At 45.1% G+C, this 144,179-nt stretch overlaps 2 protein-coding genes across 3 annotated transcripts in view; both read right to left on the bottom strand.

Moving 5' to 3' along the window:
- EXOG (exo/endonuclease G) overlaps window positions 1-15,192 on the bottom strand; it is a 22,909-nt gene extending 7,717 nt beyond the window's left edge. Inside the window, exons 1-5 of one of the 2 annotated variants that reach the window (XM_082305729.1) lie at window positions 15,034-15,192; window positions 13,583-13,732; window positions 9,941-10,080; window positions 8,115-8,191; window positions 4,973-5,087 (exon numbers count right to left, since the gene is read on the bottom strand). In XM_082305729.1, coding sequence (XP_082161855.1) covers window positions 4,973-5,087; window positions 8,115-8,191; window positions 9,941-10,080; window positions 13,583-13,732; window positions 15,034-15,181 — 630 coding nt within the window. In that variant the 5' untranslated portion in view covers window positions 15,182-15,192. Of the gene's footprint in view, window positions 1-4,972; window positions 5,088-8,114; window positions 8,192-9,940; window positions 10,081-11,569; window positions 11,739-13,582; window positions 13,733-15,033 lie in introns of those variants that run through there. The other variant, XM_082305730.1, reaches the window with a different exon arrangement.
- A 10,328-nt stretch (window positions 15,193-25,520) lies between these two features.
- ACVR2B (activin A receptor type 2B) lies at window positions 25,521-122,779 on the bottom strand. Its single transcript, XM_082303967.1, has 11 exons — window positions 122,711-122,779; window positions 43,957-44,164; window positions 40,149-40,258; window positions 38,650-38,801; window positions 37,346-37,489; window positions 36,104-36,247; window positions 35,062-35,210; window positions 31,287-31,401; window positions 29,583-29,721; window positions 27,055-27,185; window positions 25,521-25,901 (listed from the first exon to the last, which is right to left on the bottom strand). Exons 1-11 carry the CDS (start codon window positions 122,760-122,762, stop codon window positions 25,707-25,709), a joined length of 1,539 nt encoding a protein of 512 aa, XP_082160093.1. The 5' UTR covers window positions 122,763-122,779; the 3' UTR covers window positions 25,521-25,706.
- Window positions 122,780-144,179: the final 21,400 nt, after the last annotated feature.

Here is a 144,179-nt window from a genome sequence, read left to right as displayed (position 1 = left end):
GTAACAATCTGCAACAACACTGCACAGCCAAGCACTCCAAAATGCAAAGGTATGTACTTCAGGAAAATTTAATTTGTTATGGCTGGTCTGATTGCTATTGCCAAATCATTCGGCAATTCTAAAAAAGAAAGAAAAGAAAAAAAAAAGAGATGGTAAAAAAAAAAGCTGTGCCTGAATACATAGTTACGGCATTAGAAGACAGACATCCCAACCCCCCTTTTTTTTTTTAATAAAGAGGGTGTGTATACGCATTATGATACTGCACTTACATGATGACAGACTACTACTTCCACAGAATCCATTTAGGTTACTTAACACTGAATCCACCACAGTCCCTATCACCACTCTTCCTATAATAAAAGAACCTTCGGGATGGGTACAGTGCTAAATAAAAGCAACCCCATAAATCTATCCTGCACCTTTGGTGCCTCTTCTCCTCCAATCTTAAACCAGTGCCTATTATTTTCGTTTGTACATCATGTCTAAATTTAGGGCTGACAGAGCTCTAGGCGTTTCAACCAGCTGATCTAAGATCTAGCCCTTTGAACCTAAGTTTTATGGGACATGTATAATCGACCTAGATCCATTAGTTGCCTGTGTAGCCTTGAGACCATTTGGAGCAGTCAACAAACAGTAACAGTCTCCAGGTTTATTCCCTCCTTTAGCAAGGATTCCTTCCCCATAGTATCCTGGCTAGGAGAAAACCTCTACTACTACTGAAAATTGACTGGGAAAAACCATAAAGCACCGTCTTATATTTGAGAGGTGCAATTTGTTTCCCGGGTACTTATTTGCCATGGAACTAGACGACAAGTAAGTGTATCTTCTGGTACAGTTATTGTGCATGTCTGGCCCAGCCTAGTCATTCAGTTTTGAAAATTAAACAGCAGACGTGATTCCAGGATGAACACAGTGTATCACTAAAAAGTACAGAAAAATGTCGTCTTCAAACAACAAACAAAATGTTATCTAAACTGTAGTTTCGTTCGCCAACCATAGCCAATTCTTCTTAAATTAGTATTTACTACAATGGCATTGGGAATAAGAAGGGTGGAGCATTGAGCATGACGCAGTAGAATTACTGCAAAAGTTGTATTTCAAACTCCGAATCTGCCAACAGAGGAAAACCACTAAAGTGACAGTCACTGGAGAACAGTAATGTATAAAACAAGACAATGTCATTTTGATTTGATCTGGACAAAGATGAAAAATTTGCATCTGCCTCTCCAATGACACAGAACAGATTTTTCCTGTTGGCATTCTACTTTACATATATTCTCAAAATATGTTTTTCAGATACCAAGCACAGTCATCAATCTACTCTTTGCAATAAAAGCCTCCGCTGGAGACAGATGAAATGACAGAACATATCTGAGGATACAACAAGTTCAGCCAATAGATAGAACAATGCTGGCATCTAAGGAGTTCAAGGTTAATTCCCTTTCTGGAATTAAACAGCAAATGGTACCAGAGTCCAAGCATGAACTGGGAACAATGCCATGACCGATGCTCTGTTTTTCCTCTATAGTGATCTAAAAATAACCTTTTTGGACGTCTGATGAGAAAAACACCAGCCTGTAAAGCCACAGATACACATTTCACTACTCCTTTAGCCAAAAACAAGGAAGCTGAGATTGAAGAGAGGATCTGAAACAAATCAATGCAGACATATTCACTGTAGTACTTCTGTGTTTTCTTTTTTTTCCACAGTTCTAGTCTCAGAGGAGAAGAAAAACATTAGAAAGGAGCTCAGCCTTAACAGTCACATTGTCAGATTACAGGTTGCGAGTTTCAGCACTATTGTGTATACTACAGCACTTCTTAAACAGCACATACAAAGAAAAAGGACACCTCACATCAGCTTCATAAGCCCAAACAATGAGGACTAAAAGCCTTTCATTTCTAAGTCACTTGTTTGAACCTAGCGGAGTTCACTCCGAAAGACAGCTAAGAGGTACCTTCCCTTCTCATTCAGCTGCCAACTCTTAGCGTTCTTCGTTTAGGGGCAGAATCCCAGACTGCGAAAATCAATGGCAATGACTGCAATTATATCCAAGGTATCAGTCTGAAAAGAACTTCTCTCCAGTGCTTTGACAGGTTGTGTTCCCTCTTCTAAGTGTACGTGTTGATGTAAGAAGAAAAGAAAAAAAAAAAACAACAACATACCACTCCACTCTGAAGTCTCTCTCCCCAAAGGACAACTTCAATGGCAAGCACAAGAACTTATGCCATAAAGAGATTTCAAAATAACAAAACAATTCTCAGCCTGTATTTATTTATACTTAGGAGTGTACCCAAAGAAGCCCCAAATCAAATAATTTAGTATTTAAAACAAAACAAAAAAACCTGCCAAAATCAACATTTAACTTTCCCCACCTGTAGACAGCACTATCTGTACTTAACTACCGCTTAAATACAAATCAATTTACATAGCGAATCTCATCCTAGGAAGCTAAGTAAGGGATTTACAAATGTGGCCAAATAGTGAAATGAAAGCGTCAATACCATCATTCCACCGTTTTCAGTCTCACACTGAACTTCACTTCATAGTTTATATTAAGACCAAAACTGATAAAACATTCATAAAAGACCAGAGTTGTCATCAAACCCAAAGATGACGAAGACATCTTGGCACCAAAGAACGGAACGATATGATAATCAAAGCAGCATGGACACTTTGTGCCACTATTATTCCATCACCGTATCCTGGTATCAAGTTACTTGAATAAAAGCAGTAAGATGCAGTGCCTGTTCTTATTTTTACCTGTGGAAGAGTAAAATTTACATTTCAAAACCAAAATAGAGAGCCAAAATAATTTTTCAGAAAATGTAATCTTCCTCTTCTAAGTAAACACTTTCTCTAGTGAAAAACTAGAAAAATATGACCAAGATTAAAGTGAAGCAGTTGAAAGATGCAGTTGATGATAGATGATTCAACTGCTTCTTGGAAAATAATTTTCAGTTATAAAATGTTCAAGTCAGCTCACGATTTTTAATTCTTTGCAATGTAAGACAAATATATATTTTTAGGGATAAAAAATAAATGCAATATCCTGACAGCTACAAGGAGGCAAACTCCAGAAAGCTATGTGCAAGCCTGGAGAACTCTTAGGGTACCATTCTGCATGACAGTAAGCCAAACGCTCAGCTCGACACTGTTGAAAGGGAACGTTTCCCTCCTGCTCCCAGCTACGTGCTTTTGGACATATCTCATGCTGTCACCAGTAAGTGCTGGACTCCTCTGTGTGCTGCTCTATCTTTCTACGGCAGTAAAAAAGAAGCCCAGTAAGCAAATAAAGAGTCCAGCATGGATGGTTTTCTATTGCATTGGGTAATTCAGCATCTTGTGGAAGGATCTGACAGTCATCAGCGCTGGCAGACAAGGGAAAGGACTGGAAAGCATAATGGGCAACAGCGAAGTCAGCACTCTCCCTTTGGGTGGCAAGGAACCACTGCCAGTCTAAAGCTGGCTTTGCCACTAACTTATCATGTGGCATCGGTCATATCCCTTAACCACGGCTTCCGTATCCCCTTGAAAATGAGCTCAGTTGTCACCTTCCTCACAAAGATGTGGGAGAGCTGAAGTTTGGAACTGCCACTGAACATGAAAAAGATAAATTATTATTACTGCATTTTCATATGCGTAATATATGACTGTTTGGAAAAACAGAACAACAAACCCAAACCCAAAGCTGTGATTTCGTCACAGTCAAGGTTATAGACATGTGCGGGTGGGGACATAAGGGACGGTTTTTAAAGAAGTAAAAAAGTAAAAGCCAACAGGAAAAAATTACATTCTATCGTGACTGAGTGCCAAGTTCAATCAAATGGAAATCAGCTGTGTATTTATAATGGAGAAATAGTGCCTAAATCTTACTGCTGAACAAGCCAGCGCTGAAAGCTGAACATCTCTCTCTTTTGTGTCTCTCATATCCCTCTGAAACAGAGGCTTGTTTATAGCAAGCTCATTCATTGCTCCTCAGAGAACTAGCTGGACAGCTGAATCACTCACGAGCTGAAGCTGCAGTTGATCCAAGTACTTATTTTCAAGGAAAAGTGTTTTTTCAAGAGGTGCAAAATACAGCATTTATTATTTGCATTATGCTAGCTTTCATCTAGCAACTGAAAACAGCAATAATATCTCATTACAGTAAGGGCAGAAGGTAACACTCCCTCCCTTGAATATCTTACTACGCTCAGATCCTACAGATGTCTAAACACATGCTTACAAAGAGGAAGTCAGGATAAGCAACAACAAATTCACCTCTCAACTTGATAGCCTTTCCTATCTGTCTGTCAGTCACAGTTTCTAGAGACGGTGCAGGATCAATCCTAAATCTTCAGAGTATTTTAAGCAGATAACAAAAATGGGGGACCAAAAGAAGAAGAGAGGGTACCAGTACCATGGACCAGTGATTACACTGCATTCACCTAAAACCTACTGAACTTGAATGAAGTCTGTCAATTGACTTTGGTATGCTCAGAATCTCAGCTGAAGGCCTCATCTAGGTGATGCATACGGGATACCAGCAAACTGCTTTCGAAATTAATGGAGCACAGGCATTCCGATACCCTACATAGTTCTGAGAAGCCCATGTTACCTTTGTATTGCACTGTTTCTAAAATATATCAATAAATGATTGAATAGATGCCTACACATCAGCAAAACCCACTAACTCTCTGCTTAGATACTGTCATGTGTTATAGAAGTCAGAAAACAGTGTTACTGCAGAATGTGAAGAGACATTTAATAGATTTCTGATTGTAAATAAAACGAATTGTTTTAAAATTATACTTCTTCATGTGTAGGCAAGACATAACATCTGTACTGAACTTGTCCCAGCTAGTATTGGACATTTCATACATTTTGCATGTACTAGCATGTTGAACTTTGTTTATCAAGCTACAGTATCAATTTTAAATAAATAAAGTATTACCGCTGCACTGTTAACCCAGCAACATATATACATACCTGGTAAGTAACACTCTTCTTTCCATCATCATTTGTTTGAGGCAAGGTCAAAGGTCCAGAAACTACCCAAACATCCTCAAATCTCTCAGTCAATTCCCGACAATACATTTCCATTCTGGAACATATTTGTCAGATAGGGTAAAGTCAGCTGGGAAAACTTAACATGATCTTTGAAACATACTGCAAAGGGCAAGATGAACTACAGACAGTTTGGGAGCGTTTTTCCAAACTCATGTGACTGACTCCCAAGCCACAGAAGGTAAAAGACAAGCCCAAGTCATACTCCCCACTTGTCCCAGGTTCACTTATTTACAGATAGGCATGTGCTTGCACACACATTTGAAAATGGTTTCTGTAGCCTTACCACCTGTCCTGAAAATTTGAGTTCTCTACTTACTCCCACACTTGACACTAGAAAGATACTGTTGATGGTCACTTGGGATTAGTAAAATACTTGTTTTAAACAGCGAGTTGTGGCATTTTTACTTCTAAAAGTTTTACCACATTACTGGATTTGTATGTTCCTCCCCAAGGAATCAATGTCCTGCAACGGACAGCTCTTTCCGTAGCTCAAAGTACTTAGGAAAGTTTCTCCATGCCATTCGCACAAAGTCTACTTATTGGTTTTTTATATAAAACTGTTTAAAGTAGTAACTCCAGAAATACTAACATTATTTTTGCTTCTTAAACTAATTGATTCAGTTTACAGCATAAAATATTTCTCCAAATAAGAAGGTTTCAGGATCATGCCTATTTTACATAAAACAAAAGATTACAGCCCATCTTTGATCTAACACCTTAAGTGTTACAGAAATCCCATACAGTGAGCACCCAACGGTCCTTCACTAAAGTCAGAGCTGCACTTCACTCAAATGGACAAACAGACTAGAACATGAGACAGAGGAGCCCAGCTAATCTGGCTGCCTCTGAAAGGGGGAGGTTTCACCCCCTTCTCTGTCTCACCCCTCTTCCTCGTACTTCTCCCTTGGGCCACCTTTAGCACCCTTCATCTGTCAATAACCCTGAACAAAACCAGTCTTTTTTTTTGTGCTGGGTTAGTGAGTTAAATCAGCTCACACAAATCAGATTTAGCAGGAATGAACCCCGTGAATCAGAATTAGGAGGAATGACCCCTTTCTTCTTTAGTAATAGTGAGCTGCCATGTGATGCGCCAAAGCATTGACCACAAGTTAATTTTTTTTCCTGCTGTTGTCAGCTTTGCTTCGAAGCGGCTCAGCTCCTCAGGCTGTCTCGAGGCATGGTAATACAAACACCACCTGGCATAAGGAAACAATGGGAATAAATGCAGCTAGGGAGCAAACCGCTTTAGGCGGCAGGAGGGGCAGATATCAGATTACAGTGACCACGAAATCGCACTCAAAACAAGACAAAAAACGACAGTTAAACATCAGGAAAGAAAGAAGCATGCATGTTGGTGGGAAGAGAATGAGGAATAAATACTAAGGTGCAGTTAGAGCACACCACTGAACCAATCTAATAGCTTACTATCTAATAGCTTGCTGAAAGATGCAGTCCTGCTCTCCCCTTTCCTACTGCTCCCCTTGTCTGCCCCAGCTGAACAGTCCTACTCCATCTTCCGTCTCGGCTCTGGCACTCATCTCACCAGTTGATCCAATTTTCTAATCTGGCAGAAACATAACCAAGCAAAACAAAATGTGAATCAGTTTAACTGGGTTAGCAAATGGAATTGACTCGCCGCAGTCAGGCTAGTACCAGAGCTGGAACTGGGAAAGCAGCAAAAACACACAGCTGGAGGGCGAACACCACTTTAAAAAACAACAGATTGTTAAACTGACTAAGCTGTATTGTCTACCTCACCAAAGATGACAACTCAAGAAGGAAGCAGTTAAAAAAAGAGAAAGGAAGAGAGTACTGAAGCCAGGAAGGAATACAACACACGTGAAACATGGTGTCCTTATAACTATTTATCATTAAACAAGTGACTGACAAAACAAGTGGCACAAATACCTTGTTCATGTATTTAAGCTGTAGGGACAGGGTGCTGGGGTTGGGAGAAAGTGATAACAGCTGCTTAAATTGCGGGACTGACAGTGCCAGGGGAAATTTTCAAACACTCCCCATGATTTCCTGATTAGGCAGAGTTCCTGCTCAAGGGAAATAAAGAGGGTTTCCAAGCTTTGATTGGCACAAATGCCTAGCTTTGGTATAAGGAAATTTTATGCTCAAGTACTTGAGGTACTAAAACAATACAAAAAAAAATCTCTTAAAACATTATAGCATTTTATTTGTCTATAAAACTGTATAACCTTACTGAATGGCTCATATGATTTTATATGCAGTCTTGTAAAACTGGAAAGCAGTGTGTAGTTGAATGATGATGCGTTTTTGATAGACTTAGTACAATACTGTACATAATTTTGCTAACCTTCCCTTGAGCGAACCTTGTGATATTCATCATTTGCCCCTCCTGTTTCTGAGTCTTAACATTCTGTAAGTCCTACGCAAGAAGCACTGGATGAATGCTTTTATTAATGTTTTTCTCTGCTCAAAGGAAGGAAAGCATAAAAATCCTACGTAAAGAAAGTTTAAATTTATCAACCACTCACTTCACCTCAAAGCCAATCCAGCCAGTGTTCACAAGTGACAGAGAACCTACCTGACTGCTACTTGGAAGCCAGCACTTGAAGAAACACCTAAGACCTGAAGTAGTCACGACTCAGTGGGGAGCACTCAGTTCTCCAATTCAAAGTGAACCAATGTCCACATACAGAGACGTGAATACTCTCACACTGGAAGTGCTTTTTTGAGGAAGAGATGTTAGAGCAAGATCTAAACCCTTTCCTTGCTTCTACTGAATCTTCCTTAAAGACAAGAGCCTGGTACCTTTACCCACATCAGCCAGAAGAAGTAATTTTATCTGTTCTAAATAAATGTCCTCTACAGTTTGATTGAATAAAGAACTAAAGTAGTCGTTATACTGTTTTTGCACTGTGAGTACTGAGGTGCTTTTCATTTCAGAGAACGTTGCTATGATCTCTACAGACAGCCTATAAAGTGCTCTAGAATACTTTGATGTGAAGAGGTTTTATAAATATAGCATCTTTGATTTATGCCACTGCCTAATATTTTTCACTTAGTTTACGTACAAGTAATTTCTCACCTGTTCCAAAACCCAGCATTATTTTCATAATTCTGAGGCACGATGTTAGACAGATAAAACGTTTCGGCCATAGCTCTCTGCATAGAGAAAGAAAATAACGTAATTTCACTGAAACATTTACAAGCTGAAAACACATTTTAGAAGTTTTTGGTTCAGAATCCATTTCTAGTTTAGTCTTAACATTACCAACATACAAGGTCAGACAAAACCTGAGTCAGAACATCTACAAAATGATTTTAGATTAAGAGTTGCATAACTGAGGTGCAAACCTTGCAAAATGTATCTTTTTTTTTTTTTTTTTGACAGAAACATAGCACAAGAATGTCCAATTCTAGAGGCACAGGAATTACTGTGTCACCCCGTGTCAGTTTTGTAATGTCTTTGGAAGCAACTAGCTACTCTTCTTTCTGAATGGGAAGGATGCTTTCACCCATGCTTTTCAATTATTTGACTGCCTAATGGCTAGCTTCTTTTTTCCCTTACAAGAAAAGGTTTTATTAAAAATATTCATCAATATTTTACAAATACATAACATGCAGGCGAGGAAATGATTTATGAGACCATAATGGTCAAACAACTACTTATCTGCTTAATTTTATCTTTAAAAAGTGTCATAAACCTCTCTGAGCTGAAGCCCACATATCTCCACATGTGAAGGACCTGGCGCTGAAAAACTACGCATATGCAGGGAAATACAGGAGAAAAAATTTTCAAGATTTAACCCGTAATCTTCATAGGTCCTGTACTTGTCAATATTTTTCATATACTACTTCTTCAAAGTGAAGGGGCTCCTTAGGATAATGAGCAAACACTACCTGCACTAATTAAACTGTGAAATTAAATCATTATAGTCCTGTATTTGAAAGATTGCGTCATCTCACTGCATTTCAAGCCAGGTCCAGGATCTCTCTGCACAGACAGCTCACCAGCAAAAAATCCCGATACCACAAATAACCACGAAGACACTTCCAGTAGAAATCATACGGTTCTTTCATCCACTGCATGCCACTGCGCTGTCACTCTGCCCCACTGCATACTATTCTGCCTGGCAGAAATACAAATTCAAACTGCTTCTTAATTGACAAATTGCTGCATTAGGCACATTTCACAAGAGGATCCAATAAATCCAAGGCTGCTTTGTTAGTCAGCCAAGGCATTAGGGCATGCTTTTCTTACAGCTCAAATAAATGGCAGGTGAAGACATTTTATAGACTGAAAGAACTATGGCAAAAGAAGGTTCTAATTTACCTCATACACATTGCCAGAAAGGAAAAAGCCTTTTTAAATCATCCAGGCAATCCCCTTGCCAATACAGAACAGTACTTAACAGCATCTTTGCTCTGCCTGATCTAGCCTTAAACATCTCAGCACCTGTTGGCCAGAATGAAGTCATCGTTCCCTGTCTCCCTTTAACTGCGCTTCGGAAGACACTTTTGAGGTTTGTTTGGTGAAGGTTATCATCTTCTTTTTACAGGCTGACAACGTGACATACAAGAGGCTGAGAAGACTTGCTTAACACTATACAGCGCAAGATAGACTCACACCATCTCTGCCAAACAAGTTAATCCAGGTGTGATTTAATTAAGAGAGGCGTGTCACCAGAGGATGTGCCTGATTTAGATGCCTGAAGCAGACTGTGAGAGCATCCTACAGTGCTCAGTCAGGAACAGACCTTGTAACTCCGATTCCAGGTCTGTGCATCAATAATGAGACCATGTTCCATCCCAAAACAAACTGCAAAAGGAATATTACACATTACTTTTAAGGGTCTTTTGACCCTTTCTGACTGGTAAACACAAATTAAAAAGAAAGAAAAAAAATCCTACTGTTGAAAATTTGTTATCTCCTGCTGGTGCCATGTGTCCTCGTGACCATCCGCTGCCAAGGTAGTCTTCATTGACAGCACTAAACATTAGAGGGATGTTAGGATCTGGTTTGAATTTACAGTGCCTTCGGTCTGCATTGCCTGAGGAATAACACACTAAATTGTTAGGTTATCGTTAAACCATCACAACAAAAAGACAAAAAGAACTGGTTCTGTCATATCTTGCCAAAGGACCCATGCTTAGGGATTCAACACATTAATCTCAACTGGGTATTTTTCTCCTCAACCATAAAAAAGAATAATCCTGCTTAAATATCTGTGCTCTAGTTCTAAATTCTTTCCCGACTATACGCTCAAAATTCTAACATGCTTACTGTTTTATAGAGAAAAAACAAAACCAAAATACTTCTGCCTTATCATAAATGCAGATTAATATTAAAGGCAAGATTACTGAAGATATAAACCAGTACAGATTCATGTTTTAGGACAATGAAGATATACAGATCTTCACCAGCTGCAATTCCATTTTTTATGTTTGAGCCACTACAAGTATTTCTTCTTTTTCCAAGTCTAGCCTGGAAGTGGAATGGGTGTATCTTGATAAAGTTACACTTACTAAAATAATAAACCCATTCAAGAGAAAGTCTTAAGTCATTTGTTCTTCATGGGCACAGAAATAAGTGCAGAGCTCTCGTGCTCCTTTCCAAGATTCCCCTTCTGCCTTTCCAGACATTTGGGAATTGTGCACAAAAATGACTAGGCCTAAAGTCTTCTGGTAGACAAAAACATTTTGGGGGGAGAGTTGTGGGGGGAGCTAACTTAACTGTTGCAGAGATGGCAGCCCACTCTAAGCTGCTGTCTTTGCTGGGGAGCCTGTGCCTTCTTCCCACATTTACTGGCCATACACTTGTATTTGTGTCCTTTCACTGTGTAAAGTCCCAGTCAGCTCCTCGGAAAAGAAATTACTCTGAGTGGGCTGCAACTTTGAGACCAATTCATCCCAAACACTGACTGCTTCCTTGGAAAAGTGATGGCCAGAAGAGACGTGCATGAATTATTCTGGCACTGACAACCTCCAATAAAACACCATCTGTCTTAGGGAATGGCCTGGGACCCAAGAACATCCAGGAAGGCACTCCGGAGAAGCAGTGGAGGCACATGCAAGGGCTGACTCAGCTGTGCCTGTGCAATGGGTCAACAGAGCTGGAAAATAAATGGCTTAGAGCACCATCACTGTTGTTCACATTTTTTTTCCCAAATGACAATATAATTCAAAGTATCTACAGCATACCGAATTTTCTTTATAAAATTCAGGGTGTCATCTTAGGCATAATTTCACAGATGGAATACACAGGACCTGTGTATAGTCTCTTTTCATTTAAGCATGAATCAGGGCCTGTACACATCAGAGAGAATTTTCCTCAAACTTGGCACTTTATAAAGCACTTCCTGTTGCAGTACAACGTGAGGGGCAATTTTCAATCGTGATCACTGCTAGTTATTAAAATTATTCTTTCTTCTATAGCTGACTCTGCATAGACACACACACACTGCAGGCACTCTGGCTCTTTTGTCACGTCAATATTATCACTGAGCGCATATGCACCCTATGCTTCCTTGGGCTCCGTACCGACAACAAAGTGTGGTGCACACTCTCCACTTGGCAGCTCTCTGAAGAACCCAAGAACATGCGAGGACCACAAGGAAGAAGGGAAGGGGTGGAAAATCAGCATGCATATGGATAATGCATCTCTTGGAAACCAGTGCCTGCAAGGAATTTCCTCTTCTTTGCTGACCATCTGTGCATAGGTCCATAGAGATGATGTCAAAACAGAGAGGTGGTCAGAGCATCTTTATGCAGTGCAGGTAGAAGGAAGGAGCTTCACTTTTCTTTTTTGGTAAAGCACGTCACATGATACTTTAACACAGGACTGATGCTTAGGAAGCAACACTGACAAGTTTATCAGTGTGCAAAACATCGGAATTCTTATTTTTAAAAAACCATATTTGATCTCAGTATTTAAGACAAAGTGTAATTTATCAATTAAACTTGAAAAATGGAAAACAGATCCTCATTTATTCTCTGTTCACTGCTTTGATAAAAACAGATAATTTCTTCTGTAATCAGATTTGTACATCTCATTTACATGTAAAGCTAATTTCTTTCCACCATGTTTTTTAAACAAGTAAGTTCTTATCAATAAAATAATTTTTTTTACATCACATGGTTTCAAAACTCCAATACATGAAAGGTCTTTGTGACCTTCCCTGAACAACACAGTTCCGCCTCAAATCTCAATTAGAGTAGTTATCAGGCATAAATCAGAGCTGAATGCCTCAAGATGCTTAATTTCAACTCGCAGGTTAGCTGTATCTCATCATTTGGAAAACATTTTAACAATTCAGCTGTTAAGACCCACTTGAAAGTAAGCCGGGAATTACTGCTTTCTTCTCAGAAAGAAGTGGAATCAACGATGCTACTTAAGGGTTGGTTATAAATATTTTCAGGATCACGCTTTTAATTTTGAAAGGTAATTTGAAGACAGTGATTAAGATATATTTCAAGGGCTACTGCGTTCATAAAACACTTTACAATTATACAGTTATCTCCATTACTAATAATTTGCCTTATAAAAACTGAACTAATGCTACAAACTTAATTTACAATGACTGTATACCACTTATATTTCACTCACGACTGACAGCAAAAGAATCACTAAGCCTCTGTCTTGCATAAAGAACAGGGTATTAGATAATGCACATCAGAAAATACAACAGAAGTGCATTAAAGTAAATCATGGCTGCAGTGGGTAGGTATGCCCTATCTCGCTTTGAACAATTACAACTGTTGATGCCCTTTGCTCCATTTTTATCTCAGAAATGGACGTTCATCTTTTCTCCCCATTCTGAGCAAACCTCTTTAAGATCTGTAGGTGAAACAGTCTGGCCACTAAAGGCGCTGACTCCACAAGCATTCACACGTATGGGGCAGTACGTAAACTGACATAAATTGGCCGACGGAACTAACTACACAAGCTAAGGAAGTAAGAGCAATTTTTATGCGCTTGAGCAATAATACCGAACTTTGCAGGTGTGAATCAGGTTAAGAAAAGTTTAATTTTCAGGTTTTCATCTTCTCTCCATTCATGTTTAAAAGTGGTAAGTTAAGCTTCCCTCCTGAAACAAGACTTACAGTGTTTACACTGACACAGCTATATTGATCTGGTGCTTACAGACTCTTTCATATATTCATAACAGAAATTTCTCACGGACAGTAGCTCTAGTTCTTCTTCATTCCTCCCTTTCATGCTCAGCCCTTGGGCCAAGCGTGACTTGCAGGCCTCAGGATGTTGTACGTTCAGTACCAGGCTAGTCCCAACAAGAGAAAAAATACTAGAGAGGCCTGCCAACCTGCAGTGACAGATCTCTTTTAAATCACCCCCAACATCAGCCTTAGCACTGCCATGAAACTGACATCTACCCTGAGGCCTGCTGCCTCCGGTCGCATGGTGAATGGGTGGAAAAATCCATACCTAGAGATCACTATAGGATTTTTCTTCCTGACTGCTCCTGGGTCCACCTTCTGTGAACTGCAAAGCCCATTCTGGGTGCCATAAATGTAAGAAAATAAATACCTACATACCCAGTGTCTTCTGTTTTGAAATATGTTCAATCACCCATCTAGGCACGCGTTTTGCCTGGTCATAAGACAGTGCATGATTTGTGTAACATCTGGTCTCTGTTCCAGCTTCAGGGAAGCCATATTTTTCCAGCAGAGACTCTTCTACTGGTTCTAAGGAGAAAAATAAACAGAAAGCCATCCAAAGATGAAATGTGATCAGAAACAAGACAGTAAGAAAAGCATCTCCGTGGATGTAAACATACCGTATAGGGAACTACTTGAGGTTACTGCCACAATTAAGACCAAAAAAAATATTAAGAGAGCTATCCAGTGAAACTCCCTTCTACCAAAAAAGCTGTGCTTTTCATCGTGTCCTCACATGAGGATCTCAACGCTACGGCTAACTCATTCACTCAAATGCCTACACACATCTACCTAGCAATCGCTCCGGGCCAGCCTTCAGAAGAAAAGCTACCAGATATTTAGGGACAAATCAGGCAACAAGGAGTTACAGACACAGGAGATCAACACACACATTTCACCTTTCAGAGCTGGAAACCGCACTCCTCCTCTCAAACTGAGATGTACGAGTTCAGCACAAGAGTGAGTCCTGCCCTCACCGGGAACACTTGCACTCTGCTGAATGAATGAAAGCTTCACTTTCAGATTTTTTTTTTTTTTTGCAAGGAACATTTTTCCTCATGGAGGAATATTTACAGCTGTCTTACCGACTTCCTCATCCTCCAACCATCTGTTCAACAGCAACTTACGTTTTTGGAGCACCTCTTCCTGTGCTTTCCAATACTTTGATACTTTTAAAGCCTTCAGGCTGCAGAGAAAGCCATTCATTCCCACCAGGCCCTGGTCCCCCCCGACAGCCCCTTCCCCAGGCCTTGCACCCCTGCACACAGCCACCCCTCGTGCTGGCCTCGTCTCCCCAGGGAAGCCCAGGGGAAGATACAGCTGAAATTTAGTTATGGCCTGACCTGAACTGCGTGTTTAAAAGTAAACATATATATATAAATATGTGCGTATATATTACGCGGACATTACCAGATCACGCAGGGCAACTGCTCCCCACTGCAACACGGGACATTTGCAGCCACCGTGGTAGCCACAGGAAAGCACTTTCCTCGCGTGTCACCGACATTTCGGTGTCAGCAAGGGAAGCTGCGTTTTTAATGCAAGTTACAGCCCGGCATCCCCACATAACCTGCTCCCCCCTCAGCCCGGCGCAGGTACTCGGGGAACTCCCCGCCCTCCCGGCCCGCCGTGGGCACCCCAGTACGGAGGCAGCGGGGAGAAGGCTGCTCTGAGGGGAGGGAGCGGGTTTAGGGGGTGCTGGGGGGGTCTGTGGGGATCGGGGCCGCGCTGAGGCGCCGCCGCTCCCGCCTCGCTGAGGCGCCGCCGCTCCCGCCCCGCGGAGCCAGGGGGCCGCCGCGCCCGGCCTCCCCTCTGCCCGCGGCTCTTACCCTGCGGCAGGGCTCGCCCAGGCACCAGCTCCGGCTGGCTCTGGCTGCGGAGGAGCCGCCACGCAGCCCAGCAAGACGCGGCGGCGCCCGCCGCTGCCCCGCAGACGAAGCCGCCCAGAAAGCGGCGGTGGCGGGGGAAGGCCGCCATGGCGGCGGGGCGGGAGGGGAACCCCGGCGCCGCGCTGCGCCACAGCGCCCCCTGCCGGCCCGCCCGCGGCGGCGCGGGCGCCTGGCCGCCATGGCGGCATCGCCTCAGCGCGCCGCGGGGAAACGGCGGGCAGGGAATGATGGCAGCGGGATTTGCCCCATCGCTGCGGCACAGGGAGAGCGAAGACGCGGGGCTCGGCCTCACGGGGACTACAGGGACCACCCGGAGAGGGGTGGCTAAACTAGTCCCCAGCCAGCGAGGCCAAGGGCGATGACCCCAGGCCCCAGCCTCAGGGGAAGGTGCGGCGTTGGGTTCAGTCACCATTTGGTGATTTGACATCAGGCGTTTTGTCAGGAAAACCACCTAATTTTCCCTCACAGGTGCCTGTTAATGTTCATGTTGGCCTCATGTGGGTCCACTGCAAGCATTTCCAACCCAGCACCAAAGGAGAGGCATTCTGCTGAAAAAGGACTAGTTAGTTTAGCAATGGAATACACCAAAACACGAGCACTGTGTTGCCATGCCATCGAGAGGATGGTGGGGTGGACCCATGGAGAGGCCTGGCCATGCTTCAGTTTGTGGCTGTGGGCATCTTCTTGCCTCCTTGTGGGGATTACAGAGCTCGCTGGGCTGCTACGAGTACAGGGAGCTCAAGCTTTTTATTTTTTTTTTTTTAATCATTTTCTAGGTCCAGACCCCCCTGCCTCACTGAATCGTGTTCAGTGATCAGCTGAAGCGGAAAAGAAAACCCAAACCCCACAACCCACGGTGTGTGGAAGCTGCATCTCAGCCCCAGGTCCGATGCTCGCCCTGACGGCAGGTACCTCATGCCGAAGCTGGTTCCCTGACTGGGAACCCCGCAGCACTTGTGCGTGCTGTGTGTTTGCTAACAGCCTCCCTTGCCCGGGGAAATATCAGCCGTCCTCACCAAGGAGCTGGCTGTGCATTTGCAGTGGGCTCGCCGTGAACAGGAGCATGCTGGTTCATACTCTTCACGGCTCTAGTAGCAGCTGTACGTTCAGGGTAACTTTGACCTTCTGCAACTGTTAAGTTTTTGTAAATCAGGTTGGAACCATTTAGGCAATCACTGTCCTTTGCTGTCTGCTCTGTTCCTCTGCTAGAGCTGGTGGAAGGGAAGAGCAGACACTTCATTGCAAGGTCCTGGGATTTAGCTTAAGCCCCCCCATCACTGGCAGTTGCGGCTACATTGCTGGGCTTTGTATTGATACAGCTTAACATGCACATAATGCTCTGTGAGCAGTTCTTTGCGAGGAATGGTAAGCAGTGTTACCACAGTGCTGCAAGAGGCAACGCACTTAAAAGGATGCAGTGATTCGAACTAATTCCCTCCTCCCTTTGGAGGAGTTAGCAAATGATGGGTAGCAGAGGCCCCAGCTATGCCTCTGCAGGGATTCCGTTAGGGATTTTGGATAGCAGCGATGCCATTAAGCCACCAAAACATTCTTCTATAAAAAAAGAAATACTCCAGCTAGATGCCAAAGACAACAAAGTAACAATGATTTTGAATGTCGCACCAACAAGAGAAGCAATTATTTGTAATTTACTGTTTATTTTCATATACAAAAAGATAAACTTGAAATAGTTCTTTCTAGTTTTTTTCCTCCTATCTGTTGGGGTGTAGCTGCTTCACACAGGGCAAATACTACATTCATACTGGTTTATTCGGACACCCAGTGCAAAGCTGAAGCAGCAAAACTCCAACTTGGCAGATCTAATTTCAAACTTGAGACTCATTTCTAAAATACCACAGTAAAAAGGAACAAAGATCCACTGCAAATTCATGAACTATGATACAATGTTCTTTCCAAAATGTCTTCATTTCATAACTGCAATACAATGGATGTCTGCATTAGGCCATTTTATATATACATTTTATATATATATACTTTTGCAGAATATATATATATAATATACATATATAAAAAATCAGCACACTTCAATCCAAAAGGGGTTACAGCAACGAGCTTAACTCTCTGTATACTTTTTTCTTTAACAGGATATTTTAGTATAACTTTTGTTAACTCAGTAGTACAAGCTATCTCTGTTCTACATTTTTATAGCTACAAGAGTGAAATATAACCTACAACATTTACATTTCACATATCTTGGTATACAAACAGTACTTATTGAATTTGAGCCAAGGACCAAAAGACTCTTCAAAAATTATTTCACCATCTGATAGAGCTTCCTGTAATTTACACTCAGTTTATTCTGCAATCTTCTAAATCATTTACTTAATCTCATAGTTTGAGTTTAAATCCATTCAAACTGGAAATCCTGGAGAAACAGGTTACTGCAAACTCTTATGTATACTCTATATATACAAGTTAAGTAACACAGCGTAATAAGACTTAGCTATTTATCCTAAAACTGATATACACATATTTCACTACGCTAGACAAGTCTTAGGATTTTTATTTCATTTCTTTAAATAAAGCACAAATTTAGAAGTAGCTGGTAAAACTTACAATAAGATGGTTTAAAATGACAAATGGTTAGGGTGAGATTTCTTTCTGCTGGTGCCAAAACATTTTCTTGTGAGTTTTGTACTATGCTGTGTTGTTTAACTGTATGTGTCTAATGTTACATGCAGAAAGCTCTTTCCACAAGAATTGACATCAAACTGTACTTAAGTCAACTTTACAGTATAAAATTTGTCAAACTTAAGGACGAATGTGAAAATATTAACAGGTGAAAGATCAGGCTTTCAACTCTATCATAAGGGTCATGCAGAATTCATACGCAGATAGTTCGAGCAGATTGACAATGGCATTGTGCGGACTTATGGCATAGAACTGAGGTCAAGAATGTTACTTAGTTTGCAGTAACCACCTCCTTCAATTCGCATCCACCAACAGATCGACGTTTGCATCATAGTTATTCCATTGGAAAGCCAGCAGCATTGCAAAATGCCTCCTTCTGGGAGATTTTAGTACTTTTGTAAATGATTTACCAAAGATAATCATAAACCATCGATAGCCACAGAAACATTAGACAGTCAAGGAAAAAAGGAGGAAAGAGAAACGTCTCCTTCTCTTCCCTTAGTAATAGTAAATTAATTACTAGCCATTCATTACCAGTAATTAATTCATTAAATGAATTACTAGTAATAGTGAATTCATTACTATTTGGATTGGAAAGCTACTGTTTTGTCCAAGTAAAATACAGACTGTAATGTTGCATCAGCTACATGGATACAGTTTTTAAAAACAAACATTTGGGGGGGAACACGTACAGTAAAACGTTAATGAAAAGAATGGTCTAACTTTTTTTATTTTCCCCCAGAAAATATATCCTGAACAGAATTCTCTTCAGCGAAGTACCATTAAGAAGTTACTGTGGTTGAAGGTCTGCTTTTATGAGAAGGTTCTTGGGAGAAGGTAGTCAGAAAAAGGAAAGGGGTAGACAGGTTCTAGGTCTTGCCAACACGCTTTTTTGCTATCCACAAAGTTGCTCTGGTGCTAAGTCCACCTTCAGGAGCTATGAAATGCTCCAACCTCCTCCTCCTCTGTCACGGTTGGACTTTTGGTTTGGGTTGTTTTCTGGGTTTTTTTGGGGCGTTTTGTTTTTTAACAGGGGTGGCAATGCAGAGATGCCAGTGACTACTGAATTAGGATTTTAATTGACTAGGATGGTTACTGGTTAAACTTCAGTTCCTTAAAACAGTGGAAAAGCTGAATAAAGTATGGCCAATGCCTTCCTTTTCACAAAATCAGAAGCCACGAAGTCTTCCCAGAACATGCTTTAGTTTTGCAATACTAACCTTACTGGAATGTTGTACACTGAGGTTTTTTTTTTTATTTTTTTATAACAACTGGAAAGATTAAGAGGCCTCTGCTTCAAAATGGGCCAAAAAATGCAGAAATAGTGTTTTAATCACATCATCTGCCCCATTAAAATACTGAAATAAAAGGCTAACAAAGGAAGCACTTTTCAGAAAACACTTTCGTGATATATATCCAGCACAATGCCATTACAGAGCTTCAGAGAAGCCCTTTTGGTTTCAATGTTGGAAAACAAAAGTTTTGCTTTTTTCCTTCAGTCCTTGGGGATCACTTTCCATTTATATATATATATCATATATATACGTGTATATATGTATATGATACATATATATAAACACCCATATATAGCAAGGTTCCTGTTTGTGTATGTTACAATATTGTAGTATCAAGGAGAATCCAGATAGCAACACTGTTTAACATGAGGTTTGAGGTAATTGGTTCTTGAAATACCTGGATCACAGACTGCATCCAGAAATAACAGCTGGGCAATGAAAAGTGTTTTTTCAGACAGAAAAAACTAGTAAAAGAAAAAAAAAGCTTACAGCAGTTGCTTTTACGTGGAAAAATAAAGGCACAACAGAATAGCGTTACATTGCAGAACAGCTGGATGGACATAACACAAGTATGATCTCTTTCTGTGGAAGTGTCCCGACAAAAAGGATTACTGCTCACTCAATAGGTTACTACTTCAGTCAGGGAACCGAGCATCACCCTAAAACTAGAGTTTTAAAAAAGAAGTCCCGTGTACGTGAGGGACCAGGTGTGTTTAGAAAGTGCTCCGGGAACACACGCACCCTCGTGGTCCCGCTGAATCGGACGGCACGTCTGCCCCTGGCTTCCACAGGGCCAGGGCTTCACCAGCAACACAGCTGTAGGGCTCGGCCGCTGCAGGAGCCTGCTCGAAGTCCTTTCAGCACTACGTTGAAAAGGCACACTGTCAAACCAGCTTCCAGGTAGCGCAGTGGATTGTTTGGTTTAAAGCTTTTTTCAGTAACTCTTACCCCACTGACACTGCGCTGTCAAGGCTAAGGAACCAAAAAGACCGGAGTGAATTTTCGGTCCAACAGGCAAAGTTAGCTGAAGTGAAAGGAATCCATTTTAGGTTTTTTTTCTTTAATACTTTTAGAAAACTTTGGACCGGTTACACAAATTTGGAATGCTCTTTTTCTAAGTAGGACTTTGGACGTGACAGCGCTCCTTTTCTTTAGTGCCTCCGACCCGGACTGTAAAATCTGACGTTGGGAACGCAGAGCACCTATCTGCGCGTTCTGGTGAAGCCTGATTAGTTGTGGGACTTCAGAGAGAAGGAACTTCTAGGAATTGGTTTTATCAGGACTCTACTGGCAACAGCTCCTTACAGATCATATTGTCAACGCAGCAGACGCAGCTGCTATAAACGGATACGGCAGCGAGCGGGATCAGCCCGGCTATTTGGTCTCGGTAAATTCTTAACACCCTGACTTCGCAGCTTAGTGCAGCATCACGGCCTATGCCAAACGACACACTGCTCACACATGGATACTCGCATGAATACATGAAAAAACTCTTCCTGGTTAAACTGAAGATGGTCACAGAAAAGCAAGAAGCATCTTTAGCAGAAGGGATGCGACATGCAAGATAACCTAAACGTATACTCAGTGCCGTCCTCAACGCATGTCCGAGTACATCCAACCTTGCTCCTCAAACTGGTTTCAGGCTAAACTTGTTCTATCCTCTAGACTTCGATGTAGTGCACACTTAATTTAAACATTTTTATATATATATTTATTTATTTATTTGCTGTGCGTACACAGACCTTTCTCCCTTTTCCCTGCAGAAACATATTAGACATTACAAAAATAATTTGTGGTATAAAAGAATTCTCACACAATGTAGAATTTTTGTTTGTATATGTAACTAAAATATATATATATTTTTCCAAAAGTAAAAAAGTCAAAATGTCCTTATTTTCCTCTATTATATAGTCTATTTTATTTACAATGTTACCAAACAATATTCTGTATGTAAAAGTGATAATAGTTTGCGGGACGCTTCCTGGCTAGCAACTTCTCAAGCGGAGTGTGGCTCGAAGAGGACTGCAACAACAGCACTGTCACAGCGTTATCAACCAGCACCTTCCTCTGCAATACGAGTTTCTTCCATACCAAGTGAAACCAGATCCTTCCCCTGCCAAACAGGGCAAGCTCTGACAGTCTGCCTAGAAAGTAGCACAAGAGGAATTAAACGTGTGCTCTCCGGCTTCTGTGCTGTGATGTTCAGGGGGATCAGGACTCCTAAAGGCGAGGCTCGACCCAGCCAACCTGGAAATGCCCCCAGCAACGTCGCGCTGAGTGGGCCCAAGGCTTCTGCTGCTTCTCCTGAAACCAACAGCTTCAAGTGGGAACAGCAGCGAGGCAGGAGACCCCAGTAAAGTGCAGCGGAGTTACTGGGGGGCACTCACGGACCTTCTCTGGGAAACAAACGTACACAAAGACCTCAGCATTTCCATAGGTATAACTTTATCTAGCATAGTTTGTTCTGCAAGAGAATTTCAGCTGAAGAATGAGGCAGAATAAAAAGTGGTTTTCTTTTGTCTTAAACAGAGAAAATTGATCAGGACTAGCTAAAATCCTTAATCATAACGAATAAGCCTGGCGCTACTTAACTGATGGTTGGACTGGTTTGTAGCCAGCTCTTGTAACACGCACATGTATTTCAACAGGCGCCACAAACAATTTCCAGCCTTGCTGTACCAATGCAATTTCCTTAGCAAGTCACAGCTCTGTCCTCCCAAAAAAAGCAACTGTAGTTCCTGTGGTATTCCCAGTTTCAAAATGTGAACTCAATCTTCCTCCACCTAGGAAACCAGCCCAGCCAGTGCAATAAATTCATAAAGGGAGTTACACCAGGGAGATGGGGAATCCTGGCTCCTAAAGTCAAGGAGAAGTTTACCCAGGATATTCACGGCTAATATTCACCTAAGAACTGCCATGCAAGAGAGGAAGGTCAACAATAAAATTCTGCAGCAAAGTTTTTGAAGAGCTGCTTCCTCCAAGTCTGAATGGGAAGGGAAATGTAGTGCTTGGGCCGTACGGCAAGAGGTGTTGGACCCATCCCATTCCAGGGAGTGTGAAGAGGGAAAGAGCCGCAATTGCTTATTACAGCTACACCTACGGATGTGCCCGATCGCTGCCTCGGGAAAAGCCTCTGCAGTACTGAACAGAACCAAAATCGTGTTGTCAGTGAGAGTTCAAATGCTAGATTAGAGGTGAGGAAACTACCTGCTTGACAGCCCAAGTGTTGAAAGACCAATAAGTTAATGAGAGCTTGTCTGCATTAATAAAATAAATAAATACCAGTTTAAAAGAACAGCTTTAGCTAAACTGGTACAGGTTTGTAAATAAGCAAAAGTTCAGGATTTCCTTCTCTGCTGCGACAGCAAGACACACATACCTACATACATTTAAAATTTGTAACTGAGCACACACGCAATTTGGGAATTCTTTTGAAAATCAGTTTCTGAATCCTGTTGACAAGATGATCTATAAGGAACCATTACACCAGGGAGGATGTAATACTTTACAATCAACGTTTGGTCAGAGTTTGTACGGTCGTGCAGTTCCCCGCAGTAAAGATAAGCTACACGTGAGAATTTTTGTTTATGCTTTCTCAAAAGAGAAGATTTCGGAGACTGTCTAATAGGCTATTAAAATCATATGGCACTTTCAATAAATACTTTAAAGCTTCTTAAAGAAATCAGGATAAAAAAGCAACTGCTGTAATAAGCCTGTTTTAGCCATAATACATAATGCTGAAGGAAAAAATCCAGAACAGCAAACAGATATTAACAGTTAAAAGACAGTACAGCTTTTTTCTTTCTGCAGCACTATGAACTGGCTCCCATTCCCGGGGAAACGGGAGCAAGCCCACCTCGAAACAAGTATTCATTCAACCCTAACTGCTCTACGCTCCACCCCAACCCTTACATCACTTCACTTCTAAAACATAGTCACATTTTCATATAAATCTCAGTGCAGAAATGTATTGAACACGAAAAATACTGATCCTGCAAACCTTTACGACCGTGCTTAACATTAAGTGAGCGCCTAATGTCATGACACCAGAAGAGCTACCTACAGGCTTAACGCTAAGCACGGGTCTGTTGCAGCATCAGGCCCAAAGACGTCGGCCACCACGGCGGACATCGGCTGGGTCAAAATGGTATCGTTCTGTCTGGTTTTGCCAAGGTGTTCTCAACAGAAGCACAGTAAGAAACAGAAACTTCCAAACCTACACACGGAAATACAGTTACATCTGTGTACATACTAATATGCAATATACATTCAGTAACTTGAAAGAATAGGTTAAGACTTTATTCAGATAGACAAATTAAGGCAATTCTCTTAATGTCTCTTCACGATAAAGGACTGCGTCCTCATTTGTGACCTCTGGGTTTTAAAGCTATATTTTTCAAGAAATATATTTCAATTTTCTTTATATTTTCTCCAATTAGCGATTTTGCTTGCTTAAGAAGTTATATCTGTGCAAGGGTGCACGCTGACAATTTGGCAGTGGCGAGAAGTCCAATTCATTTCTATAATACGGACTTTTTACATTGTCATTACAGGGTGATTAGGTCAGGACCGCATTTTGGCTTAACACACAGAAAAATTTAGAAGTTCTGGCCATCCAATGGACATAACTTTGTCAGTCTAGCAAGACACAGAATTCATGTTATATTCAAAGTCAAAAAAATAAAAATAATAATAATAATAATTAAAAAAAAAAGATGTACTGTCCTTTCACTAAAACAGACCAAAAAAAATAACACAGAATGGAAAACAGCCTTCACAAATAAGAGTGAATAATGCCCAGGTACCTTATATAGGCAGTTATTCTACAACTGTATACAGTTATTTACAATGGTGCTTTATAAAACAAAAAAAAAATGGTAGCACTTCCTAAAAGATTTTGGAACTTTTTTTCTTTTTTTTCTTTTTTTAAAACTCCCTTGTCATAAAAGCCAACTTACATTAAAATATACTTACTACAAGACAACACAACTAACAAAATATATAATAAAACTCATACAAGTAGAAAATTCTGAGGTATTTCTGGTTTGAGGTGGTCTGTGGTCATGAAGTTTTTCTTTTTTTTTTTTTTTCAGTTTAAACCTCGGAAGCCACGTAACGTGTGTGTGTGTGTGTGTTTTGTGGTATTTTTTTTTTTTTTTAGGTTTTTTTTTTTTTAAACATTGCATGTTTTGCAAATTAAAAAAATATTTCAATGTTGAATCAGCAGCATTAGGAACATTCACTGACTAGAGCGAGTTTATGGCATAATAAGAGTAACGGTATTTTAGAATATGCACCACTTTAAGACAAAAGAGTTTCGTCACAGAGTAAGGAGAAAGCAGCGTCAAAGAAACCAGTCAGAGAGACGCTGCGATAACCACGGCTGCCGCTCAGCTGCCTCCGCGTCCTGCCACTGGGCCGCCCACAGGCTGCGCGGATGCTACGGGAGCCCTCTGCCACCAGTGCAGGTATCTCCACCCACCCCAACCCCAAATTAATAAGGAAAAAAATAATTATAGAGCCAGTTTTCACACTTTTCCTCTTTTCGCCATCTGCACCGGTAGCTTGGGCTGACAGATGATCGACCCCAAAGCCGAATTTCCTGAACCGACTCGCGCTTAAAGCGAGATACTAAATTTTTCCCATCTTCCAGTATTTTACCAAAGTGCTTCCGACAACACACTTTCCCACCTCTTCCAATTACACTGCTTAAAAGCATCCTTCCCATTACTACCTGGAATAGAAAAATAAAAGGTAATGACAGTTCTGCTTTGTTCTTTTACCACCCAAGCCCGAGATACTGGAGGAAGAAAGAACTAGCGCCTTGCTTACAACCACTGGCTCTTTAACTCAGCTTTCTCCATACGCTGCAGCCGTTAATACTCTGCCCAGAAATGTCCTTCCCCTCCTCTAATGGTTACCTGAGAAGTAGCTCCATAGCAAATGATGTTTCCCCAAATGCTGCCAAGTCCAACGTCACTCTCCCCACCCCTATTCTACGCTCCCCCCTTCAATTCTACCATCAAGAATTAACATTCTCCGCCCAGTTACTTTTTTTTCCATGTTACAATGACACCCGTTAGATCCGTAAAAGACACATCTGCTGTTTTTTTTTGAAGCTCACTTCCAAAAAAAAAAAAAAAAAAGGAACTGAACCCAAAACCAAAACAAAATGGGGAAAAAAATCCTTTTGAGGAAGGTGTTTTCTTTATATAACAGTCTTAAGTTTCCTCCACAGTTTGCAGCATTGTGTTTTCTAAGATGGTAGGTGGTTTTCCTTTATGTCACAGATGCTCCGCTCAGAAGACAGACTGATAAAGAGAAACCCAGAAAACTGAATAAAATAAAAACAACTGAAGTGAGTTTGTTGAGGTTCTGAGGTACCTGCACCTTTTCTGCATTCATTAGTCGGCACCTGAATGCTTGCTGAAATGTCCATTTTTTTAATACAGTAGAGCAATGTGCTGGTAAAATTGATCCAATCCAAAAAAATAATAATAATAATAATAACAATAACAATAAAAAGTCAAGATAAAATAGCAGCTGCATTCATGTGTTTGTTGGATTTTTGTGGTTTTGTTTTTTTGTGTGTTTTGCTTTTAAAACTTTTTTCGTTTTTTTTTTTTTAAATCCACTGAGTCTGGAAAGACAAAAGTGAACCAGGACTTAGATACTAGACTCTTTGGGCGGCAAGTCCACGTTGGTGACGGACGTCACGATGGAGACGAGGCAGTCCGAGGTAGTGCCATTTACAGATTTGCGGATCTGCGCAATGCGCTCCTCGACACAGCCCGCCGAGAGCCGAGCCTCCGCATCGTGGTCCCAGCACTCTTCGATGGTCACGCAGAGCTGCGCCAAGCCCTGCGGACAACAAGGGGGAGAAAGCACCTTCAGCAACAAAGTCTGCTCCGGGGACCATCTTTGCAGCGGACAGGGAGGTCTGCTTAACACAGCTTAACGCTGCGAAGAAAAGCTAGTGTTTTCTCCACGGTATGCAAATTATCATGAGATTAGCTTTAAAAATTACTTTAAATATGTGTTTTGGGTTCTTTTTAAGCTTCTGCTTTCTCAGGCTGCAGGGCTTGGTCACATCCAGCTTTTTTTCATAGTGCCAAAAGTACTTTTTTTAATATCAAAATACATCCTGAGATTCAGCAGTTAAAGCTTTAAAAGACATCAAGTGTTACGATTCCCATGATAAACCCGTAAGAGCTGGCAGCACCATACCAGTTACTACGAAACCGTTGCTTTGTTTGCAATCACTTCTGTCGATATCCCCAAAATAACCAAATTCAACACTGCTGGAAGAGCGCAGCTCTTATTTGAACCCTCATTTGAATCGGAACATTCATCTTTATCTACAACCCACAGCTCTCCTTGACTTCTAGGCAGTGAGTTAGTACACCTGAGCCTAGCCAAAACGTGGCAGTTTGGTCAGGATAGAGGCATTCAGCTTCTTACTGAAGCCCTGCGAGATTTCATCATCTGCTCAGTTTCCCAGTCTGAAAAAAAACATCACCTTTTATTAAAAACACGAGCCTGAAATGATCTACCTCTGGGAAACCCACGCTGCGTTTTGCTTCATTGTCTGCTTGCCTTCACATCTAATTAATTTGTCCTCAAAAAAAAATTGTTCAGGTCTTGCATGCTATCTAGCTTGTGAGGAACGCGGCTCCGATGGTATGGATTATTTTCTTTTTCTTAATGAAAGGGACTTTATTTGCCATTCTTTCACCACATTAAAGGAGTCCCACTGAACGACCACACGCTCCACTGGCTGACTCGAATCAGCTGGTTTACTCCCTAAATACAAGGGACAAATGGAAAGGGGAGCATGAAGGCGTTGAGCAACCCCTCATTCCCCGGAGCTGACTCTCTCCAACACCAGGGAGAAGGTCTGTGCACTGGGGCGGACTGCTTAGCTTCCCCCTGAAGCTACCGAGTGATGCATAACCCATCCCTCGTTCCCATCACACAGGAAAGCTTTTTCCAGCCTTGACCAGGAGGGACATACAGGGTGTTTCAGCCAGTGATCCTTGAACACAGGGCGCATCTTCTTGTGAACCACCACTTCTTGTAGGTCCTCGAGGGATGGGTGCTGACCTATTTCTTCTTCGAAAGGCAGCATGTATTCATCCACCGGACCTACGGTGCACGTGGAGAACTGGGTTAGTACAGAAATGTCCTCGGCAGAGCCATGTCCTCCCCGTGCATGAGTGAGCTGCGGCTCCAGAGCAACCTCAGCCCACCGCAGCAAAGCCTGACGTTCACATGGCATTGCAGACAAATGTGATTTACATTCCTGCTGCACAATGGACTTTGCTGTCCCTGCTGCTTGTCTGGCCACGCATTTTCCACCTCATCGAGTTACGAATGTGAACCCTCAGCCAGGCCTGCCGATCCCACCACGCTCCTTTGAGGAGGCTTGCCGGGTAGTCCGTGATGTATTTTAATAGAAAGAGCAAATCAGCCCGTCATCCTCACATTTTAGCATAGCAATTCAACACACAATAACCTAGAGAAAGGTTTCAGCATGAGCATAATTTCATTTTAGGCACTGACTAGCAAGGTCAAGCATACACAACACTTGTAATTTCTTGCTTTGTGATCTGGCTTGTTCATAGGTTTGAGTCAGCCCTGACACACTGGAGCCAGATGCACTTGTCCCAAGTACCAGCTCCTAAGTGCAAAATGATTTCTGAACGCTTTAGTTATACCACTTATGGCTGTGATCTGCCCTGGGCCACGGGAATGAGACAACTGTTATGAGTATCAGTGCGGATGCCGGATGGCAGCAATAACTTCTGCTTATTGAAACGTCATTTGGCTTTTGGCAACGCGTAGATGCTCTCTCACAAACGGCAGCCCAGCTTAACTGATGGGCTTTCTCAGGGTGCTCCGTGGCATCACTTCTGGTTTCTCGGTAGCAAAGAGTGACCTCTTTCAAGAGTGGAGATATTTCAAGAGGACCTTTCCAGACTAAAATAAAAGAGCTGACCACTTTAGCTGGTCATGAACTCTGACACCAACACCATGATTAGGTACTCTAAAAAAACCCGAAATCACTCAAACAGCTTATCGTTGTTCTTGCTGACACAATGCCAGTCGCTAAACCAAACTGAAAGGCTCGTTCCAACGGATGGCACAGTAACGCTCACGACCTTCCCTTCCTCTTGCTCCAGGAGGAATCAAGGCTATGAAGAGCTGCACTGGGGATCTCCAAGCCAAATTTGCTGTTTACACAACATCACTTCTGAGCCAGAAGTGCAGATGAGGTTCAGTGCAACTCCCCATCATCCCAAAGGAAGCCTTCCCTCTGATTTAGCGGTGCTGTGTATGGCCCCTGGAGTATCTTGGCCACCTGCTGCCTAAGAGTTGGAAGGAGATCACAAACACGACAGGCAAAAATCCAAGTGGATATCTGGGGGGGCCTCAACAGAGAAGGGTGATTTCTACATAAGTGATCTGGGTACCACTGTTTCACCCCACTGTGCTCCTACCTCCCTGCTCCTCCAGCATTGTATCTGGCTAGATAGTAGATTTTTGAAGAAAAGACCTTCTCTTACCACACACCTATGCAGACAGCCTAATTATAATCAAGCTCCTCAGTCCTACCGTAATACTAACAAAAACATTTGCAGTCCAGGTGAGGTACTGCTAATTTATGAGCTTGATATTCGGTCCAGAGCACCCATATCTATACAAGAAGAAAGAAGTTGGGAGCAAGCAGCCTTGGAGCTACTACAGTGAAATGACTGCTTCCCTGACCAGGGCCAAGGTCCTGCAAGTGGCAAGGGTGTCACCAAAGGGCAGATGTGCTATTTGGACCAAAAAGATGCCCCATTTTGCAGCATCATTTTAGGACAAAAAACTTGAGAAAGGAGACACCATGAAAGTTCATTCTTTTGGATCATTCAGGAGAAAGTGAGATCCTCCAAAGCTGTATATGGAACAACAAACTCAGCCCACTGCTGAGAGAGGGCTTGAAGTCAAAGATTAATACCTAATGACTTATGATAGCAGGGAAATGGGCTTGCTGACCCACGAAGATCCTTCCAGCCCTGTGCTCCTGCTATTTCACCAAGGTGCTTGACTTCTGGGCATCCCATCCAGGCTACCACACTGTCCTGCAGAAGTGAGGTTGAGCGTGGCTCTTCTCTGGAGCTCAAAGCCCACCTTGGTCCCAGGCAGGAATGCAGAGTGCCATGGAGAGCAGCACAGAGCGGGCTCAGGACTAAAGGACACCCAGCACTGATGGAGGAATCACCTACTCCTTCTCCCTCTGAGTTCTCAGCCAATTTGCAATGTAACCGGTGTAGACTTTGAGACTTGCACTTTGAGATTTGAACACTACAAAGATAATTATCTACAGAGAATGACAGCTTATGTTAAAAAACAAGCAAGTGAAAAACAGGTTAGCTGCTTAATAAAAATACACCACTGATTGTTTTTTTTTTTAAACAAAGCCAGGCCCATTCTCTGGACCACTAAACCACGCTGAAACAGAGCCCTCCCCAGGGAAGAGACGATCTTTATTCTTACCATCAACTGCTCTACATCTGGAGACTAGCTCCCACAACACCAGCCCCATTGCATACATGTCTATTCTCAGGAAGGCGTCTCGTTGGAAGTTGATTGCTCCCTCTAACACTTCGGGAGCCATATACCTCCTTGTTCCCACCTACAGAGAAAAAACACAACTCAAGTTACATTCCAGTTGGGGCCGTCAGCCTCCGCTGGTTGGAGATGAATGACAGCTGGTTTCATTAGCCTTAAGGCTACTTCTGCTAAAGTTGCACCTCACTCGAAAAACAAGTAAAAGGGGGCTGGTTTCTTCTGACACCGATTCTCATTAAGGGGACTCGAGTCTAGATAAGCTACCTGAAGGAAAAAGCCAAAGTGCACGGCTACGTGTGTGATATTCATTCAGCGTACGCTACAGGTCTAATTTAAATGCAGCGCGGCACGGTGAGTACGGATGAAATCCTGCCTTCTCTGCGTCCCACCGCATCTTGCTCCAGCAGCACAGGCTGCATGAGAAAATGCTGTCTTTGGAGACACACAAAACACCCTGAGGCCAAGTCAGGCTTGGTTATCACAGTCGTCGTGAGTTCAATCCCCTTTCACTGAAAAAAAATTAAATATATAAAAAAAAAAAAAGAGAAGAGCGAAATTGATATATCCTGGAATGGTAGGAAAAGGTGCTGGTTTGACAGCCCTGGATAAAACAAGTCTCCTGCATCCACAGGAGTGGTAAAGCATGAGCCTTCAAAGTCTACCCTGCCCTGGCTTGCTGTGATCTGTTCGGAAAAGATCCCCTCTCGCTTTGAGGGGATTCAGTCCTCATTACAGTGCTTGTCTTGTGTTTAGTCCAGGCAGAGCCATACCGAGCTCCTCATGTGGTTGTGGTTATACACGTGGCGGAATTATAGCCATAATGTAGGAGAGTGGAGAGCAGAGCAAGGAAAAAACCCCACCTTTTTAACACGGGAATTGAAATGCCTTTAATATTTTCCTTTAGGAAATTCTCATCTGTTCTTGCTGTTACCTGAGGCAGTGGGGACAGGGGGAAGCCAGGATGTGAACAGGCACGGAAAATACTGGAAAAGCCCCAAAAAAGAGGGCAAAAATGAGGAAAGCTCGGGGGGGGCTAACCCAGAAAAGTGTTCGCTCCTTCTGAGATAAAGGTAAAGAGGGAGCCTGCGCTGGAGACGGGCATTCAAAAATCCCCGGAGGTGCGCGGAGGGGATGCTGGCCTTGCTGTGCCCCGGCACGAGAGCAGAACGAGGGGCCGCTCGCCGCAACGCAAAGGCAGAAAATTAAGAACCCATAAAAACACAGTAAATTGTTTACGCAGCGCACAGCCAGCTCACAAGATCTGCCATTGCTAAAGGTCACCCAAGCAGCCAGCCTGGCTGAATTCTTAAAAATAAATGAATAATTTTAGGAGTATTAATATTTAATACCAAGACAATAAAGAGTCAGCAAGTCGCGTGTTTGAAGGAAGAAGCCGCCTGCCCCCCGGGGCTGGGGGGACTCCACCTGCACAGCGGTTGGGCGGGTCCGAGCGCTCTCCCCGCTCACCCAGATCAAAGCAGCTCCTGCAATTTATGTCTGAGCACAAGCTTTTATGGAAAATACGTATCTTGAAGAGAATTAAACGCACCTATACAAACTACCCCCCGCTCCCGAGGAGCTATGGCAAGCCCAACTCTTTAAAATGTTATTGTTAAAGATAATGATTACCTGTCCATGAGTGTCCCCTGGAGGTTTTCCAGGTTCAAACCGTACAGCTAGTCCAAAATCGGCTAGCACTGCCGTCAAGTCGTTCTTCAGCAAGACATTTTTACTCTTGAAGTCCCTATGGACAAGCCAAGAAGCAAGTTGGGGAAGGGTTTATTAAGGCATGTGTCTAAATCACATTGCAACACGTTTGAAGTCTATAGGCTCAGCAGCCCCCAGTAAATCAGCTCCTTCCTTCCTTCCCCAGCACGGCCGGCGCTGGCAAATTCGGCTGCTCCTCGCTGCCTGCGCCCCTACAACACAACCAAGCAGCCCTCTGCTGCCCGGCACAGAGCCAGCCAAGTCTGCAGTGAATTAATCTCAAAATAAAAGCAAGGAGTGATATGAAGGGGGTGTTTTAATTAGAGCAGGCACTGTAAGGCACCATTTCTTGCTCTGAGCACCAGCGGTAGATCCCCACCTCTGGGCGCTTCTTACATTGCTCGCTCCCAACAGCAAACGCAAGACAGGTTAAGGAGGTGAATTTGCTATTTATCCTAGTAAGGATGTTTGCTCCTATCTAAAAAATTAGATCTTTCTGGAAATTGGCAGATGCCGGTGAGACTCTGTTCACCCCGACTACACACTTCAACAGACTTTTGCCGTAGTCATCTATTACGCTTATGTTTTAATTGCTGGACCGATCTTCCTTGGAGAATTCGGAGGGTTGGAAAGCAAGCAGGGGAGGGGGGGAGCCCACACTCAGAGGAGCTGTCGGGATGGGGCCGGGCGGCGGACGGGCAGGCGTAAGCATTTGCAGTAGGGATGATGGGTCTGTGCTCGAAGGTGGCTTTAAGGGGACATTTGTGTCAGTCCTGTGCCACGGCGGGATTGTTTCAGGGCAGCTCAGGTAAATCTGCAGGGGCTGGAAAGGCGGGGTGGAGGAGGGTCGAGATGCCTAACCAGTCGAGCCCTGTTCCCTGGGCTTCCCGCATTTTCATCTGAAAAGGAATGTTTGGCAATGTAATTAAATTACAGACCTTAGACAGCAGATGGCAATTGTCCTGTATGCTCAGCATTATAATTTCCCTATCATCAATTCACTCGGTGACCCTGCTGATTGCAGGACATTGCAGGCCTGCACAAAATAATTAATGAGGGCAGATACAATTGTTCCGCAGTAGAGAGACCTGTCAAAATTCTTTGGGAAGAGAGAAACTGCTGGACCATAGAGAAGGGCTGCTCGCTGCAGCCTCGGGTGCCAGAGCACCAGCTCAAAGCACCGCGAGCAAAAATCATCCTGTACCACCCAGCTCCTGATTCTGAGCTTAAAAAATCAGAAGAAAGGATTTTTCCTTTTTAAGCTAAACACAGCATGATGGGCATTTCTGGCTGGAGGATTAAGACAGGGGAAGTGGGTGTGAAGTTGGAGAGCATCACACAGCCAAGGAACCCCAGCAGAAGCCAGCCTCCATCACCTCAAGGGGACATATGGGGTTTCTAGGGACACAGTACAGTTTTGCAGAGCCTGCAAAACATTTGTACCCCGCCGTTACACAGAATACCACCATTTACCTAATACCTGTCATCTTAGAGACTGACTGCTTCCATGCTCTAGCAGTTTCCCCACTGGCTTAGAAAACAGCCATCATCTAATGACAGAGATAAACTCCTTCGCTCGGTCAGCATTAGGGGATTATGCCCTCCAGGATGGTAGAGATCACGCATGAGATTTTTGTAAAACAGTGGCTCAACGAGGACCACACAGAAATTATCAGACCGTCTGCCTGAACAACGTGTTTCCAAAGTGAAGCGAGATGTAAACCAGTATTATTGCATGGGCATTTGCTGCTGTTGTTCACCCACACTGCCCTTTGGGCATTCAACAGTTAACTACTACATCGTGATACGTGATGCAGGGATTTCCCTTCCTGCTTCTTTTTTTCCCCCTATTTCCACACATTTCCCCATTTTCCCATGCTTTCCCTCCTTCCACAAACCACCTTGAACTGGCAAGTGTGAGCTGCAATGCAAACATATCCAGGACAGGGAGAAAGACCTAATCCAAGCCATGCCAAACAGAATTCCCACTTACACCGTATGCATTAGACCATCCTAAAATGGTCCCTGATAAAGGAGAGTGGCCTGAAAAGAAGAAAACACCTCTTTCCATGTAATGCTTCAAACTAGGGAATAAGAGAGCGAGCAGACTATGAATGATGGGTGCGTTAATTCCATTCAGACAGCAGAGATTTTCTTTTCAGCTTCCACGTGGGGGCACTTTCGCACCAACAAGCGATCCCATAACCTTAATCCTCCTTGCAGTGCTGGGGGCCAGTGAGGAGCGGGCTGAGCCCCTGCCCAGCAGCGACTGGGGGAGTCCCACCTGCCACCTCCAGCATCTTCGCACGCGTTGTGTTAAGCCACTCAAAAATACCACCCCCCTCCCAGATTTAAAATGTATTTGGTGTTTTCTTTGAAAACAAAAATAAAACTAAAAGGAGTGGGGTAATCCGAGGGAAATCCCCTGTGCCCTGAAATCCCTCCTCCCTAGGTATGTGCTAAATTCACACAAATGGTGCATTCTCCATCTTTCATCATTTGCTAAATGGATGGGGACACTAATGAGCACGATCTGTTGCTTTAAAGCCTTTCTATAGCCTTTCTCTGTTCCCCACCCTCAGGAATTTTCGTGTATAAACCACTGCCTTTATTCCACGGGGACAAATGTCAGGGACACAGGGGTCAGCTCCAGGAGCAGCACAAAGGCAGCTGCAGGCTCTTTCAACAGCCCCCAGCTCGCAGAAACCTTCAGGTTCGGAGAGGGAGGCTGTTTTGGGGGCAGGAACACCCTTGCAAAACCAGGGATTATCTTGCTGTCCATGAAGATGGCCCCGCTAGATCGGGTACAAATTGCTGCAGCTGGACGTGGGGTTTAAGTCCCTCCTAGATGAAATGCGGTGGGTGGCGGGGGAGTACGGCCGCGGATTACGGCGTGTAGCCCACGTAAATCCCTTCTGGAAAACTCCCCCCCCTCCTGCCATGCCACTAGCAAACCGCTCCGTAGTGATGACTTAGTCCAGGGCAAGCAATGTGGGACTGCAGAGAAGGGCTAAAACAAGTATTGTTGCAATAAGGATGGCTTAACCCCTTGTTTTCTGGATTCTCCTGTCCCCACAGTGCTGCCACCTGGGTGGGTTGAAGTGTGCGCCAAGAGGTCTCAGAGGCACCATGGTGCCTGCTCTGGTGTTTCTCATAAGCACCCTGGCACGATTTGGGCACTACAAAACTACGGTGAAAAATAAATAGCAGCCATTTTCTGCATTTCTACAGTTTCTCCATTTCTCACCTAACGATAAAAGCTCTGTGGGAAGACACGCAGTGGAGTTATCAGTCTAAAACGCTTAGGGAAAAATAGGGACCAAATCTAGAAATACGCGGATTATAACATGATTTATCAAGCACAGTCCTTTCAAAGAGCGGTTCTGCAGCAACCAGATTTCCCTTCCCACTACATATCAAGAGAAGAGTTGATGGAAGAGGGAAGCACCTACCCTTCAGACATTTGCCATAAACCACTACCAACCATATCGACTGTTTCACAGACAGGACACTTACCTGCCCTTCACCATTTCATATGTGGTTGAAAAAACCTCTTGTCTTAGCATAGGATTTGTCGGGTTAAAAAGCATTTATTTCCTAACAGCACAATCTCCTCCTCCATTCAACAGCATCATTTCAAAGAGGTTGCGAACATTTGAACACAGCACTTGAATGGCGTTAAGGAAAGAGGCCGTACCTGTGTGCTATAGCAGGTTTGTGTCCTTCACCTTTGCACCAAGGGACATCTTCATGAAGGTAGGACAAGCCACGGGCCATCGTTTCTGCAACATGGCAGAGCTCATTCCAGCTGATAATATTGCCCTTCAGGTAATCCGTCAGAGAGCCCTGCAAAACAGGACATCGTACGGTCTTAATCGTAGACCCTGCTATGTGACAGAGGTACCAACTCATCAGTTTAGAAAATGGTTTTAATGAGTGCTTGAGAAATTTGAACCTTGATTTAACAGGGGGAAAAAAATCACTAGCGAAAGTAAAAAAGAAAGAAAAACCATAAGTGTTCGTGAGTCCTCAGCCCTTGACAGCACAGAAAGTACCTGGATGTCTAAAAGGAGCCTCCTAATCTGCCAGGGAAGGGGAAGAAGGTAAGGAAGGGAAAAAATCACCTCAAAACAGAGAAATTCATCTAACCTAAGGAAGGGGAAAGCTTTCCATGCAAGAAGGTGATGCATTGTATCAGCTGGTTGTGGCAATGATTGACTCAGTAGACCTTGGATTAAACAGAGGGATAACGCTGCTGGCTCAACCCCGGATTTGTGTGTGTTTGTTTTATTTTAAGTGTGAGTCATGTTTGATAGCTAAAGCAATCCATGAAATGGGAGATATGCCCCGAGCTTCAAAAGCAAACACGGAGCCCATCTGCAAGGGGCGAGTTGGGACTGCAACGGTCTGCGACACCCGGCTCCCACGTGCTCGTCTACGCACATTAAGAGATGGTGACCACCACATATGTGAGCCGTGGCCTTTTGTGCTTCTCTCTCTCCCCAGGTCCTACCTTTATTAATCCTATGTTTGTGTAGGAAAGCCCTGAAAGCTAAAGGAGGGGCCTTTGAAGGAGGGGAGCAGGAGCACTTCTCCGCTACCACTGAGCCACGGCTCACCAGGGACAGACTGGATAGATTACAGGGGAGCTTCTGGGAGAATATTAGACACCAAATCCTGCTGCTTCACAACCAGCCACCTCTCTGCCTTCCCAAAATGTATGTGCAATGATACGTTACCTTGTCGTGGAAAGCTGTGATCAGCCAGAGCTCTGTCTCTAGGTTTGTCCCTCTTTTCTCTGCTGCGATAAATTGCAAAAGGTTTTCATGCTTCATGCCAGGAGTATTGAAAATCTCCCTCTCGCTCTGCCAAGATTGCTTATCCTAAAGCAGGGAGAAATGCACCATCAAAGATCACGCTTCCCTTGAAAGCAAACAGCTCCTTCAGCTCAGTCAGAGCTCCTCACGTTCCTCTTAATATCATCCTCCGGCATTCGGAAGGGATGTATCTCTTCAAAATGAGGCTGTTTTCCTGAAGGGTAGATGCTGAAGAAAGACTGGAAGTTGCTGTTCTCAGTCTCCCTTCTCCAAAATTATCCTCAGCCATTCCTAAAGCACATGTGTGGGGAGGGGGGAGGAATCCAAACCCAACCTCACTGAGAAATAAGATTTGTCAAGATTTCCTAAGAATGCTGGCAAGAATAAAGCCTGTGCATACAGCACCCAGATCTGCATTGTAGCTGTAATTGTGACGATTGCAAAATCTAATCTCAGCTCTATTGAATATTTACTAGTAGGTCACAGCTGCCTTGGACGGAAGATGTGCAAGTCTCCTTTAGCAACGCTGTGACAATAAATACGGGGTGAAAAATTAACAAAGAAAGAGGTAGAGGAGGAGCGCAAAGATGTTTCAGTCATTCTTCTTTCATTTGACTTTAGATTGCTTTTCTCTTTCCATCTGCAATTCCTAGAGAGTCAAGTCAGTGTTCAAAGGTTTCCTAGAGCAGAAGACGTGAGCTGACAGAAACGCTGCAGCGCAATTAGCTTGCACAGCTCCGGGGCCGTGCCTTTGTAAGCTGTAAACTGTTTGCTACGTTCGGGTCTGGATTTACAATCTATCCAGGCAGGACACACAAAGCCGGGGCTTTGGTCCTTTGTGTGCACTTCGGGCATCGCGGCTGCACGCTGCCTCGCTGGACTTTAACAACACAGACATTTGCAGTGAAGTTAAAATACCCTGTAGATTTCAAAATGTGCTTGGTTTTGCCCTTCTTGGAACAACTACTACTACAGGAAGCCTTTGGTAATGAGATAACACAGAGAAAAGTGTAGGAAGGGAGGGTCCTTGAACTTTTCCCCCCAGCAGAAGAGTCCAAATGCATCTTTGTTATGGTCTTAAAAACACCTCCATAGGCACTTAGAGCATCTCAGCACCGGTGAGGAAGCCCAGCAAGTGAGAACCTAATGCAATACCCTTCTCACCTGAATAGGGAAGATTTTCACTGCTACGTAGTCGTTCATCAGCTGAGCCTTCCACACGCAGCCAAAGCGTCCCCTCGCCTTGATCTCCAAGAGCTGCAGAGGCTTTAGGCCAACCAGGGGAGAAGGGGGTGGCGGGCCGGGGTCCTGCATGAGAGAAAAACATTGGCGCCAGCTGAAGCTGGACGGTAAAGCAAAGGGAGGGGAGGAATGGAGAGATTGCTTATGGGGAAAGAGGCGTAAAGAAGTGACATTTTATTTAATACAAATTATTTAGATGTACTGTTTGCAGCAACAGCAGCCCGAAACTCCCTATCTTGCTTTGTAGGGTATTTGTGTAGAGCAGGTAGAACATATATAACAATCTACGCCTCCAAGTGTCACTTTGTGTGTCACTACTGCCTGCCATCCTCTGGCAAAGCCTGAATTCTCCTATGTTTTCAAAGCAAGAGCTATTTTGGGCTGTAAAACACCGATGACCTCAAGGCTACCTCCTGCCAAAAGTAGGAACTTTTTGATCTTTGTGACCCAACAGCCAACTACACCTAAAACCTCCCACTGTTTTGCACTTTATTAGGTGTGTTTCACATAACCCTATCAATGGGCAGCAAACAGGTCTGTCAGCATCATAAAGATCTGTCAGCATCATAAAGATCGTATCTGCTTAAACTCTGTGTTTTGTCCAGGAGAACAACGCAACCCCGCAGGATGCGTGGGGTTGGAGCTCTGTCCTATCTGCTTTCAGACGGGAAAGATTCACAGTATGGGCTGTAATGGGCAGAGGAGGGGGGGAGAGGTAGCTGCTCAGCTCTTCAGAAGAAACCAGAAGGCTCAGGGCACAGCAAAGCCAGCAAGGACCAGTTCCCGATGGCTTCGGGCCATGAGAGTGACCTCCTGCATGCATTCTCTGATGGCTCATAAAAACTGAGCTTCTACAGGGAAAGCATCTCCTCTCGCCCCATAAAGCTGGTAGGAACTTTATCATCTTTCTGATCTCTGCTCCTCTGCAAAGTTGGCTGAAATCAGGCACTGGGTTTGAGAGTTTGGGGGGAAGGGCAGCCACCAAGCAGGGCTGTGTAACTCCATCCCTTAGTAATCTCGGACATGGTGATAACCCCGTCTAAACCTGTCAGCCTCACAGGGGATGCTAACACCACCACGGAGGCCAACTGTACCACCAACTTCAAAAAGATAGACAAGAAAAGTTCAGCCACCTGAAAAGAGTGAAGCAGAAGTGGATGTGAACATATACTGAGCAGCCTCCGTGCCTTTTGTAAGGTCCAAATAAAGAGGAGCGACTCCCTCACCTCGTTAATGTCAACGTGCCCGTAGGGAGGCTTGCGGTGACGGTACATCCAGAAGGCCAAGAGGATGGCCATGGAGAGGACAGCGATGGGGAGCAGTGAGTACACCAGGATGTTGAGCAGGGAGGGCGTTGGCGGCGGCGGCTCATATATGACTGCAAGAAAAGAGCAGGGTAAACAAGGGAAAGGATCCTTCAGGCATGCAACAGCACTGTCAGCTACACGTCCAGATGCAACCAAACACCATTCTTCCTTCTACTCCAAAGCTGACAATGCTTAGTGGCATGTCCCATCACATCCAACAGCATTCATAAGGCTCTGCAGTTTACTCATTTCCATATGGCTATTAATAATGGAGTTACAATGGTCCAAACCACACTTTGCAAGCCGAGCCTCCATCTGACCTTTATTTAAGATAGGTATTTCTTGCTGGGGTACGTAAAAGCAGAAAATTTCCTCCTCTTAACCCTTCTGAATGTATTAAGTGAGCACGAAATCCCTCGCAGCATTGCTTTGCCTTTTACAGTGATTGACAAGATGTCAGTTTTTAGTAAAATGCTGCCGGAGCCACAATCAAATGCACTATTCCCACAGTAGTTCTTGTTCCAAATTACATCAGTGCAGTTGAGACACAAACAATGGGAATACTAAATGGAGCCATGTTGCTATGTTGGAGACAGGGAAGGAAAAAATAGCAAGACTTGCCAAATTAAACAAAAAACTGTGAGAGAAAGAATATTTGCTACTAGGTTGCTACGGGTACATTAATAACAGGAGATAATAAAACCCATGTAAACAATTAAAAACCTAATAGGAAAGCCCAGGAAAATCTGACAATGGTCTACTGGAACATCTCAATAAATGCAGGTAGTTGATAGCATAAGAAACCATCCTAAGGAAAAGATCCACCTACTTTAATAATTTTTATTGAATGATACTTTAGCAAGCCTACAGCTAAAAGAATCATCATTTTTCTATTAGCCTCTGAAGAAGGACTTGCTATTACTTTTCCTCCTTGAAGTATATCCACAAACTGAAAGCTGACACGCATACCCATGCCCTTTCAATCCCCAGACCAAGAAAAGACCAATCAAATACAAAAATCCTTGATGCCCAAGATACCTGGAGACCTACGATCTATGAAAATTAATGAAGAAGGTGTCAAATACCTTTTAAGAGTTTGAGTTGACCCATATTGCATAAATCACATCACCCTCTTCCCCTTGTGTGGGATTTTGTTTTGTAAGAGCCCACTAAAGAAAATCTGATCCCTACTGATGGTATACAAGGTGTTGGTACAACAGCCTTTACCTACAGAGTAAAACAACATTAAAAAACTATTCTTGAAGAATCCCAGCAGAAGGATTTCTGGACTTTGTAACGAAGACAGTACTTTGTGTCCTGTCGGATGTATTTTTTTGCTCAACATCCAACAGCTCAAAGTCATCACAAACTGGGTCTAGAGGAAGAGACCCCAACTCCCCATCCACCCAGTCACTCACCTTCTGGGCCGGTGACTTCAGGCAAATGGGTAAATTTCTCATTGCAATAGTTGCCCTCGCAGCAGCAGAAAAACACCTGAGGGTTTTCTTCTGTGGCTACGCACTCCTGCCTGCATCAGGGAGGGACAGACATGGCAATGAAGGGAAGAGAAAAAAAGTCAGCCAACTCCTGCCTCTCGTCTTTGGGAGCCGACCTGCCCCGAATCGTCTTCTCCACGCGCCTTCTCCTGCTGCTGCGCTGCACAGATCGGCAGTCTCCACTTACAGAAAACAACTTGGCACTCAAATACCCCAGTGGATAGCAAAGATCCTTGAAAAGACCGTAAAGGAAACAAATGCTTCCATATGTACCAAAGGCATTAGGTGGCGAGTAATAAATAACAGCCGCCGCCACTAACTGAATGAGAAGCAGCGAAACGATGGAGAAATGCCTCCTGCCCTGAACAGTGTCTTTCCCGCAGCCTGTACGCAGGCTGTCAGGGGAGAGGAGCATTTGATCATGCAATTAAAGATTGTGCCATAAAGCATGTGTGACGAGGGCTGAGCTAAGACTGCTCTCACAGCCTTGAGCATCACTACATGCACTAGCAGGGCACCAGACAGCAGCAGCAACAGTCCTGCTTCGGGCAGGAGGAAGGCTGCAGGTTTTAGTTCTTTTTTAAAGTTTAATTTTCAAGTGCCATCTCCTCCTCCTTTAAAAAACTTATTCCTGCACAAAAGCCTTTAAGAAAATCGGGTTGCAGCTCTCATTTTTCATATTTCTCTCTTATCCAGCTAGCGCTACAGCCTTCTCAGCACTGAGGTTTCCTTCCACACTGTGCAAGGGACTTCCACGGATCAGACCAACTCCACTTCCACACATCCTCCCTCTCCCACAGATCAATGCCAAGAGACGTGCAGTGATTTTTGCAGTGCTCTAGCAGTCATTTCTTTCTCTTTCTTAAATGCCTGCTTCCCTTCCCTGCCACCTTTTGCTACATTACCCTCTGCTTTTAGCTATTAAGGTTGCAGAGCTGCTCTCCGCAGAGAACTGTATCAAACTATTTCCTGAAGCCCAGCTAAATTATATGCATAACTTCCTTCCTTCGACCACTCGGAGGAAGTAGCAAAACAATCATATGTGTTTGACATTATTACTCATTTATGAACCCATGCCAAGCCTCCCTTTCTGTGGTATCACTGACATACTGCCACGAGAAGAACGGAAAGGGCTCTCTTCAATCATAACACGGGGTAGTTTTCGGTGCTTTATTCCTTTTGGGGAGAAAAAAGCGGCTATAGCTGAAATGTCTCCTGAAAGGTCTCAGCTGGGAAGCACTTGGTTTGTTTTTCAGGCCTTTATTTTTTTAAACTTCAAAGAAAAAAAGCAGCTATTTGACTTATTCAGATGAACAAAGATGTTTCAACAAGTTAAGCAATGTTTCCAAATGTTTTTTCGTGAAATCAGATAACAAGCCATTTGGATTTAACAGCATCAGTATTGGAGTCTTCAACAGAAAACACATCCTTTGCTAAATCTGTTGGTTAAGAAATCAAGCTAATGAGGGAAAACAGCCTGCTCCACATCTGCAATTCATTATCCCTGTCTTTGAGTTGGTGTGCGCTCAGGGCAGCCATCCAGGTACATATGACATGTTATACTTAGCAAAAATTACAAATGAGACAGTGGGAGAGAATGACACATTTTTCTATGGCAGCGAGGGCACGTTTCGTAGTGGTTCACGTGCTCTGCAAGGGAACGTGAACACGACCTCGCCGGTGGGGCTGTGTAAATAAATGAAGAGCACACAAGTCGATTTTTAAACACTACCTTTTTCCTATAGCCTTAAATGTACATGTGCCACGTTCTTGTTTCCTTAAGATAAAGAACAGAGTAAGGAGCCATCACCCTCAACATCCCAACCCTTGCTCTCCTGAATTTTTCACCTTCCAGCGACAAGGAGGCAGCGCTGGGCACCGAGCAGCACATGCTGCCTGCGCTAGGAGAGGAGCTGCAGCCTGCCCTGCATCCAGGGGACGCTTGCAGATACAGCAGATACAGGTACAGGTGCATCTCCCGAGGCTGCACCCAGGAGCTCGGCAGCCAAAGGTGTTGAAGACAGAGACAGAAAGGGCATCAGCACAGCACCGTCGATCGAAAAATCATCTTTTTAGCCATTTTTGCCATCTTGGGATGCAACATTACCTGTATGAAAGACTGCCAAGGGCACTCAAGGGAAGGGCGGGGGGGAGAAAAGACTCCATTTAAACAGCCTTTATTTAATTAAAGCTAACCTTTATTTCAAATGTTGCTTTCAACACTTGTATGGTTTGTTAATTCTCAGAAGATCTTTTAGCTTTGCCCTGGAACTGCAGCTTTGAAGAAATCAGGCTGCAGGATAATGGATGCTCAACCCCGGGGCTGCAAAAAGGCTTGTGAGGAGCCCTGGAAACTTTTTACTGTTGTAACAGAGCAACACATTATGACAAAGTTTAAGAACCACTACATCCCTGCACAGAGACACTCAGTGACAATACAAGTGTCACTGTATATGAGAGCAGGCACTGAAAGGAGAAATCTGTTTACAGTAAACACTTCTGCTTCGAAGTAGGAAACTAGAGTGACCTTCTGTTCTCAGAAGGATCAGCATTAAGATGACTAATGGGCCAAGGTGGATTGATTTATCGGGAAAGAATAAAAATTTAACTATATATAGAGCTTGGCTATGCAACTGGCAAGGGAATAGGTGTGGTGGGAAAGTAACCCCGGCGCTAATAATAGAAGGAAGATGAGGAACGACTCACAGCGGGGATAAGCTAAGACAACGGGCACAAAAGCAGGGATAGTGTACAGCACCAAAGGGAGAAAACTCTCCAGCCATGGGAGAAATCTAGTCCCAGCTTAAGCCCCACAGCTTAGGATCTGATGCCCTAAAACATTTCGAATGAGAAGCTACAAAGGTGCGCAGCTGGGAATTGCACAAAGGTGAGATCAACCTAGACTGGCGTTATAGCCAGGGAAATCCTTGAAGTGTATGTTCTGTTAATCCTCATTGAAAGGGATGGGTTTGGCTTGGTTGGTTGGTCACTGGGGATTTTTTAACAGAAACCCTGAGTGAGTCCACAGCTACTGAGCATTGTCCTTTTAAACTCTGAAACTTCAGAGGGCTATTTTCTTCAGCTGTAATTCCCTTCCCCTCTGTAGAATTGCATCAAGGGAAATGAGAAAAGACTAGTTTATTTTCTCAGCTATTTAATGAGGCTGGAGCCTTCGTACTACAAAACCTCGCTCCTTTTCAGCTCGCTACAGGCAGCCACACACAAACACGGGTATTGCTTTTGCTGCCCCAATCCTTCTCCTGGCCTATCTCTTAACTCAGCCAAAGAACAGCGAAACTTTTTGCAACATCACAAACGCCAGAATATCTCAACCTCTAACCACCCCCAGATATCTGTGCTTTTCTAGAGAGCTCCAAATGATTCCAAGTTTTCCTTTATATCGCCAAATGCTCTTGGAAGAACATATTGTTCTTCATTTGATGGTACAGGACACGTTTTTCAACTCATGCCAGAATTATCAAAGCTTTGCTAAGGAAAAGAAAAAACCCACAACAAAAAAACCTAAAAGTGCCTTTTGCAGCTTCTATTTAGAAAGTCAAGGCGATAAGTGACAATTCTGAGAGCCGCATTAGCTACAGAAGTAATTACAGGGGATGAATGGGCCAATTGACTTGGGACTTGCTTTCTTTTCCTCGATGCAAAAATCATGAGCCTTTGCACTTAGAGGAACAATTAAACCTGTATTCAGAAAAAATAGTTAGGCTATTACCTGTCATAACAGTTGAAGTCATCTAACCAGCAGCCTTTCTTCACCAGCTCGATGGAGCCCGAGTTGTTTCTCCAGGAGGCGTAGCAGTGGAGCCGCTTGTCCTTCTCCCCCTCGCAGCGCTCCACACCGCTCTGGTTGGTCTTCTCCAGCTCCCAGTTGGCGTTGTAGTAAATGCATTCCCTTGTCTCAGCCTCCCCATGGCCTGGTCCTGAAGCAAAATTCAAACCCCAAGTAGGTTCAAGCAAAATCAGAAACAGATCCCAGGAGACGCATCTCCATGTGGCTTTGCTTTAGGTGATGCATACATTTGCCTCCCTGGGAGCTAAGCAGCTCATCGATGTGAGCTTCAGCATGGTGTGGAGGGTTATTCTCCTTTGCTGGTATGAGGCGAGGAACAGAGAGGCCAGGTTTGCCTAGGCTTGCAACAGGAGCTCATGGTGAAGTCAAGAGCCCAGCTCAGACCCCCCCAGGCCTCCTCTGGCCAGTGCTTCACCCACAGGACCCTAACAGGGGCATGTACAAGGCAACCCATACCCGGTACCTTCTAACCACAGAAACCCTGTTTAGGAAAGACAACCTTCCAGGGTGCTACTTGCTGCTTGCTGGGATGTCACACAACGGAGTTACCCTCCCTCTCCACCACTGTTTTGGGAAACACCACCTAAAAATAAATGGTTTCTTACGTGGCTGGGATGTAACTGAAAATAGAGAATATTCATCCTGCAGAGGAGGGCCAGACCAGTGCCTATTCCTCACCTAGATCCCAGTTCAGGCTTATTTGGGTAAGTGTCCGTATGATAAATGCCATGGTTTAGCTGTGATTGACACAGCTCACGCTGCCTCTCCACCCAAGCAAGACCTTCAGCAAAAAGCAACTCTCTTCCCCAAAGAACTCTGGCCACCCCAAACGGACGTTTGGCCACCACAAACAAAGGAGTGTCCGGAGCCTGTGGGTCTTTCCCCCTTTAGAGCCTTGTACCAAAGGCCCGAGGAGTTGCTACTGCCCCAAGTGAAACAACTCCCCCGTAGCCACCACGGCACAGAACTGAAACACAATTACAGACGCATCCATTAAAAATGGAGTCAAGCAAGGGAACACTGATATCTGCAGGTGACTTGTTCTGTCCTAAGCCTCAGAAATCCTCTCTTCATTTGAAAATATTCTGCTTTGTGGCATTTTAAGGATTAGTTTAAAAAGGGAAGAAGAATGAAACAAACACATGACACGTAAGCAGACAACCAGAAAAGGTACCATGAAGCTTGTGATTTCGTAAATCCTGAGATGCCCTGCAGGCATCTCTCTTTGGGATTACCCAACCTAAGGCAAGGTCAGACCTGGCCATTATTTTGATGGATTGCAATCATGGAAAATGTAGGTATCCCAATAAAATGTGTTGACAACCGGGTAGAAAACACGAATGAGTCCCGCAGGATGGTGAAATGAAAGTGCTGCACTCCCAGAATAGCCAGACCTTTGCAAAGCACAGAACTAAGTTTCTGGCTGGAAAATTTTGCAGTGCTTTCATGAGTCTATCTTCTCCAAAGGCTGTGCAACCTTTAATGCTGAGATTAAGGCAGCCAGGGCCATATCTGGATGATCTAAATGCAACCCAGCCTGTGACTCCCACTCAACATGGCAAACCAACCACTTCTGAAAGGTGATGCACATCTACGAGGTGATGCAATTCAGTCTTCATAAGACACTGAGCAGCAAGTGGCTTACAGCTGGCAGAGAAAACACCCAGCCTGGACACAGGCACCAGCTCCAGGCCCCAGATAGCTTCTGTAGCTTCATCGTTTCCATACCAGAACACCCATCCACTACTCATGTATAAGTACCCTCACCACACCCAGTCAGAGAAGGGAGTATTACTCCCAACTGAAGATCCAACACACCAAGATTAAACGACTTGTCCCAAGTGCGCAGGATGCTGTGGAGAGCCTGACCTGCCTTTCCACAGCCTGAAACTCCTCAAGTTGCCAAGTCTCCAAGCTGTTACCTGGTGGCAGGATTCACCTCCAATTTTGCAGTGCACGGAGAGCCCTTTAGAGGTGGCACTTGAGCTAGAGATTGTGTTCAAGCTACTGAATGTAGCCTAATCTGTTGTAGGGAATCAACCTTCTGCTGCCAACAGTCCTCAAGCAAGGAGTGCAGATGACCTGGCACGGACCAGAAGTGGAACTGCAAGAAGGTTACAGGAGAAACCATAGTTTCTGCACAAGCTAGGGGTGATGTGTCCAGCCTGCTCCTGATACCCACACCTGGCCTCAGCGATGGGTAATTTTCACGATACAGAGCAAACTAATCAGACTAGGAAGATGTCTTTGCAAGTTGAAGAGGTGTTCAATCCTTCAATAACTCTTTTTTGGGAAGAATGTTTAATCTGCATCGTGGGAGAGACTGCAAGGGAGGAGGGGTATGAGAAAGTCATAAAGCTGACTTCTGAAACTGGAAATTATATTCAAAGCACACACGAACAAGAGCTCAATTTCAATAGCACCTGCAGATTTTATCGGCACTTGCAAAGCTCCATCTGAGTTTTCCTCTGACAAGTTGCTTACTATAATAAAAACAACCTACCAATATCCCTCAACACAGAACAGTGTCAATATTGACACTCCTTGTTAAAGCCTTGATATTTGTTCTCTTGATACTTACACCACGCTTTGTTAGGGCAGATTAGGCATTTTTGCTAAATACTGGTTAAATCAGGAGGAAAGCTAAGGAGCATCGTCTTGTGTGCAGGGAAGGCGATATCTTTTTATAAAGGAATAACTAAAAATCTTAGCTTCATTGTAATACCGCACATGGCTTCCAGCTGATACCTGATAGCTAATATTCACTATCGCCTTCTGTTCCAGTCCTTGAAATACATTTTGTAATATCATTTCCATCATCCCAAAATGAATCCCTAGATGGAAATTTCCTCTCCCTCCCCAGCCCCATCTCCCAGAAAGCAGGAAGGTTTAATGAACCGTTGGCCTGGGAAACAGCCCCAAAATCTAATCCCGGCTCAGCCACCTCCGTCTGTAACCTCGAGCAATATTGCGTAGCCTCTGTTTTCTCTACCTGCAACGAGGGCCAATGCAATGCACAAAGCTGCGGTGAGATTTGATGTTTCCACTGTGCTTTGAAAAGGGAATGTTAAAAAGATGTGAAGCAGGAGCTGTATCGGCTCTGGGACCAGCAAACTGAGTCTGCTAAATCCTGTGCTGAGCCCAGGCTCCCTTCCCCCAAGACAGTTGTCTTTTCTGGAACAAGTTTCGGCTGAAGACTAAGATCTGCTTGCAAACATGCAAACTCAACTCAGCAAACAGCAACCGCGCCAGGAAAAAGGCCTTTCGCAGTTTTTCCCCTGCTGTCAAAGTTTAGATGAATTGAATAAAGGCATGTATAAAGTTTTGGATGACTAAATACATGCATGTTTTCCTTAAAACAGCTCCTAAGGATGCTTGCATTAAGGAGACGCTTTAAAAACCTGCGTGTTTGCTACCTGCTTTCAGATCTTTTTAAAAAGCCGTTTGGTAAGGATCCTCATCCTGCTGGGTGCTCAGGACCGCAAGAAACCCTTTTGTTTGTGCCCAAGATGGTCTCAGCAGGAAGGGGCATGGCTCCAGAACTGGGTGTTAATTTACCTGCTGCGTTAGCTCATCAAGAAGCACTCACACCTTGCTCTGTAATGGATCATGCAGAGACCAAAGTTTGTAGCTAACTGCCTTATCTGCACTCGCTGCGTTAAAACTCTCAACTGAATGGAGGAAGGGGGAATTGGAACAGGGGTTTGTCCCTTTGAGGGACTAAGAGGAAGAAATCTGAGCTCCGCTCCCGCATCTCCGGGAAGCCACGTAGTTTTTCCTGCCTCTTCTTTCCCCCTTGGGCAATGGGTATGGAGGTGCCCGTTCCCCCACAGCCAACAGAGGCCTGTAAGAAACATTGAGCTGGGCACTTCTGCAGAGCAACACAGGTGGGAGAGGCACAATTCAGCCATGTTCTGCTTCTCATTTCAAAAATCAGAGGGCATTGCCCCAAAATGGATGCAGGAAGCGCTTGTCTCCTTCCACCGGACGCAGCTGATGCGTTACCGCAACAAGGGGGGGGGGTTGGACTTGAGTCGACTTCCCTCAACCCACAGCAGCACGACGTGGCTCAAGGGAGGTGTTGAACCAAACCTGAGCAGCTGAGGGAAGGGACAGGATTAATTTTGGCAACAAAAAGCTTTTCCTGAAACAAAAGCCTTGGGGTGCAGTCACAAACCACAGCTTGAGATGGACTAAAGGGGCTGTGTCCCCCCAGTCCTGCCCTTTCCTCCCCATGATGCTCTTGCCATCTCCCTCATGCCAGCATTGGCACGTGGTAGGAAAGGTCCTGACCTCCTTCATTTGGTGGCATTGCCTGGTAAGGACACCCATGCTTAGCTTTTGGCAGAAAGTCAACAGGACTTGGGTATAACAAGATATAAAACATTTGCTAAGCAAGTGTTGGAAGATCGCTGTCGGAACTTGGTTTAATTCACTGGGGCCTCGTTCCCCTCCCACCTAACCCAACTCTGCCAGCCGCAAAGTAGAAGTTGGAAGAAAAGCTGTTTCCTACCCAGCAAGGATTCCCATTAGGTACAGGCAAGAGGTACAAACGCAGAAGGGATCTGCTCGCCCCTGACACATGTGTGCATTTTGCAGGGGAGATGTTTCAACTATGTCTGTAGAAACTACCGCAGGCAGAACCGCCTCGCTGCATAGGCAGCGCTTTGCAGAAAACGCTGAGCAAGCAAAGCAGGAGCATGCCATCGGGCAGGAGCATGGCATCTCCAGCAGCACAGCCTGCTATCAGCCCCAGTTCTCTCCATGGAAAAGAGCCTCGTGTTAGCAGCTGGGCAAAAACAATAAACATTTTAATGCCATGATCCACAAATAGTCATTTAAGGAATAAAGTCTAAAGTCCTGTTTGAAATCGAAGTTGTCTAAGGAAGAATTAGGCTTTGCAGGAGCAGATGGGTTTCTGGCATCCCACTGCATCCACCCAGCACTTTGGGGATGACGCAGAGTGGCTTCTCCCAACACCTTCCTCGAACAAAAGCCACACACAAATACCTTTACACAAAACACCACCAAGCCCAAAAAACTCCCAATACATCATGAAGGCAGAGGGAGGCTACCCACCACGACCCATTTTTGGGGTGGAAGTCAACTTTTTGACCTCAGTCCTGAGAAACTATCATTATGCCAGCTCCCTTGGGTCAATTTTCTGCTCCAGATGACTGAAGCATCACTAGGATTTTGCCAAGCAAGACCCCCAGCACCTATCTGAGGCATGTAATGATGGGAAGAGCAGTCGAAACACCGTGCGGCATGGGAAGACCTCTCTCCTCTACTTGGGAGTTGCGAGGCACAGAGGGAGCTCATTAAAAAGGGTCCTCTGGAACTGAAGGACTTCAGCCTGCTGAGGCACGGGACCTTGCTGCTGATCTGAGACAAAACTCTGCTCTCCTAATTTGGAGCTGCCGACAGATCACTGAGGCTGTGTCATTATCCAACAGCTGCTAAATTATAGCCAAGATCCAGTGTAGCAACTCCAGGTCTAGGTGTTAGCAGTTGCTGGGCTCCTAACTCATAATTAGATACATAGGGAATATCTTCCCCAAGGCTGAAGCTGCTATAAATCTCCGCTCTTTATCTCTGCCTGTCCCCTTTTTAAAACCTAAAATGAAAGTATATATGAAAAGATGGGATGTGTCAAAATAGTCTGCATAAACACTGAGTGATTTACCAGACAGTCTGTTTGCCTAACTGTCAAAACCACCGGGCTTTATACATGAAACTGTGTATGCAACTGAAGTTATTTGCAAACACTTAGTTATGTCCCTATATAGCTATTTGTACATGTAATTTTATAATATAAAATGACAGAGATTGTACACTGAATTGGGGTAATTGCCCTCTAATTTGGAGGGTAATTGCACGTAGCAATTAAGCAACTGCGGATGCATTCTTGCATGTGTGATTATGAAAGTCGGGCCCTTTGTTTGAGGTTTGGGTTTGTTTTCAAGAGCTATCCCTCAAACCACGGCATGGTTCAGCAGAGCTGGGAAAGAAGAGGCTGCTGGGCGCTCACCTTGCAGCGCAGCATCTGCTGGGATGAGCCACTTCAGCAGCAGCTCCCGCCCGCCCCTTCCCATTGCTCAGTGCCTGCAGGGATGCTAAACCAGCCGCCTCCAAATCCCAGGCTGAATTTTGGCACAACGTTCAGTGGGGGGACCACGATCTAACCATGTGTAGAGCACACTGGGAGGCACTGGTGGGGAGAAAAAGGCAGGGAAAGAGGGCTGCTGCCCCCCAGCTCTCCCTCTCCCAGGCACCTGCCCAGAAGTTATGTGCAGGACTGCAAATTAAACAAATTCAAAAGTTATTGCTAACATTTTGGATCCCAAAATCAAGCCAGAGGAAGGCTTGCAACTGGGAAAGTTTGGAAAATGTTGCTCTAGAGAGACCACCCAGTTGCATCTCTACAGAGCCGATAATGAATCTGCAATTAGTAAGTGTTGCTCCAGCATTTATTCCCTAAGCAGAGTGATTTCATTCCTGCTGTACTTAAATAATAGGGTTTAAATACGTTTTTAGGCAAAGCATCAAACTAGCGATGACATCTGTGGTTAAGTACGTAACTGTACATGAGGATTTAAAGACTCGTTGCTTGTATCCCCTGTTCTTTCACAAATGCCTTGAAACAGCGGAGCCCCACGTAACAGAAACGAGCCCCACGTAACAGAAATGACCCCCTTTCTCAAGACAAAATGTCACCCCACCTTTGGGGACCCCCATGGCCAGCGCACGGAGCCATCAAATACCCAGGGCTTGCCCCTTCCAGCCAACTGGATGCAGGGATGGGCAGTGCCCTGGCGTATTAAAAAACCTGGTAAAGCACCGACTATTTCAAAATGTTTTGGTTCTTAAGCCAGGTGAGGTAAAATTGGGCCCATGCAGCGCCGAGAACAGCAGTGGTGTAATGCCAAGGGAGGATATTACTTTGAATTTTGTTTTCTGTCAATACATTTGGCATATCCCACGATAAAAGAGCTCTAAGTTTTCTAGTCAATCAATGGCTGTTAATCTATTATCTCAGCATATATTGCCATGGTAACCTGCAATGATGCCATTGACAACCAGTCTCAAAAGGACAGGAGGCTTTAAGTCATTTTCTTTTAAAATTAAAAAAGGAACTTTAATATTAAGAAATACATCCTCCCTGCTCACCAGGGATGACAACTCAGGGCTTCTATATTCACACCATGACTCACGCTTCACAGCGTCCACGGACATCTGTGTAGCAACCCCCTCCCCATATATCTCTTTTTTAACTTGGGCTTAACTCAGTAAAAGATAACAAGGAAATTATTCAAAAGAATTAGAGCTTTATTACAATTTTCCCCAAAACTGCTAGTAAAACCCCTTTTGTAAAATATAGGGAGCATGTTTTAAGAGTCATTATTACCAGCTCGGGGAAAGGATGCAATAAAGGTTTAATTCTTCTGAATAATTTCCTTGGTATTTTAAGTGGAGTAGGGTGGACAGAAGGATCCGGAGAAGGACATGCAGCATCCCAGCTCCTTACGAATCCATAAAACTAGGCAGATTCCTGTTTAGGGAAGACGGAGCTGAGTGAGATGACAGCGTTATTCGATTTAGTGAAATACTGAGTGTACACACACACACACACACACAGAGCTGATGAGATTAATCTCTCGGCCCAAAGGGGAGGATCCCTCAGGAAAAGGTTTAGTAAATCATTCCTCTGGCCAGGCAGAGTGATCCAAGGAGGTTTGGCCAGGTCACCGGCTGGACTGGTGTGCGGCAGGACAGAAACGTTGCCAGCAGTTAATCAATTTTTGGAAGCTGTGCATTTTTGACTTGAACTCAGCTGGTCATTTCTATATTTTATTTAAAGAAGAGATCATTTTAGTTATCCATTAGAAAAATCCTATTTTGTAGCATTTCAGTTAAGGACAAAGCCAAAATGTAATTAGATTTCTCCCTTCGCATCACTAACTGTATCTGTCTCCCCCAAAAAAGGTTTTAGTTCTTTAATAAAACCATCAGGGAGATCAATCAAAAGCATTTAATGCCGCGGTGCTTCTGCAGTTCATGTTTAAATGCACTTTGGGTCACAAACGAGGCAATTTGGACAGCAAAGCTCAAACTGGATTAGTAATAACACACAAAAAAGGCCCAATTTCTTTTTTTTTTTTTTTTTTACAGATACACAATCCTCCGCTGCACCCAAGAGGATAAAAACAAAATCAAGTCAGCCTTGATAAACAGAAAGTTACTCATCCAAAAAGGGCACCGCCACCGACCGCCTGCCAGCACGCGGCGCGGGGTGGAGGAGAACACGTGAAGCTGCGGGCCGCCCGGGCGAACGTCCCGGGATGCTGCACTGCCGTCTGTCCATGTGTGACCGTCCCCACGGATGCCACCTCGCGCAGGACCTCTGCCACGAGCATAGCAGGAGAATGCCGACTGCTCCTCCATCCACCCTGCTCTTCTGGAGACACCTCCTGGCTTCTTTTCCACCAGTACACCAAGAAAATGCCTTGCTCCATATAGGATTTCCATAGAGGAGAAGTTTTATTTCACCCCCAGACCATGAGTTTTCAAACAAGCATATAGTTATTGAGATTATTTTTTTTTCTTAAATTTGAGATGTGCATTTATAAAAGCATTAAGCAGACCATTTATTTGGCTTGGAACAGCAATGACTACTCTCTGGCATGAAAAATGGACCCTTGTGGGCTAAGCACTGTGCAAATAAGCTACTGAGAAGGTTGTCTCAGCCCCCAAACTTTGCAGCCTCAGTGATGGAAAATATTAAGAGTTTAATTACAAGATTAAGATATTTCCAACTACATTGCTAAAAATCAAACAGAGGGCAGATTTTGACCAGATGCCACAAATCGCTAAGTAAAATATGCAGCGAATTCTGAAATGACATTTAAAACATAATCATTTGTTCTCTCCTGTTCTCCTCAGGAGCCAGCATGAGGTCTCCAAAGAGCATGGGAGGAGGAAGTGAAATCACGTATGTTCGTAAATATTTTCCCCCCACACAGTGAAGTTTTGAAAAGCTTTCAAAGCAAGCCTACAAAAGAAATTTCCTTCCAGGCAAAGGGATAAGGATACGGGAGCATCTCCTTGTGGAGTGCAGAGATTTAAGGAACAGCAATAACCACATGGTGATACTTCTCCCAGCTCGTTCACGTGTGCCTGCTCCATCCCACCTCATCCTCCCGTGTCGCTGCCACCAGCAGAAATGCCTTTCAGAGCTCCTGATTTTTAAGGTCTTCTCCAGGGAGAGATTGATGTGTCTGACACACCACAGCCCACCTGGCAAGCCACAGAGAGCTTCAGTACCCAAACAGCAGCACCTCAATTCATAATCTACATGTGGTCCTCTGAGATTTATCAGCAGGGACATTTCAAATATGCTTTAAAATGTGCTGAGTCTACTAAGATTGGGCCCCAAGTGCTTTTCTATTGATTCTGCTTGACATTTCCAAATACCACAATTCCAAATTTAATTCACTGGTAATTGGAAAAACTGTAATGCATGTAAATGGACAAGAAGATGTTGGAAGTCCAAAAGGTCAAGCATCAGGAAAGCGTGCCCCCAAGAACTAAATGATGTTTGTTTGTCTTCTTGTCACCCTCTTCCACTTGAATAATCAAAGCTTGGAGTTGGGCAGTTTTCTCAGCAGGACGGAAGAAGAAAGGAAATAAAAAAGCACAATCACTCTGAACTGTGGGACAGGGTTCAAAATCACTGTTTTAAACTCCATCATTGACCAAAATTCAAACACACCATAGAGATGACTCACTTAATCAGCAGATTACATGAGCAAGTGAGAAACTCAGGGAAGAATTAATTTGATAACTCTTTGTCAGCAGAAGATTCTCTCTATCTAGAAATCAGGTTTCTAAGATTACCTTTCTGCTGCTCCGTGGCTTTACAGTCATTGAGCTTCTCCTTGCCAGCCAGCTGAAGGGGAGGCAGCGGCTGAGAGAAAATCTTACCAGATGTATAAGTTCAAATCGCAGTTCCAGTGTGATAATGGACATTTGTTGGCTGACCCCAACTGGGGTCACTACTTAATTCACCTGAGAAAATCAAACTTCTGCTTCAGAGGAACCAATGGCTTCAGCAAGAAAAAAATACTGCAGGACCATGTGGGGGATGTTTGCCCAGCTCTTTACGTAGAGCCTGGAGTTGCAGCAAAGCCCATCGCTCCCTACAGCATGCTTGAGGGTTCAATGTTTTGATGGGTAATTAAGTCCTTTTGGGCAAAGACCATTCTCATCGAAATATAGTATGACAAAATTCCCATATTCCCTATGTTCTAGAGAATAAAACGTGCAAATTTTAGCTGCCAGTCTGCCCTGCATTCCCCGGCACGTGAGCAATCACCGATGCTCTGACACCCTGGTGCATTTTAGCTCAAGGAGTAAGAACAGGGTCGAAGTACGGTGCACAAAGGAGCACTAGCACAATTTACAGCTAGTGTTACACTGATGAAGGACAAGCCTGCGTTACCACATCCCAACCAGAGTTTCCCCAGTTCAGTCCACAGCAGCATGTACGAAAATACTTGATAACTCCTTGAAGCAAGCGACATCTTTTACATTACATCCTAGATCTTCTGATCATTCAAGTTTTGCAAAAGAAGAAACCACTGACTTTTAAAAGCCTCTTTCCCAGCATACACTGGTATTTCAAGAGTTAACAAGCTCCAGTCAAAGCATGAGAAGGCAGCTGAACCTAGCTTGAAAGTGAAGAGAGGCAGGCAGAAAAGCAACTCTCTAGCCCTTGCAATCACACACTAGCCTTAAGCCCTCCAAAAGGAAGTAAAGACATTCCTAAAATTCTTTGGCGGATGAGAAGCAAGTTGTCAGCCGAATCAGAAGTCCATTTCTCCCGTCTTTACACTCTTAATGGCAAATCCCACATGAGCAATTTTAAAAGCCTCTTTTACAATGGGGTTTTCTCCCAAGTGGCTATAGCACATCTAGGACTTGTCTCATGTTTACAGAAATGTACCTATCTCCTTTGGGTCTATTGAAAAAAGCTACGGTCAAATGACCTGAGGAAGGAATGTAGCACAATCCAATACCATCATGCAATTTCCAGTGATTGTTTCTGTTACAATAATGAAAGGCACAGAAGAAACGGCTGGATAACTACGGTGATTCTCTAAAGACAAATTATAAAAGAGATGCTGAAGAGATATTAGGAAAGGGGGGGGGGGGGGTGCAGGGAATAAAGTCACCTATTAGCTTTCATCTTGATTACATGTACTCACCAACATCCGGATTCCACTTTGAAATAAAAATGTTTCTGAGCAGTTTGTCCCACAGAGTTGAAACTCTGCCTGTTACACAGGCAAAAAAGCAATAAAATAATTGCGTGTTCTTGGACAGGTTTTCTCCTTCCGAGTGTTTTATAGTTTTATCAAGCCATAAGGAAGACTAAAACACTTTGGACCACAGTGAGCACATGGCATGGAAGAAGCACTTACCCTCCATCCGCGTCCGAGCTTTCTGGATGACATGAGCTCAACAGCTCCACCCCAGAAACTGGGCACATCCCCTTCCAGTTCAACTTGCTATTTAGATGTCCGTTCCCATGGTGACCAGGCTCCAGTATTACGTAAAATGACATAAAGTAATATTCTAAGATTCAGTACTGTATTCCTAGACAATTTCCTAACCTCAGATAGGTGGGAATCTCCACAAGCCCCAACTCTGATGCTGCTCCCACGTATTCAGATGCTGATGTATGAGAATAAGGAGATGATGGAGGTGCCCTTGTCTGGGCACTTTCAGGGACACCGCAAGCATTTAGAGGGATTTATCTCTGGAAGTGCAATGAGAACCCAAGAGAAGAGAAGGCTCTGGGGAGACCTTATTGCAGTCTTTCAATGTATAAAGGAGACTTTAAAGAAAGACGGAGAGAGGCTTTTTACCAAGGCCTGTAGTGACAGGACAAGGAACAATGGTTTTAAACTGAGAGAAGGTAGGTTTAGATTGGACATAAGGAAGAAATTAGTTATGAGGAGGGCGGTGAGGCACTGGAACGGGTTGTCCAGAGAAGTTGCAGATGCCACATCATTGCAGGTGTTCAAAGCCAGGTTGACAGGGCTTTGAGCAACTTGACCTAGTGAAACATGTCCCTGCCCATGGCAGGGGGAGTTGACTAGATGATCTTTAAAGGTCCCTTTCAACCCAAACCATTCTGTGATTCTATAATGAAGACAGATGGGTCTCTGAAAGAAAAACAACAGTATATGGTTGTCAGCCTCAGTTACACAACTGTTGTGACAAGAGGACGTTTGATCCCTGGTGATTCCCATCATGTTGAGTGTTACCAGCTGTGACCCAGAGCACCCAGCATTGCTCTGCTGCCAAAGCCACCATCCTGATTCCACCACAAGGCCACTAACTGCCCCAAGTCACCCCCTGACTTGCCATGCCTTGGTTTCCCTGTAGATAAAAAGGACTATCAACAGGCATCGATGTCTGAAGCACTATGTAAGATCTAGCTGAATTTCTAAGCAATCATTTTATATAAATCCTCCCTCTACTAACCTGAACACTCAGTGGAGAGACCTTTCTTGATACCAGAGAGTAGGCCAGACCTTGACCTTGACTGAGCAAACAATTTCAAAACTTGAAGATACTTTACACTTCTTTCTCTTCTTTCTCCTCCAGATTTCAGTAAAAGGGCAACCAAGGATCAATTCATCCTTGTTTAAACTACCTTGCAAAAAATCTTTCAAATACTCCCTCCATAACCTGCAACATGATCATTTTAGGCTGCAGTCAAATCCTTTCCTTTCTCCTCAAGAGCTTCATCAGCAAGATGCAATAGTCACTTGTTTACCTCCGCGTGCATGAGTTGTAAGATGAGAGAGGTGCCTGCAGGAACATACACACAGAGGTCTGGCAGCTACACAGGGATGAGCAAACTGCAACCCTGAACACATCTTCTCACTGCCTCCCCCTGCTCAGATATACCCAGGGACACAGGCGTGCAAACTACACCCACCTCTCTAATAAAAAGGTGCAGTATGAGACATTACTGTACACTCCTGTTAATCAGCAGGAACAGAAATGGAAGACATACCACCAATAAATCCCATTTTTCTCTAAATAAAATAATAAAAAATTCCAAGGCAACGTGAAAAGTTTCACTGAGACAGCAGCTGGTTGAGCAATAAAACCACTAAGCTATCCACTAGGTTTAAACACACAGGTCTCGGTGCTCCTCAGCCAATTTTCCTGAACTTTGGTAAGGTGTTGCAGCTATCCGAGAAGAGCAAACAAAGCTTTTGATAACTTTTCGGAGAGCGCAGGACCATGCATCTACTTCCACACTGACAAGCAGGTGAAGGCACCTGCCCCAGGCAAGGCAGCAACAAGGATGGGAAAGTCTCCACCTTTTAGATCTTTAAGGTCAGCGCAAAGATAAGACTATAGGAGGGTTTAAGCCCACCATTACGTGTACACATTTCCCTTGGGTATCATGTCACAGTTCAAGCTTTTCAATATAAATACTCTAGTACAGGATTCAGGAAGGTGACGGTGCCCCTGTACTGGGCACTGGTGAGGCCGCCCCTCGAGTGCTGTGTTCAGTGTTGGGCCCCTCACTACAAGAAGGACATCGAGGTGCTGGAGCGTGGCCAGAGAAGGGCAACGAAGCTGGGGAAGGGTCTGGAGCACAAGGCTGATGGGGAGCGGCTGAGGGAGCTGGGGTTGCTTAATCTGGAGAAGAGGAGGCTGAGGGGAGACCTTATCGCTCTCTACAACTCCCTGAAAGGAGGTTGTAGCGAGGTGGGGGTTGGCCTTTTCTCCCCAGTAACAAGGGATAGGACGAGAGGAAACAGCCTCAAGCTGCGCCAGGGCAGGTTTAGGTTGGATATTAGGAAAAACTTCTTCACCGAAAGGGTTGTCAAGCATTGGAACAGGCTGCCCAGGGAAGCGGTTGAGTCTCCATCCCTGGAGGTATATAAAAGACGGGGAGACGTGGTGCTTAGGGCCATGGTTTAGTGGTGGGCTTGGCAGTGCTGGGTTAACAGTTGGACTAGATGATCTTAAGGGTCTTTTCCAACCTTAACGATTCTATGATTCTATGATTCGCTTTCTTTAATATAATAACCCCAGCAAAACATAACCTATCATTCCAGCTATCCTGGGACCTCTGGTGGGCACTGAGATGCACTCTTCTTAACGCTGAATTAAGACTGGAGAATAATATTGCTCAACATTCTCCTCCATCTCAAAGATGGCCCCTACTTTGCAAGGGTGAGACAACTGATGAAGGGTGAGACAGCTGATGAAGCTACAATCACAGCAGGCGGGATTCAGGTTCAAAACAAACCTGGAGAAGGCGGTTCGTCACGCAAAGGGCAGGCAATGTGGGGAACCCCTTCTCAGAAGATGCCCCAAAATGTTTTAAGAAGAACCACATGCGCTTGCTTGTTCTGCCATTCCTCTCCAGGCACCTTTTGGCTATAGAGGGGGACAGGCCACCAGGCTGGGTGGGCTTTTGTTCTGGCCCAGTCTGGCCATTGTCCACTTCCTATACTAAATGTCTTCAAACTGAAAAACATCATTTAAAAATACTTCAAATTTTGCAAGACCCAAGCAGTTACTGGTAAATGAAACGCAGTATGCTACTGACTGCAACTTCGCTCTTGATTTCCATTTGACCTATCCAGACAGTGTGCATTTCTTTTCATGTTGGGATTCAAGGAACCCAATCCCTTCGAACAACTGCCCCGAGCCCCGAAGTGCCATTTGGAGCCAACAGCTGCTGGAAGAAGGACACAACGCCTCCACAAGCTCCTCCTTGCCAGAGCCCATCCCTGCTCTCCTTCAGATCAACCCTTGCAACTGTTTCCCAACGGGCCGAGATTTTGCACGGGGTTTTCATTTGTTCATTGGTATTCTCCATCTTAACAACTTTTTAATGTTTTATGTAGCAAGGATGCCCCTGCCATTTAGAGAGGGAAGCATAAAGTAGTAATTATTCATTAACAACACATCATAAGTGACCTTTACACTGAAGCAGAGGAAGCCGCCGTGCCTGCCCAGCTGTATTCTGGAAGATGTGGGCCAAGAGTTTCAAAGGGAGTAAAGATTTTCACGTAGGGTGGCCAGCCTAAACTATTTTGAAAAGGTGCCTGATTCTTGAGGGGACAAAAAATGTTTAAAATGTCTCAAATTAAGTATCCACAAGCCACTACACAGTTTTGAAAAATCTAAGCAGAGAGGAGAAGTCACCACAGTGCTCAGTCCAAGCTGGCATCTCACAACCACCTTTGATCTCGGCATAGCAATGAATTAACATATTGTCTTCCTTGCCATAAAAGGTGCATTTGTGGCCTGGGATAACTAATGGGGATTAGCTATTTCACAGCGAAATCTGAACAATACTGGTGTTTCTACTGAAAAGCAGTTCTACGGACTGAATGAAAAGCAAGGGCAGAACTAGAAGCCTTGCAGCAAGAGCTGGAGTCCCTTGTTTACAGCAGGCTTTTCTAGTGGGCTAGGGACTACATGTTAGTTATGCTGATACAGGCCACATGTCCCTAGCGTAGCAAAAATATAACTCCTGTCCCTGTGCCACTGGTTTTTCAGAAGGAGATAATTCAGTTCTTTTATTCTTGGAAGAGGACTACTCGCATCTTACATTGCCATCTCAGGCATATATGGATGCACGTAGGAAGCAGAGCACCACACACACAAGTGAGAAGCAGAGCCAAGACACACACACACACACACACACACACAAGGTCCAGGCATCAGAATCATTTGTGAAGTAAAAATAACATGCATCACTTTATGCACGATTACATTTTCAAAAGCAAAAAGTGTTAGGGAATTTTTTTGAAGACAGCCAGTAACATTTTGCAAGGATCGCTGACTCAAGCCCTCGATCTGGCTGTTTAGCTGATGACTGGAAAACAGCCCTGGCTATGTTTATTCTTTAGACAAAGTCCAGCTAAAAATGCATCCAGGCTCAAATAATCTGTGTAACAATGACCTCAAAACCCCAAATACAACATTGCATTGCATGCAGGTTTCCCAACAGGATAAAGCATTGTCAGGGCTGATACCCAGCTATCCGCTTTTGATGCGGTGGCGTTTTCATCTTTATACCACCATTACTGCTCTTGGAAGTAATACACTATTTCATTTCCATTTGCATTTCAGTATGGCCCCAAGGGCTTAACGTACATCTGGTCCTCACTGCACTAGTCTCTCCCCAAAGAGGATATTGCCTAAAGAAGGGTAGACAAAGGATGCACTGCGCCTTCAGCAACCTCCCGCATCGGCTCTTGGCCGAAACCGTGAGCGGAGCCTCCCGCATCCTAGCCCAGCGAAGCATCCCGGTTTACCTCGCAGCTCTCCATGCCAGCGCTACTTTACAAACAGCAGCAAATGTCGTTATCACAGGTGGGGAGAGCCGGAGGAGGAGGCACAGCTCCAAGCCCAAGGTTATACATCGGGTCAGGAACAAGCCCCTAGGAATATTTGACTCATCAATGTCAGAAGATCCCAAACTTTCCGTGTTACCTAAATGACAAAAGCTTAACCTAAGACACTATAACGGGTCTGCTCAGCACAGCTTGGGAACTACAGATCTCGCACTCAGGCTTGCGGCTTTATATCCATCACCTTGCTGTAAGTGCCCCTCCCCCCCCGCACGGCCCAACCCAGCAGTGGTTTTGCTCCCATCATGAATGTTACCTTCAGTGGGAGAGAAGGACTTGATATATTTTTAAGACATTTATACAGTATTATTCTTTAGGATTTGTGAGCTCTTATGAGTAGCGAAATACTGTTTTTTTCCAGACTGAGAAGTATTTTTATTCACACACTCAGCGTCTGCGCCCCGATGCTGGCCCCTAACCCCTCTTCAAACCCACCATCCTGGGGCTGGGCACGGGCAGAGATGATAAATGAGACCAAGTGCCTCGGACCAGCCATGCAGCTGATTAACCCTCTCTCCTCCTTGGAGAGCTTGCGTCAGTCACATCGATTTCGCTCGTGCCGTCCGCAGGATTAGCAGTGGCCACGTTGGCTACAGGGAGATGGTCCCTCCTGCCCAGCGCAGGGTCAGCCTCTGGTTGCTGGTAAGCACAGAACTGCAGACAGGAGGATCCTCAGACCCACTTTAAAATTATCTTAAAATAGGGCGATGCCTCTCAATCGAGCAGGCAGCACAAGCCTTGCCAAGGTGCTTAAGCTTTCAGCCGCTCACTTTCCCCATCTTCCGCATGTGTGTTTATTCCTGCCCAACCACCTGCACGTCCCAGCCCAGCCCCAGCCTCGACCACAGAGCTCCTGCAGGTTTTTTATACCATAGGTATCTTTAGCAAGGGCTCAGTGACACGGAGTATAACATGCTTCTCTCTCCATCTATAAAATAAATATATAATTTTTTAAGCAAGGACACATATCAAAGAGCACAGGATGCAGTGCAGTGACTCATGCAACCGGCAAAGTACAAAATTGGCTGCATGCATGCCCGCATGGGGCGTTCTGCAGCTCTTCCTATAATTAGTCCTTCAAACGCCAGAGGGGAAAGTAACAAATTCAAAGAGGTTCCACTTCCCAATTATTCACATATTTCCAAATCAAATGGTTGTCTGTCAGAGAGCAACATGCCATTGCCCTAGGATATCAAAATGCAAACTGAAAAGTCTCTCCAGGAACAGGATTTGCTTTCATTACATTTATATCACCTAATTCATTTTAAGATTATATATAATTAGTCTCTCCCTCCATTTCCCCCCCCAGTTCAATATTCTCTCGTAAGCAATTTCAGAACATACCACACATGCCAATGATGCTTCTTCTAAGGCAGCAGTCTCTTGCCTTTCAAACAACATAAGGAATTTTAATTTCTTTTTTTAGCATTTTCTTTCTTTGAATTGCCAAACCTTTTGGGTGTGCATTAGCACCAAATTGCTTCCACAGATTTTTTTTTTTTTTTTTTAAGCAAACACCTTTAAGGAACTTTTTATCTTTACTTTTCATTTGCCTTCTGACTGCCTGAGATTTCAGGCTACCCTCCCTAAGGTTTTACAGTCGTTTCCCATCACCATCAGACTCAGCACACTATCTTCATTTGAACATCTCCGCTTTCATTTGAAATCCTCGTGATTCCAGCAGGTAAACCCCTTGAAGTTTAATACGAGAGGAAACCAAAGTGCCCGGATCGCTTTCTCATCAACACGCTATTACAGCATCGCTCCCAGCGAGGATGCAATTTCCTTGAACTAGAAAAAAGTAAGCCCCGCATCCTGAAAAAGATTTTCAGCAAACACATAAGGAAACTCCCTGAGATGGGCAAGTTATTTCTGACCAGCTATGAGTAAAAAGAAATTATTTCACTGTTGTCAATTTTTTAATCTTTCCCCATGAGGGACAGATGACATTTGCTGCTGCTTCCTGCTCCGCTCCAACCTTCTGCTGAGATTTCCCTGAATTTAGGGGAAAAATCACATTAATCATCAACCATCTTAGAACAGATGATGTTGGGGCTAGATGAAAAGCATCTCATTTCTACCAGAGGTGAAACAGCACAGTATCAAATACAAGGAATATACCTGATGTGCCACCACCACTATCCCAGCACAAACCACCCGGCAGGTTTTGCTAAGATGAAATCAAATGTTTCTCTACAACGAGAAGATGCCACAGGGGTGTGACGGCTCTCGGCAGCCCAGGATCCCACAGCGTTTCACTGCTTTGCTACCACCACACGCAATCTCAGCTGCAGCCCTTTACCTGTCCTCTTCACTCTTTTGAAGCGATGGGTTTGTGGGTTTTTAAGCAACAATGCAGGGAAATAAGTTTTTAGAGCTTCCAATTTGCAAAACCAATTTATATAAAAGCCCAAAAAGCAAAGAGATGTTTCATCCAATTCCCACAGGCACCCATGACCCTGGGCAGCCCGTCCTTGGATCGATGCTGTTTAGCACCAAGGCTTTGAGCATCTCTATATGACCAAGAGAAAATATCATAGCTCTTAACTCGGATAACTCACAGCCCTGAAGCTGAAGCCAGGATGAAGATGGGCTCGTTTTATCACAAAATAAACCAGGTGAGGACAACGTCAAAGGATGGAGCTGGGCTGTGCTAAAATAGGGACCGGCACTAGCAGACAGGGTTGTCTGGATGGATAAACAGCTGAAGCAGAAGCGCATCACAATCCCCCGTGAAAAGAGAAGAAAATAAAAAAAATAAAAAAAAAGAAAGGAAAAAAGCATTATTTAACTCTATCAAGGAAAACGTGGCATCCTGCACTGCTTGCAACTGGCAGACCCGGGGGAGGACGGTGGCCGGAGCAGCCTTGTGGCCACACACCTGCACGCCCCAGGTGCCACCAGCGCCTGTCATCCCTCCGCCCTGCCCAGCAACAACCGCGCTGGATGCGGGGACACTGGCGCCGGGGCCAACCAACCCGCCTGGGACCACCGGCACAATGCCAGCGGCGCAGGCAGGGAGAGGATGAGGAGGCAGCCCGGCATGGAAACCTCTGCCTGAGCGAAGGCATCCCAAATGCATCTCAGCCCCTGCGAGCCAGAACTTCTCTCCCTACCCCAAAATCTGGCTGAAGGGGTGAGAGAGGAGCCTTTGGCAGATCCGGAGCCATGCATGCAGGTGGGCACCGAGAGAGGAGGGGGTGATGGAGGGGTGGGGGAGCCTGGCTCAGGCATGTTAAAAGAGGAAAATACAGTGACCACTTACACCCACCATAGATTTATATTTTTTTTAGCCTAATGAGTTCCCAGAACCACCCTGAAAATTTCCCGCCGAGACGCCTCCTGCAGAGCCAGCTAACTTAGAGTGGGCCTCGAGCAAACGCCCCAGAAAATGGTGGTTTGCAAGAAATTTTGACCAATCTTACTCCTTTTGAGCACCAGCTCCATTTCTTTTTCCCAAGTGTTTTTCCTTCTTATTCTCCAACATTATAACTGCTTGTACGCCACACTGCAATTCCCCATTAAGTCCCAGCAGCTTATTTCCAGCTTTACTCGAGTTTTTTGCAAGGTGCTTGCCCTTGACTGGGAAGCAAACGTGCTATTAGCCCTCCCTCCTGACCGATCCTCAGGTATGACTGACATATCAGCTGCAACTGATTTTCCACATCATGGGTTCCCTCTTAAAATCGCAGCAGACGATTGCTGCCTGCAATCCATTTGCGGCTTGTGCGCACACAGAGCTGTTCCAGCAGAGCTGTTCAGGCTCCCATTCCTCCTGAATACCCGCAGGCGAGCATGTTTATCCTGGAATAATATTGTTTTGTTTCAATTTAGCCTCGTGGATATATTGCAATGAAATACAACAGATTAAAAATTAATCTCCGCTTCCGATTAGGAATATCTACATGCACGCAGCCATTTAGGAGCAGCTATTTCACATTCATATTGTGTTTTAATTTCAATAGCATATCTGACCACATCTTTAGCAGCCACTTCTTAAAAGCTGTAGCGCTCAAGAGCAGGGAAGCTAATGAGTTTCTGCAAATAGCTTCTGTATTCAGGAACTAGTAACACTTTAAACCGGGTAGGCAAACACGGGGTATGTTGAGCGAGAGCATTACAACAGCAGCAGTCCAAAGAGCTCTTCCCAACGCAGCATCCAAGGAGCTGTTGGCAGCAGTGCGAGGCAGGTTTGTGCCACTGGAGAAAAGCCTCACGTGGATGCGATTTCACTGGTGAAGGACAGAGCAACCCACCTTCTCTGCAGAGACTCAGAGTCACTCGAGGACTTGAAGAGCACAGCACTCAGATGAGGACATCTTCCCCACCGCACCCGGTGTTTTGGTGCCAAGACTTGCTGGCTGCATCCAACCTCCCCCAAATTCCTGTCTCCTCCCCTTCTGCAAGGTGTCCTCTTGCTCATCAAGTAGGAGAGTTTGCAAACCAGAAAGCCACTGCCCTGAGTTCGTCCGTACCGAAAACCCCACTCAGAGCTCCAGGAATGCCCTCTGTGTCTTCCTGGCATACACCGAAGACAGCGACAAAGTTGCATTGGATGGGGGATCGTCACCATAAAGACAAGACGTACTGAGAGCTGCTGCAGAACAGAAGTTATAAGTCTTCAGGAATCCCGACTATCTGGTCTCCACAAAATCTTTGTTTCAAAAAGCAGCAGACAGCAAGATCAAAGCACATGTGGAAGTCCCCACAGACCTGAGCAGCTCCAGGAGGGGCTTCCAAGTGCCTCAGCAGACATTTCCCTTGGCTTCTGGCAGTAGGGCTGAGTCAATACCAAATGCTTTCACAAAATCCTGCCTTGCAAACCATCCGCCTAAGGGATGGCAAGAACAGAGCATGCCACAGCAGTGCCAGAAAGCAAGCGACTCTTTCTCACGCATTTCAACGCACAGGGAAGCCCAATGAATCCGCAAGATGTTTTCTGGGGAACAACAGGAATCCCAAACTCAGGGCATCCTCAGTAGGAGATTAAGGATTGACAAATTTTTTTTTCAGAGGAGTCATCTGCATCAGCCAGATGTGCCTTCCAGGTATTTTCTCCCGGTGCTATATTCTCTCACCTCATTATCCCAGGATGGAAGATTTCTGTCTACTGATTCTTACTTCCACCTTTCACTTCTAGATGAAGGACACAACTTCTCCACAGTTCCTCTTGGAAGCACACAAGCTTCTCATGCTGGACTAGCAGGAGAGCTCAAGCAGATGGTTTTCAACTCAAACACCACTGTGGATATTAGGTTTCATTACAGTCAGATTTCTTGGTCCCATTCCTTCAGCAGAGCTTTCCGTCGGTATCAACAGCCTCTGCCGCATCATGGGTATCCCCGCAGGATTTGGAACCGATATACCCAGTATCATTTTGCTCCTCAGCCGACCGTGCTGTTTCCAGCTCTACTGACTGCTACGCAATCTTAGAGGCTTAAGCAGACTCTTATCTTGGAACGGATTTTAAGCCTGAAGAGTACCCAGTAGGAAAAAGACAGGCTGCAGGTATCAGAAGATAAAGTTCCTCTGTCCACGCTATGTAGAAGGTTAAATTAGTGGACCACAGTCCTCTTTAACAACCTTAATGTCTACAAAATCTCAAGCCCATCACACTAAGCTTCTGCTGGGTGACTCCTTTTGTCATCCGACCGCTTCCCGGAATGGTCAGCCTATGGCTGGGTATCATACAGCATCTTCCAAGCACACAAATGCATCATAAATCCTGCTGAAGACAGCATCTCTCCAACTCTGTTTGACCAGGGGATGGAGTACGTTTGACTGGTTGCAGTTTAGCCCTGTTTTTAAAATGCACTTGTCCGAAATAAAGTGAGAAATACGCATCCTGCCCTCCAAAAATGAGACATTTTGCAGAGCAAAGCACATGGCTCAGGTAGAAACTAGCTTCACTTAATCATGAAGCGTTTCTCCCAGCTGGCCCTGTAAAATGTCACGGTTAATCCAGCCTCATCGCAAGTGGATATTTTTTGATAATGAATCAAGTGCAAACCAGTAATTTCCTCCAGACGAGGCTGAATTAGGAGGGGGCTGCGGCAAAGGCAGCTCCAGCGGAGCAGACTGGGATTTCTTCCCAGTATATCCCCCCCTGGGGAAGAGGGACACGTCATACATTTTCCATGTGGGCATTTCATGGGGTAAAGATCGTTCCTTGTCCGGTAAAAGGGGACAGGCGGACCATGACCTGCTTCTTTGGAGCCATCGCTCACGCAAGCGGGAGTTCCCATGGCTGCCTCATGTTGCACAGACCTGAGCCCAGCTCTGCCCTCTCCCCTGGGTAAACCACATCCCACGCGCATGTGTGAACAAGGTAAGAGAATGGGACAGAAAGGGAGATGAATAGATGAGTAATTACATGTATTTTATATTTTTTTCCCCAACCAAAACAAACCGCCTCCATCATTAGTGGCAGGTAGGGATGAGGATGTACTTTACATTCTCCACTGAACAATTGCTCTGTTTCAAGAGGATGAGAGATTCAGAAGGTGAAAGAGATACGGTCCTCGTGAAAGAGATACTGTCCTTGAAGCAGTGGTTGCAATGATGTGTGCCCACGAGACAAAACCTACCTTAAAAGATACCACAACAGCAGGGCCCAGCTAGCAACATGCAGTGACATAACAGTATTTCCATGGCGGGACAGAGCCCAGCCGAGGATGCCACGTCTGTAACTAACACAAGGCAGAGATTTTCATGTCAACTTGAATAGTCAGAAGCAAGCCCCTGTTTGCAGGATTTCTCCTCAAAAGCAAAAAAATCTGCCAGGTTTCTGGCTGCCTTTAATTAATGCAGCATCTCTGCTCCAAAGCCAGACTGCTTAACCTCTACCCTAATAAAAAACATACTTTTTTTTTTTGCTAACATTAGAACATTTGTCACCAGGAGCACCCGTTCTCCATTTCATTTATAGCATAGTTAAATTGAGAGTCACTGGCCAAACAAAAGCCATTAGCAGTCTAGTGCTCAAAGCATGGCTGATCTTTCTGTATATTATGAAATACAGATAAATCATTCACATACGCTTATTTTAAATGCAATCTCCTTCACCTTCCACATTTTTTTTTTTTTTTGCTGGAATTAAATCCCAGCAGCAGGCACTATTACAAACAACATTTCATATTCAGCAATCAATGGCTGGACACTGCACCAGTTCACCCTCCATCGCTAACACAGCTGGCTATATCTGCCGATCCCAGCTGTGGCGGGGCTGTACGGCAGACACACCTCTATGAGGGGTCACAAGTGCAGGATATACATCCTGCAACATAAATCACAGAACCGAAAGATTTCCACTGATTTTCCCTTCTACTGATATTTTTCATCGTTTTGGTGGTGTTGTTTTTAAATGGGATGGTGTCAATGTAAAGCACCAACTCTTTATCAGAAGCGCCTTGTCCTATGCTTACGAACAACCTCAATACGTTAGGTAACATAGACTAAGCCGCAATAACCATCGGAGGAACTAATGCAAAGGCAGCGCATATCTGTACTAGGGGCAGAATAAGCCCGGATAGAAGCAGCACATCTGCTCCTACCATCCTCAGTGCATCTCTCAAACAATGGCAAGAAAAGCCTGGAGAAGCACTGACCCTCGCTTCATTCAAAGAATGCCCCTGCTCAATTCATGAAAGTTTGCCTTTCCTTTTCAAGTGAAAAGGCCAGAAGAATACTTGGGAAACCAAAGGATCGCTTGAAAAAAAAAATAATTTTAACTGCAGGAGGCTTCAAACCATCAAACACCATAAACTTTGTTTAAAAGATTTACAGCAAACTAGTGTGTTGGGGATTTAATTTCTTCTTTCTAGGTTTTTAGGGGGGAAAGTAAATATAGTTTTTTAATCAATCCTTCCACAAAGAGATTTACAACGCTAATGTGCTGAAGCATAAACTGATACAGTGACAAACCCCCTTTCTCCTTAAATGTGCTAATAAGGTTGATCCTTTCTCCAAAGCTTTGTTCTTGGGAGGTTTCTGCAATGAGTTCACGTCTTTCGCCGGCACAGAGCCCTGCTCATGTGGAAATCATCGGGCTGAATACATTCACTGCCTCATCTGCCCCTCAGCATCAGGTCTCAATTGGGATTTGGGTGGTGGGCGAATGGCTGGCCAGCAATGCAAAAAAAAAAAAAAAAAAAAAAGAAGAAAAAAAAAAGAAGAAAGAAGAGGGGAGGGTTACTTTTACAATGCAAAGTAAGGCACAATTTAAAATTATCTGTCTGGGAGCGGGAACAGCTAGCACAGGGCATGCCAGTCCCTGAATGCAGCTTCCCAGCACCTTCATGATGATGAGCAGCAGCGTTCGCCTGCGGTGTAAATACAGCTGGCAAGAAGTCCCATCCCACACCACGACTCTAGGGAGGCTCCCACACCACGAGGCAGCAATAACCCCGCACTACGGGTTTAAGAATGGAAACACTAAGCTGAAATTACCTGCAGGGGTAAAAGGCCCTAAAGTAGAAGGTTAAGCCAAACGTAAGAAATCCCACCCTACTGAGAGACGCACGGGAGCGGTTTGACTTTTCAAAAACGGTGAACTGATCAAAGGCACACACGGTTAGAGGAAGACAGTCGATTCACGGGGTCAATATTCATTTTACCCGTTAACACAGCGAACCAGGTGCCTTGCTCAATGAGGAAGGTTCCATGTCGTGCACTGATTCCCACAAAAAGTTAAGCTGAGACACCTCTCCTCACCCTCCACCTCTGTGCAGCAGCAGATCATCACGCCGATGAGCAATCTCAAAGATGCTCCATCCTGCAGCCACCCAAGTGCAACCCAGCCCAGTAACCTCCAAGTTTTCTGCTTTTGCAGGTAACTGCAAACAAAACCAACAGCCTCCTCCAACCCACGTTGCGAATAGCTGCCAAGAAGTCCTAATCTGCGTCCACCCTCGGATGCTAAAGAAGGTCAGTGGGGACTTTGGTTCCTCTAACACCCCACAACCACCACAGCATCACTTTGAAGACAGATAAAGTTTAAAAACAAACAAAATCCCCACGACTCACAGCTGCTCTCCTGTATCAGGGCTGTGGCCAAGGAAGGATTCCTCCTGCAATATTTTTAGCTGAACACGCGCTATGTTTATTTCTTGAAGAAGAGAAACCTCCTCAAGGCTGTGGTGATCAACACATGTGAGAAGACATTTAACTCTTTCCTACTGAAGCATCTGTGAGACAATTGTCAGGATAAAAGTCTCTACAGACATTTTACGGGAAGATGGGCATTTTCTTTATTACCCTGTGGGTTTCAGCTCCTGCCCAACCCTTTTCCTTTACCTCTGAACCAAGAGGCACCTTCAAACCCCTTTTACTAGTCTGAGTGCCCAATGGCCAGTTCATACCTATGTCCTGAGGAGGAAAATGCATATTAAACAGTACTTTCCAGGGACTTCACAAGTGGGATCATTGCCATAGCATAGCAGGGCTCATATAAACACACCAATCCCTGCTAAAAAATTATCATATGCGTGAACCTGAGATTGCTCCCAGCCCAAGGAGCCTGAAAATCTTTCCAGTGTTTAAAATTAAGTTGCCCAGGGATGGAGAAAGAAGGCTGGGGGCACCCGTACACGTGTGCACGTGGATGCCCTAACCTCTAACTCAGGGCAGGACGGCTCATCTCCGCACCACCCAGCCCACTGCTCCCTCTTAGTTGCCATGCGGCACAGGACACGGTCCTTGGGAAGGGGTTGTAGCCCGTATCTCCCCAGCCAGACTCCTCCATCCAAGCTGGACACTGTGCCCTACGGCCACCCTGTGCTTGCTGCTGACTGATGGTTAGAGGAGTATTTATGTCAGAGGTCTGTCTCCAGAAAATAAACGACTTACCAGTACAAACACGGGCTGGACACACAAGGCAGAGTATAAATAACCTGCTTACCCTTAAAACCTTTTTCCAGCTCACCTATGCCAAGTGTTTCTGCAGAATCCCCGTCTTAATTTAGAAACCAAATGCATTTTGACCAGGAGCTGGCACTGAGCGTCCCCCGCCTCCGGGCAAGCAAACGGGCCACACCGGCGCCACTGACAAGCAAGGAGCCGGTTCCTTCCAGTTCATGGTTTCACCTTCCCAGAGGTAAGATATTGCAGGGGAATGGTAAGGAATAAAATCAGAGATGAATGCAGAATCTGCTATTCAAACGTGCTTTCTCCTTCCTTTTAAATGGGACCTGAAAGCAGAATGCAAAGGCAAAGCCCAGCCTGGGGTGCTGGGATTTGCAGAAGCAGCAATGCTGACCCCCAGCAGCACTCGGACGAGCTGGCCAAAAGGGATTTGAGGCTTTGCCCCAAAGCCGGCCGTGTGCGTGCCAACCGCCTCTCAAGTCCGTTGCGAGTTCGGATGTAACCAAGGCTCTTAAGGACACGAGTTCAGCTAATGTGAGCTCATCTCACCCAGCGCCACCGTACTGAACTCGAGATGCTGACTCCAGAACAGAACCCCACGTTCACCTCTTAGCAAGTGCCTTTCATTTTTTAATTGGTCCCTTTCTTCTGTTTAAAGCTGAAAGCAGCAGCCTCTAGTGAGAAATGCTTCATGTGAAAAAAAAAAGGAAACAGTTACTGGAGTGCAGCTGAAGCCCTGCAACATCCATGCACACCTTCTCCTCGTGCGGCTGTTTGGCTGTGAAATGCGGTCCCCGCTTGACCGCGTTGGGGACAGCTCACTCACGGCCGGTGTGAGCTGGCACTGGGCTCCATCACCGCCCTTGGCAGAGCCAGCCCGGCTCAGCCCCTTCTTGCACCGTCCCGGGGCAGTAGGGATGACGAGCCGGGCAGAGCTGCTGGAGGGGCAGCTCATCACGGCCTGCCTGAATTTTCACCTCTGGTAGCAACAGGTGGAAGGCCAAAACTCAGTTTATACAAGCTGAAGTTGTGTTTACTTATGCAATAGGAGATGAAGGGGGCAAGATTATCGCAAGATAATCGCTGCCTTGATTAATTATAAAGCAAAGCCAGCTGCTTCCAATTCCTGCACAGTACAGGCTGCTTCCCAAGGAACCAGCCGGCACAGGAAAGTTTCAATTGCTTTCCTCTTCAACTGTTTAATTCTAAACTTAAGAAAATAATCACATTACAAACAGTCCCGCATCCATCCCCCAAAAGTGCTCACTGCTTAAACTGAACAGATCGCTGCTTATACATGAAAAAAACCCCAGTCATACAAAAAACATTCATTCATCTGTGCTCAATTAAAGAACACAGGAGCAGCTGATGAAAACATTTACAAGATATTATGAAATCTTGCAGGGGGGGAGGGGCAGGGGGGCAAAGAGGAATCCAGATATTCAAATCTCTATTTGCCTCATTCCTCAGTGCAACCCTCGGGTACCGGCCACGATGCCAATGGGCAGCGCATCCCCAGAGCAGCCCAGGGGCTGACCGCGTGTCCCCATCTCCCTGGGGTCCTGCTGGGCACCGCTGCTGCCCCTTGAGCCTCGGGACAGAAATGCTCCCAGAGTGGACAATTCAAGCAGATTTTTGTGACCATGAATGCACCTAGGAGGCTACATGACACTTGTACGAAAGGGAACCTGTGCCACGGAGCTGCTGCGACAGGGATCAGGTGAGAGCCATGCAAGCATCCCTGCTCGTGTTTCCCTAGCAACTCCAGCTCCTGCTTCCCCTTACACATTCCCTTTCTCTTGCTTCAAAGTAGGCCAAGACTCTCTCCATCGCTCAGCCACACAAACCAGAGATTAGGGGAGTCCAACAAGCCCTATTTCCATTTAATACAGATTTTGACCAAGGATGCATTCACATTAAATCCTACCTCTGCATGTGCACTTAAGCTCCGTTGCAAATATAGGAGGGACCCATTTAGAGAAAGGGTGTCAGCATCCCACCCAAAGCCTCAGCACTCGGTAAAAAACCAAGCATGAAGACGGAGGACTGAATTCCAACATGTCCTTGCAAACTTGGATGTGCCTGGGCAGATATCACCTAAACCCAACAATCACGCAAGGGGCCTGATATCCTTTGGAAAACCAGCTCTAAGGCTCAGACCTGCCAAGATATTGAGATGCTTAAGCATTTTATTTCTTTTTATGGCTGTGGTCTACACCTTCTTTCCCATCCTGGAGAACAAAGCACAGCCGAGTGGGCACCCCGGTCTCCTGGCCGCCATGCCCCTTACTCGCACACAACACCAACACTTCACCAGTTAAACCAGCTCACGCAGCTGCTTTTTTGCCTCCCCCATCATAAAAATGATACTTGGGAGTTCAGGCACGAATGCCCAAACTCAACGGCAGGCATTAATCAGCCTCCATCCACTCAGACCTATCCCACGACAGAGGAATTAGTTCAAAAAGGAGCTATTTAAACACCTGACGTGGCGCTTCCCCCGGCATTGCGGCTGCCCGATCCCTGGCTGATGTAGCTATGGCAATAAAAGCTCGAGTTTGGGCACAGCGATATCAGTGCAAAAAATATCAGTTAGTTGGATGGTCTCATCCAAAATACCTCTGTCTGCACAACAAGAGTTATTGGGTATAGTTATGGAGTATATTTGGTCATTTAGGAAAGCACTGAGTTGTTTATTTACTTATGTCACAAGCATATCTGAAAAAAAGCTGGAGGTTTGTGTTAATTTTTCAGACAGATTCTCAGGGAACAGGCAATGTAGAAAGTGGCACTTCAGGACTTAAATCCTCCCCTGTCCAAGGCAGTGCATAAGCATGTACTTAAACTGAGACTAAAAGATGCTCAAGCTGCTGGGCTTTATGGAAGGCGCACACTTAAACAAAAAAAGACAAGAAATGGAGCAAGAAATGCTACGGGGGAGAGCAGGCAGCCGGCTCTCTCATTAGGGGAAGACATACCAGATTGCAGCTAAATCTAAATCCACACCACAGGAACACATCTTCATCCCCACTGAAGCCAAGACCAATTTTCGGCCCCACGGATTAGAAGAAAGAAAAGCTCCCCCAAAAAGCCCATCTCCCAAATTAATCAATCTCTGGTTATTTATCCTGCTTTTGCACCAATGTAGAAAGAAGGGATCTCGCTAAATTGTTTTGATGTAGCTGGCATTAAAAGAAAACTCGTTGTAATGCTGGGCAATTTGGTGCTGCGTGCACACGCGCTTTGCCGACCGAAAAGCCTTGCGACGTGCTTGATAATACGCACTCGAAATTCGTCCGCTACAGCTAAAAACCACACGTGGCCAGAAAAAGCAAGGACTGCTGCAGCGGAGGAGAGGCTGTCAACGAGGCACCTTCAAGTGGAGCTTCTCAGTTTATCTCCTCAACTGCACAAAATCCATTACAGGAAGAGATGAAGTCAAAACATTATTTAAAAAAATGCTGAAAAAGGCAGTGACTGTAAAAGTATACGGCATTACACCAGCGCTGGCATGCCCCATCGGCCAGAGGTTTGCCGGGTCATTCCCTTCTGCAGCTCCCATCCGGCAGCTGGGGTTTGCACCCCAAAACCCCAAACAGTCCAGATGGGAGAAAACACCTGGCCAAGAAGATGGCAAAAGCACAACTCTTTCAACCCAGCAGCTTTTTCTCGGGACAGCTGTAGAAGCACACATTGCCTTTGAAAACTTCACCCATCGAGATGGCACCAACGTCAACAGGCTGAGCTGGAGCAGAGCAGGCAGACACGTAACACTAACGCCTCACATCTCCTTTAGGAAACACTTGGGATAAGAAGAGCTCATGGAAGGGAAACCCGAGCTTTGAGAAAGGATTTAAACAATTTTGTTGAAAAATGGTTAAAACCAGGAACATTTACTTTTATCTGCATCTGGATATAGAAATGAGGATGATGAACGTCCTTAAGTGTTAGAAAAGCAGAGCGTGATAGAAAGAGCTGCCACTCCAATCCTCCATCTACATACGTCCCCCCCAAAACAGGCTACCTAACATCTGGTTAACGTTATTAAAAACCCCAATTCAGAGAGCATTCAGACAACATGCTTTAGTCCATATCTTTCAGCAAAGGCCTTAACTATGACATTAAGACAATATATATAAATATATGATGGGTCTAAACTAGAATTGCAAGATGTGCTCCACTGAACAGGGGCCAAAACTGGGACACGGGAAGACTTCCCTCAAAATTTCATGTTCTTTGAGTGAATTGAAAAAAAAAAAATGAAAAGGGAGAGAAGTTTTGCTTTGGAAACATCAACACGCTTGGCTCTATCCTGCAGGGCCACCAGCCAGCTGCCCTACGGTGAGGGACTTCACTGAGGACACTGCAACCTGAGACTGCAACTCCAGCTGCAACGGGATGGCAGGCCAAATGTATTTAAATTGAATTAAAACACTAATGTACCATCAGTAGCACCAGCAGTGGATATATGTTTATTTTATATTCACGTATTGTATTTATGCGTGCATGTGTATATACGTGATATTTTAAAAATTCAATAGTAAACCTTTCACTGGCCACAAATCTCTTTTTTTCTTCCACAAAAATGAAGTATTGCCTGGGTTAACTGGCCACAAATCTCTGCAATTTTTTTTTATTTTTCTTCCCCAAGAATGAAGTATGGCACAGGTTCGGAGATGAGTGCCGTGGATCCAGCCTGGCTCTATCACACGTGAATCCTCCTCACGCTGGGGAACACTTTGCATCAGCCCCGTAAGGTTATATAGGAATATAATTAATAATGTGACATATCCCACATAAATAACTTATGAGAAGCCTGCTGCTTGGAGAAGAGATGGTAGCCAAAAGGTATCCTAATTCACTCTGATAACAGATTGGAGAGAAAATACAAATACTTGGATGAAGCATCCATCTTTGCACTGTCAAATATCCTCAGCTAAGAGGAATCTGTGCATCTGCCTGAAAATACTATTTTTTTTTTTTCTTTCTTCCCCATCAGCCCTTTTTGGGGTTGAAGGGTGGCATTTGGGACACGCTACAGGTTCAAGCTAGCATGAAAATGAGTGAAGGCAGAACTTCTGGACAAGATGGGTTTTCTATTATCAAAGGTCCTGCAATGAGTTTTAGATATTGCCCACCCTTGACCACCAAGGAGGTCTCTAAACCACAGCCAAATCCCAGCGAGATGCCAACTGCCGGAATTACAAGGAATTTCCAGGAGCTATTGAAAGGCAGGATAATCTATAAATGACTCCTTCAAATAAATGGATTTGCTTTTGAGCATAGTAATCTGACAGTCCAGGTACACAAACACAACTCCCCCTCAAAAAAGAATTTTAATCCTTTAAATATTCCCAGTAGTGCATGATAAACAATTTTCATAGAATCATAGAATCGTTTAGGTTGGAAAAGACCTTTAAGATCATCAAGTCCATCTGTTCAGTTGAAGTCCATTTTGAAGTCATTTAGTTTATAACAGAGTTGACATCAGGGGCATCCTCATGGGCATCCTCTTCCCTCTCTCTGGAGCCCCTCTCCTTTTCCATCTGTGCTATGAGTGCGAAGCTTCTCCGCTTGTCCTTCCTTTCTCCCTGTAACCTTCTGCCTTGGAGCTGCCACCATGAAGCCACTGAAGCTACCAACCACCCTAGGTCACCCCAACACTTGGGTCTTTGCACCCCTCTTCTGCTCTCATGGGCAAGCCAACTTCTTCTGTTGCTTTGCAACATTCCTGAGCCAAGCGCTGGTGGAGAGGTCAAGGAGAAACCACCGCCAGGTCCACCAGAACATCACTCCTACCGCCCCTTATGAAAGGGCACAGAGCATTTCAGGCGATGTATTAAATCTGCAGCTATGACACACAACAGCTCAAGACTATTTGCTATTTTATAACAACGGAGCATGGGATGCTCTGGCATCGCTCCCACTCTTCGAGCGTAACTAACCTCCAAGACTGCTCAGACTGTCAGGAGGCTGATTACATGAAATAAAACACTGCATTTGACTATTAATTAATATTGACTTCACTGCTTGACCCCCGAACATGTAGAAATTTATAGGATCACTCTCCAGGTTTATTAGGGCACTATTAATAATCTGAGGAGTATTTGGAGTCAGTCACCTTAAGGAACTAAAAAGAGCTCTTTGGTATGATGCATAGACATCATCTCAGGCTACTTTTGGCTTGGAAAAGCATTTGGCTAATTTTCAATTTGTCAAGTGAGTCCCTGACAAGTTGGTAACGTATAACAGAGCAGATCCTCGGGAATCTCCAGCAAGCTTTTTCTCAGCCGCGGCCGGCCACAACAGCGTGGCACAAGGATATTACAAGAAGCAAGATAATAACCAGATGGAGCAGAGCAATCATCTAGGCTATTTTGGTAGATCCACTGCAGATGAACAAGATACAAAAGCCAATTAACTCCAAAATATCTGACATGTAAAAATGGTTCCAAATTGAAATTGTTTTTCTTTCCTTACACAATTTTCCCCAAATGCTGGGACTTCTTATTAAATTATATTCTAATTTTTTTCAGCAAACACAGAATTAGCCTTTTAAAAAGAATTTCAAAGGAAACATTCAAGTATGGAACATTTTAAGTCCATAAAAAAGTGGAAAAAATAACTATGTTTGTTAAAAATTTGGGTTTCCTAAAAAAAAAAACAAAAAAAAACAAAAAAAAAACACACACAAACAAACAAACAAAAAAACCCCTCCCCCCCCTATTTTCAAGCTTTTACTTGAAAACTAAAAAGCATCTTAGTTTCTTACATGTATCACACATTAAATTGTTAAGGACTATATTTTTGGGTAGTTTATTCAGTGACAGGGAGGAGACTTATGAAGAAGAAATCTTGCTTCTAAGCTATAATATTCTTTACAACACCCAACATGCTTTTTAGAAAGGCCAAATCTGTGAATACCAATCTCTGAACATTACAAAGGGTACATTTAGTAAGCGTGCTCTCCTCAAAAGAAATAATAACTAAAGGATGTGCTGAAAGAACTAATAGCCTCCAGTATTTTATCTTCTAAATCTATTTGTGACTTACAGATGCTTAAAAGCAGTGGTCCAAGGCCTGGGAGCTCAGTGCCTGAGATGTTAAAAGCACTTTAAATCCTTTAGGCTGCTTTGAAAAATCTCCGCGTCTTTGCCACGTGCAGATATTTTGCAGCGCAGAGCCAGGAATCAATGCAAGCATTTAAACTTCCTTTTGTCAGGAATGACTTAAACCGGGAGAGCAGGGAGGCTCGTAAACAAAACTGCTGACACCTCCTGCGTTACTGAAAGCGAACCATGATGCAGCATTAATTGAAGGAGCACCTTCAATCTGTCAAGTCAAACAACACCCACAGGGGCTGTTCCTGGCAGAGCTCGGCTTGATGCTGTAGACATCAGGACCATGTCATTAAACCGAGGATTTTTCGTGATACCTGAACAACCATGACAGTGCTTGGGTCATCTTGGAAAGATGAAAGGACCAGCACAGCTGCTGAGACCATCTTCACAGAGCCTGGGCTTGATTATCAGCAACTACGTGGCTCCTGGGAGTCTCACTCCACTTGAAGATTTCTGGCAGACTGGCTGATTGTAACCCCACTAGCAGAATGCCACCTCCACTGAGTCTACACTGCTCCTCCAGCCCAAGAAAAGAGGTTCTTTCCCCCTTACACTGCTCCTCCAGCCCAAGAAAATAGGTTTTCTCCTCTGGCACCGGTCCTCCAGCCCAAGAAAACAGGTTTTCTCCTCCTGCATTGCTCCTCCAGCCCAAGAAAATGGGTGTTCTCCTCCATATCCCCATGCACTCACTTGTGCTATTTCCACCATGGAAAGCATCAGTTGCAATGGGACAGCTCTGTTTTCTCACCAGGCAGAGAAAGGATCAGGTACTTCAACAGATCACCCCAACACAAAAACCAAACCGTTTCCTTCCAGCATTGCAAAGTGACTGCAACCAAAGGCCTCAATTTCGCACAGCTTCCCAAGATGACACCGAATAGCTACAGCAGAAAGGAGCTTTCAAAAAAATAAAAAGTATCATCAGGAGGAACATAAAATCCAGTGAAGGTCTGGGCCACCACATCAGCACGACTGCTCCTCTGGAGCTCCTGCCCTCTCCAGACCAGCAGACTTCACTGGTGCGAATGAATGATGCGGAGCCCAAGAAATAAGCAAACCCAAAATCTAGTTTAAATGGCTCAGCTGCTTAAAATCAGTGCAGTTTTTGTCATAGTTTATAAAAACAAATAACAAGAAGGCATAGTCTGAACCTGTGCCCATTAGAGACAGCTAAAGCAACCACTGAACAGCCAATTATCATCGACACCTCACTAACAAAAAGAGCGGTTTTACCTTTCCCTTTAACCATACTCTATCTTCTCCACTTCTTTAGGCCACGGTACTTTGCAGCAGGAACTTCTGCTTGGCACTAGAATTAATTCTCCCTACTGACTCATTTTTGGTAAAAACCTGTTAGTATGAACACTGGAATTCGACAGACGTTTGCGTTATTCACTCTTGCAACTCAAGGTACAAGACCCCTCTCAACTCTCTCTCGGAGCAAAATGACTGTTTTTTTCTTAATTACACCATTGGTTAATGCAACCTCTGACAGAGGAAAGGTTGAACATTTAATTTGGCAAGGTTTAGTGCCAATCTGCATTAGGCCACAGTGATTTAACCTCTATCTCCATGGCAGTGTGCCTATATCATTCTCCTAATAGCATGCATCCCTGCCCTACATATTTCATTGGGATCCCTATGGCAGCTCTGCTGGAGTGCCCTGGACCAGCAGTTCTCAGTGCAGTCATTAGGGACACCATGCCACCCCATCACATTGATACGTATTCTTCCCAACCACCAGGACACTATTTTGGATGTCAAATCAAGGCTTTCATTAATTAGAGGTTTAATTACACTGCTAATTACACTGTACACTCAAATACACTGCTTTGCATGTCTCAGAAACACAGCTCCATACAATCTCATACTCCAAAGTTTCAAATAGAGAAAGAGCACATGATCTAGTAATGCTTGCAACCCACCCTCTCCGGTGACTACAGGCATCCAGATCACTTACAGTGTTTTGCTCCTGAAACAACTCTGCAAAACCCTCTCCATAATTTCAATGCACATCCGTATAAGTAAATACAAGAAGTACGTAACAGTAGCAACAAAGAAGAGATTTGATGGTCAGGGATGACGCATCTTGTTCTTTGCATATGGAATGCACTCGTCATGACCTGGTAGTCCTTCAACCCAACCCAAACTGATGCAACCTGATCACCTAGGAAAATGAGTACCTTATACACGTGGGTTTATCACAACGGCAATTTCTCGTACACATGACCAGGAGACAACTTCAGCATGCACTTGCTGGGTGCATACACAACCTCCACTTGATAGTTTGAGTACCCTACAAACCCTGATGCATTACTTTCAGCTTCCCAGCATTTTCTGTGCTTACAGACTGGGGGCTGGGACACCAAAAGGCAGAGACTTGCCAAGGACCACAAGGGAAAGCCTTCAAGAGAGTAGGGGATCAACCCAGGACTTCCCACATGCCCAGAGCTCTGATGACTGCTTCATCCTTCCTCTCATCAACAGGATGAAGCAGAGGTGGCCCTCAACTATGCCTATAATGGCTATAAAACCAATATGGCTATAGGTTTTTTTAATGAGAAGAAGCTTATCTTCCTATCCCCCTTTTTTTCCAACTTAGCAGAGGAGTTAAACCATGACATCTTGTGCTTTGTTTTGCCCACAGTTCAAACTACCAGTGTGGTTTCAATCGGTCTCTCTCCATTGATGTATGACCTTCTCAGCTGCACCAGGAGATGTGAATCCCTTCTGGAGCAGTGAAACTTGGGTACATGGCATGACCCCAAGCAGAAGGTCTTCTGGCTGCCTTTGCTGACTATAAGCATCAGGTGTTTAAAGTACTAAAAACTGTGTCATGCTGGGAGATGTTTTAACTAGAAAATACACTTAATACAGTTTAGGGGAAAAAAAAAAAAAAATCAGTGTAAAATGGAGAGGTATTGTAGCATAATTAGCCAAAGCAGATTTTAGCCTCAGAGCTAACGGTAGCTTCCTAACAACCCTTACACTGTTCATGAACTGTGCAGCCCAGGAGCGCACCAAAGTCTGCACGGGAAGGGAAACGCCACCAACGGCCATCAAAGTGCTTTTGGTGTTTGTTTCTTATGCAGCACCTTCCACCTTTAACGTGCCCTTATCCACTATCTCTCATTTATTAGAGGACAACACCTTCCTATCAACAAGCCATGCTGCCACAAATGAGCAAAGGCCATGAAGGAGAAGGGGTAGCAGGGCTCCAAGTGCCTTGCTTGGCTCGGTCTCCTTAAAGCAGCCATCCCATGCTGGACAACTGAACTCCTCCAGCAGTTGTGACTGTAAGGGGAGAAGGCTATTTGCCAAAAAAAACATAAACAGCATTTTATCGCAGAGATAACAGCGTTTCCCTGGACAGCAAGGTCTTGCTGTCAGAAAAGGCTCCTCCAGTGACCTCCCAATGCGGCTCAGCATTGCGGCGATGCCAGGGAGCGGCTGGAGGGGTGGCCAGTCCCTTTGCACGCCAGCTCAAGTCCTTACAGACCTTCACACAAGGAGAGGGGAGGAAAGGGACAGAACCACAAGTTGGTGATAATTATCTGCTTCGAATAATCTATATGATAATCACAAAGGAGAAAAAAAAAAAGAAACTTTCAACATTTTAAATGAATTCTATCAAACAAGCTGCTCACCATGGGGCCACAGTCTCTAATCCAGCGCCAGCACTCAGCAAAGCTCACTTTGCCGGGTGGCAGACCACACATTTATATATATTTTAGCAAACCTTCTGGGGGAATCAGCCAAGAGCACGTTTCTTAAAATCACGGCACAACAGGAAGGAAAATCACCAGAGATGTGACTCACCTGGCAGCACGGGCCACCGTACGTCCATGGCAGCAATTACAACGGGGCCTGGCCACCACGAGCTTGCTCCTCCCAGCTGCGCTGGCAGGGCACGGTGCAGGCAGCACCCATTTCTCTTCTGGTGTTGTCTGTGCAGACAGCACGGCCAGGAGCCCCTTCCCCGGCTGGGCGAGGGCTGGGTTTGAGGAGTTGCCCACTCCTTAGTGCAGGCAGAGACATCAGCCCTGTGTCTCCTTCCAGGGCTTCAAGCCACCTTGTTTTCTTGGCATTGTAAGTAATAGGGGACAGACAGACATGGCCAGGCAGTCACTAACTGCCAGCTACCACATCCCCACCCTAAAATTGGGTTTGCTTGAGTAATTGGAGAGGAAACTTCCCACATCCATGCACAGTGCCAGCACCAGAGAGAGAAAGCACAGCTCAGAAGAAGGCTTCAAACCTGGTCTTGAAGGTGGTGCTCCCATGTCCACTTCTTTACAGGCTTCCCCAGCTATCGTTTGCAACCTCCCTGCTCAGCCTGGCATTTGATCTCTGACCTGGGTTAGCAAACACCACCGCACAGAACAAATTGTCTAGTCTGAAAAAGGGAAAAGCCAGCCCTCCGTGTCCTGGTTTCACCCAGGAGCAATCCTGCAGCCTCAAAGGGGACGGTGCCTCACCAGGACTTGGGGGTCGCAACCTTCACTTGGATTTAAGGAAGGGGTCTGCCGACCTTTGTCGCTCAAATTCCTCTAATAGCATTTCCAGCCTGTGTCCCCCACCCTGTCCTGCTCCCTCCAGAGGGTCATAGAATCATAGAATGGTTTGGGTTAGAAGGGACCTTAAACACCATCTGGTTCCAACCCCCCTGCCATGGGCAGGGACACCTTCCACTAGGCCAGGTTGCTCAAAGCCCCATCCAACCTGGCCTTGAACACTTCCAGGGATGGGGCAACCACAGCTTCCCTGGGCAACCTCTTCCAGTGCTTCACCACTCTCACGGTGAAGAATTTCTTCCTTATATCAAATGTAAATCTACCCTCTTTCAGTTTAAAGCCATTACCCCTTGCCCTATCACTACAAGCCCTTGTAAAAAGTCCCTCTCCAGCTTTCTTGTAGGCCCCCCTCAGGTACTGAAGGGCTGCAGTAAGGTCTCCCCGGAGCCTTCTCTCCTCCAGGCTGAACGACCCCAGCTCTCTCAGCCTGTCTTCATAGGAGAGGTGCCCCAGCCCCCTGATCACCTTCGTGGCCCTCCTCTGGACTCGCTCCAACAGGTCCATGGCCGCCTTATGTTGTGTACCGCAGAGCTGGAGGCAGTGCTGCAAGTGGGGTCTCACCAGAGCAGAGTAGAGGGGCAGAATCCCCTCCCTCGCCCTGCTGGCCACCCTTCTTGTGATGCAGCCCAGGATACGGTTGGCATACGATCCCTCTCTGATCCAGCTGCCTGAAGAATCTAAGGAGGGGAAAAAGCCCCCCTCGGTCTCTCGAGCAACCCTTTATTTTGCAGCATCTTACATTTCATCATGGGAGATCAAAGCAGCCCCAATATCCCAACAGCGTAAAAGAAACTTTGTATTTCAGGTTGTCCTGCACAAGCTCTCCGTCTCCTGCTCCGAAAGCAGAAATTACAAAATCCCAACCTAAACCTCCATAAAAGAAATATCAGCAATTCAAATGAGGCAGATTTTTTTCTGGTCCTTTTACTCTAGCTACAGAAATCAGATAGTGAAAAGTAAGACCGTGACACAAAAGACCAATCATAAAACCAGCCCAATTAATTTTCCTCTAAACAGTTCAAATAGAGTGCAATTTCTGCATTTTGAGACTATTCAATTACAGAAGGGAAAAAAAAAATTATCCAGCAATATAATGCAGCTATAGCATTTGAATAGTTATGAAACCAAAAAGAGGGAGATTTATTTATTTACTAAATTAATGCTGCATTATCTGTATTGCAGGATGATCAACCCAATTAGCAGGAAGCTTCAAAAAAAGGGAAAGTCCCCAAAACATTTAAGAGAGCAAACCCCACAGTATATGGCTTTTCTGAAGCAGATTGTGCAGGATCTGAGGTTATTCTGGGCAGCGATGGTTGCAGTAACTGCTAACTCATAGCATGACACAGCATAGACAGCCATAAACATTTGAATATACTGTTCTGCCATATAAGCAATCATTAACTCATTACCATCGCTATTCAAAACTAATGCTGCCTTCATCAGCATATCAGCCGAACCCTAATGTCCTGCTTACTTTCTTGGAAAGCTAATTCATTGGTTTTGAAGTTTTAAGAAATCTTAAGTAAATCATTAATTGTACCTCTTAAAGAATATAATGTGTGGTTTTCTAGCATAAATGTTTCTCTCTGAGTTTACAAACAAATCATAATAGTGAGAGGGATGAGAGAATAAATTCCCTAAATATTTCTACTTCTCAGCCCTGTTCTTGGTATCTCATAACTCATTGAAATACTCAAGTTTCAGAAGAAAATTTAGCACATTCAGACTATACTCAAAAAGGAAATTTGATGGGGTTTTTTATTGTTTTTCTTTTTAAAACTGAAAGCCAAAGACAGCAAACTCTCCCGTCATCCTCTTTCTTTCGCACAACCCTGGCAGCCTCTCCAGGCTGAGCTGCGGCTCTTCCTAGAAAGCCTTTCAGTGGAGCTGAAATAACTGGACAGAGGAAAGTCAGGTTTCCCCCAGTCCAATTTAGGTTTTATTGAAAAAGTGTCTCTAAGTGTTCTGATAAAAACTCATTTAATTCAATAGCAAGAATGCCATTTAATCTGTGCTTCTATATATAGCAGTTAAAGGCACCTTTTTTTTTTTTTTAATGTATGTATAGACAATAGACTTCTCAAGCAAAGTCCTTGATTAAAATTAAATTATCTATGCACAAAAGGGAAAAAAATATATATATCAAGGGTCGAGTTTGAGTGTTTCCTTCTAGTCTATTTGCACAGCCCCAATTGCACCCGGGTCCACTCCGTGCTAGAGTAAAGCAAGAAATCATCACCACCCTCCAGGAAAGAAGAACCTGGGTGCAAGGAAGTGGGTTTGGGGTTATGGGTGCCCTTCGGGGTGCCCAACTGGCAGCGCAGCCCCAGAGATGATGGGGGTGAAGGGAGTGATGCACGACGGTCCCACCCTCCCGCTGCAGAAGGACAATTCCCATTGTCTGAGCTCGAAAGTCCAAAACCCACCAGGATCACGAGCTGTCATGAGAAGCGCTGGAGATGGGACACCCATAAACACATGGAACACCCCAGGTCGAATGCAATGGCACGTTTCCAGACCAGAAAAAAGGGAGAAGAAACTTGACCGACGTTAAACACATCATCAGCAGGGGCAAAATCACAACCAAAACCTACCTGATTCCCAACCCAGCACCACCTCACCAGGGATCCTCCAGAGCATCCTCACCGCTATGCCCATCCCAAGGCTCACTCATTAACACCTCGAGGGATCAAACCTCGGTACGAAGCCGCTCGCAGCCCACAGCATCCCCGCCGGCAGCACCGCCCTACCCGCAGGCAGCCATTCATAAAATAAAATCCCAACAAAAGACACACACACAGACATCCACACACACCTCTAACTGGAGAAAGACCATCTTACTCACTGCTCTCTCCTTCCCACGCTACCTCAAAACACTCATCTGCTGAAGCAATGCGCTGCTTGGCCGGCAGCCAGCTGGAAGCCAAAAGGGGCTTTTCCTTTCCTGCCGCTCAACCTCATTCAGGCACTTCTTGCTTGTACACAACGCTATTTATAGCTGCTGGCGAGCAACCAGGCGCAACCCAACCGCAGAGCCCCAGCGGTTCCAAAAAAAAAAAAAAAACACCCAAAAACCAAAAAAAAACCCCACCCCCCAAAAATAATAACAACAAGAAAATAAAATCAAATGCAATCCGTTTGTTGTTCTGCTCCCGCAGACCCCGTCGCATGCAAACGCGATGGCAAGGGAGAGGAGAAGCGCAGATGGGCTGTTCTGAGTTAAAAATAACCCAGCCAAAAAAGCCACCGCAGGGAAGCGTGACCTTTACTACTACTACAGGAAGAAAGCACGCTGCACCCTGCGTCTGGCTGGGTAGGTAGCGCTGCTTTGTAAGGCAGAATTCAAAATAAAAGTGGTGGGGAGAAAGGGAGATGGAGGGAAAAAAATATGCACCAAGAAAATCTTTAGATACTGGGGGGAAAAAAAAAAGGCCTTTTTCAGGAAAGGTCCATTTTTCCCACCTTTAAGATGCAAAACTCTCATTCCTTTGGAAACCTCTTCCCAGGGAGTGACCCTGAAATATGGAAGAAGCAGCTTAGTTTCTTGCAGAGGATTATTATTATTGCTGTTGTTGTTGTTGTTGATGTTGTAATAATAATAATAATAATAATAATAATAATAATAATAATAATAATAATAATAATAATAATACACAAATAATTAAGATTATTATAAATTAATATTAATAATATTATCTAATTAATATGTTGTTGTTGTTGTTATTTTGGAAGGAAAAGATAGTAGAAAAGATGCAGTTTCACTCATAGGCAGAGCTGGCCCCCAGGCAAAGCCTGGGCGTTCATCTTCCCACACCATCCCGGAGTGCCGGGTGCTAGCGGTGATGCCACGGTAAAACTCACTCCTCAGTCCTGGTTTACACCCATTTTCCTCCCAAACCACACTTAATCCCAATGGAAAGACACTGCTGCCTGTGATGGAGACTTCAGCTGGCACTCCCATACAGCAAAAACATCATTTGACCTAAATTGAGCACTTAGCACTGAACTGTCCCCAAATGGATGCCCAGAGGAGAGTTTCACGGCCACCAGTTTGCCCTCCCCCAGCAAAGTGTCTGGAGCTGCGATTTTCACAAAAACCAGTGGGTTTTGGTCCTCTCCTCTCTGCCATGACCTCCCTGGGGTCAGTACATTCATCTTACAGAGGCCACTCAAAATTTCTTAAATTTTGGGGAGTAGTGGCATGAACTGGCAATGACATGCCTTGAGCACGCCTGCACACATCAGTGCAATTAAACACTTGTCATAAATTGGACAGTTAAAAAGAAAAAGCACATCACACCTCACTGAGGGTGTAAAAGCAGGGAGCGACACCGTGGGTCGGCAAACATCAGCGACCCTGAACTCGCTCTCTCCTTCTCTCCCTCTCCCCTATTTTTTCCCCCTAAATAGAAGTACTTTGATTTTGCTGAGACAGGTGTTTCAGATACAGCTTGAAAACTAATTAAATCATATCTGCAGCTTGAAAACTAATTAATCCTTTATTCCCTATTATAATAGATAATTACAATGCATGATAGGAAACGACTTGTCAGGTTTTCTGTTTAAAATGCTCGCACTTTATGGAAAATAAAACAGGGGAAATGGTTACAGGGCCTCCCATCCTCCTGCAGCCCACCAATTGGGCCTGCTAAAAGGGTTTTTTTTTTTAGATGTAGCACAAACAAAAACTACAGTTACTGAAAATAGCTTTGAGAATGAAAGACAACGGCAGATCAGATTTCTCGGGTCATTCTTGTTCATTTGAGTGTATGGTTAAGCGGCTGCTGCTAGAGTCCAGCCTCCATGCAAACAAATGGATGAGTAAAACATTTGTAATTAAACTAACAAGCAAGGCAGGATTCAATGTGCAAAATGGGCAAAAGAGCTGCTCCTCCCTTCCTCCTCCAACACATTTCCCACCCCAGGATCGCATGAAGCCAATAATCCAGCACCGCCAGGAAGGTGAGCAAACACCCACAACCACCCATCGGCAAAGGCACCCCAGAACCCACCTCCCCCCCTCCCGCCACGATTTCTCCTAAATGCTCCGGCATCTTTACTCCCACTGTGAAATAAAAAGTGTTGTCGTGCTGAAAGTTTCCGTAACTCCTTTGCAACAAAATAAAGTTTCCAGTCTCACTCTGCCTTTTAGAAAAATAAAAGAGTTGAACAGGTCCCAGTCCATCAGCTGAAGCACTACCATAATTCACGGGATTAGGAGTTTTAAGCTACTGATGCACAGACCCTTATGGATCCCAGGACTACTTGTGAAGGGCCTAGGAAAACAGCAAATAAAAGCAACTCTATTGCCAATATTATTAAAAGGTGCTCCCTGAGATCTGTAAATCCTTAGTAAAAATGTGGAAGGTTCCGCAAAGCCACATAGGATGAACCCCACCAGGTACCAAAAAATCAAAGTCATGCCAAGAGCTGAATAAAATGAGATGACTCGATTTGTACTCAACAGAAAGCAGCCTACCGCAGAAACACCCTGGACAAACAGTTTTCCGCCCAAACCCCAAACTAATCCCAGTCTTTTTGTGTTCACTTTTCCTTTCTCCTCCACCTGGTTGCTACTGTGCAAATTTCATGACCTTGATGTAGCTCCACGCTGTCACGCAGTCCCATTTAAAATAAGGGCAAGTGATCCTGCTTCTTGCTTCTTTTGTTTTACACCTTCAGTTTGTGTTGGGTTTTTTTTTTTGGTGTTTTTTTTTTTAGAAACAGATTTTTCTAAAGCACCCGAAGGTGTGAAGCACCTTTCAAAACCACCCAGCTCTCCGCTGGGTTCACAGGGGGTCCTCCTCCAACCTGCCTCCACCTCCTCAATTCCCCCCCAAGCAGCACCAAAAAACAACCGCTGCCGTATAAAATGATCAAAAATACAAGCAAGGTTGTTTTCTTTCCAAGGAAACTCTTTGCCATTCAGGAAAATCTCCAGAACCGTGCGTACCTGGCAGCAGGGAGAAGGATGACACTAGCAATTAGCGCCGCGGACAAAGATCTTCAGCACGTTCTGGTGCCAAACGTGCTTATCGTATAGGCCTTTAGCAAGATATCCTTGGGAGCAATCACCCAGAGATTGACTGCGGCCCTGCATGCCGTATTAATGAGGTTAATTATAAACTCTGTTACCAGCAGGGGGACTAAAGGGTGGGAAAAGAACTCAAAAGGGCCAGCTCCCCTCTTCCCTGCCCAGGGAAGGTGTAACCCAGCTTGGTTTTCCTCTTTCCCCATGGGGATGACCAAAGGTCCCACATCCAACAGCAGTTTTGGATCATACCTCATCCCAGCAGAAAGCATGCCCTGTCGCCAACACGTCCAAACCAACTCCTCTGTCTCCTCCTTCCCTCCTAAACTAGTGCTCACCCTGCAAGCCACAGCTTTCCAACCCAAAAAAGTCAATACACTACCCAATTTCACAACTGACAGTCTGTTGCCAACAGGATGAATATGGAAAGAGATTTGGGGAGGGGGAAGCAGAAAGAAAAGAGGGGAAATGGGTTTTAAATCAACACAATTAATTGCTTCGGTATTTGTTCATATATTAGATTAGTAGACTCGGAAGCAATTAAGCATCTTTGACAAGAGGATGCCCCGTGGCAAAGCTTACCCTGCTCCTCCTGATGGTTATGTGATCGGGAAGGGAGGGAGGAGACTCCACTATTTCAGGTTATTTTGTGATAAAAGAAGATATTTAGAAAGTCTGCACAACAAGTTAAAATATTAATTTGGAACTAATCCTTTGCATTTATCACTTTCCTTTAGAAATATGAATTTTAAGCAACAAAACTAATGCTGTGTATGAATGAAGAATATTAAAGAGAAATTAAACCCTCTGCCTTATTTTGCCTATACTGATTTATTTTCTGATTTTCACCCCAACCCAAACTGATACTCTTCTAATAATATTTAATGAAACCTATAATGGGAAGATGTGTTTCTTCAAGTATTAAATCATCTGAGGATACTTAAACTGACCTTTTACGTACACTAGAGCTTATAAAAAAAATCTCCTCTCTTCACCTACTTCTGACTTCGTTTTCATTGCTATTATCAGCATCTCATGGACTTTTCCACCTATGCAACAAACACACCCTCCGAAGCCACAGACGCATATTTGGGTATGGATTCAAAATACAACTGAGGTTATCTCCTAGTTTTCATCACTCGAGCACAGCTCTCCCTCCACTTTGGTATTACTTAATCTCCACCACAATCCTAAACCTGTTTTTCACCCAAACACTCATTTCCTACTCTTTCAGTAATTAAGGTTGCAATGGAACAGCCTGGCAGCACTTAATGCTGTTTTTATTAATGCTGTAATGACTCGAGTTACAAGATATTGAGCCATTTTCATGTTTTTGCAAACAAGGCTAAGGGTTCCCCCCGCTGCTGCAGGGTTTCTGGTTCTCCGTATTCCTAGTCAATGTATCTTTTAGATTCCAGTGCAACACAGGCATTTCTAAGGGACGCATAGTCCAAAAGGCTTGCCAATTGAACTATATAGTCTGGGCACAGAGAAAGATTTTTCAAAACTAATTATATTATAGCCTTGATTTTTTTTTTTTTTTTTGGTGCCCAATTTGCTCAACCTTAAAGAGTCCCAATTTTCTAAGAGAGCATCACCTCTTTATCCACTGAACATAAACCCCTTTAAAAAGATACCTCTACTTCGAAGCCTCTGAAGGCACTGACAATCCTGGCAAGACGCTGGCCCAGCATCTTGCTGATATGCTGAGAGATATTCAGCGGCACCTCTTTTGGTCAGTAGTAGCAACATTTTCTTTAAGGAAACTTTGAAGTGGTTTCAGGCAAGTTACAAGACATATTAAAAATGACACGCCATCTGCTTCTCAATGTGATGTTTTGCATTGTGTAACTAAACCAATTTAAGAACTGAAGTCTATTTGACATCTAATTAGTCTGTTTGGTAGCCTGATCACTTGTAGATGTTTTGGAGGGGAAGAAGCACTCTAACAATCTTGATCTTTTTTTATAAAGAAAACAATTAAAAATAATTAGTCACAGAACTGTTTTTCCTTCCTAAATATTTTCTTTTTCGCCATTTAGGAATCAAGGCATATGTTTCTCCCATGCCACCCTCTATTTCTGGCAGGATGTAAATCTAGCCATCCTTTTTTGGGTACCACAATCACAGAGCTTTACCAGAGCCCTGGAAAAGGGAGAGGAACATTCACTGGGTTGCAGAGTCAAAGGCTCCATCATCAGTGCCCAACATCACACGGCAATTTGCCAGGTCATTCATTTGCTTGTTTAAGTTAACAGTATGTCTCAGGAAATGCGTGGTCACCTCAAGAGTGATTTATCCTGGCAGGGTAACACTAGGGTATAAAAGTGGTAGGCGCAATCCAAACAGAAACAAAACAACTCATACCAGACCATTTAAAATTCAAAGTCTAGACTCCAGCTTGCATACTGCTCCAGCTTCCTCACACGCTACACCAGCGCAAAGAGGACCGCGCGTAGCTAGCAACGATCTTAGAGTATCAAAGCAGGTCAAACTCAAAATCAGAAGTACCTGCTGGCATGCACTCACCACGGATGGGGATGTTCAGATTCACGTATCCATTGGGAATGCCCAGCAAGAAGTAGTAAACAAGCATCTTTAACAGGGACAACCTGTATGGTAGTCACACCAAGGAGAAATTACTATTTTGCATGCATGAGTGGATGATGGAGAAGGAAGTGCACACATTTCCAGAAGCATTTCAAACACGTCTTGCAGAAATCAAAGACAGTTTCCAGCACTGCAGACTCACTGCATGCACCCACACACGAAATACAGACGCACACCAGAAGACCAGAGACAACATTTGATTCGAGCGTCAGCCATGAACAACAGCATGCAGAAGCACAACGTGTTGCTCCATGCACCATTCCCCCAGAAAAAAAAAGGTGGGGGGAAAAAATATCAAGCGGTTTTAACCCATGACGTTTATGTCAGATACATTCGTAGCCTGATGGATCAGCTGGTGCAGTTAATGACAAGATCCAGAGCCTTTCCCAGGAGCAGTCACCTCCAGCCACGCTGCAAGCTCCCATCCCACCTCTATTTGGAGACAACCCCATCTCCAGCAGACTCTGCCCACAAACCATACCTGCTGCAAGCCCTAGACATATGTGGTTTGGAGATATTTTGGATAGGGAGTGAGGATAAATGAGTGTGAACCACTATTAGGCAAGGGCAGCAGTTGGAGGGAGGGTCAGATCAGGTCGCTCACAGAGGATGTTGTTCCTGGAACAGCCGGAGTTACAGTTTGCAACCTTTATCAGCTCCCGCAATGAAATACGACCACTCTTCTGGCCCGTCATGTTTTCCGAGTTTTATTTTCTATTGTTCTGTACTAAGCAACTGTCGGCCCTTATCAGCACCGCCCCATCCCGCTTGTTTTCCTGTTACCTTCCCTTGTACCACGCTGGTTTTCAGCCTTGCCTGGAAGGGCGTTTTGGAAGGTGTGATGAGTTTGATGGCTGATCTAATTACCGCCTTCCCAAAACAAGTCAAAAAGAAGAAGAAAGAAGGGAAAAAAAAGACCATTTCAGTTAGTTAAACATGCTGCTACCCAAGAAAAGAGTTGGAAGGAGATGGGGGAATTTGCTAACTTTCACTCGGCGGCGGAGCAGAGCTGCTTTCAATATGCCATATTGACTTACCGCTGCTGGAGGCACAATAAAGGCAGGCCTTGGAGTCAATGCGGGCTCCTGCGGCTCTGTGTAAACTCCGCTTAAAATGTATTTCAAGGAACTTGATCTATTGACATGGCAACTGTGAAAACTTGAGTCCATTTGAAATTTAAATAGCATTTCCACCCCTCTCTAAATGCCAGCCGCAGGGTGGGCCCCACAGCCGTTGTGTGGAAAATGCTTTCACTGGAAGACATCTCCCCCAACAGAATGCCTCCAGACACAACTGCTCTCCTCAAAAGCAGCCAGCACAACTGATTGGGACCCCTTTTTGATGCAAATTCATATTATTCTGTTGGGGAACAGCAGGTGTTCAGCCATGCTTTCCTTTAGAAAAATTAGGACCTTGCTTTCTCCCCCTCCTTCTTGCACTTGGCTCCCAGTTAGCTTCAACCGCTCTCACCCTCGGCGCACACTTGGGTGCCTCCTGGGCTGCAAAGTACAAATCAGCGCTATTCAGGAATGGGACAGTGTCCACTACCGATCCCTGAATATGACTTTTATTACACACGACAAAAGCTACAAGGCAAATTCCCGCAGCAGAGTGTGCCAAGTCTTGCCAGCATGGTGAGCACAAGTCCTCTTTCCCACCACATGGCTGTTGAGATCCAGCATGGCACGACTTGAGGTTAAAATACAGGGGGGAAGCATTTCACAACCAATTTTGCTTGACTTATTGAGCTGGACTACCAGGAGCCTTACCAGCAACCACAAAAGTAATTTACTCCAACTTTAGGAAGGGGTCAGAAGAAAACATAATGTGTCGTTGTTGAGTGTCTCAAGGTCACTGTGGTCTATATAAAAGACACGTGAAAGCTGCGTGCCCACGCATGGAGCACGAGCTAGCCCCAGGAAGGTGCCAGTGGACGGTGCTGTTGGGGAATGATGCGTGTCACTCAACGAAAAGGTCTACATTAAAGTAGTATCAAAAGATATGAAACAGGACCAAGCTCTCCCTGTGGTAGGAACCATTCAAGAACATAAGGAAAGGTTCCTGCCCTTTCTTCCCTCTCTGCCACCCCGTCATTTGCAATTTAATTTGAGAAGAAACAATGGAAAGGGAGAGCAATAGAGATAAGAAAAGAAACCCACAACAAGCCACACAGATAATGTGATTTTACCCAGGCACCATCTAAAATTCATGGGGTTTGGAGAGTTAAAACCCTCAGCCTCCTATGGAACTGTACCTCCAGGACTCCCTGAATTATCTATCTGAGCAAATCAAAAGGGCCTTTCTCCTAGCATATGTGAATACCAACTCTCTGTAGGATCCCTAGAGTCTTAAAGAACAATTTAGAGGAAAAAGAAGCATCTTCATGGACTCGTTTAAGGAGCACATGAAAGAGCAGCCGAGGACACCCGCAGGAGAGCCAGACAAATGGATGATTAAGGCTGGCATCGTCCAAGTGACACTGCAAAGCACCACATCACCTAAGCGACCGGAGAGGGAGCCGTGAAGAATCTTTAAAGATGAGGAAAAGGAGCTTAAAAAAGATCATGTGATACTGGGGATGGAGGAAACGTTGAAAGGGGGAAGGAAAGGCTGGGGGATGTTCACAGAGGTGATGCAGTGGAGATGGCTGGAGGGTTGGTAGCTGGAGAGGAGAGACCAAAGGAGCAAATACCAGGAGCGTAGACATGGGAGAGTATACAGCATTTGCCTATCACTGCAAATTATTTTAAAAAACTAAAAACTAAAAAGATAACAAAAAGGATAGAAATCTCTGTCTGACATGCCTTCTGTTCAAGCCTCAACTCAAACCTGCTATTTGCAGTTGAAAGCACCTATTAAAAAGTTACATAACCAACATTTCTTCTGACCACATTTAAAATACTGTCACTTCAGACCTCTTCAATAATAAAAAAGGAGGGGGATGAGTGATAAACCGAAGTGATTTTATTTCAGCTCTTCAAAGTTAAAACAAAAATAATGAAAATTGTGGGAATATTAGTCTAATTTAAGCCTTAAATTCCCAATTTGAGACCCCATTTATTTAAGCATAAGGTAAGACAGACATCTGAAGTTACAAAATCACAAGACACTTCCCGCAAATTCGCCAGTTTAAACACTAATTTTACTTTTGCCACTAATGATCACTGTCTCTATTATGTTGCGGTGAGTGGAGTTAAATCCAGCTGGCGGCAAGGCACAAGGAATGTTCCCCTGGGCTCAGTATTGGGGCCAGTTCTGTTTAAAATCTTTATCAATGATCTGGATGAGGGGATCGAGGGCCCCCTCAGTAAGTTTGCAGACAACACCAAGTTGGGTGGCAGTGTTGATCTGCTGGAGGGCAGGAAGGCCCTGCAGAGGGACCTGGACAGGCTGGGCTGTTGGGCCAGGGCCAACTGTGTGAGATTCAACAAGGCTCAGTGCCGGGTCCTGCACTGCGGTCACAACAACCCCATGCAACGCTGCAGGCTGGGGGAGGAGTGGCTGGAGAGCTGCCTGGCAGAAAAGGACCTGGGGGTGCTGGTTGACAGCCGCCTGAACATGAGCCAGCAGTGTGCCCAGGTGGCCAAGAGGGCCAATGGCATCCTGGCTTGTATCAGAATAGCGTGGCCAGCAGGACGAGGGAGGTGACGGTGCCCCTGTACTCAGCACTGGTGAGGCCGCACCTCAAGTGCTGTGTTCAGTGTTGGGCCCCTCACTACAAGAAGGACATCGAGGTGCTGGAGCGTGGCCAGAGAAGGGCAACGAAGCTGGGGAAGGGTCTGGAGCACAAGTCTGATGGGGAGCGGCTGGGGGAGCTGGGGTTGCTTAATCTGGAGAAGAGGAGGCTGAGGGGAGACCTTATTGCTCTCCACAACTGCCTGAAAGGAGGCTGTAGCCAGGTGGGGGTCGGTCTCTTCTCCCCAGTAACAAGGGATAGGACAAGAGGAAACAGCCTCAAGCTGCGCCAGGGCAGGTTTAGGTTGGATATTAGGAAAAACTTCTTCACCGAAAGGGTTGTCAAGCATTGGAACAGGCTGCCCAGGGCAGTAGTTGAGTCCCCTGGAGGGGGGACATCCCTGGAGGTATATAAAAGACGGGTAAGATGTGGTGCTTAGGGACACAGTTTAGTGGTGGATTTGGCAGTGCTAGGTTAACAGTTGGACTTGATGACCTTAAAGGTCCTTTCCAACCTAAATGATTCTGTGATTCTATTATGGGCGCCAGTTAGGACTCTATTATGCTGGATTCCTTATAAAATACAATCCATACCATTAAAAGTCTACCTGGCTGGCTTACAGCAGTTGGATGATACAAAGAAAAATAGCTAATAAAGAACTGAAAGAAGGTTTGAAAGTCTTCTCTTTATTTTCTTTTAAAGAAAATTTTAATGAAACAGACCATTACTCAGTGGTTATAGCTGCCATACTTTTTTATATATATTTATATTAATTTTATATTTTTATATATATTTATATATATATATAAAATTTTTCCTCTCATTTGTAAAAAGCTCGGGCAGGTCCTCTTTGGAGCAGCTTGGTGTAGATAGCAGGCATATGCTGATGCAAACTAACCAGTTTTATATATCAAACTTCCAGCTCTTATTTTCTACTAAGCGATCAACTCTTCCACAGCTCCACTTGAAACTATATATTCTTATTGCAGCAAGAGAAGACCCATCTCTAATGGCACAGCACTTCTCAAGTGAGGAAAAAAGGCAGAAAACTAAGTAAAAAAAAAATTTTGAGGACACACAAAGGGTTATGCTGCTAATACTCTTCAAGATGAACGGATATACAGCGTTTTCCAGATTGTCAGAGAGAAATCTGGAATATAAATGCAATATTGAATGTAGAGGTTTTACGCTAAATGTAAAAAAAAGGTGAGAAAAATACTTGTGTACCCATCATTTCATACGCCTGGCTAAATATCCTTTAACAAATTAAAACTCTAAAAGACATGCTGAATTGAAGTCAATGTCAAAGCACAATGCTTGACATTTGTTTTCCAAAAATTAGTTATTGGCAGCATCTAAAATGCACTGTCACACCAGAATTACAGCCATATAATTCACTTTTTAGCTGCTCAGAAACAGGGATAACAAGAACGTATTGGCCAGTCACACCACGGTTTGTACTAACAACATTCTCGACATCCGATGTTGCTTCATTCTGCCTTTGGCAGAAGTTTGGAGTTTCATTCTTGAAGTTGTATAATAGATACTTTTGATTTGTGATTGAATGGAAGATTATAATCAACCTTGGGACATTCACTCACTCATGGAATAAAGCCACCCAGTCCACTATAAATATTTATAATTTTTTCCACATTTGTTAGTATAATTAAAGGGAATGAAATTCAATGCAACAGTTGGGGGAGGGAGGGAAGTAAAACCTGTTATTTACAGTGTCCTTTAAAATTAAATGTATAGACGTTAATTGCTTATTATACACACTGTTATTCAACCAGCAACACACAGTAAAACCGAGCCAAAGAGAAGAGCCTGCTGCTTATAAACACCCTGCAATAATTTGTCCCAACCGGTCATTCAGACAAGAAAAGACACAGGGCATCTTGTTCGCTTCATTTGCGCCAGCAGCGAATATAAGATGCTACCGCAGCAGCACGGTATCGTTTTACACACCACAGCACCCGCCTGAATGACTGTGCAGTGTCAGATGCTACCAGCCCAATTTAGGAGTATTTTATACTGCTACGTCCCAGGCGAGGTAAATACAATCGGCCCCGTTATCACTATATATAAAGCACCTACGAGCGCCTGACAGAAATGCAAGAGCACAGAGTAGTTAGGAAAATGCTGGTTCCAGCTCCATCCTTGCTGCTGCTCCTCTTGGAGGAAGAAAAGAAAAAAAAAAAAAAAAAAAAACCCACAACACAAAAAACCCCCACACCCATCACCTGGGAACTAAATTTGCAAAAGCAAACAACCAGCTTGCCACAAGCTGAGAAATTCAAAGTTTATACTGCAGTTCCCGAGGAGTTGTTCCCATTTTTCAAGAGGGTCAAATATTTTGGCTTAGAGGTTTTTAAAGCTAGTCTTCAGTGAGAAGAAGGGGGATTTTATTCTGTTTCCGGTGCCTATTCATTCTTTCTTTAATAATACATGCTTCTGCTAAAAAGGGCAGCACACTATTTTTAGACTATCCCATAACATATAAGAAAGCATCAGCTGGTACCGCAAAGGTTTGGGAGTCTGGAAAAATGGGGCACAGGTAGGAGTTGGTCCCAGGTTGCAGGGAAGGATTTGCAGGCTAGGTGAGAAAGCACCGAAAACATGCCTGGCTTTCTTCGACTCTTCTCAAACCTGAAATGTGCTGACAGAAAAGTAGGGAGAGAAAGAAAGAAAACAAAACCACTGAAGTGCTATTGCTTGGAAACCACTTTAATGAAAGCCACCGCAGAGTATGACAAGATACCTAACCTACACTGACAGGGAAAACAGGCAAATCAAATCCACACAGCCACTTTTACATGCCCTCTGCTACAAAAATAGCTGGATAATAACCATTTCACAGCTGAAGACATTTGCAGGATCCAACACCTCTGTGAATCTAAAGACTGCTTCTGTACACGGAGGAAACCCTTCTGGAAGCATCAGCTCTGAGGTAGGAAGATCCTTCTTTACTGCTGCTGTAAAGGACAAAGAGCTTATTGGAATTAAGGGATGTCTCAGTCCCTTCTCAATAAAATACTAGTTGTTCTTATTTGCTTTGTTACAAATAGGCTTAGATTTTTTCCCTCCTGCTCTCTTTTCAACACGGGAGCATGGTGCAGAGATCTATTTCTAATGGATGCTGCCTCTGTACTCATTTCTAGGAGACCTGTGGGGAGGAGTCCAGCCTCGCTCCTCAGCCTCCATCAGTCCAATGCCCCGGGAAGGGGAGTGGGAGAAGACCACAGTCTCTTTTATTTCCCTCGAATTTCATTCCTCTGAAGAGAGGGGAAAAAAAAAAAAGAAAAAAAAAAAAAAAAAGAAAAAAAAAAAAAGGAGTTTCTCCTTTTGGCACTGAAACGGAACTCCTGTCCCGGGATTTGATAAGCAATGCTGAGTTAGGCTGATAAAGCCCTGACTCCAGCCACAAATGCAGGGCAGTCAGACACCAGGCTCTACAGCAGGATCACATCCAAAACAATACATGTGGAAAAGGTCACTGCTCCAACCTTTACTCATTAAACCCTTCCTAGAGCCCAGCACAGTTTGCTTCCTGGATATAACAGCATCCTCCAAAAACGTGTCAGTGATACACGAGCTTTAAAGCAGATTTCTGAACCCAAAAAATAAATGCCAAGTCAGGTGCAGCTGCATATGCCAAGGGACTTTTTGCTCAAATAAACCCAAATCTTAAACCTCCTCTGTTGAACAGCTGTGTCCATCCAGCACTCCAAACCTCCCCACTGCCTACCTGGATGTATTCTTGTACCATTACAGACAGGGAATGTCGCTTGTTTCTTCCACACAAGAACAGTGAGAAGCTAAAAAGGATGATATCATCTTTAGAAAGTCCAATGACAAATGGGTAAACCGGGAAAGAAAAAAAAAAAAAAAAAAAAACAGAAACCCCCCCCCCCCCCCCCAACAAACCCTGCTGTGCAAGGTGCCCAGGTCACACAGCCAAGCTACCTTGAGATTTATATCCTAATGCCACCTTTGCTCTTTTCAGGCCATACTTTATTTTTTAAAGAAATCTGAGTTCAACGGGCCCATGCTTTGTAAAGCATGAGGAGAAGGTTATCGTTCTCTTCTTCCAGCAAAACCATAAAGTGACCCAGCCAGGTACTAACACTTTGGACCAGCAAATCCCTATGACTGAGCATCATGACCTTTTTGCTGGAGCATTTACAGGTACTACTGCAGTGCAGTGGCTCTTCCAAGAGACTACACACACATAGGCTGAACTTCCAGCTCAGAAAAGCATATTTTTCACTTTTTTTTTTGGCAACACCCAGTACGTGGTCAGCCCAAATTGGGAGTCCAGCTAACCACCCTCACCCTGACCCCACCAAATTCATCCACGAGAGCAATGGTCAGGGACAAGGGCTGAACTCCCGGCATTTTTCTATATGCTCAGATCCCTCCTCCAACGCCAGCTGTTGCAGCACGGGGATGGGAATAGCCCCCATTAATCACTCCTCATTTCGGAGACAACATGTTCGTCTGTCATGAGAAGCTATTCTGCGACCAAGAAGACACCATCATGACAATCTCCACCTGCTAAGGAGCGGGAAGAGCTCTGCCCTCTCCCCCTTCTCCCGGAGCAGCAAGATTTCAGTACCTTATGTCCTCTTAAGAGCTACCACTGCTCCTCACCCCCCGGGAGACTTAGAGAGCCTCAGCAGGAATACGCGCAAAATCCTCATCAGCTGATCAAAAGCTTAGCTTACTACCACCCTTTACGTAACCAGCTAGCAGCATCCTAATTATCCAGCTAAACGTAATGAATTCAATTCGCCTTGACTTCACGCACTTTCACTACCACACTAGATATAAATTAAGGCATAGGGCAACTCACCCCATAGCACTTCAGTAAAACTAGAGAGCCTGGGGATGTGGAAACCCTGGGTGAAACCATCCGCCAAGCCTACAATTGAAACATTAACCTAGATCAGGACCAGCAAAAACGGAGTAGACCCAGAGGAAAGCCCCATTTACTGCTCTGGGTGGGGTTTTTCAGGGCTTTTTGCCCAGCCAGAGATGGAGGAGCAACAGAACAGCTGCAGCAGAGGAATAGATGGATACTTTCTTTTTTTTCTTGGTCCAGTTCCCTATCACACTGTAAGTAATCTCTGCTCTCATCATCAAGAATGTTTGCAATGACTGCAGAATATAACCCAAATTTTCTCTGTTGGGTCCCTCTACTCTGACTTGGGTTAACATCTACCTTAAGCCTTCATTTCCTAGCCTGGGTTTTCAGCTCTTGGCTTTGGGTTTGTTTTTTTTTTTTTTTTTCATTGAACCTCACTGTACTCCATATAAGCCTTGCACGTAACGAAGTAAACAGCACCACAATGCATTCCTCAACACTAGCTGAACCACTAAATAGCTGCCTGGAGTTTGAGGCTGAAGCAGCTGGGTGTTGGATTACAAACGCAAAACAAATGCCAAGGCATGGCCGTAATATGTGCAATACATTGATGACCTACTGCGCTTAAATAACTCCTCGGAAAGCAGATCGGCCATTCAAAATGGTTTTTTACACCTAAGAGAGAAGAGAAAGTAATTTGTGCTGATAATGCAAATTTGAAAAATTCAAGGCAAAATTTTTGCACGTATAAAAATTACACCAGCGAGAGGGGGCAGGGGAAAATTCAGCCTTGCGGGGTCGGCACGCTGGGAGGGACAGCATTTCATGCTACTGAAACGTTTCCAAAGGGTGATATCCCTCTCCACTAACGCCAGGAACGAGGCTCTTGCTCAGCACGGTCCAGTGGAGGATTTCCGAGGCCGATCGCGGCAATTTGAGCCCCCTCAGATCCTCCTTTTTCCTGCCTAGAGGAGAACAGTGCTTCTCAAAGCGCGTGGAGTCCACAACCAAAAGTCCCAGCCAAATAGCTCACATAGCATTTTAAAGCAGTGTATCAGCATACCGCAATCTCAAGTACACCTAGTAAAGCTATCCATGGAGTTCGCCTAGCGCTTTTGGGTTTCAGACAAGTATGCAGGGTGTCTGACCCCGCACACAGCAGGATGAAATGGGTGTTTTTATTCAAGCTACAATGCAAGTTAAGATAAAGCAGCTAAAGAGTAAAATTCCCCCCCAAATTTTTTTACTGTAAGGCAACAATTCCAGGATAGTTATACCACTCTCAAATCATCACAAAGGCAAAGCAGGGAAGTTCTCACCCACAGTTAAGTGAGGCCCTGGGAGGTCACCTAACCATGTCACCACGAACGTTACTTGTGTCTCATCTCCAGTAAAATTTACAGCAGAGGAGGGAGGACATGGTAGCTTATCTCCCTGCTACAACACGCCTACTCAGACGCCGAGTTACAGCTCCCCATTGCCTTGTCTTCCTCAAAATCAGAGCGTGGCCTAGTTTCAAGCCGTTGTTTAAAGCCATGTGTTGTTGGACCACAAGCAACATTTCAAAACTTTAGTTTGGTGCTGCAAAGTTAGCTGCGGGAGTTAGCACCATACAGCTGCTACTCTGCAACAAGAAATATGCTTCCAAGTATCACACTTTTGCTAAAATGCATCAAAATGGAAGCAAGTCTTTGGCCAAGGCAGACTGCAAGGAACTGGAGGAAGCAGTTCCTCCTGTAGCACTTCCAAGGTTTTCTGTAGAAAGAGCGACAGAGGGGCTAGCATCCACCTCCTCTTTTGTTTTTAAATGCTACGCTCAGTGCAAAGCAGGAGCATCTCAATCTGCAAAGACTAATTCAAGTTGTTCTAAGGGAGTCAAAACTTCTTCAACATCTCAGGGACGTAACCAGCAGCATCTCACCAGTTCTGTCAACCTCTCGGTCAACTGGTTGGAGAAAGTTGCAGACTCTTGAATACAATGCTTTAAAGTATTTAGGGTTTATCATCTTTGGGAGGTTGGGGAAAAGGTCCCTTTTATGCTCAAATATCTCTGACAGCAAGGCATTAAAGCTGGATTCATTTAGAAACTAATGGTAGTTTACCCTAGCCAGCAGTGGTCAGGCTGTGTACTGGTCCTGCACAGGCAGGACGGAGTAGCTGGCTCCGGCTGACCTGGCGGGATACCTGACAGCACACAACAAGCAAGTACAGCAAGAAAACAAGAACAAAACTCCTACCTGTGCGCGCCTGATTGAAAACCTGATGGATTAAGAGGTGACCCAACTGGAAAGGGGAAATATTCAAGAAAGGAGTCAAAAAGGACACGAACTTCACAAACAAGAAGAGTAGCAGTAGGCTGAAGAATCTGGCTCTCTCCATTTTACTTCATGATAATATTCCTCCCTGTGAAAAAGGGGAGACGCCGCTGGGAGAATTTTTGACTATGCATCCAAAAGAAAAATAACTCAAAAGCCATTGGGGCTGCTCTGTGCTGGGTCCCCATCCAGGCCCAGCTGCTCGGACAGGGAAGGAGGCTCGCAAGCCTTCGTGCACAACCGGAGCCCTAAATTAAAGAGTTTAGGTATACTCTTGGGAAGCCAGAAAATTTCCAAGAAACCGGATTGGGCCCAAGAGCATTAAACTGAGGCAGACGTGGAGAGACCACTAAAGGAAAAACAGAGACGTTCACAAGTGCCAGCCTGGATTAAGATCAGCACGGGTCTTCCTGTCCCCGATAGACCCCTCCTGCTCCCGCCGGGATGCTCTGCTGAGTTATCTCAATTATTACAAACTCTTCCTTTACTCCCTCTGCCGCTGGGCCATCCGTTGAGTGCAGCAAAGGAAGAGTCAGCTCATGAAGGGGGTTGGAAAGGCAAGGAAAACTCTGCTATCAGAAGAAAAAAAGCTCCCTCCACTCTGTTCCCTCATACGTGCTGTTGTCTCAGGTCACCAACGGCCCGATGGAAGCACAGAAACCAGCTACCATGAAGGAAACAACTGCCCTTTCGTGCTGCAGACTTACAACCCTCTCCCAGTGCTGAGACAGCTCAAATTTTAATTAAAGAGTGCAGGATTGTGCTTGTAGCGAAATAAAGGGGGGGGGGGAGGGAATCACGATGGTAAAATACCGTTTCTTTTTTGAGGCCCAGTGTGTATGAAACCCTGGCTAGTTTTGCCAACAGCTGGTCCACAACCTGCACAGTATTTCCAGAAGTGCTTCCAGTCCAATCTACTCGATTTAGCTAGAATAACTCACTCATTTCGTAACGGCAGCTGGAGAGGTTTGCAGCCCTGCTGCTTTTAAAGACAAGAAAAAGTCTGGATGACTTTTAGGAATGCAAACAAAACACAAAAAAAAATAGAAGCAAGTCTTGGTTCAGCTGTGATTTCAAATTAGAGGGCACCCTCAAACATGATCCTACCAGGACAACAGCAGCTTTTCCATGCAGGGATTGTCACCCAGTGCAATTCCTTCTAGGAAGGAAAATCCTGAATAGCTCTCCGAAATACACACTGCCACCTGGAAATGGCATGGGAGTGTGCAGAGCTGCCACATGCACCCTTCAAGTGGGTGGAAGCTAACGACCCTTGCTCTCCTGGGATGGCTCCACTGAGGATCCCCAGATGTCCTTCACCTTCCCGCTGCACTCCACATCCCACCAACTGCATGTCCTCAGCACCCCCTGGCCCATCCCCACATGCATCTGGGGCAGCATGGCCGTGTGGATGTCCCCAAGGCCACAGCAGTCAGTGGTCCACCTGCTCCTGTGGTGGCCGGGCTGGACCTCGCCTCAGAGAGCAGCTCTCGTCCCACAGCCTGGCTGGTGGCCCGAAGACCACACGGAGCCAACGTCCACATTACAGTACGTTTTAAAGAGCACCCAGCAGGGCATCTCGGAGACAAGTGCTGAGCCAAGGAAAATCAGGAATGTTGGACAAGATGCAACTGCAGAAGGGGATGTGGGCAGAAAGCGTAACAGCAGAGTGCCCAGATCACTCGCAGACGCAGAGCTCCCCTCCTTAAGTCCTCACGGGACAGGGACCATCAGATCATTCTTCTGGCTCTTCCCACCCTTTGGCTGCACCCAGCAGAGAGCACAATGAGAAATGCAACCCCAGCCCAGCATGCTTATGCACCAGGTGGGATGTGGATGGGACAGAGGTGCGGTCACCTTGCGAGCCAGCTGCTGGATGTTGGGAGAGGGGACAAACAGAAAAGATGCTGCCCTTCCTCCTGGAGACATCACATGTGCCAATCAAAAGTGAGAAAAACACAGTTTCAGTAACTTCTATTCCGAACGACAGGCATTTTATTGCCTTAAACTTCTCCGCAGCAACTGCACCTGTTCTGCCAGTCCAAGTACCAGTAGCTGGAATAAGGGCAGGGCACGTAAGGGCTCCCGTGCCAAGGCGGGACTACTCCTATCTGCTGCGTGTTGATGGCACGCTCCAAACTGTATGGTCATGGAAAGCTGGATGGCAGGCTCGAGCAACCCTCCCCCTGGCACAAAGTCAACAGAAAGTATCAAGATGCCTCAAAGCTAACGCTGTTTCACAAAGACTGAAAAAGCAAGCAGAACAGCAGTCTAAATTTCCTACCCATGCTTATAGGATCCAAGCAGACTTAGGTGGCCCACGGAAGAAAAAGTCTTTACCACAGAGTAAAAAACCTTGTTTTATAAGGCTGTAATTCACCCTGAAGATTAATACGTCATAAGGGGCTGCAGCAACTCAGAACTAGCCCTGCCATGCCATTTCCATACCAAACCTCCTCTTTTCAAATAAGTAAAATGTCAGATGGCATCAGGTCAGCCTCAAATGGGATTTCTCTTTCCCTGCCTTGACTGCTAGCCACTTACCCAGCTTACCTTGAAGGACATGCGGTACAGATCAACTGAGGTGAAGCCCGAAAGGACAGAGGTTACGTTATTCCCTTCACAGACAGAAGGTTTGTGCACACACACACAGCGACCTTTGTGTTTTGTGGAAAAGATAATTTCTTACTTGAAAAATACGGTTTGTGTCAGCCACCATGACCGCTCCAGGAGGAGAGGTTTCAGTGTGATCTAGCAGGCAAGAAACCGCTGCTGGGTTTGGGAGCGATATCCCTGTTACAGAAACTCTCCCGACTGGTTTTTGTCTTTTCTTGGCCGGCACGGGGGCAGGATTTCCAAAGTTTGTACTTTCATTGACAAATGAGGGGAATTAATTCATCAGTCGCTTCCAGAAAGTCCATCTCTTGCATCAAAATCTGATCTTCATTACCGTCAGCATCAGCCCCAGCTTCCAGCCCTGGCTAAATGCCACCACAGCTCACGACAGGGGTGAGCCCCATGTCTTTACAGAGATGTAAATAGTAAGAAAAATTTAGGTAGCTATACCTCATAAAAAGATACCAGCCTGAGACTCTGAAATACCTTCCAAGCTATTTTTTCCCCTGTATTTTCCTGACATCAGGGATTTCCAAGTGGTGCTCTGGGACCCACAAGTACCCCAATGCTGGTTTGTGTTTTCAACTACACGCATGACAACAAACAGGAATGTCTCCACGAGAAATTCGAAGGGGGCATCAGTGCTGAGAAAGCTCAGGAACATCTCCCCATTACTTTATAATCACTAATTTACATCCCAGGGAACCTGCAACAACCACTGTGCAAGCCAGCCTCCAGGTACACTCGCACCCCAGCACGTGCCACCACCTTCCTGCACCACCATATGCCCAAGTGCCATTTGTCCAGCCCCAACGGACAAAAGCTGACATGCTTTCGACAGAAGAGGTTTAGCAGAGGGACAAACAGATGCGTAGGAGATGCCGATATCAAAAACATTAAGTCACATGATACCAAGGTCCAGAGGCAGGAGAGAAACAAAAGGTGCAGAAACAAAAAAGTAAGGGAAATGGTGCAAGGAAGAACCGACAGGCCGCCTTGTCTCCCGTCCTGCCAATCTGCCCATTACCCCACTCCCTCCTCTCCAAATCGTGCGAATGGTTGATGTTCTCCTTCCTTCTCTTCCCTGGGAACTGGGCCCTCCACAGCTCCAAAACCAGGATAATTAAACAAAACAAAAAACCTCACTACCACTCCCCCCTCGAAAAAGAAAAAAAAAAAAAAAAAAGAACAAAAAAACAACCCACAAAAAAAATAGTGTATCTTTTATGCCTTATCTTTTTTAGAAAAACCTTTGTATACTGCTAAACTACAGCATTATTTTAAACATTCCTATTCTGCTGCTAGCTTTGACAACAGAAAGGAACTGCTGCTTTTCCTTTTCAGGTTCCTATCTGGTAAAGAAATACCAAAAAGCCAGGGGAACAAGCATTTCCAGGCTATGCGGGTTTTCTTGGGTGTTGGGTTTTTTTTTTTAAAGTACCATTAAAAAAGAAACAAACAAAAACATTACTTTCATGATGCCAAGCAGCATCATGCTCACTTTAAGCCAGTGAGGTCTCAATAAATATTTTTACGATGAAGTCTGCAAGAACAGATAATACTTCCAACATTCATAGGGCTTTTTTTTTTTTCCTTTGTAAACATATCATGAAAGTTGAAGTGGAAAAGACAGAATGATTATTTCTATTCTAACTTCGGAAAAATTAGGGAAGAGAGGAAAAAAGATGCCTTAACATTTTACTAAGAGGAGTGTTTCTTAGGAGGCCTCTCTCAGGAGCTCCCATTAACTCCTTGCTGCAGCTTCTTTGAAGCAACATCAACAACGATAATTTAATTTACAGTCCAGATAAAAGGCATCTCCAAAGATGTGAGGGGAGGGAGAAGGGGTTTAGTAGGGAATTACCAGTTTAGTTCAGTCCGGTTACCTGCTGCCTGTTTGCAATTTAACTCCTGACAGCTCATCCTCCACCAAACAACAGAACTGCTGCAGGTAATGGCGTCCCAGATACCACAGGGGAAGAGGGATGAGTGTCAATGCCCGTATATGCAAGGGGACCCTGTAACATCTTTAAATTGCAGCCAAAATGCATCGGATCACAACAGGCACTGCCCAGACTTTGCAAAAACCAGGACAAGCGTGGTCGTGCTGGGAACGGGAGCTGACCCCAGGGTGGGGGATGCTCCAGCCCAGAGGGTTTGATTCGGCTCCTCTCCAGGGCCCTGTGAACATAAGGAGCAGGAGAAGAAATATGCACAAAGAATTGCAAGCATCCACCCCCAAACAGCCACTTGGGAGAAAAACAAATAAAAAGCCTCTATTGGGCACGGTTTTAAGGACTCCTGACTAATGGCAAATCATTGTTCACTAGGACTCCAAAGAGTGAGTCAGAGAGGACCGTCCCCTGGATGGGGAAAGGGCAAGGACAGGTTTCTGGATTTCCACTTAGGTTCCTCCAACTGTGAGGAGCAAGACGCATGAGGGGAGGGGAAGGGAGGAGAGTTCATTGCAAAAGCAGAAGGACGGCTACGACCATCACCACAGGACAACTTCTCTCTGGTGATGGAGAGGCTGGGAGAGGGTCTCTGGCCACAGCGTCCATCACCCCTCTCCTCTGCCAGCAGGCAGGAGGACGGGCTGGTGGGCAAAGGCACTGCACGAGTGGTGTGGTTACAGCCTTCTCCTCTACTGAACTGTCAAGACTGACTTCAGGCTACCCTTCCCTGCAAAGTGGAGATAAAAATCTGTGAAGATATGTAATCTGTAAAGGAGCCTGGCTTTCCTGGCCCAGCCGCTGCTGACAAGCTCGGCAGCAGTGCCCGCAAAAACACCCTGACACATTCCCTGCACACACACGAACAAAAAAGCCCACCCGGCTCAGCTGTTTCTGTTCTGACAAGCGAGAAAACATTTACTGAAGTCGGAACAGACAATTTCTTCTAAAGAGAGAGAAAGGTGGAAAGAGCACAACCAAAAAAAAAAAAAGGCAAGATGAGAAGTAGGCAAGTTGCATGAGAAGTGATAAAAGAAAAAGGTTAATAAAAAACCACAACCCAAGCCCATATAGCACTTGCTACCGCCCATGTTTCTCATTAGGAGAAACCTCCTGTAAACACGTCTGAGCAGCATGCAAACCAGGATGGACACAGGGATGAAGAGGTGACCAACACGAGGAATGGACAAGTCCTACGTCTTGTAGGAGGTGCCTGATCCTGCAGCCTCCTGGACCTGGAGGCCAATGAACCCACCAGGCAACTGGAGAGAATAAAGCTGCCCTAATTGCTGGTGTTTTTCTAGCACAGAATAGGGATGACATTTTAGAGGTGCCATAGGAATGGTTTACCTTTCTGGGGAAAATTTCACCAGCTACAAAGAGGACATCAACCATACTCTGCTCTTCATGGAAACCCCCGAAGGACCAGAGCTGCTCACATAACCCATCCTTTGAGTGGTACCTTAACCTGCAGCACTCAGATTGCTGCTAGCAACTAGGTTGCACCACAAAAAGACAAAAAAAACCCTTTGTTTGAAGAAAGCATGCAATGACAAACTTCACACACACCATCATATCCAGCTGGCATGAGCCAACCTGACCCTGCAGATATGGTGGCATCAGTTCCTGCCCTTTTCTTCCTTCCCAGGATTTCTCGCTACCCAGTGAAGAGCTGGATTTTTGTCTGCTACAAACTCTTCTCTCAGAGACATTTAGAAAATGTAAAGCATCACTTTCCATTTAAAGAAAAATATTTTCCAGCCCTCAAGGAACGGGAAAAGAAATATAAAAAGCACAAAAATGCAACCAGCGTGCGTTCTTGCACCTGAAATCCCAGAAAGCAAATAAAACCAACCCAGTTATATTTGTTGTTTGCTTCCAATTCCCAATATCTAAAGCCAAGTCTGCAGGTTTTACTGAGAGGGAGGGAGAGAACAGGACAATAAACTCATCACTTCTGAGATACTGAAAATAATCTGCTCCTCGGACCTGTCCGTCCAGCGCGGTGATGGAAGGGAAGGAGCAGCAGTATTTCACACTCCCAGGTCCATGGTCTACATCCATAATCAGCTCTCCAGTACCGCCACAGGCTTCAGGAGAAGATCCAAGCAGATTTATAAGAGGCTGATTCTGGATTACAAGTCCCCAAGGAAATCTTCCTCCCAACACCCACAAGTGAGAGGTTGATTTATACCCAACACATAATAGACTATATTCCTTAGAGACAACTCCTTGTCTTCAACCCCGCTGCCATTGCTGCAACTGGAGGCTTGGTTTGTTTTAACAGTTGTAGAGTTTATAAATACTGAAAGCAGCACTCAATTTAGGCTGGAGACAGTTAAACTAGCTTAGACCAACAGGATGCCAAGCGGTAAGGATCAGTAATGAGATGATGACACATTCATAACCTAAAGCTTTCACTGAAAACTTGCAGCCCAAGAAAGCTCACCCCTTCAGAGCAGAAACATTTGGCTCCTGTAATAGCTCAAAGAACAAATTTTTCCACAAACCAGCAAAACCTGGGGAGAGCTCCTGAAGAGCACATGTATTTGTTAGGCAGAAACTGAGGAAGTACCAACCATGGGGTTGTAAATGAGGTAGCGTACAACCCATTTCAAATGCCATTGAGCCCTTCGGCTTGCATCCATGCAGGAAGGAGCTGCTAATGGTGGTACCAGCATGAGGACGGGAGCCCTTGGTAAGTGGGTTCAAGGAAAAGCAGGATTCCTGAAAAGAAGTTGCTGGATGCCAGAAGTCCCTGGACAGAGCTTTCTTCACCTGCAAGCGCAACACAGTCTCTTTTCAAGTTCTTAATTATTTTTAAAGGCATAACACGTTACTCTGAGCATAGCCACATACACCAACCAGCTGCGAAACTAGGCATTTGTCACAGCGTCTGTGCTTGGGGTGAAGCCATCTATATGGCACATTATTAAAATAATAACAGCTGTAGGTATCTACCTCCCAGCATGGGAATGTGGAGATGATCTAGAGGTCCATATACAAACCCCCGTCTTTGGGGATCAGGGACCACAGACTTTAACTTGCCCAAACACCACCAAGGGTCCAAGCATGGCTCCCATAGAGCACACCTCTCTGCTCCAGTCCTCATCTGTGCATGCAAATAACAGCGCTTCCACGTCTCACTGGGGTGGTACTCTCAGATTATCATCTTCAAGATGTATGAAAGTGAAGTTGGCAGGGATATTGCAGAAGACAGTCCTTTACAGAGATGATCTGATACTGCTGTTCCTGCCTCTGCAAGTGTTTCTTAACACCAGCGAGTATCTCAAGGACACAGGCACTTCCAGCACATCATCCACCCAAATACAGGTGATGGAAGGCACCAAAATTTAGGGTCTCAGAAACCTTGCAAATGAAGCTCTGCCAAAGCACAAGTCTAACTTTTATAGCTGTGCAAAATCAGATCTAACTGTCCACTAAGTGGGGAAGATCCATTTATCTATCCAACTAGAAAAATATCTGCTGGTTAAAGAAACAGCAATCTAACAAAGAAATGGTAAGCTCCAGCTATGTTTTACAATGCGTAAGTCAGAGCCACAAGAATACGTTCGTGGGAGTGCCAACATCCTAATGAAAACAAAACCCAGAATATGAAAAAGGGGCAAAAGCACAAAAAACCCCACCTTTCTTTCCCCCACAATTCTGCCCCATGACCACGTGCCACAGAAACAGAAGTCTGTTTTGGGTTGGGTGTGTCCCCCCCCCCCAAAAAAAAAAATTTAAACCCTCTTGTTTGGGTTTGGAGAAAGATAAAAGTAATGCCAACCACTTTTTAAATCAAATTTTGGTTTCATGAAGTTTTGTGGGGTTTTTTTTGTTTGTTTGTTTTTGTTTTGTTTTTGTTTTTTTTTTAAGTTTAACAGCACAAACTAAAATGAGTGGCTCCTTTTTCCAGAATGGTCTCCTCCTGGTCCTTCTCAACACAAGATGATGAGGAGGTCGAACATCCCAGCTCTCAAAACCACTGTCACAAATGGGAACCTTCTGGGCAAAGAACACCCCCAAAAAGGGGAAAACAGCAACTTTTCATTCCACCTCATCTTCAAACCCTTCCCCTTTGCAGGGTTCACGTAGCAGGAGAAGAAAGGGAAGCCGTAACGCAAATTCGCGTACAGAAGTACATTTAAGAAAGCAAAGCACCAAGATTGATTAGAGGGTTCCGCTGCTTTAATAAAGAGCCTAATGATGTCCAAATTATAGCAAAGCTCAATTGTGTAACCAAGGAGCCAAGATTTCATTCTTGATAAGGACATGGATTTCTGTCTCGCAGGAGAGGCCTGCAGTTCACTAACAAAGATGACCTTTTATATTATACCCTTCAAGGCCACAATTAGCTGGAGAAATACTGTACTAACTTGGCAACATGAGTTTTTATACACTGTGCTCATTTTTAGCAGAATCTTGCCAAGACCATTACCATCTTCTAACAAGACAAAAAAAAAAAAAAAAAATACAAATACAAAACCCACTGCTCTCCAGACCCAAATTACTTTCCACAATTCAATGCAGTTTTAATTAAGATGATTAAATTACAGCAAAAATGATTAAGATGATATCCTGCAGCAAACCACTAAAGGTATAACACCTTAATCCAGAAGAAGCTGGCATACACATATCCATGATAAAGTATTCATGAAAAGCTAGAATTTTACACATGAACCAATTTTACATCACTCAAACAATACCTTGGGAGATATTTGTCACAAGTAAAAAAACAGTGACATCCATCAACAGAACACAGTTTTTCCGAGACTACACAGAAAGAAATCTACACAGAAAAAATTGAAAAGGCTACAATTACTTTGACAATGTTTCTACAGCTCAAAGGAATTTGGGGGTTGAAATAAATGGTTTCCTTCTCCTTCCCAGGGCTCCCAAAATCAATTTTATATATATATATATATTTTTAAACAGACATTAGATCAGAAATGCATGTAAAATCAGGTCACTGCAATAATCATGTACATGGTACATTTCCACTATTGCCTATTAACTATGAGGTTTAAATGAATGAGGAAAGTCTCAGATCCATATTTCACCAGTGGAAATTATTAATATAAACATAGCACAGCTCAGGTTTTAACCTTATCATCCAACTGGGCCTATTCTCCTTCAGAGAAGGGTAAATGGTATTAAATTAACAGAGAGGGTTCAAAAGGCAGCTACATGGAGGCATGTATCCCATTAACACCTGGGAAAGGATCCTGAGACGGGAGCCCTGGGCTTCAGGTAGCTTCTCGTGGTGCTTCAGCACTGGATAAATTCAAGCCTGTGATCTTCAAGGAATGCTAGTTTCAGAGTATTTTAAAAAAACCTGTGCCACTGCGATGAAAAAAAGTTACAAACCAGCTATTTCTAGGTGCGATCTTCTGGAAACCCTCTGTAGGCACAGAGGCAGAAGACAAAAAATGGTAGGAGAGATTTGCAAAGAGGAGGAATGAGTGACACGGCTCTGGCCGGTGCCTCTGCCAGCCCATGCCCAGGGGATGGGACAGGACAGGGACAGGGCTCCAACGTGGCCATCCTGCTCGGGTGGGAGGAGAACTGAAGCACATGGCACCAGTTGTGCCATGCCGTGCCACTCGGCCAGGGACTGTTTTATTCTGGAGCGCAGATGTAACCCCAAATTGTATTAAAAGTTGTGGCTGAATACACGAGGAGGTACCGAGTAACTGAGCTTTGCCTTGCTCTGGACCTCTGTGACTCCTCTAAGACTGACCCATACAAGGAGGGTTTGCAGAGTTAACTACGTTGAATAAAGTCCCACGATGTAGATCCATTCCTGAAATGCTGCTACACTTTGCATCTGCAGCTCCTTTGAAGCTGTTTGCTTGTTCACACTAGATGTTAGCTCTCAAAAAGGGGGGGGGGGGGGGGGGGGGGGGAAATCCCTAAAAAATAAGGGGAAAGAAAAGAAATCTCCATGTCACGCTACACGGCCATACTAGCTACTAAGAACCCCACAGAGTCACCCAACTGCTCAGGGATTCAGGACACAAAAACCCTGAAGAGCGCTTTAAGGACAAGTGCATTAGTGAACTTGGAGACTTTTTTTTTTTAAATATAACTCTGAATGCCCAGTTAACAGCCAGCTTCCTCCCAGTAGTAATTAGCTGGCTCTGACAAGAGGCAAGACCCAGTCCAGGTGAGAGGTTAACTTTGTATTTTTCTTTAATAGACGAAGAAAAGCCTAAATGGAGAAAGATAAAATTCCAACATAAATCCTCCACCAAGGCTGCTATGAAATAACTCTTTTGTTTAATAATTATGAGTTGGATGGGCAAACAGTAGATCCCGATGGACAGAGAGCAGCTGTTACTATAACAGAAAGACATTCATCTTCCCTTCTCGGGACCCTGAAACTCTATCAACAATGCCTGTAAAACGACCCCCAGCTCCCCCCTCTCTGAGTTTTCGCCTGGCTTTCATATTCAGACCTATTTTTAGCCAACTTTATCTTGTCGCACCGCACTTCAAAGTTTTACACGTTAGCTGGTTCAAAATCATTTCCATGCACAAAAAGCGTCAGGGACGTCAACGGGGCGATTCTGGAGCGCAGGCTGCAAGAACAGCACGTCCCTCGCTCGGGGTTTCTTCTTTCATCAGCAATTCATTGAGAAGGAGCCTACAGACACAGTTACACAGCCAGATACACTTGCATCTCACTTATCTAACAGGGTAGGAGTGATCTCATTTACCTTTGGGGCTTACAGTTACCTTGGAAAGGCTTCTTTTAGCTGTTATTTACATAATAAATAGCCGATCTGTACCGGATTGCATGCGAAAGGAAATTCTATTACCAATAAAAAAAAAAAAAAGGTTTCTCATGTTTGCTTTTAGCAGCACTAACTCTGACCCATTAGATGATAGCAGAAGCTATCTACGGAAATTTATCTATAGCCATAAAAATTATCTGTAAGAGACTTCCCCAGTTATCTCAGGTACAACATAAATGTTAAAATACCCCCCTAGGAACGGACGCATCGGGCCAAACTCCCTGCCGATGCAAACAGGCACGGTGCCAGGGCTTCAGCCAGGCGACAGCCGCAGGGACACGCACTTGCAGGGACGGTACGTTCAGTGGGTTTTTTTCCTTTTGTTCCCCCCCCTTTTTTTTGTTTTCATCCATCACCTTCAAAATTCAGGCTGAACGAGGTTTTTGCCACCAAGCTGCACCCACAAGGGGAACTGCCCAGCAACAGCAAGCGTGCTCATCAGAAATGCTCCATCAGGCTTTGCTTTTCTTCATCGCCTGCGCAAAGAAGCCTGGAAATCGAGAACGAAGGGCCACCGTGTTGCCTCCAAGACACTAAAAGGTGATTACAATCTACATGGTAATTTCTTGCTATAACTAAGCATGCCGAGCCTGCCCTTTCTGCAGGCCCCTGCTTCACGCCTTCACTTTGAAAAGATGCTCCAGGAGCCTGAGGAAGGGAGGTAAAACAGTGATCAGATCAAAATCTCCATTAGGTTTTTTTTTTTGTTTTTAAAAAGAAAAAAGTATGTGTCTTTGGAATATTTCAAAGGAAGGCAAGGGAGCATGGATGAGGCAGCTCCGTGGCAGGGCACACTGCATGAGAGCATCCCCACCCCAGGTCCACACGCAGCATTTCAGCCAGAGACGCTATGGCTCCGGTATCACCACCGGAGTCGGGCACCCACAACACCACACCATGCTGCCGGCAGCCAGAGCCGACATCCCGGTAAGGCAGCGCCATCCTCCTCTTCTCCTTTGGGTTGTGCTAAGCTTTATTTCACTTGCATCCCAGGCACCTTACTCAAACGGGAATTTCACAGCAGGGAACTGCTTCAGGTATGTCAGCAACAGTGCCCCAATCTCGCTTTTTAGGAGCCAAGCAGGTGAGTGTTATCGAGCACAACTGGAATAGGTATTTGGGAAAACGCCTTGCCCCAGGCGTAAGAATGTGCTTTAGCAGAGACTTCCCTATAAAAATAAAAGTGCCTGGTAAGTTGTGGGTGCATGTGAAAGCAAGGGATTCCGAGTTCAAACTTTCGTGCACCCGAGAGCTACCCAATAGCCACCGAGCTGTAACTGGATACTCCCACCACAAAAACCCAAGGACAACTGAATTTCCCAGCCTGCACATATATAAGGGAATTAGCATTCTTAACCCATTAATTACTCTCAGGAACTAAAGCAGGAATATAAAAGCCCACTGTGTTTCTGTTGTCATACTGGGGAAAGAATAAAGACCTGGACGAATAAGTGAACCGTGCACCCACAGGCTGCACTGCCACGTCTGAGTTGTCCTAAGAGTGAACTTGCCAGGACAAGGCTACCACCAAGGTAACCACAAATCGGCACTTTGCTGAGCCACCACACCTCAAGCCAACCGTAGCGTCCCTCTGCTGAGTACAGGGACTTCGGCAAATCGAGGCGGTAGCGTATGGGTCTCAAACAAAGCAAATGCCTCCTCGCACTTGAGTGCCTACAAAGCTCACAGGCTCTTCCAAGACCAGCACCATACTCTCCTTATAATTGCAATAGCGTAAAGCTCGGCTTGCTGCCTCAGAGAAAGGCCTGGATATCAACTGTGCAAAGTTTACATGCCCTCGTTTCCCAAAAAAAAAGTATCGATGGCAAATAGAGCCACGGAGAGGGGAGTTTGCAGACAGCTCAGCCAAACCGCAGCAACAGCCACCAGCCCACAGAAGCAAGCCGGAGACAGCAAAACACGAGAATAGCACTAAAAGGGCTTAAAAAGCCTAAAATACCCTCATTTTATGAAATGCTTTTAAAAAGTCACAAAAAGGAGACAGAGCTTGATTGAACATTTCTTCATTTCAGATCCGCGGTTGCCTGCCTTCCTCCCTCCCCAGGAATTCAAAACTGTCTGCAGAGGTAAATTATGTATAAGCAAAACATTCCTAAAAGCCAAATTTTAAAAGGTGCACACATTACACAAGGCATTTTAAATAGATAATGTTGGAGGAAAGGAGGGTTAGCCACCTAGATTGACCATTTGATAGATCAGGCACAAATGGAGCTAACTTTATCCCTCTCATCCACTCAAAGGCTTATAATCTCACACCTTGGAGCAATAAATTAGGAAGAAGCATTACATTAGCACTACAGGCACCACATAGAAAATTTAAACTTCTGCTACCAGTTAGAAAACAAGTTCTATAATGGGAAAAGCTTTAAATAAGGAAAGGTAGAGACAGTCGCAGCATCTAAGACACTACAGGGCAGCGTCGGCTACCATGGACTTTTTAAAATGACAACCTTTGCCGCTGTGGTTTGGGAATCATTCAGCACAGGCCTGGGATTTTGTACTGGTCTGGAAAGTGCCAGAGACACACTCATCTCTCCTAGTTTTTGTTTCTTTCTCTATAAAAGTGACAGCAATACATTCATTTCCAGCTTTACTGGAGGAGGATTAACGCACTCCCTCTGCTCCCGTGAGCCCCTTTTTCTTCTTCCGTCGTCACACAAGGATAGATATTAGACATGAAGAGTCGAGTTCAAAATCCATGTCTTAATTTGCACGAGTATCCACTTAGATGGAAAATTAATATAGCTCAGACTGTAAAGCGCTGCATCTTTTCATGAATGTGCTTTATTCTCTTTAAATAAAGAGGAGGAACTCATATATGGATCTATTAGCATGGAACCGAGACAGGAGAAAAAAAACAAAACGATACCTCTGGTTTCATAAAATTAACACAACGTTCCATTTTTCTCAGCAAATTTAATTCCAGGTGGACAAAAAAGGATAACAGGGTGGTCAGAGCACCAGCCACGGACCCAAGACGATGGGGAGCAACACTCTTGCCCTGCCACTGACTCCCAAGATCTCAGAGAAGTCACTCCCGCCATAGAAGAGGTGGCAATACCTCGTAAACTTTTGTTACATCCCATAAATTACGCACTATAGGAATAGGATGCAAACATCCACGGATACAAGTTTTACTTCTAACAGCTCCTGTGCAAACATGTTAACAGGCTCATTTCAGCTCCTTAATACACCCCTGCTTCCCAAACCCATCAGTGAGCCAAAAAATGGTGCTCCAGGTCCAGGCTGCTCCTGGACCCAGCGCCCAGGAGGCATCCCTGCCCACACCCAGCCCCGCGCCCTCCTCCGAGCAACCTCCTGCCCCCAGAGCTCCCCGAAGATCCGAAACCGAATCTGCGATGAAACAGCACACCAAGCTGGAAATTGCAGAATTATTAATGAGAAATGGGGAATTCGCATCTTCCTCCAGCCCAGCACAAACAGGCTCGCTCCTTCTGCTGTGTTTCTTTTATATTTAAAATTACAAACCCATATGCGTGAGCCAGTCCCTGCTGGCGGGCAACCCAACCTAAGAGGAAAGATCTTCTCTAAGAGCAAAAACACACTAACCACCTCCAACAAAGTCACCAAAAGAAAAAAAAAAAAAATCACATAGGGTGGCCAGAGCACACTACCAGGTTAAAGCCTGATTTACCCAATACAGAAACACTTCCTCATGCAGCTTATTTTTTTAGTGTAGGTACAAAATATTTGGTGTGACCTTGGGTGAGCCACTTCACGATGCAGCAGGGAGCATTTGCAGACAGTAACATTTTCTCGTGCTTGGCCCCTCAGCTCAGTGTTTTTGGGGCAGGGACCTTCTCTCTACACCAACAGCACTTTGCAAAAGAGGAGCTGTATTTTTTCGAAGGCACCTAGACATCAGTAACATTTTTTTTCTTAAGCAGCATGATGGACCAATGCCACATGCAATAACATAATCAGAGAGACGAGACTCAAATACTGGCAAAATAAGAGGCACTTGTGTGCTACAGGGAAGCATATTATTATTTTACAGTGTACACTAACAGTTGCTGCTCTTAACTTTTTGTTTCAATCGAAGCTATACCGCAGTAAAGGAGGAAGATGACAGAGAGAAAAGAACATGAAATTGGTGAAAAAGACCAATGGTTATATTCAAATCTAAGCATAAAATGTGCTGGGTCTGCAGAATGCAGGCAGAGTATTTCATCTTTAATTTACTTCTCTGCTCCTCTGACTTCAGTAGCTCCAAGAAAACTTAGAAGGAAGATTTTGGGGGCGGGGGGGTGATGTATACTTTTTTTAATATACCTTAAAGGAATAAATGACTAAAGAGATACCAAATTATTTCAGAACGAAGGAATAATGAGGAGAAAAGATTAGACATCAGTTGATCCTCAATGGTTAATGGAGGAGAAAGGCAGGGGAAAGGAGAGCTTATACTGGTGAATGCTGTGGCCACAAACACCTCTCTTAAACACATCCAATTTCACTGATGTGAAAATCTCCACATGAAGGAACAGGCGAAAAAGAGCTTAAGTGGGAACAGGGTGCAGAATGCCAAGTGCTACACTGAATAATTCAGATCCAGGAGCGCTATTGGCCAGGCAAGAAAATCACACCCCCCTGCTAGTTTTAAAATCAAAGGCCAAGGAGGGATAAAAGGGAAAGACAACACCTCTTTAAAGCAGAGATTACGCTCTGCGGTTCCCATTTCCCAACTTCCCACAATGTTTTGTTACAGGAGGAGCGCCAGAGCCGGGGTACCGCGGCAGTGCCAGGCATGGCACCACGCTGCCTGCGGCTGACCAAGGAACCTGGAAAACGCTGCTGCCTTGGTGACACCACTCCTTCAGCCCAATGGCAAGAGAAAGCCAACTCTAAAGCAGGTACCAGCCAACCTTGACTTCGTAAGAGTCGCCATCGCAAGACTTTTTCAGCACATAAGCAGTTCTTCAGTTGCCGAAGCTGAGGGTAAGACCCCATCAGAGCTTTCACTTGGGTCTTGATCACCACTGAACTCAACCAGGTTCTCTCCCCTGCCTCCACCCTTCCCAAATTATAGCAATGCTTCTTCAGCACCAGCTGAGGGCATTGGATACATGGATTTCCAGGCAAGGGATGGGAGGCACAGTAAGGAGAGGCCGTGCCCCCAGCACTGGCTGCGGTACTCCCTGGAGAAGGGGCATCCAGCAAACTACCTTGCCTTGGCCACGCACAGCCAGAAGCAGGGGGGGTTATCAAGTCGCTTCTGCAACTTTTAGGACATAGCTACTACATTAAGCTCGAAATAACTGTCCTAGGTGTGTTTGGTAGCATGGTGTTATCTTTTATGGGGCTTGAAAGATGCAGTGCTACCAAAATCCCATTTAATTCTGACTATTCTAGTGCAGGTCCACACACTCAACTACTATTAACGTTAAATTTTGGAAATGCTCCTAAAAGTAGGCCCTGGAACATGACAGCCATAACACCTTCCACTACAAGGCCCAAAAGTGGAGCAACTTTGACTTCTTTTTATTTTATAGCTGTCTTGGCTTTCTAGAAAGAAATACCATGTAGACAGAGTACAAGTCCACCTTTACTGGGTGCCCAGCTTCAAACCATCTCTTCCATCCACCTCCTTCGCTCTTGATAAATTAAGATAAACATCCCTTGGTTCCTTTTACACCTGCAACACTTCTGCAGAGGAACCCACCCCACAGACAGGCACGATGCAAATCCCAGCAGCGGGATTCCTGGGCTGGTCCTAAGGGCAATCCCATCACCAACGCTCCAAAAGCTGCTCCTCTTCCATCTGAACCTGCATCCTGCTTCCCAGAACTGGTGAAACCAGGAAGACCCCCCTAGGTTGACCTGCAAAGCCAGGAGCGTGCGCGTGGTGGGAAAGGGGGGAAAATGGTGGGAGAGAGAGAAGAGAACAAAAACAACAAAAACAAAAAAAAAGGGGAAGGAAAAAAGTGGGGCTGGCCTGTTTCTTTCTTCTCTACCATCTATTCAGTGGCAGCAAGGGAGGTCTACAACTGTTGCGTCACGTAAAGAACAAAAAAACCTGACAAGCATGTTTTAGCTGATGGAGACCAGAGTGGACAGGAGGCTGGTGACAGCTCCAACGCGGGCAGTAAGAGACCTCCGCTTTCACTGGCTGTTTCTTGCTATCTCATCAAGCGAGCAGGAGCGTTACAGCCTGGATGGGCTGCTCAAAGACAGAAGAAATGGCAGAAATTTCAGCGCATAAATACTTTAGCTAACTACCCAGGCTCAGGTTAGACTCTCACTCCGGTCCAGGGATACTAAATTTTTAACCCTGCTTGATCCCCCAAAACCTACACCAAAGGGAAGGTGCAGAAGGTGCTCTGAAATGGGGGGGGGGGGGGGGGGGTTAAACCAGGCTGTGCAGGACCTGGCGAGGTGTTTATAAATAATGCCACTAAAAATAATACACTGCACACTCGCATCTCTAACATAGCATTTTCTTCTCCACAGAACTGTGACAATGGTTATCTCGGTGGTATAATTATCTAGATTTGATGACAGATTAAAAAAAATATATATCCCAAACACCTGTTCAAGAGTTTTGTGTTTTTAAAGGCCATTGCCATTAACCTTGGGCCATGCACTTCATTGTGTTTAATTAGCAAGCTAATGAAGCCAGTTTTATTCCCTTTCTCAAGCACAAGAGGATAAATACAAGACAGTGAAAGAGGAGACCAGATCCATTTGCAGCACAGTTCATTGCTGCATGGCATTACTTAAACTTGCACCAAAATAAAAGTAATGTAATGGCTCGGGAAAATGTGTTAGCAATGCATTCTGCAAGACAAATCCTTTTACACCTTCTGTATTTTCTAAAGCTCATAGATTAAAACATGATTTCTGAACATTTGGGCTGCAGAAAATTTGCAAACAAAGGGCTAAAAATGAACATAATGTTTTCCTCAATGAATCCTCAGTATTCCAAAAATTAAGCATAACAGATTTTTTTTTTTTTTTTTAAAGAATAGCAGCCCATGCTTGCTTTGTTAACAGCCAGCCAAGGTAGCGATGAGAAGCATCAACAATGGAGGTCAAGCGATTTTCAAAAAGCCCACCACTTTCGCACAGTCCTAACATGTACACACACAAAAGACATACTTCAAGCAAAGCCCAGCGCTATGAATCCCAGCAACACATTGCAACTTTGGGTATTTGACGTTGCTTTCTTTTTTTTTTTTTTTTTTTTTTTTTTTTGACTGAACAGCTTTAGGAAAAACTGGACAATAAAGATCACGTTGATAAATACTCATAAATATCACAAGAAAGGCAAAAAAGGCTTTAAAAGGGAGGGAGGGATTTATAGAATTGCGAGTCCACTGATTTAATGATCCAAGAGGACCCTTCACATAAACAGAATTATATTCATTTTTGGAGGTATTGTATTTTCAAGGGGGGAGAAAAAGTCAGCGTAGGTATGCCCTATCAGATTATCCTTTTCATAACATGATACATTTAAGAAGCTTTCAGGGTTAATTTTTTGAAAGCAATTGCTTTTTTGCCTCCAACTTAGATTTCTACCACTATATGCACACAGCCATAGGACCAGGTTAAAAAACAAAACCAAACAAAAACCCAACCCCATACCCAAAACAAAAACAACAACAACAAAAAAAAAACCCAACCCGGAAGCCATCTCTTTTATTGAATCACCCGAGATAAAAGGATTCCAAGATATATGGAAAGAAAATACATTGACCATAAATCTCCTTTATGCACATAATAGAATTTTCCAGCCAAGAGAGCTGTTGTGATGATAGCAACGCCGAGCACCAGGAATACTGATGGCACACACACACACCGCCTGCTTCTTCCAAAATACCTGCTCTCCCTCAGCACTGCTATGTAAATACAAGCCCGCACAACCCCCTTCCTAACACATGGAAACAAAGCTGCGTACAAGTGTCCCAGCGATCAGATAAAAAAGCCCAAGCTGGCTTTGCTCACCATCAAATTAATTTATTGTAAATTTTTTTTTTTATTTATTTTTATTGCCCGCTCCCTTTTTATTGCCTCCCCCCCCACCCCCCTCCGCCTCACACTTTCGGTGTGACTTAAAAAAAAAAAATAATGAGGCGATGGCAGTGTTTATAATGCCAAAGGCAGGCGGTGGCAGTGCATATTTAATGGGCACTCGGAACAAAGGAAGCCCGGCTGCAGGAGCGCCCCGGGGCCGGCTCCGCCGCCCGCTCCCCCCGCGCCCTGCCCCGGCCCCGGCCCCGGCGGGCACCCCCTTCCCCGGGGCTGGACACACACACAGACACACAGACAGACGTGGGGACACCCCCCCCCAAACTCCCACCCGCTTTGCAATACAATAAAGCCGCGATGATAAAGCCGACGGGAACTCTCCGGCTGCCCATCGCGGAGCGGGGAAAGGGCACGGCTGCAGCATCCCTGCCTCCCACACCCTGCCCCCCCCGGGAAGCCCTCGGCCACAAACAGCCCCCCCCCCCGGACCCCCCCCTCGCCCCGGGCTGGGGGATGGAGGTAACGTAACAAGTTACTGCCCAGCGCCGGGGCGGGGGGCGGCAGGCTCAGCCCCCCGGGGGGGGGCGAGGGGCTGTGGTGACCAGGCAAGGGGGGGGGACGACGACGACACATAAAATTGCTGCCGCCCCGGTTTCTCCTGGGGAATATGCAGCAATAATAAAAAGGAATGGGAAAACCAATAATAGCAATGAAAAAAATAAAAACAAGGAGGGAAAGTGGGGAGCGTGGGGAATTCAAGCGTGCCCGCGTTTTCAGGGCTGGGGCACAGGGGGTCTGACCCCTCCCTCCCGCCCCCCCCCCCCCGGGTCCGGGATGGGGCACCCCTATGGACGCCCCCCCGGAGCGCTGCCCGGGTGCCCCCTCCCGCTCCCCGGCCGTGCCCGGGCTTCGGGCTAACTTCCACCCCGCAAAACACGCACCCTCCAGGTTGGAGCTAAGTTTAGGGGCCAGCCCAGTTCCATGAAATAAATGGAATGAAGAACTTGCCAAATAAGCACGCGCACACACACACCCCCCCGCCACAAAAGCCTCCTCCCGGGGGACGCTCCCCCAGGCACCCCCCTCCCGCCCCGCACACCCCCTTTTTCCCCAACTTTCTCCCAGCTCCCCGCAGCGCCCGCCAACCCCAAACGGCTCCTTTCGTGCTGAACAGGCAAACCCCGACGGGACCGCGGCGTCCCGGGGGGGCTGGGGGGGAACCGGGGGGGTCTCCCCCCACCACCACCTCGGGGCGGAGCAGGGGGGGGGCTCCCCTCCACCTCCCCGCCTCACACCACCGCAGCCCGGCAGGAGCGGGGCGCACACATGGCCACTACCTGAGCGGCTCCGCACCATTTCGGAGCAAACCCCAAGGTCTCCCCTCCCGCTGCTCCCAACTTCTCCACCGCCACCACCACGCCGACAGCACCCGCCCAGAAGTAAATGCCCATTTTTGTAAAGTTTCCTCGATATCGCGCCGTGTTTACATTGCCATTAATTCCCACAGGCTGCCCGAAGGGAACAAAAAGCAGCACGGGAAGGCTCGTCCTGAGAACAGGGAGAAAACGGGGGGGGGCGGTGAAAAGCAAAAAGAAAAAAAGGAAAATAATAAAATTAAACAGATCGCAGCGGTGGGGTTATTCCCCAGTTTGCAGGCTCGCTGGTTGCTCTGCTCCGTTTTGGAAGGTGGCTGCAAATAATTGCACGGCCCATTCAATTCTGCATTTGGAGAAGCGACCGTAAGCCCGGGCGGGAGGTAAACACGCAGAAATGCACTTACCTGCACAGAAAGTTCCACAAAGCAAGGCGAAAGTCAGCCACGAAGCAATCATATTCCTTTACTTTTTTTTCCTCGTGTGCCCCTCTATCCCCAAGGGAAACAAAAATAAAAATAAAAAGATCGAGAGAGTGAACGAAGGGGGGGGGGGGGGGGGAGAAGCGAGGCTCTGCCCTCTCGCTCTCTCTTAAAAAGAAAAAAGAAGAAAAAAAATCCGGGGGGGGGGGGGGGGGGGAATCGGATTTAATTCCTTCGCAGTTGCAAAATGTATCCAGTGGAGAGGAACAGCCCCGCAGCGCCCGGACGGTTCGACCTGCTCCTGCCTGGCCCCGGCGTTTGCTCCGAGCTTTCCAAGAGTTTCTTTCCCTGGGCTTTTGTGCTGGGAGCGCGGCGTGCACCACACACCGACTCCCCCTCCTCCTCCTCCTCCTCCTCCTCCCAACCCAGCCCCTCCGGCTCCCCCAGCAGCAGCAGGGGCGAGCACACACGCACACGCCCGTGTGCGCGCACCGCCTCCCCCCCTCCCCTCCCCGTGCAAAGCACGCGCAGCCGTGTGCAAGGCGCGCAACGCCCCCCCCCCGCACACACACACGCACACACGCGCACTCCCCGTGCAACGCACACGCGTTCCCAGCGCCGGCGGCAGCAGCGAAACTTTACAAGGTTACCGACCCCGCATCCAGCGGCAGGCAAGGGCCCGCGGAGGGGGCGCGGAGCGGGCGCGGAGCGGGCGCGGGGGGCTGGCGGCGGCGGCGGGCCGCGGCATCGCGGGCTGCGCGGAGCGAGGGGGCGGCGGGAGCAGAGGCTGGGTCGGGAGTTGCCATGTACAGGGGAGGGGAAGGGGGGAAAACAACAACAACAAAAAAAAAAAGCGGAAAAAAATGCGGGGGGAAGGGGAGGTTTGTTGTGGTCTTTTTTTTTTTTTTTTTAATAATTTAAAAAAAAAAAAACCTGAACCGCGTCCAAAATGGCTTCTAAAAAAAGGGAGAAGCCGAAGCGGAGCCAGCGGGGGAAACCCGGATGTTTGATACAAAGAGGCTGGAGGGGGGCGGAGCGGCGCGGGGGCTCCGCGGCCGCTGAGTGGGGAGCGGGGCTGCCCGTCAGGGCCGCGCCCCGCGGAGCGCCGCGCACCGCCCGCGCAGCCCCCGCGGGGAGCCCGGGGGCGGAGGGGGAGGATGGAGGAGGATGGAGGGGCGCGGGGCGAAGCCACCGCGGCCTCCCGGGGAAAAGGGGGTGCCCGCCGGGACCCCCCCGCGCCCGCCGCCTTCCCAGGGGAGGGAGCAGCGCGGCCCCCCCCGGGGGCAGGAATAAACCCTGTCCTGGCAAAAAAAAAAAAAAAAAAAAAAAAAAAGCAATCCTCCTCTTCCAGGCTGGTGAGAATGTGTTCTCCCTGCTCGTGTCCTGCCTGCTCCGGAGCCCCCTGCACCCAAAAAAGTGCCTTCATCCCAAGATCTTGCAGGAGGAAAGTGTCCAGGGGTGCCAGAGGCACCTCAGCAAAATCAATTTTCAGGCTGTTTCAGGGTTAATAAGATTTTCTCTATTGCCAGGGTTACAGGAATTGAACTCTCTCCGCAATTTATTTTAATTATAACTAAATAATACGGCATTAGGGAGCACCAAAGGAATCTTAAGGGGAAGGAAGAGGAAGGGAAGATGCTGAAGTTGGGTCATTCCCAAGACTTTGGGTCTGCGAGGTCCACTGACTCATCGGGAGAAAGGGCTGCGGCGCGGGCGCTGCGCCGGCGGAGCTCCTGCGCACGATGGTGAATCGCAGGTCAGCTCTCGCTAATTTGTCCGATGGGGAGGAAGGCTGAAAATATTTCTAAAACCATTCGCTTTTTCCTCTGGAGGGAAATAAAAGTAAATATGAATCATTCTTTAAAAGTTTGAGAAGCATTTTGTTCCAAGAAGAAATATGTATATTTTTTTACAGTAAGACGCTCGCAGGAAACTTCAGGAGGCTTTTATAAGAACTTGTAACCTCTTTGAAGCGGGAGACTTTTTTTATATATGTATAGCACTTGCGTAACAAGGTCTTAACTGTGAATGGGATTCCTAGGTGGAGTTGCAATAAACTGATTAATAGTATCATTCATGGTATCATACTTCATTCATATGTTTGCTATAAGTAAAGAGGAATACATCAGCAGGAATATAGTGGTTGCGGCTTTAAACACAAGACTCTTGGGGGAAAAGTTACGGCCAGCATGTGCACCAGTGGGCAGTGCAATTGGTAGAGCTACAGAAAATGCTCAAGAAAATAATTTGTGGAGCAAAAAGCAGCAAAAACAAGCCCTGAAGAGCTGGGCAAGTCTGCGACATGGAAAAAGCAGCAAAAACAAGCCCTGAAGAGCTGGGCAAGTCTGCGACATGGAAAAAGCAAGGTGGGCAAAGTCACCCAGCTAGTCAAATCGCAGGTAGAAAATAAGAAGGAGACGTGTCTGTCAAAGGGGTGGGTCAGGGATCGATCCCTATTTATTCAGAAACAAGCACTCACAAGTAGGGTTTGGGTTTTTTTTTAACCTGGAGGCAGCGAGGACTGATTTTTGTCGCTGAACGCTTGTGGGACAGCCCTCTGAGAAGGCCACTCGGGGTGCGAAAGGGAGTGCAAAATAGTGGTCAGAGGAGAAGTAAATGTCCTGGCCATGGGCTGCAGCAGCTCGGGGTGCATTCGGAGCTTTGAGAGAAGAGACAAATAATGGGTCAATATTTCCTATAAGGCTGCTTATTTCCTTTGAAAGCAAATAACAGGTCAATATTTCTGCTTATTTCATTCAAGGAATAAGTTCTTAAACAGCTACTAAGTGGCTGAAGTATGGAGAAACGTGTGGGGGGATAAAATACGACCCAGCGTTTCACCGTACCAGCATCCCCATGATTAGCTAAAACCAGACATTTAGTTCATACCAAGAAAATACTAATCCTCGGAGCAGGCAGCGTGGCTAACGTAGCCATCGCTTGGGCTGCGTCCCTGCCCAGGCTGAAGCGCTCCTGCAAAACGCCGCTCCTGCGTTTAATCGCTGCGCTATGAAAAGCCCCGTTTCACAGTACCTGAATTTGTGCTTTACAGGCAGAGACCTGGGAGCGTGTTTATCATGTGGCTGTCGCCGTTTTTGCAGAAATGGGCCCAGGGCGCTTCGGATCTTGTCCTAAAGCCACCCAACGAGGCGGGCGTAGTGTGGCCTTTTGCATTTGGACAGCGTGCTGCTTCGTGGCGCAGGCGATGCTGCAAAGAGCAAACCGACAGAGAGACAGGCAAAAATCGCCACGGGATAAATCATACCCTGAATTTTCATTTATTAAACACCAGGGTTGCCGTCTGTCTTGCTTACATTGTTTCACAGGGAGATGTTTACCCTCCTGAAAAGCTAAAATGTTTTCTCCACTTGCAACATAAAAGCCCAGGAGTGAGTATTGTCACTGGAGATAATGTTACAGCCTTAGCAAGATGACACTTAAAAACTTCGTCAGCCTCCAAGAATTTCGGAAGGAGCGGTGAAGGAAGGTAGCAAGTGTTAAGAGCAGGCAGTACTTGCAAGAAGTGCCCTTACGAGCGGCGTTTTCAAGAGCTTTTTTCTGTTTCCAGTTATCACTAGAGCTGCACAACTCGGACCATTTTTAAATAATTATACTTAACAGTTAAAAAACCCTACCGCGCTAAAATAAATTTTAGCTAAGATGGTTTTATGCTTTGCAGCCTCGTATGACACTCAATCTTTCTCGTGTGACTGTTGTAACAAGTCAAATTCATGTATTTTGATACCCCGCACGTGATAAAGATACTTGGATCACTTAAGCCTGTACAAAACTGCAGTGCTCGCATGTCATTTATCTTAAAATCCTATTGTAGCTCTCATGAAATGTAATTTCTTCAGTGAATGGAAATTTATACTGACAGAGGCGTTATAAAACATGGAAAATACTGGGGGAAGGGGACCCAACGTTTCCTTTATCTCTTCATGTATTCACTAACGGGGATTTATTTTTCAGCTCGGCTGTGGTTCGTTGCAGGTTACAGAGCTCTGATGCAATTAAAGGGACCTGTTTCCAGTCGTCTTAAGCAAAACTTGCGTTACTTGCAACAGGTGAGAAATGTGTGCTGAGGCACCGAGACAGCAAACTGGTTCACAGGCTGCAGTTTCCATATCGGTTCCTAAAGCTGCTTGTAGGAAATCGCTCAGCCTGAAGAAACTCCTGGGATCCCAGCCTCTCCCTTCCCATTTCAAAATTTGTGGGTAAGAAAAAACAGTTTATGTTCATAACCTTGAGTAAATAAATCATCACTTTAACTACACATTTTATTGTAATTAAGTGCTTCCCAGTAATAACCAACCCACACTATGAAGCGGTTTCTTAATATAACGGTAAGCTAAGTTCTCAGTTGTGAGTAGAATTAGGACGCTTTTAAAAGTACGGACCAGTTAAAACAGCAGGGCGGTGTTGCATGGTTCTCAACATGTGGAAAAAAGGTGCTTTTGCTAAAGAACTTTATCCTTATTTTCAAGAAATGCCGTTGCTGTGCGGTCAGTATCTCACCTGCAGAATTTCCCAGTAGGATTTATACCCAGTATTAACCTAACTCTGTAGGGAGCAGAGCTGAGGCAGATTTAAACCTTCCCCAGCTTTCTAAGGACTCGCTGCTGTCACCTCTCCATAATGCAGCTACAATTAACTTCGCTGGAATTTCTATATTTGAAGCAGCTTTAAATTAGAGCCTGAACTTCCAGACGTGTATGCAGATGGTCTTTGCTACTGTCTGTACGAGCCCTTGGTTTTCGCACTGAAAAAGCCCACCCACGTTGACAAGTTTGCCCTTTGCGGTCTGGCTTCAGTGTGGCCGGTAAAAATAGCGAGTGATATGGCAGACAGAATGGGCCCTAAACTATATGAAGGTATTTTTTCATAGCTTTTCTTAGCTCCAGACTAAAGAGCAAGGCATCAGATGTTGACAGATTAGGGGGGAATATACCAAGCAAAGGGATCTGTTACCGAGATGCCCATAAACCGGCAGTTTTGCCGTCCTCCAGAATTTGAACTTTTCCCTTGGGTTTTCAGTTGTATTTTGATTAAAGTGTAAATACCAGCTACTGGCACGTGTCAGCCCGTGTCAGAGCCACATGCCAAAGCTTTGTTCACGTTGGGTCTTTAGTGGCGCTTTACTCGTCCGTGAATTTTGTTAGGACTTCTGGGGCATACCTCATTATTTTTACCACTGTAACCAGCAGAGTTGTTGTCTAATTACTTCCCTTTAAATCCGGGACAACTTGTCTGGCCTATTGGGTGAGGAACTTAATTGCAAGTAGGCTCTGGAGGACGGTTGGCACTGGATGGTAGCTGTCCTGTGAGCATGTTACCCCTCCCCAAAAAGGAGAAGCCAGGCTCTAATCCATACCCCCAAGTCATGCCAGCTCACCGGGAACCAAAGCATGCCCACGCTCGAGTTGGAGACTTCTGTCCTCAGACAAGGAGGATTACGGACATCATATGACTAATTCTGCAATGACGGTATATGCTTAATTGGTAAAGGACTGCATTTTCTATCTTTTTTTAACCCAGGACATAGCGTCAAAAGTCTGCCTGATGTTTGAGGATCCTTTCAGGTATTTTCTTCATTGAGATTCACTGTAGTTAAGGTTACTGTGGCCACCGGCTTTGTCCTATGCCCTTGAACGCTACTATGTTTTTCTAGTGATAGAAACCAACATTCAAATTCCCCTGAAATGCCAGGCTGTGCTGCTCTCCCAGCTTGCAGGGCGACTTCCCTGAACCTCAGGTGCAAAAGCTCTGGCTGTTGCAAAAGGCGGTGGCCGGGAGTCAGGAAAAGCAGAGTTTTTCATAAGCAAACTACAGTACCAAACTTTAGACGTTCATTTTAACGTCCTGCTTTCGAGCTCTCTGCCTCAGTTTCCCTGTAAAATACAAATACAGCATGGATGATCTCTCTAACTTTGAAGAGTGTGTTGCAGCAAGTTGAAGTCAGTGCGTCTTAAATTCAGTGGTAGGAAGATGTTTCTACCAGCTGATGGTACTTAACCATTCAAACAGATTACCAAGTGCCACGGCAGCAAAATCTCCTCTGCTTGAAATGTTTAAGACTGCCTGGATGCCTGTCAGGAAAATGTGCTCCCAAATTGGTGGTTGCAACACTGGAATTGCTTCTTGGTGGCGATCCTGGTGACTGTGACAGCCTCCAGTAATGGGAACCTATTAATCTCTTGCTCTGTGCCCATAAAGCACTCTGTCCTCCTTCCGTTAAAAGCTGCAGGTAAACAAATACAGGTCCCATCGTCAGATCGTTTTGCTTGCATAAAGGTTATCACAAAGCCTCTATGTGAGATGGACAAGCAGGAGGGCAAACTTCCCATCCTCGAGGTAAGGCTAGCCGGGGTGCAGTGCTGTGAGTTTGGGGCTCGGGAGCTGCCGAATCACCCTGGTCATTCTGCTTTGCTTTGCCCAACAGCCGACGTTGCTGACACCGGCTGGGGGTGGCAGGCAAAGGGCAAGGTGTTAACTCTGTGCTTGGAGTGCCTCTGGACCAGGTTAGGGCAGCCTTAAGTGCTGCGCCCTTTTGGGTGGCTGCCAGCAGATCCCAGAGGGTTTTGCAACACCTAAAAAAGAGCCTGAGCCTGGGAATACAACCACCCTCGAATCCGCAGAGTGAGAACAGCATGTTCAGTCACTGCCCTTAGACTGTTCCCTAACCCTATCCGTTTAAGCTACCATCCTCTGTAAAAGAAAATAGTAGGTATTTACGCACATTGTCTTCAGCTGTTGATGTTTTACCTGAAAATGCAGTGCAGGTGTTTTAAAATGCATACAGTGGCTACAGCAGCCTACAGCCAAGGCCTGTCATCTCTCCAGCTCCCTCGCCTTCCTCCCTCCCCAGGTGCTTGGTTGGCAGAAGAACATCTTTCAAATTCCAATTCTTTATTTCAAAAGCTAGACTTGGGGTTTTTAAACTGGTTGCAATTAAGCTTTAACAACAGGAAGGTTCATATGGAGGTGCCGTGTCTCTCTGAAATGGCTCTGCCTAAGAAAAGCATTCGTATCCCTCCTGCAGCCAGCTGGACCATGCTGGAGGGTTTATTTCACTACTCTTAGCTGTGGCCTTGTGCCTCCCGACCTGCTCAAAGCAGGTATGGAAGGACCAATAGACTATGTCCTGGGGTGTTCGGTGTATTTTTAGAGTTTGTCCCAGATTTTTGGCCTTTGTCCCAGATTTCAGTGGTTAGGGGATAAGAATGCCCAGTGGGGCTGAGTGCTTCCTGCATTGCTCTCAGGAGGGCTGTAATCACGAAAAAAACCCTCTCAAAGAAGGCAAATAATTAAGTTTTTGTGGCAATACTCTACTGCCATTAGCAGGAGGCGATAAACGCTCAAGACCACAGTATGAATAGAGCAAGGCAGATGCACTAAGCTTTAAAGTGCAACATTACTGTGTTACATGGTATTGAGTAATGAATTGGGCATCACTAGCAAGGTAGTTTTCCTTTTGTCTTTATTGGGATGAGAGGTTGTTTTTACGCCATAAAGTGTCTGTCTCTGCTGCTCGTCGTGGGGGAATGCCGGTACAAATTGCCTGGAGGAAACTTGTTTCCACACGCTGGCAGCTGGCAATGTGCAAGTGGGGAGTTAATGTTGGAAGGGATCTTCAAGTGTCATCCAGTCCATCCTCCTCCCTTTGGCAGTGTTCATTCGACCGGTGTCATTCCTGGGAATTGCTCATCCGACCTGTTCCTGCAGTGCTGGGCACTGCATGGTGCTCCAGGCTCCCAGGGCTTCACAAGCTTTGCCTGCAGAACATTTTCCCTCCTGCATGACCTCAGCCTCCCCTTTGGTCCTTACTGAGCACACGGGGGACGGATTGCTCCTTTTCTCTCTGCTCCAGCTTTTACATGTTGGAAGGTGGTCTCTCTTTAGTCTACCAAAGCCAAAACAGGCCAATTCATTTGTCCCTTCCTCGTATTTCTGGCTGTGCAGCATGACCCTTGCTCCATCCCTTGGGCTGCATAGCCATATCTCAGGAGCTGAATTCCCTTAGAATCATAGAATAGTTTGGGTTGGAAGGGACCTTTAAAGGTCATCTACTCCAACCCTCCTGCAATAAGCAGGGACATCTTCCACTAGATTAGGCTGCTCAGAGCCCCATCCAGCCTGGCCTTGAATGTTTCCAGGGATGGGGCATCTACAAGCTCTCTGGGCAACCTGTGCCAGTGTTTCACCACCCTCATCATAAAAAAATTTCTTCCTTATATCTAGTCTGAATCTACCCTCTTTTAGTTTAAAACCGTTACCCCTTGTCCTATCACTCATGACATTTGACGTAGCCACCATGGTTGATATAGTCCTAGACTCCCCATGCCACCATCTCTGGCATGCGCTCCTCAGCTCTGGGGGACCTCTCGTGGTTCAGCCTTCCCAGTTACACTGCAGGTCTTTGGGGTGCTGAAGGGCTCCCTTAGGGGCTCACCCAAGCAATTTCTGGGTTTCATGGACTTCCACCTTGGTCTTACCTCTTTACCCTCCTATCAAATGCTTCTTGCCCAGCTGCCCTAATGCCCTTTCTCAGACTATTTCCTTAGCTTCATAGCATAGGACATACCACATGTCATAAAAAAGTATAAAAACTATTCTGTTAAGAATCCAACCACTGGTCCATCAATTTTGTAGAGAGACAGGAATGACTCATTGCCAATACAGATGCAGGTGAAGTCCTGCTGCACTTGGTCATGCCTGTGAGAAGAACCTGCTTTCCTTCCCAGCACTCCCTGGCATTCAACTCTTGGACATCTTGGAATATTATCAGTGATAAATGTATTCACAAGTGAGAGCAGCCAGCCCTGCAGGCTGAGATGCCAGGGTATTGTGGGTTCCTGGCATGGGCAGTGCCTCTCTGTGGATTTCAGAAGAATGAGACAGAAATATTTTTTGTAGCCAGCCTCAAGTCTTTATGCGTTTGTAGGTGTCTTTGTGTCCCCTAAACTGGAATTTGGTCCTTTGGAAAGAAGGCTGCACTTCATGTCTTGACTTTCCTGGCGCCTTATCCACTCAGACCCTCTTGCTCCCAAAGGCTGCTGATCTTGTCCTTTATTTTTGCCACCAAATGCCACTCATTTGTGTTGAGAAGCAGGAACTGGCAGCAGGGAAATTATCAATAATCCAGCAAGCAACCAATCTGTTTCCCATTTTTGTGGCCTATCCATGGTGTGGGATAGTGCACAGACCCTTAATTATTCACCTACAATATTTTAGATGGTTGAAAGTGGCAGATTTGAAAAGAATTCAGTAATAATTTAAAAAAAAAAACAAGGATGGCATGGGACAAGGATGAGAAGGGTGAAGGACATGTGGCAGAGGTACTGGTTGGGGGTATTCCAGTGGCCTGGGTTCCAGCTCAAGCTTCTGCAGGATCTCTGATAGGCTTTGCTTTACTTATCTCTTAAGTCCTGATCAGAATGGGAACAACAGGCTTTATCCACAGAAGTAATGAAAATGTTGCACTCCCTGGCAGGGGAGTTAAAATCAATTTCTCAAATACAAGATGAGGAGGAATTGGCCAGGCTGCTGCCATGCAGAAAAAGATCAGGGGCTGTGATGCTTGGGAGCACATCGGAAATCCAGCACTGCAAAAATCCGGCGGTCCTCCCGGGATGCCTGTGCGGAGGGGCACACCGCAGAAGGCATGGGACAATCTTTCCATTCAGCTTGGCAGTGGCAGGGTCTTGGCTCAAGAAAAATTTCGACACCTCGGGAAAGATACAGCTCAGCTGGGAAAAGCCCAGAGAGGTGCAAATAAAAGACTGGAGGTGCAGAAAACCTGCCTTTGACGAAAAGCTGAGCGAGTGTGTGGTCTGAAGAGGGGACCAAGGTGAGACAAAGCAAGTTGCCAAATACATGCAAGGCTGATGCAAAGAGGAGTGGTACGATGAAGGCTTATACCTTCTGCAAGTAGGGTGAGTAATGGGCTTCAGCTTCCGCAGGAAAGACGTAGGTAAAAGATCAGGAGGCGCTTTCCAGTGCTGTGGGTAGCTCAGCACAGGGTTATATTCCCCTGGGCTGTTGTGGAATTGTCACTGCAGGAAGATATTAGACAAAGGGATAGATGAGGTATTGTTGATTGTACCTGGGCCCTCTTAGAGGGCTTTATCCAACTTACTTTTTCTATTTCTTCCAGTTGCTGCTGAAACCATTGGAATTCAGCACTTCAGCATTTGGGAAGACCTGCCACAATAGCAATCACCTGTTTGCAATCAAGGAGATTGCAAGAGCAATCCCATGCATATTTAGCTGGTGTGCAGCTCCTAGGGTTGTAGGGGTACAGAAACAAGCTAAGAAATAAGTGTGCCATAACTGTAGAAGTTGGTTATTCTAGAGCATTAAAAATCCAGCCTTTCTTTGACAAGGAAACGCTGCACATGAGCGGAGCTTTTCCATGTGAAATATTGTAAAGAAATCTCAATTCTGTTTAGCGTTAGAGTGGCACAAAGGAAATCTCATCAGAACCCACCGACAATGATCTGTTTTAAAGGCAACAGGAGCAATTTGTGAGCTCTCGGAAAAATAGAGTGCATCTCTGTTCTGCCCTTGTCCTCACTGTCTGCTGCTACTCTAGGACACAGATTTCTCGAGAGAAGGATCTGTGCCTTCTTGCTCAGTTAGCTCTTATACATCACGTTTTATTTGCTAGGAGACTTGAACGATGAGCAGCAAACACTCTTGTTCCCATTTTAAACGCATGGAAACTGCAGTACAGAGAAATGAAATGACTTGCACAGGGTCACAGAGCAATTTTGTGGCAGGGCGAAGACCAGAACCCAGCTCCCTTGCTCCCAAACCCATGTGCCAGCCTTCAGTTCTTCATTGACCCTTAATTTTAATCACCTTCCAAGGAAGTCTGTTGGCCTCTTCCAGTTGACTTCCATGGGAGTAATGCTAGGTATCAAATGAAGTCACTGGGAATATCAATGCAAAAGAAGCCAATATTAGATGCAAAGAAAGAACTGATGGAAGGGAAAAAATAGATTTTACAAAAAAAGGAATAAGTTCTAGTGCCGCTTCCATAATATCATTCCCCCTTTAATTTGTGCCTGGTCAAAATTAAAAAAAAATAGATTGCTAATATTAATAGATGAAATGAATCTTGAATTTTATAATAGTGGAGGAAATGAAAGGACCAAAGTAATATTGTGTTGTTAACTGAGATTTTAATAATGATTCTGTCCTCAGTTGGTGCATTTATTCCACAGAAAGTAAATCATTAATGAAGAGGAGGGGAAAACAGTTTTATGGTGATGGATTTTTGAAAGAAAAGTTTAATTTTGCTTAACTTTTAGAAACTCTGAAATGTGCCTGCACTCCAAAACTAAAAGACAAACACCTTAATACCAGTCCACAAAGCTGGGCTTTAGCCAGGTGGCTGACACAGCCTGGGGTAGGATGGAGTGGTGTCTGTGGCTCCTCTCCAAGAGAGCTGAGGTGAGTGGAAGAGGCAGGTTAGAGATGTTGGTTTTGATGGAGGAAGGAGGGTTTGAAGGTTTGCCGTTGGTTTGCTGCATTCTCATAGCTATTTCTGAATGGCACCTGGAGAGCAGTGAAGACATCATCCTTACTCTAAACCAAAGGAGACCAAACTGGGCTCTTCCTACCATTTCTGTGGGCTGTTGCAAGATCTGCTTCCACTGTGTCCTCTGCAGGGAATGGGTGGACTCAAGCCACTCTCAGTGCTGTGAGGGTGTTTGACTTCCCAGGTGAAGAAAGAGCCCACCAAGGCTAGCGTGTCCAACAGTGCCTCTTGACTTACCCACTGCTATCTTCAGCCACCTCCAAGGAGTCCCATAAAAAGGGCTCCCTGGAGCAGCAGCCCATTTCACACCAAGTCCCCTGGTTCAAAATGTCGAGCATAGGGAGGATCACGGTCTCACAGCAGTGGAGAAGAAAAGCATCTCTGTAGATGAAATTTGGTGCCTAAGAGAAAGCGAATATGGATCATACACAGGCCCGCGCGTGCATGAAAGAGATGGGGGAAAAGACAGAATTCCCCTGATTTCTTAATGAGCACAGCACCCCAACGATGAATGTAGACATTTGCAAGTTAAACAACATTTTTGTATTTAAATTATCAAATCAATAAAGAGAAGTAAACATTAAACAACATTATATGAGAGCCTGGAGTGTCACCACAAAAATTAAGACTATGTAATTAAAAGTACAATGCAATTTATTTTTATATCGTTCTTCATTCAAATCAACAAATCTTATTACTTACCCAAAAATGTAAAGCAGGCTGCAGACTAATTCAAAAGATGAAGACAAAGTGGCTATTGAAAAACCTATGTTTCTTGGTCTCTTAGATCTGGCACCAGTTATGATTTAATATTTTAACTACTGTAATAGGTTATACTGCTGAAGAAAAGTACATTAATTACTATGGGAAACCTAAAAAAAAGCCCTAATTAAGAAGAATAAAATCATTCTCATTGACTGGGAAAAATAAAACTATGTAAAGGGAAATGAAGGCTGAAAAAACTGATGACATACATACAAATATTAATAAATGTGCTCTGCGCAGGGTAGAAAACACACTTCTGCAGTTGGTGGGGGTGTGGATTTGAATCTGGCTGGAGATCACAGTTTGCCGTGGCTAAGGCTCCTCTCCAGTGTCTCACCCACTGGAAGCACCTTCTAATTAGCTGCAGCACAGGGAGTTGAGTTTGCTCAAAATTCAGCTCAACATGTCCGTGCAGAGCCGGCCCCACTGGCTGTGTCTGAAACAACAGACTCGGAGCATGAGATTGCACTGCACTTCTGGCTATAGTCCGGATAACAAAATGATTATCTCGATGGTTGAGATCCTTCCTAAAAAATCACAGAAGCCGTGTAAGAAAGCAGCCGTGTGTCCCAAACCATGCAGTATGTCACGCCTGGGGACACCATGGGGATGAATCGCCATGGGCAGATGCAAATCTCCCTCTCAACTAGCCACAGCCCTTCAAAGTAACGTAAAAGGAACGTTTCCGTGTGAAATACCCACCACCTTGTTTGCTCAGACCCAGCTAAACTCATCTTTTGACTTTATCCCCATGTAGCCGCCGTAAGGGAGCACCTGCACCCCCATCGCGTGCCTTCACGGGATCCCCAGGGATGCAGGGCTGCTTTGGGAGCAGGTGCATCTTGTATCGGCCAGAAGCAGCAGCCAGAAATGTTAAGAGGTGTTTGACTATTTTTTCCAGATGTGAAACTAGATGGGACCGTGTGTGGTTTTGTCATTGCCGGGACTGGATGTGGGGCTGTGATTTTGAGCTTTCATCCCAGTTTGGAAAAAGAGTGTGGTTATTTCATGATCTTGAGCATTCTTGTGACGGGAAAGCTTATTTTCTGCCCAGCTTTACTGCCCTCATTCTTAAAGATCCCACCAATGCTGAAATGTCTATGGATGTTAAAAGGAAGGGAGAGGATGCCGTAGGGTCAACAGCTACACTAAGTGTTTAAACAAATACATGCAGTTTAATTACTTCAGCTGATATTAGTAGTATTAATGCCTTTTCAAGCCAGAAGTTACCCTTTGATCACTTATATTTACTTCACATATAAAATAGACCACAGCAATTTGGCCAGTTATCTTGTACCGAATCCAGTAACTTGTACATCATTAATATCTCCAAATATGAAAAATTAGTTGTATAAATTTTCAACAGCCCTTCCAGGATTACAGATCTTTAACAAAGGCAAGAGGAATTGTCTGAGGAATGAGGACTTCAAGATTCAATGAGTGAATACCATGCCAGAGAGGAAGAAACTAAGTGAAATCTTTGCAACAAATGATGCTACTACGGATATGTGCTTGCACAGAAAGTCATCAAAAGGGCACTGCACCACCTCGGGTGTATTTTGGTGGTATTACTGACACCCAGAGTTGCACAGCTCTTTGCTCAAAGGTAAGCATGTTCTCCTTTCCCACCTTCACCTGCAGAAAACAAGGTTGCAAAGCTATAAGCATAGGCAGGGATTTTTTGAAGGAGGGGTTGATTGACTGGGGGTTATTTTGCAGTACAGAAACATCTGAGCAGTAATGCCTTTTGATTAGCAAAGAATTTTTGTGTTGAACCTTGCAAAACACGCAAGGATTACTCATGAAGGTCACATAGGCCATGTGTGAGATATCTACACAAGGGTTGCAGAAACAGCCTTTTGTTATAAAACCTAGAAATAAGGAAAGATTAAATTCACCCTTTGAGAGAAAGAAGGGGTTTTTATATCGTAGCATCTGAAGGCCATTGTATTGGGACCATGCCATACTGTACATGCTCTACCAGTCCAGGATGCGTAGACGTAAGAACTTTATATAGTCAAGCCTGAGCTCCTGCGCAACCAGACACCCAGGGCTGATGCAGTCCCAGTGCACAGCTCACATGCTGCGTTTCGAGTCATGTGGCCGTGACTCATGAGTGGCACTGAGGGCCTGGGGACACATGGGAGGGCCTGGGGCTGTGGGCTGTTGGCCTGGGGCTGTGGGCTGTTGGTCAGGGGTGGTACATTTTAGCTACCTGCGTGTGGGACTGCCACTCTGCTCTGGCATCCCTCAACCCAACCGTCGCTCTCTTTGCACTACAGATACAGGGCGAGCTGCACCAGCAAATGCCTGAGATGCACAGAGAGCATGAAGGAAGGTCATGAGGGCAGTGGTGGGATTAGACTCACCTCATTTCAGATATTTACAGAGTAGACTTCTAAATGCGAGCTGACACACTGGGCTTTCCAGGCTGCAAGAAGAAATAAGTGTTTTTATTATGCAATTCATCTGCTCTGTTTTAACCATCTACTTCAGGAAGAGATGAATCACTGTAGACTCCATTGACTGTATTGACTGGCTCTCCATTGACTAGCAAGGGAGCCACGGGTGACTAGCTCAAATGCAGACTTCTGCTTTAGTCGGGTGAATCTACCGAGTACTTCGTGCCCATAGTGTAAGACTTGGCTGCTCTGAGAAGCTCAGACTGGCATTTCAGTCAATAACTTCAGCGGCAAGCACGGTATTTTTGGAGAAGTGACACCCATCAGGAGGAGTTTGCAATTTAAGTAGACAAAAGAAATAGCGGGTGGGAAACAGAGGTGCCCTGTCATCAGTAGGAAATAAAGTCTGCACCCCCTGCACCATGTCCCTCAAACCCTGCTTCTCTTACAGCAGGTTTCCATGTCTTCGCAGAGGGATTAGTTCAGGTATGAACTAATCATACTGATGATTAGTTCATGATGATTGCTGTCATCGCTCTCCCTCCAAACTGAAGGGGTCCTGCTGAAGCCATATCTCATCCCCCTATGGCTATTGCTGCACTTTATCCTCAGTGCATCAGCCACTTCTGAGAAAGTCTTGGGTCATCAGGAGAGAAACTGGCTGGGTCATCAGGAAAGCATACGCTTGAAAGAGAGAAAAAAACTGCATCAGTCTGTAGGAGCGTATGCCATTAAAAGCAAAAACCAGCCTACACGTGTAAGAGCGGCAGCCTCTACAGTGTGGTGTACGTCCACACACTTAGCCCGTTGTTTCAGAAACTCCGTCTCCCTTCGGCTGTGAGCACTCTCGACTGTTTGCAGTCTGTGTGCGGTGACGTGCATGGAATATTACTATGAAAATGTGCATTCTTGTTAATAGGTATAGTTTAGGATGATTGTTAGCAGAGCATAAGGCCTTATTGATTGAAAGTGGCATATGGCAAGGATGTATAATGATTCACTTTGGCTGCTAGTTTGAAATCCTATTCACGGGCAAAAAAAACCCACTCTCCTTTGCAGTCAGGCTTCATTCTTTCTGCAGCGTGTTTTTCAAACCGGGCCATTTTACAAGTGATCCGTAGGAGAGATTTCCTGCTCTCCTGGGTGTGTGCTCAAAGCTCTTTTCAGTCCTGCAAGGGCAGGTCACAGGAACAAAAGCTGAAGTTATCATACACCTCCCTTCAAGGGAAAGGTTGGTTATCTTGCAGCTTTCTCCTCTAAAACTCTTTTTCAGGGCATTTAGTGTTTATGAAAGGTGGTGGACTTGAAAACCTGATGCATGGTAAGTGTCAGGGAGAGGTGCAGCCCGAGCAATGCTCCTTTTCCAGCAGCACACCTCGGTGCCTGGTGGGAGAGCACCTGAATCCCCACCTGCGGCAACAGCCTCATGGAAACGGTTTTGACATTTTTACCAATCACCTTTTTAGAAGACAAAGCTGCCAATGCTCCCACAAGCTGCACTAAAGGTGAGAGCCTCTCTGGATCCAGCTCCTCTTCACCAGAGGGGGAAAAATGCATGTTCCTACATGGCATTAGCGAATACAGAGTAATTAACCCAAGGAAAAATCCCAGTGCAGGATAAGCAGCCAAAGTATTAATACATGTGAACTGACAGAGATAAGCCCCGAGGACCTCATCCATCTTGTGTGTGTGCTAGCAGGTCCAAGTGAAGCTCGGCTGGTCTCACCTGGTTTGCCATGTGTAGACTGATAAGGTAAGCACAGACCTTGCAACTGGGTAAAGGTGGCACCTCGTGAGTCCTGAATGCCCCCCACCACATCACTGGTACTTCTGAGGGATGCGTTGAACCTCAAGAGAGGTGTCCTGAAGGACGATAGCTCAGAGTGACGCTGCCCCCGTGCTCGATAGCAAACACGGCTGCAACTGATGCCAATGCTGACCCCAGCACCCGCTCACCCACCGCTGCCAGGAGGGCAGCGCAGGGAAGGGGTCTGTAGGTTGGCTAAGACAAAGGTGATCCCAGCAACCCCTCTCTCAGAGCTCTCTTGCAACCTCCACCATACAGGGAAAACCTGCAGGGACTGGTCCTAACCCACCAGGCGATTAGCTCATCCGGGAAGATAACTGATGGAGTGAAAGAGCATGATCTCTGCCCATTCCTGTAGCCCTGCAAACCTCCCTGACCTTTATCTGGCTGATTTAATCACAGCATGATGTTCAGTGATATCTGGACTCTTTTCTTGGCAGCAGCACCATGAACGATTCAAATGGCATTCCCCTCACTACTGGAGGTACAGCCCTTGTGTTTCCCCACCAGCAAATAAAGAGTGGATCCTTCATATATGTCTCTTCTGGGAACCGATGCTTTCTAGGAATTGCTTACAAAGAATTAAGTAAGGCATTTGATTGTCATCCAGCAGCCCTGGGCTTGCTACGTGATCTTGCACGATTCTTTTTTCCAGGGAGATACTTCTTCAAGACGGTCTCAAGGATTTGCCTGTGGTAGGCAAAACAGGGCTCCCTTGAATAAAATAACTCTGAACAAGCAAATAAACTGAATGCCTTTCATTATACCTGTCACCAGTTTATTTACTCCATGGCCTCTTTCTGCCATAAAAGTCTTGAGTGATTTCAGCATACTAAAACATCTGCACTCATTTTCAGAAAATAACAACAACTGCCAATGTATGAACTCACTATTTTCTCAGAACGCCTATTGTTCAGTGTCCGATCCTTATTGTTTCTCATCTCCTGTGAGTGGTTTACAATGAAATCCACTTTATTTACAGTGGAAAGCAAAATATGTCGGAGCAAGACAATTGACTATAAGCCTTCAGTCAATAACAGCTTATTTTTGTGCGTGCTAAAATGTAGTCTTTTCTTGCATTCATTGAAATTGGTGGCAAAATTCCCATTTGGAGGTGTCTGTTCAGTCCTGTGCCAGATCCTGGGCTCCTGCTAAGCGTAAGCTGGTACGCCTTACCATGCACCTTCTAAAACTAGATCCAGCGTGCACAGACTATCTTTTCATAGGCTCCATAAGCCATCCAGCAGTGAGCATTCACAATTTAAGACCTTGTATCAGGACAATACTTCAGCATCTCTGAACTGGTTTGCTGATTAGGAACCTTTGTAAGAGATTGAGCTGTTGACAGGTGAATCATCTCTGTCCCACAGTGTCTCAGTCTTCACTCTTGGTTTGTGGCCAACATCAACTCCCACTGAAGGCCTTTCTTATATAGTTTTCCAGTGAATGTTTTACATAGGGTCATCACATCTCAGAGATAAACACCGAAAAGCTGAAACATGCTATTAGGCTTCTTAAAACATTAGAAAGACAATCATTATGACAGAATAGATGTTAATCACACTTATATAAAAGCTTTTTATCTTCAAAGCATTTAACCAACATTAATTACATGTAATTGGCTTTTCCACGTACGTCATGCAAAACGCACCTTTCATGTCACTTGTCGCTGCTATGTTACCCAGGATTGCGGAGAGAAAGCTGTGCCTGTTCAGTGCAGCACGGCTTCCTGAAGCCACCTGAGGCCTCATCTTGTAAATCACAAAGGGCAACATTTAAAACAGCAGTTGCACAGAATATAGACACCTCAACTGAACTGAGAGATCTATGAAATAAAAGAATGCCATCCCTCTTGGGTGCTTGCAAAGTTGTAAGTGTCTCCATTTCCCTGGCAAAAGCTTCCAAGGAAACTCTTTGAAGTTTTGCTCTTCCCCATGCCTGGGGATGCTCTTGTCTTCACTAAGCCCATCCAGGTCCCATACCCACATTCTGGTGTCCGCAAGCACTGCTGCTTGTCTGAGAGGCCCGGGATGCCCTAGCCAGAAGGCAAGGAGCTCTCTGGACTCCAGCAGCACTGCATTTGAAAGGGTACAGTGAAAAGAGAAGGGATCAGATTTTCCATAGTAACCTTGTCTTCAAGCACTTACCCAAGAAGTTGAAAACTTGGGTCCATTCCCTCCTTCTGTCTGAGGGGATCTGAAACCCTGATCTGCCACCACCCTGTCATGCTTTTCTTGCATGACCTTTTCATTGAAACAACTGCTACATTCAGCCACAAGCAACTTGAAAAAGTTAAGATTTTTATTCCAATTTACAGTGTGTGTGAGACAAAAAAGATTTCTTGCCCAGTGAACTGTCAGGATTCAGCTAAGAAATACAAGTTCCACGTGTCCTTGGAAGAGCTGGCTAGTATTCAGGTTCCCTAGTGCTCAGGGCTGAAAAGAAAGGATTTTGGAAGCATTAGTCACAAAAAAATAAATTCTACCAAAAAGGATAAATCAAGAAAATTTCCAAGAAAAGAAAAAGAAAATTGTATAGAGGGACTAGATCACGGGGAATGTTTCCTGAAGATGAGCACTGGATGGAGGATAAGGTTCACAACAGGTAAGAAACCAAACCCAAGCACTGTCCGTGATCAACAGCACCAGCCGGGTCAGAAGCATAGGACCTTTCCTGTCAATCAGAGATTGATGAAGGTCCTGATAGGTATCTCCACTCCGTTTGGCTGTCTTTCAGAAGGCAGTATTATGGTGGTAGAAGGTGGTATTATGCTTGTTTTCATGTTGAATGGAGCGCCATTTACGAGATGATTATCTCTATCCCTGTTCATATACGTAGCTAATAGAGCTAAAAAATGTGCTGTTAGCTCAATGGCTCATAAACAGATGAAAGCTCCACCTGGCATTCCTGGATTGTGTTGAAGTAAATAAAGGTGCTTTCCCAAAAGCCCAGGATTTTCTTAACTTTTATTCTTAACCCTCAACTTTTATTCTTAACCCTAGATGGCTACAAAGGCCAGAGACTGAGTTTCCAACGGAGCTGTTTGGGTCTGGGATAATAAGTTTCAAACCTCTTCAACTGTCTTGCATGTTGAAAGACTCTCCATCCTTCATTAGCATGCATTAGAGAGAGGGAGAACTGCATGGTACGGGCAGGATGAGCAGAAAAACAGTCCTGCTGTGCAAAAGAGAATTCAAGGAGCCCAGGGACCGAACCCCAAATCATAGGGAGGCAGACTTTTAGAAAAGCATTTAAGTGGCAGGTTCCAGTGCAAGCCATAATTGTGCTCATAAATCAACAAGATCCTTTAAAAATCCCACACAGTGTCACCTGCCCTCGGTAGCTAGAGTGGCTGTTTATTTTGCAGACATCTTCACAATTTCATTCTCAAGATTATAATTCAGTTAGTGGTAACACAGTTCTGTCAGACTACTCTCACCCTTGAAGTTAAGTAAATGGTTAAGTGCTTTATTGGTTCAGAGCTAGAAGACTCTCCACCTTGCAGGATTGAGTCCTGTAATCTATTTGTATTTCCTTTTCAACTTCTGCAAGTAATCCCAAACAGGCTGGGAACACTAAGTGCAAAGTTACGGGAGATGACTGTGGCAATTTCTGAATGACAAGAGCATTTAAAAGAAATGTCAAGAGTCTGTGGGCTGCAAGCTTTTATGTTTCAAGGAGAAACAAGAAGAAAGGAGGGACAATAAATCAAATGCAACAGCTTAGCATGCTCCATCTCTGAGAGTTAACCTCTTGAAAGCCATGTCCCCGACACAGCGCACGCCACGCTCCTTTGATCGGGTCCATTATTTTCTGCAAAGCGGTAGAAGCAGCAGGGTGGGCTCCTCCATGCACGCCCAGGGGCCATGTATACTACACTTTGCTTGACATGTGCTATGCATTTATGGGTTAACATCAAACATGAGCTGATTTATAATTTTTAATCAAAAAAGGATTATAACCTAATAAATCCTAATAACATATTCTGTCTGGAGGTTATGTGATGTAGTCGTATAATATACTGGTAGCCTTGCTCTCCTGAGCCTGGAAGATGGGCTAAAGTTTTTTACTTGTCGGTAAGTTGTTCCTTGGAAATGCTTAAATGGATCAAAACCCTCTGAGCACCATGATGCACATGGTCATCCACTTGGATGGAGCCTTTCCTGCTGTCACAGGTTTTGAAGTACTTAGAAACACACTGGCAAGCTTGCAGTATCTCCTCTCACTTTCAAAGGCCAAGTATGGCTGGTTAAGGGCTAATTATTGGTAATTAGCTAGTTGAATCTAAGCATTAAACATATCAAACACATCATTGATGATAGTCACAGCTCTAAGGAGCCCTCAACAACAAACTGCTAGAGGCTAAGGGTTGGTTTATAAGGGCCCATCATTTTCTGGGGCCCTTATGACCACACAAAGGAAGACTTAACCCTCTCTATTGGATTTCTTGGATGTTGGTTCTCCCACATAGATAAACAGGTATTATCATGGGGAATCTGCAAGTAAGCCAGACCCACGAATTATCAAAGGCGTTTTCCAAGCCTTCTGTTCCCAAAGAACGATCATTTTCCCTCCAGTCTGTACTCTACCTCCCAGCAAAAGGCTGTCCTGGAAGAACATTTACTTCCCAGGAGACCTAATTAACATTACAAGACTAATGGAGGGTAAGCGTAAAGAATTTTTAAAAAGTTCTTTGACTGCAGAGCCATTTTTAAAGCTTCTCTTCCCTGCTCTTTGTTTGCACACAATAGCTAAAACACCACAGTGGGGATGTGGTAAGGGTCAAGAGGTCCAAGGTATTTTCAAGCTTGTTTTAACTATCTTGCTGTTGCCTCATGCTTCCCTGCTATTTTTGCACCCATCTGCGGTTTTTTTAGCCTTCTAGCCAGGGATGTTCTCTTTCTATGTATGCATGCGCATGGCATGATGAGGCTC

The sequence above is a fragment of the Platalea leucorodia genome, assembly GCF_965183815.1.
Source record: "Platalea leucorodia genome assembly, chromosome: 1".
NCBI lineage: Eukaryota > Metazoa > Chordata > Aves > Pelecaniformes > Threskiornithidae > Platalea > Platalea leucorodia.
The sequence above is the reverse complement of the archived record's forward strand: the minus strand, read 5'-3'. Positions and strand labels throughout refer to the sequence as shown.

What these genes read in the sequence shown, in the direction of transcription:
- ACVR2B (XM_082303967.1), bottom strand. Translation starts at nt 122,762, where the DNA reads ATGATTGCTTCGTGGCTGACTTTCGCCTTGCTTTGTGGAACTTTCTGT. An exon ending in TGAAGTCACCGGCCCAGAAG is followed by an intron (nt 38,802 to 40,148) that starts GTGAGTGACTGG and finishes CTTTTCTTGCAG; the next exon opens with TCATATATGAGCCGCCGCCG. An exon ending in CAGGGGACACTCATGGACAG is followed by an intron (nt 29,722 to 31,286) that starts GTAATCATTATC and finishes TTTTCTCTGTAG; the next exon opens with GTGGGAACAAGGAGGTATAT.